This window comes from Poecile atricapillus, chromosome 1 (assembly GCF_030490865.1).
Source record: "Poecile atricapillus isolate bPoeAtr1 chromosome 1, bPoeAtr1.hap1, whole genome shotgun sequence".
Lineage (NCBI taxonomy): Eukaryota > Metazoa > Chordata > Aves > Passeriformes > Paridae > Poecile > Poecile atricapillus.
The window spans coordinates 171,017,103-171,140,733 of NC_081249.1; the positions used below are offsets into that span (position 1 = coordinate 171,017,103).

Below are 123,631 nucleotides of genomic sequence, written 5' to 3' on the forward strand. Positions count from 1 at the left end.
GGGAACAGGGAATTTTTCCTGGTACATGATGTACAAGGGAAGAGGCAATTAGTTTACTAGCTTTGTGCACTTTGACCCTTTTATACATGCTAAGTGCTTTGATGGTAGTTTGAGGTTAGAATTAGGATCATCTGTTAGTCAAATTTCAAGTTAATTAAGCAGCCAATCTGCTCACACTGGAAGGGGCTTGTGTATGATTATGAGTCACCCACTTGGGTAACTGATATTTGTTTATTTTTAGGCAGACTATGAGGCACCCAGACACCACGGCAATGGGTTCCAGATCAGTACTTTAAATATATGAAATATACTGGTGATTTGGACCTTGCAGATGAGAGGAGTGTCTGCTTTCTCACAACCTCTCCCTTTGTAGAAGATGAGGTCAGGCTCATCACATGAAGACAAATTCCTTATCCTAAGTATAGTTAAGGCTCATTCCTGAAATATACAGAAAGCATTATTTTGGGATGGATCTGTATGTACTTTTGCAGCCCTTGGTAGGCCCTGTATTTCTAAGTGAAAGAGTTGGTCTTATCTGTGTAAGAGTATAAAACTGTGCGGCACTGCTTTAATAGCATCCAAATTTTTTTGTGCTTTGGACCTTTATTCTTGAAACGTGGTGCTGAAAGTGTGCGTCCATGAAAGTACAAGAGGTTGGCAAAATTGAGGCAAAGAAAGCACAGTAGGATTTGGGAATAGAGGTGGGGATCTCAGGTACCATTGAAACAACTTGCCTGTCTTCAGAGGTGATTACACTCTATAATTCCTTTAATGAATGCATCAAGCTCCTTTCCATACTTAGTTAAGCTCCTGTCCCTTCCCACCCCAGAACCTCCAGCTTCTTGCTGCCATCTTAAATGAATTTGTGACCTGCTCAGGCCCATTTGTTCTTGTGCCAATGCTGACTTTCCTTCAGTAGCTTTTCTTATAGGGCACATCCCAATTTGTTTTGTTGAGAGCAGGAGGAAAATTTTTGTTTTCCACAATTCTGCATGAGGAATTGGAAACAGAAGGAAAGCTGTGTCTAATAAGGACTTTTCCAGGGGCCAGTGCCTCCTCCTCAAGAGGAGTAAGTACTTTTCTTAATTTCCATTATTTTTCCTCGATTTTTGCCTCTTCTGTCCTTTTCTCCATCTCATATTTCTCCCACTGGCCTCCTGTTTTGTTTTCTGTGGCACCTGGTGTGTGCATTCCCTGTCACTCCTGTCCCTTTGCTGTGGGTGATCATGGGCTCAGACACAAACCCTGCCACCTCTGGGGTAAGGCAGCTGCCCATCTTCTCTGTGTGGAAGGGCAGCAGTGGAGATAAAGGTGACACAGGCTTCATGGCATGTTATTTGCTCTTGGTTATGGGGAAAGCATGGGGTAGAGGGACATAAACATCACCAATTCCCCTGAAGAAGTGACTTTGGACTGTGCAGGATGAAAGGAAGAAAGACTGACAGAGTGAAATGGAGACCTGGCAGCTTGTTCACACTGCTGGATACCAGGAGTCCCAAACATTTATCTGTGGATGCGAGATATGGAGCATTAATTAAACTGTGTAAACAATCATTTATTCATTCTTACTCTATTGCACAGAAAAATTAAATGCTGGGAATTAGGTATCTTTCTGGAAAAGTGTAATTTTTATAAGAATTGGATTAAGAAAAGAGTTGACTTAATTTAGAATCCCCCTTTTATGTATTTATGTCTTATTATTGTATTTTCAACATTGTTTTTGTTTAGTGTATTTTGTGTAAGCAGTCACTTAATTATCAATGGCTTTATTTAACTATTACAAAAATGATTTCTGTATTTTGTTAGTATTTGTTTTAGCATTGTAACTACATAAGCACTGTCCTCTCTTCAGTTTTCAGATGGGAACAGCTGCATTTTCATTTCCCAGAAATGGGTTCTTTTAGGATCTTTCCTTGAGATTATTTTGCTCTATACATTTCACATTTGATCACTTCTGCAATGAAATTTGATGAGTTTTCCTTATAGCAGTTTCCAGTGCAATGGTACTACAGCATCATGATTCTGGTAAATGCAGTGAGAAGACTTTTACATAAACTCTTTCCATATCGTGATTGCAATAGAATGTGAAGAAAAATTTTGATAATGATGGTGAAATTAAAATGAGGCGATTTTGTGCATGATTTCAGACTCTGAGACACCTTCTCACAGCGGTTTTGCCCCAGCTGGTGCTGATCATGGAACCACATGAAGGAGGTTTATTCCTGGGTGACTGGAAAGGGTTTTTCTGTGAGCCACAGAGGCCTGGCAATGTCAGTGGGATGGAGAAAGCCTTCTGCCTCGAGCCAGCTGCACACATCTCATGCTATTACAAACACCCAATTAAATCAGCAGTGTTTTTAATAAACAATTTAAAAATATCAGACATGGCAAAACAAACCTGGAGATGACAGAAACAGTGTTGTTTTTAGAGGTGGCAGAGAACAGAACATCCTTTTCTTGGAAACACTACACGTTCAGGAGGAAAGCAGCTCCTTTGCAGCGTCTCAGCTTCCCCAGACACTGCTCACACAGTCTCAAGCAGTGCTGGCCCATGGAAACCCATGTGCCAATGTTTGTAGAAGCATGAGCTTCCAGCTGTCCCAGGGATATTCCATCTATCTGTCACCTAAATAAAAATTCCTCTTGCAATTCTTGCATGTGATGGCTAAAATGATTTGGTAATAACCTAAGAAATAAGTAATTTAGATAGAGAAAAAGAAGGGCTTTTAGTGACCCAGAAGCAGTCGTTCATTTTGAATGTTAGTGGCACAAATGATGCCTGGGCCTTGCCCTGTAATCTGTTATTTTAGCTGATGACCAAGAAGTAGGTAGCTGCCATGCTTTCCACCTTGGCAACTGCAGCTCTGGGCTGGGTTTGGCTGCTGATACGTGAGAAAGGACCTCAGGTTGTGTTGATGCTTGAGTAGTTTGAAAACGCACTGATGACTGCTAATTTAATAAAAAAATAGTCCAGCCCTCACTGCAAAATCCTGAACATCCCAAATACACAGAGTGCTAAATAATTTCCCCAAAGTAACTTTGCAAAGTTCAGGTACAGGTAAGTCTGCCTGAGGGGTAAGAAGCGAAGAGACTTGAAGTGGGTGTTTCCATGGAAGAGCAAGAAATGAACTAAAAAGGGCTGGTGTCTTTCTGTGGGTGTTTGCCATTGAACTCCCAGTATCACAGATATCATTGCTGAGGGTTTGGGGAGACTCTTGGGAGACTAATACATACACTTTAGACTCTAGATAACTTTGATATAATTCTTGAACTATTCACTTGGAAAAAAACACATTATGAATGTATTAAGTAATGATTTTGTTTTGTCAAGGACTACTGGTTTAATTCTTGGGCTGGTGTGCTCCTTGCCTATCTTGATTCCTCAGCTTTAACAGTCCTTCAACTCTGAGGCACCTCTTGGAGCAATGACCAGGTTATTGTGAAAAATGATGGTCCCAAAGACCTAGCTGACTCATGAAACTTTACAGGGAGTGGGGGAAAATGTCTGTTTAGCTCTGTTTCAGTTCTGTTGGCATAAAGTTAAGGTGTATAAAATGTCCTGCAGGATGTCAGTCCTTTGGGTGACTTCATGCAGGTGTGCCACTGAATGATACAGAAAGCCTGCCTGGTTTTCTTAGCTCCTGACCCTTCTTCCTCTCCAGACCCAGCCCCATCCTTGGTTGTCAGCTGCCTCACCTGGACATTGGGCTCTGGTCAGATCCTCCTGTCCACCTGGAGAATTGTTTTAATCTTCCTTCCTTCACAGGAAAGAGGCAAGAGTACAATAAAAATCAAATCTCTTCACTGGGGCCTGGGCAAATATTCCACTGGCTGGCCTCTGCAAGCTATTTTTGTTTAATAAAATGCAGCAGAGGAGGATTTCTCAGGAGATTCTCTGCTTCACTCCATACTGCAGGGTCAATATTTTAACAACTTATTTTTCCCGTGTGTTTATACTCTTTGAATAAGTGTTTGTGCTGGGATGGCTGAGGTGGGACTGGCACCATTGAAATGAAGGGAGAGAGGAGTTAGCAGCTGTGACCCTCAGCCTGTCATGCAAAAACACCATGAACAAGATTCTCCAAACACAGGCTCCAGCCATGGGCAGTGAGGGCTTTCTTGTGTGCTTCTAAATGCAGCAGTTGTAAGAGTCCACAACATTAAATTAAAGCAGAACTAACTGTGGTTGACTAGAGAGAGGTGAAAATGTGAAAATCAACAGATATAAAGTATTTGAGGTTACCCAGGGCTGAACTTAGTCCCTCACACAGGATTTTTTTTAAAAATAAAAGCAATGAAATTATTAAAAAAAATACAAACTTGATTAGCACAAAAGGCCTGTTGTCATGGATTCAGGGCTCTGTAGATTCACATGACAAACTAAAAGGTCATTAAAAAAGGCTAAATAATGAGTGGGGTTTCTGCCCATATTTGGGTCTGCAGTGGGCACTAGGAGAAGTAAACATTTACAGGGGGAGTTGTTAACTCTCAGGTCTGCCCTGCCCAAGAATTGCTCAAATCCCAGAAACAACTTAGTTACTAAAATGGGTGTAATCTACTTCATTTTAGAAAAGTTACGTAGTTACGGAAATGGAAGGAAAGGATCTAGCAGGTATCTTCATTGCTGGGTTTCAGTTTCTTCTCTTCTCTTCTCTTCTCCTCTTCTCTTCTCTTCTCTTCTCTTCTCTTCTCTTCTCTTCTCTTCTCTTCTCTTCTCTTCTCTTCTCTTCTCTTCTCTTCTCTTCTCTTCTCTTCTCTTCTCTTCTCTTCTCTTCTCTTCTCTTCTCTTCTCTTCTCTTCTCTTCTCTTCTCTTCTCTTCTCTTCTCTTCTCTTCTCTTCTCTTCTCTTCTCTTCTCTTCTCTTCTCTTCTCTTCTCTTCTCTTCTCTTCTCTTCTCTTCTCTTCTCTTCTCTTCTCTTCTCTTCTCTTCTCTTCTCTTCTCTTCTCTCTTCTCCCCCTATTTCAGAGTGTGGATTAGGCAGCCCAGATTGCATTTTTGTTAGAGTACTTCACGGGTGCTCAGGAAGGCTGAGCACGCCCACATCAGCCCAATGCTGGTACAGATCATCTCAGACGAAATGCAGAGTGTGAGCTGTGCCCTCTTTTTCACAAGGAGATGGAGAGGAAGAGTCAGCACCACAACAGCTGCTGCCTTTTCTCTCTCTGCAGCTCTTCCCCCTTGCCCTCCATTTGTGTGCTCTTGTCTTTTTTTTAGCTCTGGAGGAACAAAGGAGAACAACATCTCCTGTGGCCCATTTAAAATAACCTTTTCCTTTTTTGCCAAAATGGATGGTTGTCACCTCCAGTACCTTACAAGAGAGTACCTTAAAGGAGAGTGACTTTCCCTGAGAGTCGGTCATCCTGTAAGCAAGAAAAATAATGAAGCCTCTTTCTCTGCAGATCTGTATGTTCCTCTCATGTAAAGGGCAGTATTGACTTTTAAGTTAATTATACTCAAATCTACTGTTGTCTCTGCATAAAGCATAAAATATGTCATGCCCTGCAACTTCCATGTTCTTCAGCCACTCTGCCTTCCTGACCTCCCCACAGCTGCTCTGCTGCCTTCAGCCTTTCATCCTCCTTTCCGTCTTCTCTGCACTTTACAGCCTCTGTGTTTTTCTGCTGCTCCAGGTTCCTCTTGAGATCGCCTTGTCATTTCCTCCTCCTTTTTAACCCATCCCTTCCCCTGACTTGGTCATTCTCATTGAGGGGCTGTGTGAGCTGCTGCTGTCAGCACAAATAACAGCAGGGCTGTGGTCCAGCAGTAACAACTCCCAGGACATGGGGAGCTCCATGGAAACAGGGCAATACCTCACCCCACTCCTCCACAATCGGAGAGCTCCCAAGGTCTCTCACATCCCTTTAACCACAACACTCCCCAGAACTTGCTGTGCTCCAGAGATGCGACCCATCAACAGCCCATCTCCACTGTTGACCATCTATCCACTGACCCCAATCCAGCTAGGGAATGTCCTTTTCCTGCTGCCTGCCATTGCACAGCTCTTTTGCACAGCTCTGGATCACACAGGGCTCACCCCAGCGCTTGATTGGGGGGACAACAGCTTAACACCAGTACCAGGGCTTATATGACACAGTAGCTAAAGGTGGAAGAACTGAGCCACAGCTGCTCCCTGGTATTCAGTCAGCCCTTTGCACTGTGCAGTGCACTTCCTCAGTGGCTGCTATCTCTTATTATACATTTTTAATTGATTAATTTTTCATCCTTATCCTAAGGTCACGCGTTCGTGGCAGCCATTGTTAGCACCCCATGTTCTCTTCATGTAAAGCTATACTTACACATTTCCTGGGTGGCATATCCCTAATGTACTGTATCCTTTTATGGCTCATATTGAGTCAGACTTCAGACCTTTAGGCCAGGATTTGGTCAGTCCTTCACTGGACCATAGAGTGGGCTGCTCAGGGGAGGCTTGTTGGTCCCACCGGTGTTACACAGCTACATGAGGCTTCCTGGTTTTTTCCCACTGTTTTTGGCACTGCAATATCTTGTCCTATTGCCCTCTAATCCTATGCCTGTCCCTGCCTGTCCATGGCCTGCTGCCCAAGGGTGGCTGTGAGCATCCTGTCTTTGGCCTTCACCCCAACAGCACTGCAATGGCTGTTGTGGATGGTGGTGATGCACTGGTGGACTCACCATGGCACTGTTTCCCCTTTGCTTTGCCCTTACAACATTCCACACAAAATTCACCCCTGCCACCCCACTCCCTCCCCGCCCCTCTGCTCCCCCAAGGATTTTAAATCAAAGTGATATTCTAGAAATTGGGTGGCAGGAGCAAAATCATCACAGGTCAACTTGGGAAAGTCTAAACCATGGTCTCTGCTTCCTGGCCACTGGTTTTTATAAATCCTGTAAGAATTAATTTAAGCCTGAAAGACTTTACTCTCTACTAAGTGCTCTTGAAATTGGCTAATGGGGGAAAGAAGATTGAAGGGTGAGAGATGTGCATTGCCCAACTGATCTCATAAGCTTTATTTCTATAGGAAATCAGTATAAAATGTGAAAGGGAGCAAGTCATGTTAAAATAACAGTTGTACTTGATCCTTCACATATTTGATGCTTTTAATACTTTCTCTCCCAATACATTAAGGAGGACACACAGGGCTGAGATGCTCTGTCTGAAGCCTCGGACTTCATTTGCCAAGCTGAAGTTGAGTTAGCACATTCGAGCCTCTGGGGCTGTGCCTTGCATCAGAAACAGCACAGCTCGTTATCGTCCCCAGTCCCTGCTCCTGTCAGTCGCTGCACGACGTGATGGTGGGTGACACGTGGAGGGAAACAGGATCTCTTCCAGAATATGTGAAAAGGTAGGTTTGACATAAGATTAGATCAATAAGAGGAAGATGGATGAGCATTCATTACCTGTATTATGGAGGAGACCGTTTTAAGAGAAGGGAAAGTTTACCTTAGGACATTCATTCCCCTCCCCTTTGTTGTACAGCTGCTTGCCAGTCTGTTCTTTGGTTGTCACAGCTGGGAGTGTGTGTTCCAAGGTGAACTGTTGCTTATTTCAGTTTGCCTTAAAATGTTGCTTGGCAAACTGAGGTATTTCAGGAGATGATTGATGAGCAATGAGAGAAGCACGCAGCAGGGACAGGCTGGACAGCTGGGATGACTTCAGCCTCAGTCCAGAGCCGATCATTTAAAGGGCAGGATTGGGTCAAAAGGGAAAGGGATGCTAAAGGAAAAAGAATGAATAAGGGAGAGAGAGAGAGAGTGTCAAAGGCTGCCATACAGTAGTCACCATAGTGATGATGAGGGAGGGAGGCAGAAGAGAGGGCAAAGTCAGTTGACAGTGAAAACATTCAAGGTTTAAAAGGCAGCCTGCTGGCTTTGTGCATGTCTGGGAACCCTAAAGACTGGGCAGGCACCATCTGGCATATCCAAGCTTTTCTGCTGCTGTTGGTTAATTCTGTAAAGACTAGTTTCTAGTTATTATTTGGATCATCCTGTAAGAGTTACAATTAAGTTTAGTTAAAGAATATTCTCTCTTGGTACAAGTGACCCTTGGCTAAAGTTGACCAACTTTGTGGTGAGGTTGGTATAGGAAAAAATTCCTTGTGGCTTCCTTCTTGTCTTTTAGTAGTGCCTTTGAGTTGTAAGTGCATTTGCTTGCTGTGAAAGGTGGATTGCACTACTGATGGGGTAATTAGAACACAGCTGCACACCAGCCACAGGAGGATCTGTGGCAGACCCCTTGCCCCTCTAGTACATGGAAATGGCAAGGGAACATCAGAAGATCCCAAAAAACACTATACTGAGATGCCAGTTACCAAAAATAGGAGGCACCGAAAAGAGGAGACATCCTTGGATATACATTACCACTTTAGAAGAAACTGCATCAATTTAAGACATGATTATCCCTTCAGCTGTTTGAATTGGTCCCCTGCCAAGGTTTCCATTGTCACACCAGAGCAGTTCCCCTGAGCACTCCTCACCTGCCCCAGGGTGATGTCCAACCAGTTCACCTCTGAGACAGGTGAGTTATGTCACAAGTAGCTCTGCCAGCCCTGCTAAGGGAAAGCAACAGTTTTTAGGCCAGGAGTTGTAGCTGAAGGACAAGGACATTCCTTACATTGCCACAGTTACATTTGCAAGAGGAGAGGCCACCTGACCAAAGCTCTAAATCCATCCCTTCTCATGGGAGAGACATCTGACTGCACACCACCAGGCAGTGCCTGTCTCCTTTCAGAATTCAAACTGCAGCTTGATGCCTGAAGCTTTGCTTTATTGTGTTAAGTTATTGTTGTTTGTGCTGTTTCTGTGTCAGCTGATGGAGATGACACGAGAGGAAGGGGTTAGAGCACTTGACAAAGAGATCCATTCACCTCCTGTCAATCAGCAGAGCATTGAGGCAGAGCTGGAACTATGCTACAAGAGAAGATCCTGAAGACCTTTCAAAGCTTTTATCTGTTGCATGAACTAATTAGAGATTCTTGAGGGACAACAAAGGGGGAGAATAATTGTTCCAGATATTACAGTACCTATCTCTGAGTCTCAGCATCCCAAGCCATCCCTATTAATTTAGCTAGTCATGCCTAGACTTGTTCTGTCTTTGTCTTCTCAGAACTTTATTCCAGACAGCAGGGTTTCTCTGAACTGTGGGGAATGAGAAGTATAAGATTAGAGACAAAAATCAGTCTTATTCCAGTTATTACTGGAATACTCCAAGGGCACAAGAATTTGACACTGGTTATTAAGTGTGTTATTACAACCCTTTGAAGGCTTCAGGTTATGCTGGATTTGCTACGACCCTTTTACTTGCACCCATGTCTTTTAATGCTTCATGGTAAAATCATCTGGTGTTGTCTTTTTTCTCTCTTTCTTTAGAAATTAAGTGAATTTTAGATTTTCAAAACTGTTTTCCTTGACCTTCTTCAATGAGAAAAACCCTTTGACTATGCCATGAGAAGTCTGGGGATTTTTGTATTTTTGCCTAATTTTTAAGTATGGAATGTACTGAGTCTGGATTTACTTCCTGTTCAATAAATACCCTCACCAGAATATTCCCACTCCATTTGGGTTGTAAAACCAAGCCTATTGTTGCAGGAAAAACTGTGTCAAGCCCAATTAGCTCCCTTTGGTCTCTTCAGCAGATCACAGCATGTCAAAATTCTTGATTCTTGATCCCTGCAGTGCTAGACAGATTTCAGGCTTCCTGGGCCCTCCTATAGATATCTTAAAATGTGCAAGTGAAGTGCACTGCATGATGGACAATGAAACTGTGAACTTGAATCAACAGACAAACACATTGTCCCATGCTCCTGCATGGTTTTTTGTCATGTTTCAATACTTTGTGTTATTTGTAGTTTTCATGCACCAACAAGGGTTCAGACTGCAGCATGGTTGTCTCCAATAACCCACCCCTGGGTGTTTATTTTTGCAAATGATAGCTGGTGTGGTGGCAGAGATATAAAGGGAAAGGGAAACTGTACAAGTGCAAAGGAGAAAAAAACAGGAATGAACATGATTGAAAGATGCCTGGTCTTTGGTGCAAAGGCTTTGACAGCGTAGAAAGAGAACAGTACTCAGATGGAAAATCAAGAGTTGGAGGTTATAGTGAGAGAAAGACTTGAATGAGGATGGGATCCCTGAGAAATGGAGAGTGAAGTTAAAACAATAGGAAAAATGAGCAGCATGAGAGGAAGTATGGTCCCTTTTAGGGGAATGCCCATCCAGATGTGCAACACTCCCCATCAGGGCATGGAGAAGCCTCCAGGCTGCTGAGCCTCACTGTGCTGCTGTGGTTAAACAGCAGTGATGCTGTGGTGGCAGGAGGGGAGCTCTTCCTCCAGAGCAACCAGACAGCAGCACTGTGAGAAGCTGCTCTCTTAGGTCAAGCAGTAGAAGTCTGTAGAGTGAATGTAAAGTGTCTCCTCTATAAGAATATTAATTACTCTGGAGGACACAAAAAATCAAAAAATAAAAAAATCAGTCATCACTCTCCTTGCCCTCAACCCAAAATAGATATCCACATGAACAAGTGACAATAAGGTTGAAGTTCAGGTGATTCAGAAATTCAGATGAATCAGAAAAATGTCATAATAAAGATGGTGTTACGAAGCAGTCCTTAGTGAGATACTATTCTTTCTGAAGGACTTGAATTTCTTTGATACACAAGATGGACAGAGCACCCCCTAGTAATTTTGTTTTATTTGCAGTATTTAATGTGTGGTGCCCTACATATTTATTTTGTGTTATCCAGGTTTGTTTGAAAAGCCATCTGATTCCTCCTAAGTAAGGGTGCTATATATTTGTTTTTCTGCCTTTTGAATCCCAGCTGGATGGTTCTCTTAGGCAGTAAACAGGATTTTAAAGGAGGGTTTGAGGGATAAGTGCTCTTGGCTTTGGAGGATTTGAGAGTAACTATGTTACTCAACCTCAATCAAAAGGGGTCTCAAATAGGACCCCTATTCCTCTTCCTTTTTGTCAGTGATGTGCTAGCTCAAGTCCTAAAATTTTCCCTCTGGAACTCATCACTGCTGCTCATGAGGGCTTCACAAACACTCAATTGGTCTTCATATCAGCTTGGCAAAGGTTTCATTTTGCTCTGTTATTTCTGGGAGAAGTTAGGTGGGGTTTTAGAAATAAATTTCATTGTCCATCTTTCAACTTTGATTATAGGGTGCATCTATCCAAGCAAAGACCTTGCCAACAGCATCCTGGTAGCATAATGGATAACACCTTCTGATTATGAATTGGAGGACTGCAAGTAAGACTCCTGGATAGTGTTTATTTTGCAGGCTGCATGCTTTTCCCTTCTCATTGAAGGTGTGTGAAGCACAGCATGTTAAACTTTTCACAGTCCTGGATTCCTTACTAGCTGAGTGTGCAAGTACCCACTTTTCACCTGCTTTCTGCGGGGCTTGGTTTCTGTAGCACCAAGTTCCTCTTTAAGGATAAAGTGAAATACAGACCTGGAAGGCAGGAGTCCCTTCTGCTGCATGCTTCATACCTAAACTTCAGCAGAACGATCTCTTACTCAGAGAGGTAGCAAATCCTGTGGAAAAAATGTGATTGCATCATGAAGGGCTTCAGAATACACATTCTGAAGCAGGGCAGAAGGGATATCAGAAAAACTGGAGTTGCACACACAGGCTTAATATTAGTGCTTTCTCAGTTCCCCAGTCACATTGTTGTTACTAGATTTTGATATAAGTGGTAGAAGTAGAAATGGAATGACAAATACACTTAGCAGAACTGATATCAATTCACTGCTAAATATATAAATTGTGAACAATAAAGTCAGATTATTCACTGGATTTACTCTGGGTTTGCCCTAGTGTAACCCAGAACAGACTGTGGTCCAGTGGGTATGAGAGAAGTGAGACTTTAAAGAAATAATTCTCACCTATTTCAAGTTTTATTAGCTTCTATTTCCATTGTGCCTTGCAATTTTTATATTTGTCATATACTGGAGCTTGCCTAGATGAAAGATTTAGTCTTCATTGTATTACAGAGTTTTTGTAAAGAGTAGATGATGTTTTTAAAAAGCTGAGAATAGACAATACATGTAATTGTTTATAGGGAGCTTACTCTTGGCTCAATTTAGCCTTTAGCGTGACAAAGAGCTTTATCCAAGAGCATAATGAATCTATATGGTATTGCCAAGCTGAATAATTTAAAAATAATGAGTCAGATCTTTAAAAAAGAGCAGGAAAAGGACTTCTGGTTATAATGTTTAGGAGTGAATATATGTTCAATTAGTTTCGCTTTGCCTCCTGATTCCTTAGCCTTTGCAGTGTGCTCAGTTTATATTTTTAAGCTTCTATCTATAACCATGAGAGCAGAAAAATTACTGCCTTTTTGTTTAAATGAAAGAAAAATGGGAGATTTTTACCTAATCACATCATTCTAAGAGCTGGTACTCTGAGGAAAAAGCCTCAGATATCACAAAACTTATGATAAAGATTGGCAATTTGTAGCTCCTCAGATGTGTCTGAGGTTTAGAAATGCCCTTCTTATAAATAAAGAACTTCCTGAGGTCTATAGAAGATGCAAAGCTATACTTCAGCAGCAAAACCATTAGAAATAACTTCTCTTTCTGCAGGGAAAGATGCAGCTTGACACCTTCTCTCTCCACAGCCTCAGAAATGGGAGGCCCAGCTAATAAAAAATAGTTCTGTTCTCAGCTGAGTCGACAGCCTGTTACCACAGTATGGATTGGGAGTTACTCCAGGAGAGCGAGTGCAAATACCACAGCTTTCCACTTTGCATCTAAAGACCAGAATGTTTCCTGATACCTGGGGAAACTGGAGGAGGGAGGGATACTGGGTTTTGGGTTTATGACTGTGTAGTATCTTAAACAGCCCAGGAGAGGTTTAGGGCCTCTTTCTGCTCTGGATTATGTTGGTGTCAGTCTGCAGCAATTGCACAAAGACAAATTAGCATTCCCCAGGTAAGAACGAGGCCAAAGAAGAATTTGCTTTTGGTTGCTTTTAATTCAGCACAAAGATGACATAAGATTTTTGCATTTTAACTCGCATCTCTCGGCAACAGAGGAGCATTTAATTCAGGATGTGAAAGCATTTTTCTTAGCAGCTGGAGCAGGCACTGAGGACTGAACTCAGGAAAGTAGTACAGGATCAGAAAATGGCTCTTATCTCTCTGGGATACAAACTGGGAAGGATGAAAAAGTGAAGGACCTGGGAACAGCTGTGGTGTGACCTAGTGAATGGTGAAGTCCCATTGTCTCAGCTCCCTAAGAGTCCTGAGAGTTCAGCTATTCCATCTGAGGCTGAACACAGCATCTCCTTGTCCTCAAACCCACTGACAACATTTGCCTGCTATTGTTAAAGTGAGAAGGTTGTCCTTAGAACATTCTGGGGCTCCTTTAGCTCCATCTGCTAAAATTACAAGAGTGCCTGGGCTTGCCTGCAGTTTGACAACAGGTTCTGTTCTATTATTATCTGTTCTTATGAACAAATAAACGCAAAATTCATTTTGATTTGCAAAGAATCCTTGTTTTCTACACTGGCAGCACATTACTAATATACAGCAGTATGTCCTGTAAACTGACCTCTCCTTAAATCTTCCGCTGCTCCAAAGGTTCTTTATGGAGCTGCAGCCTAAGCAACCTTTCTGAGTCTCAAGGGCAGCTACAACGAAGTGTTGCCCCCTTCTTCTCATTTTTCATCTGGGAGATGCCTGTGACTGAGACACCATCCCATGGCTACAGCAGATGAGCACTGCTGAGAGAAGTAGCTCATATGTTTACAGTGGGAAACCTTCAAGCCAGTTTTGTCAGGCACACTCCTTTCCAGTCATCTGAAGGCTCCAAGAGAATTTTTCTAACACTCCTAGCTCAGACCTTTGCAGAATCTTAGCTAGTATTCCACCACTTCCACAGTGGGTCTTTCAGCATCTGGAAGTGCAGGAATGGCTACTTCTCTGGTGGGCATGGCTCTTGGGTGGGCTGGTGCCAACAGAACTTGTCTATTATCCCCCCAATACCAAAACAGCAGCCTCTGCGGTGGATTTGTAGAAGATTGTATCCAGTAATTGAAGACATAATATCCAACAGGTCTGTCTGGCTTTCTTTTGCTCCTTGGGCTTTCATGGGGGTCTGCAACCAAAAATCTGAATAATCCCTCCTGGCTAAGAAACTCAAAATAGTTCCCTTAGCAGGGTACCTCTCTTCCAAATGCTGCACGTGAAAGACTCACAGCTCTTGAATCATTGCTGCCTCATGCTAATCATTGCAACTGGGTTCTTTCTAGCCCTCGTTAATTACTGTCTAGCTTATATATAACCCCCTCACACTGCAATCACAGAGCTAGTAAAGATTATGCAAATGCTGATTAGGGTGTAATGTGGCTTGCAGAGCATTCATCATAACTAGTAAGAAGGGAGAAGAAGAGAAGCTTGATTCTTAGGGGCTAGGCTGAAATTGTCCAGAGAGCAGTTGGATTTTACTTTTTTTACTTGAAAACTGAGAATATTTGATATAGAGAATGCTGAAACTCAGCAAGGAAAAGATTTTAATATAATCATGCTTCCCTGTAGATACATTTAAACTAGATACCTGCCCTTGGGTTTTAACAATGCAGCAGGTGGGGGTTGCTAAGACAGCCAGTTGTTTTCATTCCAAGACATCCCCCTCTCTTCCCAATACCACCTGGAGCACTTTTAGTCATTTTGTTCATATTCACAGGTCGGAAACCTCCCAACCCCTGTGATAAAAAACTGTAGTTGAAAGTGAAATACTTTTAAATATCATCCAGTGAATATGCTGATGTCTCCTAACTCTCAAGACCCAGGTGGATAAATAGAATCCAGCTCAGAGGTATCTTCAGACAAACAGCTGGGTAATTATTGCTTCTCTAGAGTTACCTCATTTTATGCATTCTGTCATGAGACAGAATGAATGGTGCCTGGGAAACTGTAAATTTGAATTACCATTTTCCTATACAAGGTGAGAAAATTGCTAAGAACAGTGGGAAAAACTGTGGAGTCACAAGAGGCAGAGCAAGAAGGGACTACAAGCTTTAAGGTAAAAGTCAGAGAGAAGGGCTTTATGCTGTCATACAGGTATGCATGTCTTGAATCCCACAAGTGTGGATCCACAGGAGGGCTGGATGTATGTTAAGACAAAGGAAACCATTGTGACAAGAGAAGTGTTTTCCTCTGGGCTTCTAGAACAACTGTTCTTTATACAATGATTCTCCTGACTGGATTCTCTTCAGGAATCTGCCAGGGCAGCAAACTCAGGGGTTCCATCCTGTGTAATCTCTTCAGTACTGAAGTCTGGTTGGTCTGCCTGGGTCAGGCTGCATGTGAATCCAGGACAGAATACTTCAGGCTTTGGAAATGCACCTTTTATGGACACTTGCAACACAAGAACATCCAGAGGCTCAAACAACCTTTCAGAATACTCTGAAATATCCCTTCAGAACTACCTAGGGCATTATCAATAAAAGGAGTGGGCGAAAAAGCCTCTCAGACCTGTTCTGATGCTCTGACAGCACTGGGGATAAGGCACACAGCTAAGCTGGCAGCAGGAAAATTATGAGACAGTGACCACCTCCCAGTTATCTCAAATGCTCAAATTATTCCTAAACCTGATTCTCACAGGTTGTTTGGTGTTCCCATGACTACATGCAGAAAAGGTGAAAGCAAAAGTAGTTACATCACTCTGAAGAAAGAGCTACTATTGATTACTGAAGAAGAGCCTGTAACAATTTCTACAATAATGAAAGACTCTCAGCATTAAAAGTATACCCACCTGATCTTTCTGACAATATTAGGTATGGCTTTTTCTCTAGGTATGATTAGATTCTGAGATTCTTGATGGAGAAAAGATCCTAAGAATATCAGGATGTCCTAAGGATGTTTCAGATAGAAAATGAGGGCATCTGAATAAATCAATACAGCTGTTATATTCATGTCAGCCTTTCACTTTGCCAGGTTTCAACAGAATCCTTGCAGTTGCTAGTTACAAACTAGCATAATAACTGACACTTTATGTCTGGAGAAATCTTTTGGACCAATTCCTTCTTCCTGATAAAGCCTCTTTGTGCTGCTCTAAAGGCACAAAGCAGCCTTCAAGATGCTTTTATCAGTTATATTCAGATTCAGCCGTCACAGGGAAATCTCCATATGGTGGAGAGCTGATCTTGCTGAGCTTGCACTCTTCCCATCACACCTCTGATTTTGCAGCCATAGCGAGAGGCAGACCTATGGCTGAGGCATTGCTGTGCTCTAGTAATTCCCTGCTGTGGAGCTGTATCTTGTCTCTTGTTCCAGGCACAGCTTAGCGTTCACATGAACCACTTTACAGGCCACTTTGGGAACCCAGTGACATGCACTCCAAAATTTCATTTGACTCCAAAGTTAATTTGGCATGGGCACAATGGCAGTCTTGATGACAGGGGAGCCTGGGGACCTCAAAATATTTTAATAGTCTCAACAAGAGAGTAAGAAGGCCCTAAGATTACTGGGATGCAGTTGTGTTATGCCATACTAATATTCTTTGTCAAGTGTGAAGTAGCTCTGTAAGCTGACTTGGGAATTGAAATTAACTTGAAAGAAATGAAAAATGTTACATAACAAATGCAGAAAGGCATATATAACTTACTTCTGGAAGAGTTGGGGGATGTTTCACCTTAAATGCTTGTAATTTGGAAAACCATGACTTTTTAGGAAATTAAAGCAGAAAATCATAGCTTGGGCAAGGGAATTTTTTTTTCCTAAACAAATGGGCTATCACATTAGACATTATTGCCTAGTAGCAGTTGAAATAAACCCTGAGGAACCCCTATCTCATGTATAAGATGCAATAAATGAATGTGTATTCCCACGATACTCTTGGGCAGTGCTTCAGCAATAAAAAAAGGATGTAAATGTAATGATTTTATTATTCTGTTAATAAGCATCTTCAATCTGGAGCATAGGATGAGGATGCTGCAAGTCAAGAAACTGCCAAGATGCTGCAAATCAAGAAGTGCCAGAAATGTAGAAACTGGCTCCTGCTAAGTGTTGTTCAGATCCACAATAGGTATTGATTAGAAAAAACCCATAACCACCTTCTGCAGAAACTGTGGAGAAGCCATGTGAAGCACACAAACCACAGCACTTAGAGTTAGCATTCCATACAGAAGCAGTGCTAAATTGCACCTGAAACAGCAGGGTTAATAAGGATGTACTGTACCATTCCACATTACAGATGTTCAGCTGAATGACTGTTAATTGCAATAAGCAAATTCATACAAGAAACAATGGTTTGCTGCCCTCTTTCTCTCTCCCTCTCTCAGGTTTATTTCCAGAATTAAAAATAACCTGTTGATGCCACCTCTGGGAAGATAGGACTGGGAATGAACCCCCTCTACAAACACATAATGGCCATATTGTTTAGAAGATCTCAGAGCAATAACTTTTCAGCATCCCCACTCATCAAGAGTCACCAAACCCTTTTTGGTAAGTGGAAATAAAATTAAGAGCTGCAGTAAAAGGCTAAACCTCTCAAGAACAATATCAGAGAAGACCATAACCAGTACCCATGCAACAAGATATTTACCAAAAAGCTCTCCCAGAAGATTCTGAGAAGGTGGCAGGGGGAACACAAAACAGTCCTTTACCAGGCTCACCTGAGGGAAAAGGTTTTGTGGTGACACAAATCTGACCATCACAGTATGGCTGTGAGCAAGATCCACCACAAACCACCTGATGACTTAATGTCACCAGCCCTTTCTACATCCTGTCTCTGACTAATTTCCAGTGCCTCAGAGGCAGTTGAAAAAAACCTCACAAGCCAAATGTAGATGGGACAGAGGACCAGAAGTAGGCCTGAAACTTGGGAATGATTACAGTACAATGTCAAAGGTCAGCAGCTCAGTCGTCTTCAAATCCCCTTTGGACACAACAAAGCATCATGCTCTGATTTAAAATCATGTAGGTGTTTGTCCCTGGAGTGCTGTTTGTTTGCTCTTGGAATGGTTAGAAAGCTTTTCAGTCTAAGTATACTCACAACCAATTTATGGCCATGCATCACTGTGCTAACATAATCCTTTAATCTAAATAGTACTCTTTCCTTGATATTTACTGTGTGAATTGCACTATTTTGGCTTAATTTGGCTAGTTGAGGAAGCTCAACTTGTTTGCTTGCTTGTTTGCAGCTCCCATTCAAGAATCCAGATACTCTGCTCCCTTGCCACCCCAGAATTCCTCTTCTGCACCTGTGGCAACCTGAGTCAATCTTTTCTGACCGTAAGTCACCAGAACTGGACGCAATTTTCCAAACAAGGTTCCTCAGCTGTGCTGTGCAAAGCCATGATAATACTTCCCTCTCTCTACTAAAAATACCATGCTTCGTGCATCATAGACTCAAGTGAGTCTTTTCCATAGCCATTCTGCTGGCAGCTCGTTTTCCCATGGAGGAACTCACCCTCATATTAAGGTCAGAGCAGTAAACCCAAGGCTACCAGCATCACCGCCCTCCTTCTCTCACTACAGTGTTTTAGGCACAGGGTATTGCTTCTAGCCTTTTTAACCTTGAACAAATCCTTCCTTTGGCAATTGTTATTTGCTGCTTCTTCCAATATCTCTAAGTAAAAATCATCGTTGGGTTCATCCATCATGTCAGTCTCAGGAATTTTCCCCATTTCTCTAAATTTGCTGTTCTGCAATCCCAAGTCTTAGTCAAATATCTGCATTTGTCCTTCTTGCAGTTTAACTTCAGCTGGATTAATTTGTGATCACTCAGTTCATGATCAGTTTCAACATTCTGGCCTTCTACAAGGTCCTTGCTGCTTATTAATACCAGTCCTAAAATAGCATCCTCTCTCATGGACTGTTTGCCTGAGAAATCGAGTTTCTACAACACTCCAGAACATTTAAGCCCTACCAGTTCCCAGTGGTACCTTCTAGTCTGTAGCTGAGAAATTAGTTTCCCATAATCACATGCCATTTGCTCTTCTATGTCTTCCAAATAGTTCTGGAGATAAGTGCCCCTGTTCAAGTTTGTAAGGGATTACTATTTTTCTCTTGGTGTTTTGGTTTTTTTCCTTCTTTCCTCTCAGGTGATTTTCCAATGTAATGCACTATTATTTTATTTCTTCAAACAATTTACTAAAATATGGAGCTACTCCATGGACTTTAGTATAATTCCTGCTGTTTTAAGTAGCTCTCCAACAACTATATTCTAAATACTATTGCCAAGCAGAAGTGTTCAGCATATCACAGCAGCCTTGAGACAAGACTTTAAGCCCCAGAGAAAACATTGCTTATAACATAAAATTCCAAACCAATTAAAGACTAAACATTGGTGACATATCTTGCTGTATTAATTGTATTAGAAATCTCTAAAATTTTGGAGTGACAATATGGAAAAAGAAAAAAGAAAAAGCAATTGAAATGCCAGGTATTCAATGAAATCATCATTTTATCCCTTTGTCAATGGACATTTTTTTTTTAAATGTGAAAAGGCCTCTGAGATCTTTAAATGGTATAAGAATTTGTTTTCACTTTTTGGGAAAGAATACATTAGTACAGCTGCTAGAGCTACAGGCACTGGAATCCTATTATGTTGTCTCCATTTTTTTTCTTTTTTTTTAGGGCAAAACAAGAGGGCACATATACAGCAGCAAAAAGAGTGGCAAAGGAGGAAATTGCAGGTTTGTCTCTGATAGAAACTTATTTGCAGCCCTGCTGCTGGAGAGATCCAGGCTTGGTGCACAATCCTTTCTGCCGGTCCAGAGCGAAGCAATCTTGAACAAGTGATGAGAACATATAAGACATCCGTCTGAGACTTTCTCATGGCAGGTTCACAGCATCGTTTCAAAAGCCGCAGTTGTCTTGACAGCTAAGCCACCTTTGACTGGGGACAGCAGCAAAGGCGGGAGAGAGGGGGAAAGAGAAAAAGCAGAGAAGTGGGATGAGAAGAAAAACAGCACACAGGAGGGAATTAGCAGTGCGGCCAAGCTTCGTGATTTAGAGGCTGATGAGGACAGTGCCGGAGCTAGAGATGTTTAGTTTTGCAGGGCAACGTGGCGTGGGCGTTACGGAGAGCCGGGGGATGAAGACCGAGGAGGGTCAGGATGGATTTCGGGACGAGTGGAGATGCTGCAAGCGGCAACTATGACGCAAAGCTTGTCCGTTCAGGATCACGCATCCAACTGTTCCTCCCTAGTGATCCCTCGATAAACAACGTCCAAAAAGGACGGTGACCTCATCCCACTGAAATTAGCCAAACACCACACATTTCTCCGTGTTCAGCTCTGCACATTCCTCAGAGCTGCGGCTCTCCCGGCTGGCAGCCCCATCGCTGCACCCAGGGGTCCGGAGGCCCCTGTGGGGCAGTTCCTCCAGCAGGGCTCCAGCTGAGCCCCCATCCCCGGCTCAGGCCGGGCATTCCCGGCTCCGGCTGAGCCCCCGCGCCGCTTCTGCGCCAGAGCCGCCTCTCCCCCTCCCTCCCTCCCTCTCCCCGCAGCCCGGTGAGGCGGCGGGGACACGACAAGCCACGACAGCCAACGATGCCCCGTGTAAAAGCGAGACCGCCGGTACAGGCGGAACAAATGCCCCGGTCGGGACACGCCGCGATGCTAGCGGAGCACGACGCAGGCATTTATTTCACCTGGCTGCCGGGAGCGACAGGTTCTGTGGGCTGCCAGCGCCGCCCCCTTCCTCCGGTCGCCTGCGGAGGGGCCGCGGGTGCCTCTCGCACCCCCGGGGCGCCGGGCAGGGAACACCCGCTGCCCGCTGCCCCCTGCCCGCCGCCAGGACGCGGGGCTGGCACCTACGGCCGGCGGCTGCCGGGGCGCCCCGACCGGCCGCTCCCGGGGGACCAGCGGCTCTGGCTCGCTGCTCTTTCCTGGATCTCTTCCAGACCCTTCTCCCCCTCCCAACTGCTGTTTTTCCTCCCTCCCATTCTTCCCAGTGGCATTTTCTTTGTTTAATATACGCTATTGTTTTCGAGGCGCTTCTTTGAGCGGGACTGCTGCACCTCCCTCGGGACAGGCAGGGGAAGCGAGCGGCTCTCCGCCGCGCCGATCCCGCTCTCCTGGAGCCCGCGTCCCGGCGCCATCTCCCGCGCCCTTCCTTCCCTCGGTGCCCGGCAGCAGCTCCCGCCCCCCGGCCGAGCCCCCACGGCTCCGCCGGCACCACCCCGCGCCCGGAGCGGGACGCGCCGCCCCCCGCAGCCCAGCCCGCGCCTCCTTCGCCGGGCGCGGGGCCCCTTCGGCCGAGCGGTGCCCGCGGGAGGGGGGTGACAGCAGCATCAGGTGCAGCCGGGGCCAGCGGCCAGGGCAAGCCCGGCCCCCGGCTGCCGCCTGCGCGCTGAGCGGCTGTGCCGGGCCCGCCCTCGGTGATTGGGAGGAGCCGGGAGAGCAGCGGGCTTCGCCGGGGATTTCCAGCCCGAGCGGGCGGGAGAGGAAGTGCGGGGCGGGGGGAGACGGCACACAGCGGTCGGGACTTTCCGCCGGGCTGGCGGTCGCCTTCGCCCGGCTCCAGCTGCCGCCCGCCGCCCCGCTCCGCTCCGCGCACACGCTCGCAGGTAGGGCGGCCTCGGGGCTCGGCTGGGCTCGGCTGCGCGGCGGCGGCGGTGGAGGAGGAGGAGGGAGGGCGGGAGCTTCGCTGCCGCCGTGGCGGCGGCTCCCGCGCGGGGCTCCGGCACCGGCCGCGCTCGCCTGCCCGCGCTCGGGCGCTCCGCGCAGGGGGACGGGGCCGGGCGGGCGGCGGGAGCCGGGGGCGCTCCGGCGGGGGCACGGCGCTCACCGGGGCATCTGCTGGCAAGCAGGGGCCGAGCGCGCTGCAGCCGCAGCCCGTGCCGGGACCTCGGCGGCGGCCGGTGCCCGGGGATAGATCAGCCTGCGGCGGGCCGGCGCGGACTCTCCTGCCCGGACGCACTCGCACTCCAGGGCTTTGCAGGTGCCCCTTTTCGCTTACTTATTCCTGCCTCCCCCTTCCCTCCCCTGCTCCTCTCGCTCTCCGCCCCGTTCCCCGCGGCGTGTGTGCCTGTGCGGGGAGCGGAGGGAGGCGAGGCCGGAGCGGAGCCGGGAGCCGCGGCGGTGCTTGCGGCGTTTGATGTGTCGTTTGAATGCAGAAGGCTCGCTCGCTCCTGGCTCCCTCCATATGCAGTGCTGGGGGCGGGCCGACGGCCTTTAAAGGGGCATTGCCGGCAGCGCCGCGCCTGGCGCGGAGCGCGGTCCCGGCTGCGCGTCCCCCCGGCTGCCGCTGCGGCGGAGCCCCCGCCGCTCCCCGGCCATGGGGCTGCGCACGGAGCCGCCGGAGCTGCCCCGCATCGGCGCGGAAGGAGTTGTATTTTCGCAAAGTCCGCCTGCCTGCACCGGCGCTGCGCTATGCCCGTCTGCCTGCCGTGAGCGGAAAGAAAAGTGTTTTGTTTTCACACCATTCATTTCATGCGCTGATTCGCGACGCCGCGTTTTAGCCCGTTGAATGAATCGCCGTGTTGTAGGTTAGAAAAAATAATGAATGTTTAAAAGTTTATACTGAGTCATTCCTCTGCAGATTAACCTATGACTGACTCATAATCTGAGAACTGCAGTGGCTTGTAAAATAGGAAGGTAAGGCATTTACGTCTTGATTTATTTGTTTCTTTGAGTGCCCAAGATCTGAATTACCGCAGAAAACCGGGAGAAATTGTATTAATGTTAAGAGGCATAATCTCATGTTCTGCCCATCGGAGCTTGTGTGTGACGTGACAGACTGTATGTGCTCCTCTGCGTGGATCTTTACCACGCATTAGGGCATCTTTCCTCTTCTGCTGTTTCTGTAGTAGTAAAATGTGGGACGTTCCAATGATACAATTTCAAATACGCTGTCTCTTTGGGTCTGTGACTTCTCTAGCTTGTTGAGACCTGAGCTTTATATACTGTATATTGCGATTTATGTTTTCTATTTCTTGAGTAGAATGGTGTGTTTTTCCTTGCTGATTTGTCCCGTAGGATGCATGTAGCATTAATGAGCACTATTCTGAGCTTGCATTCATAGACTGAAAAGGAGTTCAGTGCATGATGCAAAGGTGTACCAGCAGTACCTTAGACAAACGAAATAGTACTGCTACTTAGCAGTAGCTTAGACAAACGAAATAGTACAATTTGAAGTAGTTAGTAAAAATCTGCATTTAAAATGGCTATTGACTTGCCTAGAAGCCTGGATTAAAAGGCTCCACTGATGGTTGTTCAGAACTGGGGAGACCATAGCATGTACTGCATGTTGTCCTCTTAAATGAGCCATTGGCTTCTACCACACGTGGATTAAGGTCCAAATGCTGTTTGTGGTGGTCGGGGAGAAGGCTGTTCATTTGAGGTAAGAAATACTTGAACATTTGGACGGAACCAGTTTTTTATGGCTGCACTGGGAAACCCCTTGTCATAGAGCTTGGTAATGGAAACATCGATGTATCATGAGCTTGGGCATTGCAAGCAGGCGGCACTAGGGGGTTATAAAAGTTGGGTTGTTCCAGCACAAGAATGGTAGGTGTTTTACTGAAATGTGACTTGGTGAGGCAGTTCTAATAATAGCTGGACCTAGAATATAGAATCATAAATTGCATTCAGTATCAAAGCAAATTAATGACTCAGTCTTTAGGCTTTCCCAAAGTCCTCCTTCAATTAAGTTGGGTGATACGAATTTTGAGAAGCCATTCTTGCATGGATTCAGAGAATTCGCGTGTCATGTAAGCATATTTTCTGTTGATACCTGGGAAAACTCAGTAAGATGGCAGTAGTTAGCATCAGTGACCAAAGATTATTTATGAAGTCTTACTTGTCCATGTTAATACAGTTTGTCTTTTAAATGATCTTGGGATCATGTTATATTTTAGATCTTTACATTGATCTTGTCCATAATGAACACTTAAGGAGGGAAGAGGATTGGCTTTTTAGTACCGAAATCCAGCTGTTCTGTAGTAGGTATGGCAATGCTGAAAATACAAAAAGCCAAAAACCTTCATTTTTGATTGATAAGGAGCTGATCATAGTTCTTTTTCAGATGAAAAGGCAATTTAAAAATAGGAATGACTTAAATCTGCTCCTATACCCTAAACTGGCCTTGTATGAATAAATACTGTAAAAATAAAACATTCTGATCTCTTATATCTTAGATGATGTAGTTAGTGGATTTCATTAGAATTTTTTATTATGATAGTGTTTTTTAGTTGAAGATGCTGCATCTTATGATGTATGAAGATTGTTCATTGCACATTTGTTTCAGGTATCTGTACACTGGTGCACAGTTCCTTTAAAGAATTGCCAAGGCTTAAGTTTGTGTTTGTTTGTTTATTTGTTTTAACCTGTGGATACTTTCTGAATAGAATGCTTGTATTTGAAACCTCCTTGAATTTTTGGTGTCTGGCTCAGGAACATCAGAAGTGGTGGGAGAAACTGGAGATTTCAAAATAAGGTATGGGGAGAAGAAGCCAAGGGAGGGAGAGTTGTGTGGTTTTGTGCAGAAGAATAAAGGTGTGATTGTAGGAGTGCAGTAGTTGCACTAGGTTTTATCTTAAACTTTTTAACCTGTGGTGATGAAGTGGTGCTGTAGGAACTACATTAGGAAAGGGCTGGCAGAGAGAATATAACTGGTTTCCCAGCTCAGCCTGCTGGAAGCCCATGCCCTCATAAATGGATAGGTATTTAATTTTGACAAATCACAAATGTTTCTTTTTTTTTTCTGTCTTTTTTTCTTACAGCAGGAGAAAGGACTAGAGAATTGAGAGAAAAAGGGGAGTCAACTTACAGTTAACTATTGTTAGGTGCCCATAATGTAGGAAGATGTGTTCTCTCTCTCTTTTTGTAATGGGGAAGGAGAGAAAAGGAAATAAATGCAAAAAACTCTTTTAGGATATCTAAGGGAAGTAAGGAAAGTATCCAGTGGAAACATCTTAGAACTTAACAAGAAATGAAGCAAAAGGTATTGAGAATTCTGTGTATATGTGTGAGAGGGAGAGATATTTACACAGTCTTTGAGGGAGTGTTTGTTTTCTTCATGTAGATCTTCTCTTCTGGAGCCTTGATAGAAAAATATTATTGCCACTGTGACTTCAATTGCTACTGACTGTTAGCTTTGTAACTAGGTTAACAGGACGAGAGTCTCTAAAATTATATACAACAACTGTAGGTCACTAATCCTCTCCACCCCCCAAAAAATGTTAAGCCTTTGATTCCACGCCGTTGTTCTTCCCCGCTGCTTTACTCTGCATGTATAAAATGTGATTTTAGTAGAATTTCAAGTTCTGCTGTTCATCTAGTCAAGGCAGCCTGGGAAGTGAAGTCTTGACATGTTTGTGTGTGCAGAAGTTCGATATTGTATGTGTGTGATGGCTTCCATCTCCTGCTCACTCCTTGTACTGAAACAACAAGATTTAAATTTTTGCAATTTGCAGGCATTAGAACCTTAGTGGGCATAGCAGGAAAGCCTTAAGTTGGAATATTTTGTAGTTCTGGTATTATTTTACACAGTTTCATAAAATGTTGATTTGTAAAATAGTTTTCTCTGATTTGTAGAGGAAACATTCTGTAGATTATTTGCCATGATAAAAGTTGCTACTAGTTCTGTAGTAATTTAAATGTTTTGAAGTGAATCTCTTCACACACAAACAGTAAATGCTTCTCAAAAATATTTGTGCAAGAGGTCATGAATCTTCCATTTTATTTGTATTAGTGATGACTGTATGGTAGCTCATAATTAGAAAAACTTAACATTTGGGGTAATACTGGACCTTTGTCATGTTTTGGTTTCTGTGTTAATGTGAAAAACATGTTTTTGTAGATAAAGTAAGATATGTGCACTGAAGACAAGCTCAAAATGCCGTGAGTCTTTGCATGTTTCTTAGGTGTCTGGGAAAACAAGTAATATGGATTTCATCTACCTTGAAAAGGGTGTTGCAGATGCTAGTGTAAGATAAGTGCCTTCCTGGCTGCCACTTTGTTCCTGCAAGCTTTGACATCTGTCAAGAAAGAGAAGATGGTCCACTGCAGACAGCAGTGTGAAACCAGGAGCCTGGAGCCTGGGCTTTGGTTTTCTCTCGTTCTGTAGATGTCTGTGCTGTGGGCCTTTCCATTAGGGCCAGACCAACAAGGGGCTCTGATGTTGCAGTGCTGGGTGATGTGACATCATGTCCGAGTCCCAGGGGCAGGAGGGGGATTCCAGTCCAAGTTTCCTACTTCCCTGGGGAGTATTCTCATCATCAAGCCACAGGCCAGTTAAGAGTAGTGTCACTTCCTTCTCTTGAAACTTTTTGCCATGCCAGGAAAAATCAAAACTTAGTGTGCCTAAGAAAGAGAGTGAGAGGAATCATGATGTCTCAGTCAAGTGGTTAGGACTTCATTTAGGATTACTTGGATGAGTAAAGACTTAGAGTCTGCTGATGCTTCATCCACTGTTGTTTCATTTATTTTTTTCTCGTGCGTTTGAAATTGATGTTCTTCCTGAGGTTATCAGCCTTGTCAGGATGTTTTCTTAAGTGTGGAATATATGCTGGGGAAGAAAGGAGGGACTTACTTGGGTGTTGCATAGGTTTAGGTTGTAGTTGGCTGGGAGTTCTGGAAATAACTTGGATGCAGCTAGTGGCTTATTTTGTGTCTTAGCTTCTTGCTCCATATACAGGCCATTTTCCTGGTCTGTAATAACATGGGAATAGCGGTACTTTCCTATGATCTGAGGACATAAAAATGATGAGGTGCTGAGACCCAGCAGGGCAGTGCAAGCGTCATCTGTTGATAAAGTGAGTGAATTACAAGTGCTGTGTGGAGGCATCCAGTCCTGCCTCCCCTGCAGAGCTGTGCCATCCTGCACCGTCAGCGTCTGTGACAGGAAACAGCCCTTGCTTCACTCTTCCATTGATGCCCACAGCAAACATACAGGGCTCTATGAAGCTTTGTGTACAGGACAGAATTTTTTCAGTGGTATTTGTTCCCGTGCTTGTACTTGTTCCCGGCTTTCTCCTTTGAATGTTCTAGAAAAGTAACTTTTTTTTTTTGCTTACTTTATGAAGCCAGCTTTTGTGATACTTGTGCCACTTTGTAACAGCAAAGCCCAGCTCATAAACCAAATTTTAGCAATGTGAAAGGATTTTGTTTTGTATGCTCATCTCTGTACATGTGAGAGGCAGATAATTAGAACAATTATTAGATGTTTTTATAATGGTGCTGTACCAGATTGCCTGTGCCCACTCTGTGTCTTTACACAGAGAGGAACCTTGTGAGGTTGGGTTGCTTTCTGTGTTGAGGCTTGTGAATTAATCAGATGTAAGTCTTGATTTTTGCACAGGAAGTCTAACTTCATAATTTTCATTTAACTTGTTCTTATTTTAATCTCCTTCAAACCATCCCAAGTAACTCCTCTTTCTGCATTTAAGCTCTTCAGTTACCAATGGATTGCTCCTGTCCGTGCTGTGCTTCTCTTCCATCTTGTTTATCCAAACAGTATAAATGCTATTAATTTTTCCAGTTGGTTCTTCTGATCCTTAGAAGTGACTTATTTTGACCTGTTTTCAATCAGATTTCTTGCAATTTTAGTTGCTAATGGATGACTTTTATTGCAGGGTGGTTTCATCCTTGCACTTGAGCAAAGTAACTGCATTCTCCCCTTTACTGCCATTTACATAGTTGTTTTTCTCATTAAATACCCATCTCCAGGATTGTAGTTATTTTCACACTCTGGCAGGTAATTTCTATCTGCAAAATCCACTTTTCTTTGACCTCTCTGTAGCTACCTGCTTCTGTGATTCCCTCTCTGCCCCACCTCCCACTCCAGGTGAATGAACATGCTTTTCTCTTCCAGGTCACCAAAGATACACTGCAATGTACCCTACTGTTGTCTGAAGTACACGCCTGTGATTCTGTACTTGCTCTTATTCCATCCTTTACACTGTCCTCTTCTCTGTTAATGATATGCAGTATCCCTTGAAGGCAGTAGTATCCTGTTCTCTGTCAGGAGTTGAATCATGTTTCTATCTACAGACCCTGAGCATGCTATAGTTCAGATTAGCAAATTCATCTCACTACTCACCCATGGTGTCAATATGTGATGGGAATGCCAATGAATCCTATGCTGTAGTCCAGCTAGTAGATACTGTTGTGTTGCTCATACTGTTTGGCAGGTGGTTTTTGTAGCTGTGTGGTTTTGAGCATGAACAGAAGAATTCTCTTGCAGTCTCTGCAGGAAGATAAAACAAGTTTATTGTTATTTGAGTATTGAATTTTATCAGATATTTTTCACTGGCTGGCACCATAAATTTCCCCTATTCCTCTTTCCTTCTTGCAAATTCCTGAGAACTGCACTTTCATTCTGAAAAGAATTATTTAGACATGCAACTTTCAGTATTTTAGCCTGTAAGATTTTGAGGGAATTTTGGGGGATTTACTCTTTTGGTAGTTTCTGTGGTTTAGTTGGTGTTTGGGGTTTTTTTATTGTTGTTGTGTTGGTTTTTTTTTTTTATTTGTTTGGTTTTGTGTGTGCTTTTGTTTGCTTTTTAAAGACAGATTTGGGACAAGCAACTAAGTATCTACCCACTGCATTCTGTATTTTTTTGCAGAGGAGACTCAAAAGAAATGAGGAAGAAGCTTGGAATTAGCCTGTTTGTGTAAATAAAGCTTTTAGTGCATATAGCCAGAGTATGATGCCATAATTTTGCAGAATTAATGACTAAGATTTTGGTGGTGTTTTTGTTGTGTGTTTTTTTTCCATATGAGCTCTCAGTATATTAGTTGACTGTTTTGAGATGAGCTTGGGCAGACAGACTTTGAAAGTCCTCTGAGCCATACATAAAAAGGCAGTTATTCCAGAACAAGTGTCCGTATGCTGAGTTAATTGGAAAAGTTCAAAGTAGTTGAACCCTTACTTACAGTGTTGTGATTTATATAACGAACACGGAGGACAAAAGGCAGTGAGGAAAAAACCAACTCCTTATGTATCCAGTTATACGTGAGTTCTGTCATGTCTGTTGGCAAGAGATAAATGATGGACATTTACAACAGGCATCATGCTGCACACTTTATTGATGCTTACAATAAATTGCTGCACATCTCCCATGGGGTGTTTTGTAGCAGAATTGCAGCCTGAAGCTGTCTGGGAATGCATAACTTCATCTTAGGTTGGGGTTTGTCAATGTTCTGTACACTTCAGAGGTAGTGACATCTCTGTTTTCCTTTCTGAGGGCAAGTTGAAACATGTCTAAGGTAGCTGACACTGCTGTACAATTCTTGTTGTTTGGGGCTTTTTTCTAAATTTCTAACCAAAATCTTCCTAAAATCTTATCTCCTGGTTAAACCAATGTCTTGTGTACTTGAGAAATTTCTGTATGAATGTAATGTGGGTGTGTGCAGGTAAAAGGACTGTGATTGTCTATGGAGAAATGGTTTGGCTTCTCTTGTAGCTAATCAGATTTTGTAGGGTAATAATTAGGCCATGTGCTAAAGTACCAGTTGTTAACACCTCCAAACTTAAATATTTGTCATGGTAAAGAAAGGGGAAAATTGGTGAGGTCTCCATTAGGTGGTGCTGCTGGGATTGAAATATTTATATACCTAATAGAAGCACATTAGGACTATTTCCATGTCTGTATTTTTCTTTTTAAGGTCTTCTCTTTATTAAAAAAAAAACTTTTCAAAGGCAGGAATACTTGCTAAGGTATGGGGGCTTTTTCAGTTTGAAGTGATTAGATAAAATACTAAAAAGACAGGCTGTCATCATGGGAAGGAGGTATGGAAGGAATCAATCATATGCTTTTTGTGTGGGTGATTTTAGCAGCTGCCTCTGTTGTAGCTCTCATCTGTTCAAGTGTTGACTCTGTTATGTTCATGCCCTGCTGCTATGTAGATGGGGATACTGTAGCATTAAAGAACTGCAGTCTTAAGAAATATTTGATTTTAAAATTTAAATTTGATTTAAAAGTCTGACTATTACAGCAAAAAGGCTCCTGTGAATCTTTTGAGTTCCTATGATCTCTTTTACCCTGTCTGCTAGTATTTTATTTTAAAGAGCTGTGTTTTAACTTAAACACATTATGATGGTATTTTTTTTGCTTAAGCCTTGACTGACTACTGACTTTAGAAAAACCTAAGGGAACAAAGATGGTGCCTACACACAGAGGTACTGAGTACCATCTTAAATGCTGCAGGTTGTCCCCTGCGGTGTGAAGTTGATGCTCAAAAAGTATGAGATCTTCCATATGGCTATACTCTTTATCTGCCAGTTCTACACAGGACTTGGCATCTGGAATAGTACTAAACATCTGTGATTAGACCCTTGACTCTCTGTGCAGTAGTTAGAGCTGAGATTCAAACTGAATTAAAAGGGAATTTGTTAAGTACTCCTTGCTAGTAGGATTGCTTCAAAGATAGCAGAACGAGGTTGCTGAGGTCTTTGAATTCTTCCACACCACAGAGCTGTAAGTAGGAAAAAACCCCAAACTTCATTTTTAGAAATGGTGTTGGCCAAGAGCAATCAAGTTAGTCACATTGGGCTCTCTTTTCATTACAGGTAGAAGCATTTTTAGTATGATTTACAGAATCAAGGTAACTATAACCATCTAGCAAAAAAGGTTTAGTAGCATTAAAAAGCACTGAGCAAGAAATGCAAGAGATGCATTTTTTCATGAGTAACTGAGACTAATCTTTTTTTCTTTCTTTTGAAGAAGACATAGCATAGCAAAAATCCACTTCTTAGAGGAAGAAATTTCAAACAATTTCAGATCTAGCAGCTGGAAGCCTAGCTTAACAGACTTGACCTGAGTTTAACAGCTGTTGAAGTGTGAGAGAGCCAGTGAGTGTCACATGCAATTTTCTGTTTTCAGAAAGAGAAATAGAGAAGTTTGCAAAAATCTTTGTTGGTTTTCTAACCTTGGCCAGGAATAAAATGTGTGATTGTTAAATGCTGTTAGTTGCTCAAAATATAACAAGTTCAATTAATAGGCAGGGGGATGATTCTTCTTTGCCTTAGTCATTTATTTTGGAATAACTCCGTGTGATAACTGGAAAAATGGGCAAATTGTTTTGTGAGAGAACTTGAGCATGAAGTGTTTTATCAGTTTGCTAATAATAGGTTAGAGCTGGCTAATAATAACCCTTAAAGGGGCAATTAAAAGATAGCAGCTAAGATGTTGTCCAGCCATACGAATGTGTCATTCCTTAGTTACGTGATTGTCTTGGTGAGTGAGGCCAAAGCCAAAGGTGGAAACGAATCAGGAAAGAAGAAAGCTGGGCTTGGTCACCTTGAATAGAAAGCCCTGATTCTGGCATTGTCTAGGATTGTATAGAGAGAAGGCTAATAGTATTCTGCACTGTCTTAGTAGATACATAAAAATGAACAAAACCTAGCCTTGCTTCTTCCCTCCTACCTTGACTTTCAAGTAGTTTGGAGACTAACTCTGTTCACAGGCTAAGATTTGGCAATTAACAGGATTTACTACTGCATTTTGCTGTGCTTGGACCCAGATTGATGAATAATTGTTGCTCCTACAGCCAGAATGGCATCCAACAGCGTATCCCACTGGCATGTTGATCAGAGAGGATGGAGTCAGGGCAGGGAAGAAATGACAACAAACTTTAGTGTATTGAGGTTGTGTCTTGTTTATTTTTACATGAAGAAGGTAGTGAGGGGAGGCCTAAGGAGTGATAAGAGCAGGGTTGTGATACACCCATCAAAAATGAGTGAGATGGTGTATTTCTGCTTACAAAAAAAAAAAAAGGTAGTAAATAAATGATCAAACATGAGATTTTTCGTAAATGAAGGATTTTATTTGTACAGGTATCTTTTGAGAAAGGAGTATATGCACCTGTGCAAGATTTTATTGATGCACAGGAAAGCTCTTGATAATAAATATGGATGGCTGTCCTGAGTTATTAAATGAAATGCTAGAGCGTGATGTTAAGATCAGATGCAATGTGTCAGGCTTGATGGTGTTACTGACACCAAAATGAAATTGTGTATCTCCATCACTCAGAGTAGGTCCAGAGCTGCGGAGTACTGGAACTCACTTTTTACATTTAAACCTAGTGTTTAAATCACTGCTGAACACGAGTTTTATGCTATATGATGTTGTGAGCCGTAGAAAACCCAGTCATGATTTCGTCATGATTTTAGGTTTGGGTTTGTTTTGTTGGTTTTTTTTTCACTACTGCAAGCATAGCAAATTCCAAGGAAGAGGTGGGAAGGCCAAATAAAGATGTACCAATATCTTAATGTTGTAGTCAGCTACCAGGGCTCAAGCATCAGAGCCTATTGCCAAGTGTTACATACATTAAGTAAAATAGAAAGAAGAGCATTTAGTGAGTGTTTTAATAATGTTTCTGTATGGCCTTATTCCCTGTTAGAGCTCCCTGGGCCCATATGATGCATTCCTTAAACTGATGTCTCTGTTCTTCTGGTCTCTACTCATTTTCCTGTAAATAGAAATGCTTTTAAGAAAGCTTTAATGTTTGGATACAAGTGACTTTTGGGGTTTCTGACTGTTTCCCTATAGCTACTCTACTTATCCAGATCTTCACTGCAAGAGTAAAGAGGCTAGTGTATAATGGCTGTAAATAAATGCAGAAGAGTTCAGCTTCCAGTGTTCTAAGATGATGTAGGGTATTAATCTGTTTTCACTAACCAGGGTAAGTGGTGGCTGGGGGTCATTCTTTCTGCAGAAACCCACTGTGGTCAATCAGTCCTCTTTGACAGTATTACAGCTTTGCTATGACTGTGGCAGAACCAGTTGGACAATCCAAACTAACCTTGGAAAAGCAGGCAGTATGAGAATTGAAATCAGGCTGATGAATTTTCAGCATTGTAACTGGTAAAACTGATCTACTGCTGATACCAAATGAGGGAGAAATAAATGCATGGGGGAAATAGATACTGGAGTGTTACACATGTTAAATCAGTAACCACTGCCTGCAATCTGCCCAGAAGTAATTGTTTCTGGTAGCTGTCTAAGGACAGAAGGCTTCAGGGCTGTCTCTGGTGTGTACTCAGGCTTGTGGATAGTTGGGCTGGAGATGTGAAGTCTGGGAAGCCAATATGTCATACAGGGGACTTTGTCTGTGGGCAGAGCACTGTAGAAAGACACGTCCCCATTACAGAAATAGGAGTCTTTCAGGTGTGGAGTGGGGTTCTGCCTACTTTCATCTTCTTTTTCTCGTTCACCAAAGGCCTAGATCAGGGGCTGGACTATAGGCTGAAACACAGCTGTTTGTTACTGCTGCAAGGATTTCTTTTCCTAATTAATCCTTTAACTGGTCTATGTTTTTTATTAGTATTTTATTTCTTGTGTGGTTATTTTATTTTGTTTGAAGTTTTTTTTTTTCTAATGTGCACTGTGAGTTTTGTGTTTCAGATTACTGTATTGAGATTCTTCCTGGTACCATGTGGAGACACAGCATTAGAAAAGAGTTACTGAAGCTTCTTTGCCATTATGTTCCTATCTGAATCAAGGCAATGGGTTTTATGGTGCTACCTTAGCTTGTAAGACTAGCTTCAAGGGTTCTGAGCTCTGTAGGGCCATCTTGCAAAGTAGCAGATTAAGCTTGCTCCAGCATGATTTCCAGATGTTTAACACTGTAGGAAGAGCTGTACTTGCTCTTGAGATTTGAGTGGAAGACCCAAGGCAGACCACAAATCCCGTATTTTTCTGGCTATAGTTTTTTACCAAGGCAATTCAGGAGTGCAGCTTGCCAGCTCATGGAAGGTGAGGACTTGTATCTGTGTGTGGATAAAGATGGTGAAGTCCATGTAAGTACAGCAGAGTCAAAACTGACCAGAAGAGTCTAGTTGCAGGTGAGGAGCAGTGCTCACTATCCCAGGAGACAGAGCTGTGCTGCTGTTTGCTTTCCCTGTGAACTGATGGACACCTTGGGAACTGCTGAGGACCCAAGAGAATGCTTTGGTAATTATGACATGGAGATGTTGCTTTTTACTTGAGCAGTGCAGCTGCATTGCTGGTCTTGGTCTGTATGTTCCAGAAATAGAATTTAAGCCTTCAGATGAGTGAGTGCATCAGCAGGTAAAAGAAAGAAACATGCTTTTTGTTTTCTGTTCTGCATGTGCTTTCTTGTTTTTCTCTGTAATTACAGGTTGGTTCTGTTGTGCAGTGGAGGCAGCCCCCATCACTAGGTTTCAGTTTAAAAGGAAGCATAGTTACTTGAGTCAGACCTTTCTCATTCATTCTCTGTTACCATCAGCATGGCTTTTGCTGGCAAATACATAGGTAGATTGTCTATGAGAAGAAAAGTGAGATGGGATGTCTTGGTGTACTGTGGAGGGATGAGAATGTTTCAGTAGGACAGAAAGCTTTAGAAAGGATTTGCATCACCAAAAACAGGTAAAAAAATAAGAATTATAAAAAAAACCCTTCATATACTACATTATGGAGCATCAACACTAAGGGTTGGCTGAATATGAATTTAACTGTTTGAATTTGAGCTTCTAATTATGTGTGCCCCTGAATGCTTTGTGGCCTGGTAGGAAAGTTATTTTGCACTGTCATGGTAATAGACTTATACTACTTCAGTAATAAAACAAATGTGGTCCCTGTGCTTTTGAAATTTAACATAGGCTTTAGTTTATGTGCAGTGTCGTAATTTTAAGTCTCTTTTAGAGCTCTAATCCTGATACTTGTGCATGTATGATCCATGACATTAATTCAAAATATTTATTCAATTTCTAACTTTCAAAAAGTTGTGTGATGAAAACGCTTACTCTTAAGCATCATTCAAAATATTTCAAAAGCAGCATCTAAAATATAATTTGCATTTTTAAGTTGGTAATTTTGAGCAGATTAAGGGGAGTAATATAACCTGTGGAATGTTTTAAATTTACTCTTCGGTTTTTAAACATAATCCTTAAACTGCCATCAGCCCTCTAAGGAAGGATTCCATCATTCAAGCTACTTTACTTGAGTAAACTGGATTTTATACTGTAGTGGTGTTGCAGTGTATTTTCCTTGTTGAAAGAAGGAAGGAGCTCCTTTCAGTTCATTACTGACTAATGATTCTTGGCTCTCTTATTAGCCTTTAAAAGTAAAGTGAAAATGGAAGAACTAAGATGGTATCCTGCTTTCTTGTAATGCATTCTGACTGGCTCACTAATTTTCTACAAGAATAAAACTGGTTCCTGAAACTGTTTCAGTTCTTAGTATCAGAGCTGAGAAATGGCAACAATGTGCTAACCAAAATTTTATGCTGGCTAATATGTTTTAATACCATTTGGTGGTAGTCTAAAAGCTACCTCTGTTTCCAGTGTTCACATTTCCATCCTTTAACATCAGAGTGTGTTTCCTATGCTGAGAAGGTCGGAGAACAGTAGCCAGTAAAATTAGAACTGTGTTGTGAAATGGAGCATGCATCTCAGATAGTTTCTTTTCTTGGTTTTGGTTTAGGTTAACAGAAGTATCTTTACATCTGCAGTTTCTGGAAATTTAAGAACACTGTGAACCTCTGGCCAATAAAAATTTTCCCATTATGTAAAACATTCTTGTAGATATTGACTCACTGATGGTAGTGGTGACTTCCTGCATGAAGTAAACAGACTTTTGCAATGAATTTTCTAGTGAACTAGTAAGTTTCAGTGCAGCTTTTTGATTTGCTGTAGTTTGTTACGGTTGAGTGCAGCCTTTACCTACCATTTTTCTTTTTTGCCTTCAGGCTTGTGAGAATTGTTTCTGTATATTAATAGGAGATGCTCAAAACCGACTTGACTTGTTTGTTTCCCAGCAGGAAAGCCTAAGTGCTTAGGCTTTAACTGAATCAGGACCAGCTCTCAGCAGTGGGAAACAATATATTAATCTATCGGAAGCACAGACTGCAGTCTTGTGTGTCACTGGGGTTTGTGTTGTGAATTTTTTTCATGTAAACAGGTAGGTAGGAACAATTCATCTGCTGTCTATGTTTTTAATATGTACATTGAGAAACCTCATGACAGTTGTGTGAGTTGTGGGTTTTTTTGGTGGGATTTTTTTTTTTTTTTGTTTTAGTATTAGTATCATTGCATGCTGCTGTAAAGTACCTTGTTCTGTTTTGCATTTTCACATCTTTAAGTTGATATTAATTTAACAAATCGTCTCCAGTGCCTGGGCTTGGTTTAGTTATGAATGAAGGTGATACCTCAAAAGTCAAAACAAGTTTCATTCTCATTTCTATAAATAAACCCTCTTGTAGCATTGTTCTGTCTCGTTGTGTGTCTTGCACACAGTCAGAATGGACTATTTGGCAAGTTCTGCATTCTGCCTGATGGACTTAAGTTGCATGATAGTATATGGAGCCTTGGTTTTTTTGTTCCATCAGTTGTATTTGCAAGGAAGGTAAGCAAATTATTATCTCGATTTCACAAAAAAATCTTCCCCTCAGTTGTTTGATTTCAAGTAGATTAAAAATATGATTAGAACTCATAGGTGGTAACCAGCTTCCTCAGTCAGCCACAGCCTAATTTGGAAAACTGCATTTAACCTTAGTTGCAAGAGGAGAAAATGTCCCGAATCCTTTAGAACAGTACCTTAAATACGTTTGGGGTTGTGCTTTCCTTCCTTGTTCCACTCTACTTTTTCTGGAGTTTAAAAACAAATTATGCTTCTAAAAAAAAAAAGTTAGTCCTGTTTGCCTTCGGTTTAAGCTTTAAATTAGGAATGGATAAAAGAAGTGAAACGTGCTCCTTTCAGCTTCTTGACGTGAACATAGGAAATTCGTCAGTCCTTCAGGTGAGTGATGGGGGTTGTGTCTTTGGAGAGGAGCAGCAGGTGATGCTCTGGGACTGCTCTGTGGCTTTTTCCTCAGAACAGGTACAGCTTCATAAAGCTGGAAGATAGAGAGGCTCTTTCAGAATTCTCAGTGGAAAGGGATGAAAAGTGAGCTTTTTGCTACACTGTTACTAGACCATATGTTAAGCACTGTGACTAAGAACTTCTTGGTGGTAATAAATTATGTGAAGTAATGATGGTGTTTATATCCAGAAGGTCATGTTCTTGTCATAATAAGTTCTTTTTGTAGGTTCACTTATTAGTATAACAAGTCCTTTTTAGGTTGTGATCTAGAAGTAGCATCTGAAGGGTGCAGGAAAAGGAAGTAGTCTGCTGGAATAATTGGACACTCTTTTGGCCTTTTTTCTATCTTTTACTCTCCCACGCAGGACCATGATATGAAGCAGACTTGCTATCTTTCTGTAATATTTCTTTTTTTCCCTTGGCCACATCTTATAAGTTGGTGCTAGGTGTTTGGTGGCATTTTCCTCAGAAATGTTGTGTGCCTCTGTGCTGGTATGTGAATGCCTGCCAGAAAGCAACTAGGCTATACATGGCTATCTTGAAGTAATTTTCACTGTCCTGAAGCAAAATAGGTTAAGCAGTGTTAAGGTACTAGTCTTAGACTAACTGCAGAAACAACAACAACAAAAAATTAAAGATTTTGTTTTACCATTTATGTTTGGTTTTTAGGGGAAAGGGATATTTTTGGTCCTTCTTCTCCCCAACTTTACCAAAATATAATTGTTTCTGTGTTCCTTATTTCTAGTTATTTTTTCACTTTTGACAGTTCCCAGCTTAAGACTGGAGTCCTTTATACAAGGTAATGCATATGAAGAGATGGGAACTTGGTAGGTGCCCAGGTAAGATCAGAGAAGGGGGATCTGTTCCTCAACAAAGGAGAATAGAAATACACAGAAGTGCTTTAAGTCATGCAGAAAGTCTCTGATAGCTTTTCTGATTTCTGATTACTTCTGTTTCAAAGCCAAGAGGCCTCTCTTTCCCCTTTTCAAATTTGTGATAATGTTTTTAAAATGCTATATGTCATGTGACCTGCAAACCAAGGAAGGGATTTGAAGCTGAAGATGACCTTTAGTGGTGAATTATTTTCAATAGACAAAAATTTAAAATACAGCCAACTAAAACTTTGTTTGAGAGCCTAAAATGGATATGGATTGTCCACTATAGGAATGTCAATGTTAATTAAGCCATGTTAGAAAAAAAAATTTTAAATTGTTGTTTCAGTGCCTGGAACTCAGGAGCCTCTGCAAAGCGTAAGCAAAGGACTCTTGCACAGCTTTGAGAAACTTAATCTTCCTCTCATCTGTTGGTGGGGGAGTGGGTAGTAGTTGTGTTAATTGTATATCTGAGTCTGTACCTATGTTGCCCATTATATTGGCCATTTAAGGGAAAGGAAAACCTAGAAACATGTCCCTAAAACCAGCCAGCCTTTGCACTGCTTTGAGCCAAACCCCCAAAGGATGCATCTACCTCTCATTTCCTTTCTGCTCATCCCCATATTGCACGCTCTGATTGCTGGCTACTGCCCCTCTCCTGAGGGGTGCCAGAGGGCTGTGGAGCTTTCTGAGCTTTCCATGTCATTGCCAGCATGTGCTCAGCCCTGCCTGATGTTCCAGTGAGGCTGAACCGGAGGAGACTGGGCAGGATGCTCCCCCAAGGAGGACCTGGATCTCCAGGAGTAATAGATTGCTGATGGTAGGCAGCTGTGATGAGCTGGAAGGTCTGGCTCTGAGCCTGGCTCTGCAGGATGCAGGAGGAAGGAGGGGTGGAAAGCAGTGATGAGCCTATTGTTTCAAATGAGCCAGCAACTGGCTGATTGACGCTGGGGGCTCATTGTTGATCCCTTTGCTCTTAAGCGCAGCTGTGGAGAGTGGAGGGGGATGGAGGTAACTCCATGGGATGGAGGTAACATTATACATTAGACTTCAGGTGAACAGAGAGGCAGTGGACATAAATTAAAAAAAAAAGTATTAAAATCCATCTGGATACAAGAAAAGCTTTTGACTGGGGATGTGCTCAAACACTGCAACAGGCTGCCCAGTGTGGTGGTGGAGTCACTCTCTGCAAATACTCAAAAACCCGATGGGTGGCTGTGCTGGGCGTCTCTGCCTGACCCTGCCTGGGCAGAGGGGGCTGGCTTGGGTGGTCTCCAGATGTCCCTTCCAACCCCACCCCTTCTGTGAGAGCTTCTTTAATATTTGGATGTATTCTCTTGCTGCTGTTGTGGAACACTTGGGGAATAATTACAAATGCCCCTGCTGGGCACTTGTCTTACAAATACTGCTGTTGTGTAATCACTGCAGTTTTAATTGTATAGGGAAAGCATCCAAGTGCTAAGTAGTTAATTGACTAAACTCCCCAATTTAAGCAACAAAAGCAAAAAAAAAAAAAAAAAAATAAAAAAAAAATCCACCAGTATCTCCCCCTTCCCTGAACCAAGAAAACACCAAAACACCCTAAACCTTAAAAGACATTTTGGTTTTAATCCCTTCAAATATTATGGTTATGAGAATTAAAGGTAGCTTTATTATGACAGAATTGTTTATTATTTTCCCCTTATTCCCTCTAGTTTTGCCACAAAGTACTATCCTCAAATTGTCCTGTGAAAAATGCAATAAAAAGTAGGCAGGAAGATGAGAGGAGGAGCAGCAGAGAAAATGCTAAGAGATCCCACCAAACTCTGCAGTTTATGCCTTTCAGCCCATGAATAGGAAGTCATGAGATGATTTGAGAGAACTTTCCTGTAGCTGTGTTTCTTTGCTGGGCTCTCTCAGCCCTCCCCTGATTGCATTTTGCACAGCCCTCAGAAAGACTGCAGTGCAGTAGTTGGCAAGGAGGGAATTACTAGGAGGGAAAATCAAGCTGTGGTGGCTCCTCTTGCAGTGTGGTGTTGCTGAGATCTGCATTTCGGAGGAGGTAATGAACAGCTACCTTTGGGTTTCCAATTTGGAAGTCTGGAAGCTTGCAAAAAAAGGGATGTGGATAAGTTTTCCTTAAATGTCCTTAGAGTGTGCATGGCATGCTGGACAGCCACTAAGGTTATTGATGCAGTGGTTTGGGTTTTCTTTTTGATACAAAGCACCTGCAGTTTCTGCCTAATATTTTGTTTTTAATCCTCTGTGCTCAGACAGTGGAGAAAAAGGTAAGGTACTTTTTGTTGACTAAAATATAAAGGATAATGGAAGTAATTTCTGTATGTTGTAGCATGCAACAATAACTGTGCTTGTTGGAAAGTAAAAGTTTGATTGCCTTTTTTATTGCTTGTAATACATTGAAATTCTTTGTAATAATTTCCCTGAATTATCTAGTGTATTCAAGTTGAGAAATAGTTATGTGTACTTCATTAGTATTAAAAAGGTTTGGTTTTTTTTATTAAGTTATCACTTTGATTTTCCAATATAATACAGAAATATTTTCAAGATCAACTATTTTCAATTGTTCTGAGAATGTTCTTCTTTTTATGTTAATCTTAGGAGCTAAATCCCCAGTCCTTTCTATGTCTTACCAATATATTTGGATTTTTTTTTTCATGCCAGATTTTTAAGGGCATAGCACTGTCATAACGCTGCTGTTCAGCTGTGGAGTGCACTTGTTTAGTAAGAATAAAACTTTGGAGGGACCTTAATTCTCTGTGGTTTGGAAGGGGTTGGTTGGTGTCTTGGGAGGGAAAGGAGAGGCTGAAAGTGTGAAATGCCCCGCACTAAATTCGGATTTATACCTAAGAATATGAAGAAGCAGTGGCCCAGGATCATTGATATCATTGGTGTCTGAAGTCAGTATGGGAGCTAAGAGTTTTAAGACTTCAGTTTTTTGCCGAGTTAATATGTAAATGTTTAGTACAGAAATTTGTACTACTTTCACGACATCTGTAGGTATAATGGGCTGACTCGTAATTTATATACTGCTTTGGTGGAGAAAGCATACAGTTGTAGATCTTTTTGTTTGAGTAAGCATTTATTCCTGGAGTTTTCTATCAATCTCAGTGCTGGGCTATTTTTCCAGGTACTGTGTTTGTAGAATGAACCAGATTGGGCTTTCATGGGCCTGCGTGTGTTTTGCCAGAATCTGTAACCACTCATTAGCAGGTTACTTACTATGACTATTGTCCATAATAACATTGCAGCAGTAGTAGTAGCAAAGTAGCAGCAGTAGCCTTTCCTTTCCATTTCCTGAGGACCAAAGGTGAATTGTAGCACGTGACTAAGATCAAAACAATCAGAAAGCCACAAACCCCCCTGTTTTATAGCCGTGGAAGCCTGTGGCATTCCTCCCGACTGGCTAAACGCTATCTTGGTCTCGTGTTACAAAGTCCCGCTCTGCTTCAGCTGCGGCCACGGGAGCGAAATCCCAGCTTGCGTAGGGCCAGGTAAGCGTTTCTGTGACGGTGTGACCTTCCGTAGCCAGCCGTGTGTCACTGCTGAGGCTGATCCATGTCCGCAGCGTCGTGTGCAGGAGGACAGCGCGGAGCTGGGCCCTCGCTGCCGCCCGGGATCGCCGCTGCCCTGGCACCGCCGAACAGCCGCCCGGCTCAGCCACAGCGCGCTGCTGGATCGGGCCTAGGTGGGTGCAAAGCTCGCTGGCAGGAGTCGAGCGGCTGAAATTCCTGTAAAATGTGCTTTGGCTCGCTATTGTCCGTGGTGAGGGTAATGCTGCGTGCTCGCAAAAAGTTGGCCTTAACGTGTGTCCTGGGGTGACTTTATGATACTTTATGATACTGGTATCCCCAAAGATGAGAGAGGCTGTGGAGACTTCAGACTTTGTGTAGTGGTGACCTGGGTATTGTGGTAGCATTTGTTAAACTTTACTGTCATGTTTAAGAGTGCACTTAGATGCAGATTGATGAAGATTTGTATTAATTATGCTTTTGGACCATTTTCTTCTTTTTCTCTGCTTATAAAAATTCCAGGATCAAACAAACGTCCCCAAACTAAGTTGCTTTCTTCTAATGACCTCTGGGAATATTGACATGGGATGTTATTTTTTTAAGAAACACTCTGCAGAACACTTAATTATTTTCCTAGAATTGAGCTGGTATTTTCAAATAGAACTTATCATACTTTCCTAGAAAATGACATTGTTTTGAAGATTTTTGTACAGTCTGTCATGACCCACAGTGTATCTGGGTGGAGAAGTTTTTGTGCTTGCTTTTGTGAAAGCAAGAAATATTATCTGTGATTTTAACTATGCATGTTCTCCTTTAATGCTATTTCCTTAAGAGTCCTTTGTGAGCGATAGTGGAGGAGAACAAAACAATAGTTTAAAAATCATGTTGATAATGTTTTGTGTAGTGTTCTTTGTTATTTATCTTACATTTAGGTTATTTTTAAAATTCATCATTAAGAATTAGTTTGATGGTCTAATGAAACTAATGGAGTACCTTGATAGATTCTGAAAAGCCTGTTACAGGGTTTTTGAATGAAGGTAATGTAACTCAAACTTTTTCTTTCTTCAGGGCAAAGAAAGAAACCAGGCAGACTGTAGCAAAGCTCCCTTTATTGGCAAGAGTAAAGAGAACCCTGTCAGAGCATTGAGAAAGCCTATTCTTCTTTCTTCTCAAGCTGCGGATCAAATGAGATTCAAATAAAGCGAAGGAAATGTAAGCAATCAGAGTCTTCCAGATTTGGGGGAGGTGTGGGAAGAAGTACACAGATTTGATCAAGAAAGCTGTTGCATGGATTCTGGGAATCAAGAGGTTTTATTTAAGCTAACGACTCAGTTTTCAATATTATCATCTCTTCAGTTTTCTGTGAAGGAGAACTGTTACATGAGAAGGAACATAGAATTTCCAGACTGATACAGAGTTTACCTGTTAGCAGGTAATTAGTGAAGAGATTAGAAAGAGCAGTGAGAACAAAGGCTGGGCAAGAACTGTAAAGGATTTCAACCATTTTGCTGTTTTGGCAGCATCTGTGATACCGAAGTGGTGTTTAAATGGGAAAGAGTCCTTTAACCTGTTCTTAAGGTGAACCTTTTCTAAAGGTTAGATACTAAGAAAATGCATATATTTAATGGAATAGTGTTAGTACAGGTTTGGACACTCACCTTTAAACTTCTAATGCTTGTGACTTGACTTGTTTCTTGCCTGAAACTGTACTCACCTGTATGGCATGTCCTGTGGTGGCACTGCCACTGCCTTCTGTGGCTCTGATATGGTAAAATCCTTCCTTTCGTTTTCATGTAAGGGTTTTTTTGGCTGCTAGGAGAATTCTCACATTTGTCAGACCTGATCATTGACAGCATTGGATAAAGTCTGAAGGAGATTTATTTGGAATTACAGTTTGATATACTTTCTCTCAAAGGTTTCTTTTGCCTTGTGTTTGAGTGCGTGACTGGACTGGGATGTACTCAATCCAAACTTCATAAGTTTGCTAGGTACTGGTGAGGAGACAAATTGCTGCTACATTTATTAAGGATATTGTAACTTTTTTTTTTTTTTCTTCTCCTAAGGCATGAATATTTGGGTAGAAGAGAGCATTTTACCTAAGCAGTTTTACTACTGCTGCAAAGTAGGTGCTTGGAGATCTTTTTTCCTTTGGTTGTAATTCTAGTCGTGCACATAATATTTCCTCCTCTATGTCAAAAATGTAATACAATATTCTGTGAGAATGAGCATTTATTTTGATGACTTTGGTCTGAATTTTCATGTGCAATCCTTCCAGCAATTCAACGTCGCACTGCTGGTATGATGAAAAATAGATCTTTACAATATATTCTCTTGGCATCTGTGGTGTTGATTTTTGTGTTGTGCATCAAAGTAAAACTTGATAGTGGTAGTGGAGGGACTGATTGAAGCTACTGGTCAAAACTGAGCAGATGAGGGAAAAAAAAAAGGGGCTATATAAAGGAAATTATGTGAGTACAAAAGGTTTGTACTGAGAGAGAGGATCTCTTATGTGCCTGTTACATTCAGCTTGGGCCACTTAAAAAAATTATCTGGAGATGGTTTTAAAAAGCTGGGTGATGACATATCATTAAAGATGTAACATTTTCTTGTGGGAAGTGAGATAAATTTAGGGTTGTCCTCTCTCAGCTAAACTTAAGATACCATGGATTTGCCTTAATTACAGCTGTTGCCAGCCCTCTCTGTGTTAGTGCACTGATGAAGGCCCTTATTTCACTGAGGCACAGAGGCTGTTTGGATTGATAACAAAACCCATCCTTGTTCCAAAATGGAATAGCCTTCACTGTAACTAATCACAGCTATCACCAGCACAGCTGTCAGTGAATAAGTATAACTCTGGTGCAGTCAATACCCTGGAGAATAAATTAGCAAAGTAGTAAGACCATATAAAGATAAAAATGCAGTGTGAGTTTATGTATACCTAGTTCAATGATTTCTGTTTTCCCCCGAATAACTGTCTTGAAAGATGGAAAATTGTTTTCAAAAGCACCAAGACAAAACCCACTTTTTGACACTATAATACTTGTCTAACCTGTAGAACTCACTGTTCTGAGGTACCACTAAGAATTTGCTGCTCATGGCCTCAAAATAATTGCTTGTAAATTTAGCAGATGTGTAGAAGAAACAGGAATTGTGCTTAACAGAATCTTTGGAGCTACCTTCCCCCCCACTCTATTTTTTTCTCTTGCCTATCCACTAATGTGTTGTAGATGCTTTATAATGATGGAAAAGAGTTCCAGGAACTGGTTTGAGCCTGGCTTGATGGATCAACAGTACAACATTTTTAATGTATTTTGTGACTTTATGCTATATTGCAGGAAGTGCATTTATATATATTCTGAATTGGATTAAATTTTACACTCCTTTGGGATCTTCTAAAGGCAGCTTAAGTAAGTAAAAGAACTTCCAAAACAGGAAGCAGGTTGAAGAAAGGGTTCTTCTCAGAAGCATTTATAATGTTAGGGTGTTAGTTCTCCTTATAAAGAGAGATACAGGTTTGTCCTTAATATTATACCTAGTGTTTTCAGGTCCGAAAATTGCTTCTTAGGATAAGCATCAGTGTGCAGTTTAGTTGGAAAGTATAGTGTAAAAAAAAAAAAGAATCTCTTATGACACTAAGAAGCATGGGCAAGTTATTTCTTTTTATTCAGACTTCTAGTAGGGTTTAGAATGGTGAAAAATCTTGGTAGAAGAGTCCAAAAATAGTACTTCCTACTGATATAGAACACTTCAGGCCAGGGATGCTGTAAAAGTTAAGTAGTGTTTTGCTTATTGTACAGTTTAGGGAGAAATAAAGTGATGAAGTCAAAATCATGTAGTAATTCTGTAGAATTGGTGGGGAAAAAAATCCAAACCACTGCTGTAATACTGGAAACTTCATTTCCTAGATATTAGTTATTTTCCAAAAGTGGGAATCAGCACTCTTTCCTCTGAAGTGTCATTAGCAGTGCAAGATCCTATAAGCTCTAATCTTAGGACTTAAGCCCCTTGCTCTATCAGCGAGTGTCCTCTGCATACTTTTACATCTGACATTTGCTTCAGTTGTAAATTATTCCTTTCATTCTGCATATCTAGAATATGCCTATGTGAATCTTTATAGCAAGCAAATAATTCTTTATGAGCATAAATTTTCCGAGGAATCTGAGTATTCTCATTTAGTTTCTAGTGTAACACCTGGATGCTTTCAGGTTTGAATTTTCAAAAATAAAAAATAAAAATGCATGTTTAAAGGTTAGATTGCCATTAATACATTAAAGAGAATTGCTTTATGAAGTATTTATTTGGTAGAAGTGAACATGATTTCATTAATATTAACTAAAGAAGCCCTCAGGCGATAAGCATGCGAAAAGAATTCTTGACTAAAACTGTCAGCTTCATATTCCAAATCTGAGGACACATCTCTTTAAGGCCTTGTGGATGGTGTGGAATGCACCAGTTTTAATGTGTTTCTGAAGCAGCAGCAGTACCGTACAATTTTTATCAGAAGTTTCTTTGAAAGGTTGTGATCGCTCATATTAAACTTTTTTTGGCTGCGTAACAACGATAAACACTTGGTTCTGGGTAGTGATGTGAAGTTCAGTCAGAAAAATTTATAAATTGCTTTTACAACCTCCACATTATGTATGTTGTAGAAGGATAGCATCCTCATTGATTTTTGTTAGTTCTCTTAATCCAGTACAAGAGAAACCTTCAAAGGGACCTGGGATTTTTGGTCCTTAGTAGTATCCTGTCCGGCCCAGGGCTGTAGAGATGGCTTGTTCTCAAGATGTCAGTGATATCTATTGATCTGAAACCTCCAGAACTGCAGCTGATGTAAACCTGCAGGCAGCAAATAAAACATTTAAGGTTGGCAAGATAAAATAATAACATACTTTGTTAGCTGGCAAAGTAATCACAGAGAAGAGACAGAAACTAGAAGAAACTGTGAGAGAAATGAGGAAATTGCATGCAGGTTCCAGGTAAAAGAGTCTTTTAATGATATCTTACAGTTGGAAAAATTGAATACTGTCATGCACCAGCAGGCATTTGTGGACTTGGCTTCCAGTAGCACATTCTTAAAATCAATTTACTAGTCAGTTTACTGCAAGAGGAAGTAACGTGCTCCTTCCTTTCTTACATTGCTGGGAGACATGTTCTGTGAATCTAAATTTTCAGTTAGGGAAAACACAGTTTCCTCCATGAACACCTTAATAAAGGTAAGAAACGCTTTAGATAGCAGTGAATGTGAAGTTGTGGTTATAAATACTATGAAAAGTCTGGGTAAAGGGTCTGTTTTTCTCCTGAAAACTCAATTTCAGTAATACTTTTTTACTAGAGCTGTAGAAACTGGAATGTACTTTAGTATAACTAGAAATTCTAGCACAAGTGGTTTAGAGGGTCTTTAATTTTTTAATTTTTTTTTCTTCCAGATTCTATTTACAAATGTGGTTTGTTTTGTTTTTTTCATCTAATAGAAAAACCTTAACAGAACTCCCACATTTTTTCCTGAACTCCAAGGTGTTGATCTTAAATAATACAATCTAAACAGTGAAGTGTACAGTATAGATATTGAAATCACTGAAGTTAAACCTGCTGTTGCTTCATTAAATAAGTGGGCAGTGTTTTTCTTTTCCTCACATTCTGATAATTAATTAAATACAGGCAAATGAAAAGAGAGTTACTGTTAGTCTCTTTTTTTTGTTTTCCTTCCTGAATAAGAAATAATGGATTCAGACAAAGCTGAAGACGTCATCTAGAATGGTGGGAAATTTCACTCAGGATTAGCAAGAGGTTGAATTCTGTGCATGAATAAATGTCTTCCTTGCAGTTTAATGATCAATAAAATATTTTGATGATGTTACATAGTTATGTGCTAATTTCTAGATTTGGGTTAGTATTTAGGGCAGTGTAAAAAAGTATTTGTTTCTTACCTGTGTTCATAGTAGGCCATGTTCACTGGTATAAAGTGGAAGAGCGGGAAATGTTTTATGAGAGTGAGTTAATTTCCATAGAAGACAGGTTAGATAGACTTTTTTGAGTTTTGGATATAGGCCTAGGAAACTTACTTCAGTTAGAGTGGAAAGAACTTAACGTGGAAGCGAGATACTGTGTTTTCATTTTCCTGGTATGGTCATTTCTAGTTGCACAGCACTTCATTTCAGTGTTGAGTTCAAAAAGTGCCGAGCCATACTTGAAGTCGCATTCTTTTTCATTTAGAAGATTGCTCTAAACTCTGCTGTGTTCAGAATTTCCTGGGAGGACTATTTTTGTTAAAGATGAGCTGCATTTTAAAATTAATTAAGTAGTATTTTGTAGGTATTCTTGAGAAGGCAGTTTTGCAGTAATTATTCATAATAAGCTTCTTGAAGTGCTTTCATTTTTTTTCTTCTTATTTGCTGGTCTCTGACACCTTTGCCTTCACATACTTTCTTCTAATTGTAGAAGAGGTGATATTACCTGTCTTATGTTTTTACCTTTGCTGTGATTTCCAAGGCTGGATTCATTAAGAGACAGCACAGATGAACTCTGTCAGGAGCTGGCAATGCAGAAATACTCTTCATGCACTTGGCAGACAGCAGTGTACATAGGTGGACTCTGATTTGAGGAATATCTTCTGCTATTCTGATAAACTTGAAATTTTGTTGCATTTGAAGCTGAGGATCTCTTTAACTAAGAGAAAGGAAAAGAATAGCATTGATTGATACATCTTGGTTTAAGAACAAAGAAAAGGTTGAGGCAAATATTGCAATAATTTTTTGATTCCTACTACTTGGTGATTTCAGAGATGAAGAGACTTTGTTGTCTTAAGCTGCTATAATTTATAAGTTGTTCCTGATTATTCATGCAGCAGATTTTTCTTGAAGGCACACTTTGAGAGGAAAAGGAGACTAGACCAGGTCACGAGAGGATGAGATGTTATTTTCTAGGGCTGTATACCAGGGTCAGGATGATTGGGACATGCTGTCTCCTTAACCCTTGTTGATCCTTGCTGGGGTTTATCAGGGTTGATTCAAATGTCCTGTTGCCCAGTCACAGCGGGCAGGAGTGGGAATCGTAGTGAGCAGTTGGGTTTTTTGGGTGTCTGTGATATGACACTACCACTTGTATCATGTGAACCAAAGACTTGAGTGCTGTGCAGCAAAACTAAAGGAAGCATTAGGCTTGCTGTAAAACAGGAATTGGAGGAAATCTGGATTGATGGAAATAGCTTTCCGTAAAAACAGAGTACTCCTAATGCAAATATAAGCTGGTTTTTCCTAGTTCTCTCTTCAAAGCGTATATAAAACCATTTTGAAAGAGGAAACTACCTTTAATTTCAAATATGATGATTTTCATGGCTTTTCTGGGAATATTTGAGTATATTTCTTCTGTGGAAGATAGAACTTCTCCTCTGTAAACAGAGCCAGAAGTTAAAAAAAAAAATAAATTCATAGCGTTCATCCACTTCCCCTCCCATAGGACTGTCATATGTATCTCAATCATGGACTTCCCCTAAACAGCAGAGGAAGAGATTAAAGTGTACTTTGTTCTGTGATCATCTGATAATCTTTTGATGTTTCCTGTTCTTTATCTGCTTCTACTAAAAGCCTCGTATAGAAATACAGATCACAGCTGGGGGTTAACTTCATAGGTGAAATGTAATAGCTTTGTCTAGGGGTGCATGAGAGAAAAGAAGAAATGTACAAGAACCTGAATTGGAATTGGAAATGCAGAAGAATACGCATGGTGAGCTTGGACAGCATTTCTCTTATCTGTTGTCTTGTGACCCAGGCTTTCAAAGCTTAAGAGGTCTTTTGATTTCTAAAAGATGCTTTGATTTCTTGTACTTCAGATGACTTTATACTGTATTTTGGTAGCCCAGTGAGATTAGGAAGTAATTACTGAGAGCTGTAGATAGCAAGTGTAAGTCAAAATACAAACACTTTATTTTTATTGCTGCCTCAGGCTGAATCTTAAAGCTGTTTTGCCAGCCCATGTGTCATGATTCAAAGAGATGCTGTAAACTTTAAAAAAAATAAAAGTTGAACATAGTGTCTCATAAAAATCAGCTTTCCTTAATGGCACTGACTTACTTTTTCTGCTCTTTTTAATAGATAAAATTTAAGCCCTTTTAAAGTTGTGGGGTTTTTTTTTCTCTCATGCGGTGAAATGTGTTAGACTAAATGTTAATTGTATTCAGATTATTATTGGTAGTTACTGAAAGTGTCAGTCCCTGTCTTCTTGGGCATTCTGAACTTGGTTAATACTATGTTATTAGTAAAAAAATGTTACTGTTCTAACCTCTTAGTGCTTATGTAATTACTTTGCAAATCTGTCCTTTAGAATCTCGAGGTTTGTTACACTGAGCAGGAGAGAGTGTATGTGAGAGCTTTTTCATGACAGCATAGTCCAGCAGACTTGCTAAATTGAGATCCCCTGTACCGGGGTGCTGTTTTATTTAATCCTCCAAGATGCTTCACATGGGTGTGCAGACTCGTTTTTGAAAGAAATACAGCCAAGGAAATTGATAAGTTAAAAGAATAAAACAATGTAAAACATAACTTACCGTTAATTTTCAGCTCTTCAGTCATCTTACAAACTAGAACATGGGAAATACACAATGTTTGTGATTTAAGTGACACACGTGGTTGTTCTTTTGCAAGAATATCATGATTTTCTAGGTCAGATTGGAAAAGAAGGAATAGCCTTCCAAAATACCAAAAACCAAAAATAGTTTTCCTATTTGTTCAATAATTTCTACAGGCTCAAGCCTGTGGAGATTGTGGTGAAGTGTGGTTTAATTGGTTGAGATCATAGCAGTTCAAGTATCAGAACAGGCCTTTTTCCTGCCTAGAGAATCACATCATAATTGCTGCAATAAAAACTCCTCACACCCCTCACACTCCCTGTGCTGGGAGAGGCTGCTCAGAGAAGATGCAGTTTCTTCACCCAGGTAGTTGTGAAAGCTCAGCAGTGGGCAGCCTGACCTGACTTTGAAGATGGTCTCCTCTGAACAGGAGGTTGGACCTCCAGAGGTGCCTTCCAAGCTCAGCAGCTGGGATACTGCATTGATGGGTGGCTGTGGAGAGCTTGCAAGTGGCAGAAGCTTCCTGTGTGGAGAATGCTTAGTGTACATCTTCTGTTTCTTTTCAGATGTTTGCCCTACTTGCTTATATCCAAGCACTGATTTTTCCTGTTGGTCTTTATCTGTTCTGTGATATGTGTGATCTCCAGGTCTTCTTCACAGCAAGGAAAGTGCATGCTTGTGAAATTAAAGGGCAAAGTTTAAAGTAGTTAAAATAGCCTATTTATTTTAGCACAGAGAAAAAGAAGTTTTAAATATCAGTGCTGCTTTCATTTCTGTACAGGAATTAGACTTAGTATTTGAGTGTAAATATAAAAGAAAGTGAGGAGTGGTCTCATATTTCTCACTGTGTAAAGTTGTATCAGCATTGGTGACTTAGCAACCCTTCCTTACCCTCCTCAGAATATTCTCTCAGAGCATGTCCTGGTAATACCTAAACCTATGGTTAGTTGGTCCTATATATATATATATATATGCTCAAGAGAAATAGTAAATAGCATTTCAAGCGTGAAAAATGCATGCAGGTAAAAAAAATAATAATAAAAAAATCAATATTTCCCCTGTGCAAACAAGAGGAGTGGATGTGCCAAGACCTCTGACCTCACACAAAACAAATTTGATGGATGATCATCTGCTTTCAAACCTGCCACTCCAGTGCTGCCTCAGTCATGGCCTGAGTCCTTTTTTTGAGTGATTCAAGCCATTTGCATTTTATTTATCTGTTGTTCAGTGCCCCTGCCCGGACTCAGCAGTGGGATTTTGCCAGAAGGCCAGGCTGAGGTGTGGTGGATGTTGTGAGAATGATACTCTGCAGTGGGACCCCTTCACGCTTGAGAGCTCCAGAGTCAAGATTCCCATGGCAGCCTCCCTGCTCAGCCTTATTTTAATCATTTTTGACATGTGTGCCCTGAGTAAACTGATAATATATTGTCACCAATATACTGCTTTCAGCTTGCATTACTGCTTTAACAAGACATCAGAGTATGCCAATATATGTTGCATATTACAATAGCACTCGGGAGCAGAACCAACTCAAAAGACTTGTCTGAAAATGGTGAAAGAAAGATGGACATTCTTTTCAGTATGTGCTAGGAATTTATTAGATGCTATAAAATGCTGAAATATAAGAGGAAAAGTTCAGATTGTTTTAATAATTTAATTTTAAGATAAAGGTTTCTGTGTGCTAACTTGAAGCAATAATTCTTGATGATAGAAAGCAAGTGAGCTGGAAAGACTGACAATCTGGAAATACCTCTCCTGGTTCCCTGACTCTCTGAGGATAGCTGTGGAGTATGGAAGAAGATTCTATGAAGAGCAGTGAAACTGATGAAGTCTGTTTTCCTGCTAATTGTGTTCTACATCCCTTTTCTTACCCCTACTCCCCACTCCTCAGAAAAAAAACAACAAACCCAACCCAAAGAAAAAAGGATTCAAACAACAAAAACACCCTAAATCTCCAGTCCAGCCCTGCTTTTATGGTATAGGAGGAGAGTAAGGCCATGAAGCTTGGTGGGACAAGAGGGAGCAGGTGTTCTTGGCTGGTTTGTATCTGTCTGGGCACTGACAGACCATGGTGGTGCAGTTCTATAGCCTCTTACTCACTGGGACACTACATTAAGTTTCTCTTTCTGTTCCCCTCATAGATGTTCATTTTCATGAAAATTCTGCCCAGTTGTTTCCCATGTGGTTTTGGGAGGCTGAGAGGAGGGACAGCACAATCACAAGCTCTTATATAATTAAAAGCTACATTGAAAAATTATACCCCAGGCTACCCCAAAAAAATGACCTAGTTAGGATGAGATGCTGAAGTTTGTGTGCTTTTACACATTTTAGATGCAAAATTTTTTTGAAGAGTAAAGGTTACTTTTCTGCTCTGATCTTAAGCTCCCTGTCCCACTTTAGGTTTCTCTTTCAGAGCTTAATTTAGATATTGTGCATGAAGTGCTGTTCTGTTTGAGGAACTCCTTAGTGCAAATTGTAATTTGATCAAAAAGCTTCGCTGTCCTGTAGTAATAACCAAATTAAACCGTGTCATGCATTATTCTCTTCTAAGGTACTGTAATGAAAACATTTATTTCTAATAGCTTTTTGCTCTTTTTGAATTTTAAATCTGTGGCAAAAGCTTACTTCATATTGTCAATATAGTGAAACTGTCTTCATGCAGAGCTTTCTAGGCTCCATCCATGGTGCCTAGTGAAATCAAATTTTTAGGAGTGTTTTAGATTTATATAATTATTTTTTTCTGTTTTCTTTAGGATGCAAATTTATTTTGAATTTTTATGGAAGCTTTATTGTATTTCTATGTACAAACTGGCTTTATTCCCAAAGAGCAAATCATAAAAATGTGTGGTAATACAGAACATGAATGCAGATTTTTAAGATGTTTGCTCTTTGTGCAGTGAGAACAACTCATTATTTGCTTACGTACTTGGAACCCTTTTGCTTAAATAAGGAAAGAGCAAACTGCCTTTTGTTTGGGAATTCCCGTGCTTCCTAATTCTCGGAACAACTTTGTGGGTAAACTCACTTTTGCTTCCAGTTTCTAGGTCTCTGTACTGATATCCAGCAGATTGTTCTGACCTTCAGTGCAATATATACAGCTTGAAGTGTCAGCTGAGATTCAGCCTCAGTTGCTTGAATAGCACATGTATTTAACAGGATTGGTGACCAGGCTGGAGCAAGCAGTGTCACAGTGTCCCCTGTCTGATGGCCACAACAGGGTCCACTCAGGTGTGAGTGTTAGCATATGCTGGCTGCAGGGGACGTGCCTGAAAGACAAGCCACAGTGGGCAGAACCAACCTTGGTGACTGTGCCTCTTTTTTTTTAAATGTTTATGTGTCCTGAAAAGTGATTGTCCAAGGTTTAACAGTTTTAAAAGACATCTAAAAGTCATACTTTTATTGTGATGATCTTTTCCCACAGATAAGAAACTGGCATGTAAGAACTAATTAGGCATTAGTGATTAATTAGGCATTAAGATTTAGCTTGCTGAACAAGAACCAGAGTCTTAGGCTGGATGGCAGCTTGCCATGCCTTCAGGAGTCAGAGGCCCCCACCAGAACTAGCCCATCTTGAATGCCATAGCTAGGCTCCTCTCCTTGCTCTCTGAGGTGTGTCAACTTCACTGCCATAAGTGCAGAGTATCTTACTGAGGTGTGACTTAAAAATTGCTTTTTGCTGGCAGTTTGAAACATGATTACGGGGGAATAATCTGAGTCCTGCTGTTAAAGGTTCCTGAAAAGGAAGAGAAGCCATTGCAGATGACACCCTGTAGTGGCATGGAAACATGGTAACAGAATGCTGTTTGCAAAAGGGTGGCAGCTGAAATGTTTGTATTATCTGTGCTTGTGTTCACCACTGATGCCACATGCAGGTGTGGGAGCATCTAACTAATATATATGAGGACAAAGCTCTGTGCATACAGACAGACACCACTTCTCCCCATCCCCTTGTTCACTACAGCTTGTTCATTGGGATAAGGTTGTGGTGGTCTTGCAAGCTCAATGCTCTGTTGTATTTTATGACAGTACTTCATGAATGGCTTCCTAGTTTTGCTGCACAAGAAAATACTGGCATTCAGAGTGTTGTGGAAGAGAATTCCTCACCAGTCTGGCTGCTCTGTTGCTGAGCTTGTTTTGCTTTTCTGGTCTGACACACTTCTTCATAAAATAAATACAAAACCCAAGGCAGACAGATCTGACTGGTTAGGCATATCGCATAATGTGTTTTATTTGTCAGTGTTCTTTCTGCTTGTTTTCTGTGACAAGATATCCAAGATGTCAGGTCCAAAAGTGGAGTCCTGTGGCACCCTGTACAGTTTATTCTGGTGTGAAATCTCTCTCTTGACAGCTGACAGTCCAGCCCGGAGCACTTTCATATCTCTGTGATACTCTCACCTGCTGCTCACTTGGCATTTGGTACTGTGTGTTAAGTCTTGAATATTCTCCTGTCAGCCCTGCCTGCCTCCTTGTGAATAATTATTGTTTTGTTTTGAAGAAATCATGCTTTTGGAAGACTTCACATCTCCAATCATCTTTAGCTTCTTTTTGTTCAGAAGAAACTTAATGAGGAAGCAGACATTCATAGTTGTGGACTGTGACTTGCAAGTTTGGGAACTTTGTGCTCTCTTGACTGACAATTCTCCTGTCAGCATCTCTTTTAGTACCTCTTTTTCTATATTTCTTGTGTGGGTCAGAAGCAAGTCATGACTTGTTTTTTTCTGTCATTTTAAGAAAAGTAATGCTTCCTGAATTGTTTCTACAGATCAACATGCTTGAAGTTGGCTTTTGACTTCAGGAATTGACAGAATAGTGGAGGTCTTGAATATGATTTTAGAAAGAACACAGCTGCAGAGGGAAAAGAGGTATTAGTATCCATAAGTCAAGGAAATGAAACATTTAGTTCCTAAACTGCAAGTGCCAAATGAAGCTTTTCCAATTGCACATGGGAAGCAGGTCCATAGTTGGCTAGGTTTCAGCAGTCTGGATACCTAAGGAGTTGCACTTTTTTCCATCTCTTGCTTATTTTTTCTCTTACAAGCGCAGAAAAGTGTCAGGTCCTAAGCTCATGACTGCATTTCCCTATGTCCAGCCACTGATATACAGCAACAGCACTCACCCCTTGGGCAGTCTCTAAATCTAGACTACTTTTGGAATCTGCTTTCCTTTCTCGTTCATGGCACTTCTGTGAACCTCCTTGTCTGAATCATGTTCTCAACGTCAATCCCATTTCTTTTATGCTGGTCACAATCTCGAGTTGCCTCTTCAGTGTCGTTATTACCTGCTGGGTTTTTATGCTTGCTGGTGAAACTGTAGCTAAGGTCTGAAATAATCTGAATCTCCTCATTAATGAGAAGTGTGAGTCACTTTCAGTTCAGCCCAGACTTTTCGGTTCTTTCACATATTGTTGTGTCAAGACATAAGTCTCTGTAGTCTTTGAAGAGCAGACAATGAATAGACTAGCATTAATTCAAATTATGGATCAGAATTTATAGTAGCTTTTCAGTTCATAGAACCTGTTGGGTTTTTTCTTGTTTTTTTGGGTGTGTTTGTGTTGTTTTGTTGGTTTTGAATAAGACACAGTCACTGGGTCTGTGTGATGAGGATGGGTTCCTTGGGCTCTCTCTGAGTTTGATGGAGGTCAGAGAGGCTTTTCCCTGGGCAAGGGGGCTATGAAGTTAGAATTCTTCACTCAGCACCTCTACCCTTGCTTAGCTGGTGTTGTAAAAAAGATGAAATGGTCTCAGCATTGAGTCATGATGATTTTGTCTTTTGTGTCTGTAAATAACGGCATCAGAAGTCAAAGAAAATTCCGTACCCCTTTTGTTTACATGGAGAATTCTGTACCAAAATTATAGATGCAGAAATTATCTACAAGTAAATGTGTGCTTCATTACAAGTGTTTGGTTTTGGGCTTAGCAAGGGAAGGTAAGATATCACAAAAACTGTGTACAGGAGGGTTTGTGTATTTGGAATTGGTAAGGCACTTGACTCTCCTTGTGGCACTTGTGGATATACTTTGAGAAGTGAACTGGGCCTCATTTCTTCATTCTGCTTCTAAAAATTTGAATTATAACTCTATCAGTTGAGGCAACTGAGAGCAGTGGAATAGGTTTACATCTGAATTACCAGTTAACATGGAAAGAAATTGAAGTTCGCTTTCCTCTTGCAGATAGCCAGACACTTCGCATAGGCAAATAGCTTTTGTATCCTGTGACTGTGCTTTCTCCTGTATATGCTGAGCCTTTCTAGGAGCACTTACACTTGTTTGACTACCAGATTAGCTAAGAAATGATTGAAAACACATTTTAAAACTTAACCTGGGATATTATTCCTCTGTTGCTCTTCCAATGTTTTGCATGCTGACCTAGAAGATGGATTGTCCAAGATAATAGGTACTGTAATTTACTCTTCAGCTGGATTAATTATTTTCTCAACTACCTGTCAGTTGTGCTTAGCCCTGGTAAATTAATCAAATGGCCATGTTACATAGGCCCTTCTCTGCTGTCAGATAGACTTTGCTCAGCTGCTCTCTTCAGGTGCAGATGTGCGATGAAAAGGTTGGAAAATATCTAATAAGTAAAACCCTCTTGTGGTGTTGTAAAGCAGACTTAAAGCAGCGTGTCTTATACTGTGCCATGGCAAGGGAATAGATGGGAATGGGGAGCTGGGCAGGCTCTGGATACCCTGTGCAGGACACAGGTGGTTGTGTGCTTTTGCAGTAGCATTTGAGCAGTACCAGAGCAGCTTCTTCACCACACCTCTTGCTGCCTCTAATGTTTGGACTCCAGTACTAAGCAATACTTTTCAGAGAGAGAGAAAGATACGAAAGAATTCCTTATATTTTCCTAAAGTGATGGCCAGAATTAACACTTCATTTTCAGGAACAGGTTTCAATTCTTTGCTTTCTAGAGCCTTTGAATATGTAGACTATTTTACGGATTTGCTATGCTAAATATACTCAGGCGCTAATGTATGTCTTACATTCACATGATGTGTGGACACAGATCTGTTCTTGATGCTTTCTGATTTTATGCAGTCTCTCAGATGCTCTGATTATTTTATTTAAATGGTGAAAGAGGTCCTCATTTCTCAGCTTTTCTCACTTTTGATTCACAGAAAGTATCTTAGAGCATGGACACCAGTAAGAAGTCAGAACCCCCTTTATCTGTAGAAATGGTACAGCAGAGGGCCAATCCTGACCGCAGTCCATCAGCATCCATCTATGTTCCAGAGCAAGGTGGCTACAAAGAGAAATTTGTGAATGCCGTGGAAGATAAGTACAAATGTGAAAAATGTCACCTCATCTTATGCAATCCTAAACAGACTGAATGTGGACACAGATTCTGTGAAACCTGCATGAATGCCTTGCTGAGGTATGTTGTTTGTTCTGGTAGAGCGTGTTGGTACCTTTAAATGTTGTGAACTACTAACGTTACAGTGGACATCATTGCAGCTTTAGGAATATGTTGAACCTTGACTTTCTTGCTTGAGTATTTGTTATCTGTGTGCTGGTGCAAACATTTGTCCTGTACTCTGGGTCAGGTAAGACAACTGAGTTTTCCATCAATATTGTTGGAACAATTGTTAAGGTGGTGTAGTCCTGTGTAGCAATGTGTTAGGTAAGAATTTAATTCCCTGTGGAGGCCAAATGGAGTAGCTGTTTTGCAAGACTTCTAACTTGAATAATGTGGTGTCATATACACACAGTAAATTGTCTGTGTGAGGAAGTGAGCTTGTACACATTCCTTGGGGTGGTGATACCTAACCTGGCTGTTGGACCCAGCCTCAGAGATGGGTGCTGGGACGCTTGGATAAACGTGGCTGCTTGTGGAGCAGTTTCCCTGTAGCCCTTGCAGCTGTTTGTTATGGGACTTGTGTGTCCTCTGGATTGCAGGAGGGTCAGAAAGGCTGGCATCTCTATTACTGAGATATTTGAGTGAAGAGGGTGAGTGAATGATATAGATGTAAAATGAATGCTGAGAGGTGCAATCTTTCCCAGTCTAGATAAGAATAAAAGTGCAGTCATTCAGGGAGTATCTTGGTTTTAAGAGGTACCTGTGCATCAATAGATTTCTTTGCCTCTCAACTTTAGTGCATTTCTGCTGGTTGTATTCAGTAGTGTGATTGCAAAACTTTGTGTAATGTTTGGAGACCATTCAGCACACTTTAATCTCCTGGGGTGCATAAGCAGCAAATAGGTTCATTTACTACTGGAAAAGCAGAAATACAGAAGACACTTGGCTTGATGAATGTTGCATGCTGGACTACTGTCAGAGAGAGCATTTGACTTTGGAAGCCTTGGTGATCTGTTTACTTTCTGTGACCACTCTGACTCTAAATGTTGGTTTATATGTCGCTTGGAAATACTGTAATCTGATATCTAATACTTGGATATCTAAGCCAAGACTACATGCAGCATGGCAAAGGAGTATGGAAGTTATTACAATACTCAATCTCTTAATAAAGAGCAGTCTCTGTACTGGGCAAACACAAGGGTCCATGGCTCACTAACGCTCTCCTGCAGGTTTTGTGCCTGCAGCATTTCAAATTAAAAACAACAACAAAAAATCCCACCAACTTTTATTTTGATACACAGTGTCAAGTGAGGTGTGGGAATTAATAAATGCAGTCATTTCTTATTCAGTACTTGTTTTTGGAAGACTCTTACGTGGTTAATAACAGTGACTGCAAAAAACCAAATACCTGCCATGCTTGGATGTGCATAGGTGGACAGAGCAGATCCTTGACAATCTAAGCAGTAACAATTCTGGCATTTCTAGGGTCTGGGCAATTTTCCTTTCCTGCTGTGAGACATGCACATGTGCTTATTACAGTGTAACTAGAGTGTGTGTAATTTTATTTTCCAGACTTTCCAACCAGTCTGTTACTGAAAAGAACATGTGCTTAAGGCCTTTGAGTTATTTCACTTTAAATGCTTGTTGCAAATAAATATTTTATTAAAATAAAATTTACATCTCCCCCCCCCCCCCGCTTTTTTAAAAAATAAAAGTGTGCCATAAAATTGAAAATAAAATAGGTTTATGTTGGTCCTGTATTTGGCACAAAATTTTTTCATTCAGTGTTCATATGCTGCTGCATACACAAACACACTAATTATATGCTAGCAACTTCTGTTCCAGGGTTGTTTGAGGACAGGAATTGGGAGTTAGTGGAGATAAAGCAGTAAAGATGTCTACTCAGTATGCAAGAGTAGTTTGAAAAAGCAAGTTGGATGCTTGAGTGAATTCAGTAAGAGCAAGGAAAGCGTGACATTGTATTAAACACTATATGCCCTGATGTAGTTCAGATTCCTTTTTTTTTTTCTGACTTATGAAAAGCATTACAGATACTGAAGCTTCAAGGTACTTAAGATGCTCAGAAATATGATGAGACACAAAATGGTTGGTTTGAAGAGGAGAAACCAGCAAGATGATTTGAAATAACCATACAGATTATATAACATAATTGAACTTTTTCAGCCTTTTACATTGATTTGCACTGCTGCTAGCAGCCACAGCTTAGGTAGCCTGTCAGGGAGTTGCTTTATGAAAGAATTCATGCAGCTTTTACCTGGTGCTTTTTGTCTCAGTGCTTTGCAAGAGAGATAATTTTGACTGTTCCCATTTTATGTGGGGAAAAACAGCTAAAAAGGAATGAAGCAGCCTGGTCTGGTGGAAGGTGTTCCTCTCCATGGCAGGGGATTGGAACCAGATGAGCTTTGCTCTCTTCCAGCCCAATCCATTCTATGATTCTGAGGGGTTTGCACTACAACACTTGGCAGGTCAGAGTCAGAAACAGCTCTAGAAACTCAGGTTTTCTGCACTCCAGTTTCTCTTCACATTCTGCCCTGCTCCTGATTCTGCCTGTTGTCCAGGAGGTCACAAGTTTGGTGATTAGTTCACCAAGACAGATAAAAGGCAGTAGTTCAGATAAAGGAGGCAGCAAGCATCTGTAACAGTTGCTAAAACCAGAACAGACTTGAAGGAGATGGATATAAATAGTTTTTTAATGTATAACTGACTGTCAGAGAAAGTAAATTTTCATTAGGTATAGTCTAAAAAGCAATAATTGAAGAGACAATATTTTGCCTGTTTGCAGAGATTGAGAAGTGACAACAATTTTGGATCAGGTGCAGACTGAAAAATAGGGAATGAATTTTGCCAACTTGAAAGCCACTGTGCAGTTGTCTGGAGACATTGTGGTGGTCTTACTTCTTTGGGAATGCCAGATACTTCACACTGAAAACTCAAATGTTCAAATTTATTGAAATAATGTTGTATTTTCTCCTTGTAATGAACTATATTAATTTTTAGTGGTTTTAGAATATACTGAATAATCAAAACTAAGTGCCCAATAAGCTAAAATAGTTTTTTCTTTTCAGGTCTTCTAGTCCAAAATGTACAGCGTGTCAAGAAAGCATAGTAAAAGATAAGGTATTGTTAAAATTGTTTCTTATTCAAGAGTATTGAACTGTGTGGAGTGCACAAGTTGTGTTGCTGTTATGTGGTAATTATTTCATAAGCCTAATAAGCTGCCTAAAAAGGTAGGTTTGTCAAAAAACCTAAGTCATGCATTTTATAGGTGGCTCATTTTTCCTGTTAACCTCATGGTAGAAAACATGTCATCTTCATCCCAAAAAGCTCAGACAGGTGTCACACCTCATATTCGTAGTTGGGAGCTGCAGCAACACATTGCAGTTGTCCTCCCATCAACAAGAGGATGATAAGAAATATTCCATCTCCTGTAGATGCAGGGATGTGACAGGTCTAGGTGAACATTGATTTGGCTCTAGACCAGTGGCTGCTGTTTCACTCATCTCTTTTACAGTGTGGTATTCAGTGAATCCCACTGGGATTAGCACAGCGGGGAGTTACAGTAATGATAATGGAATAATCATTATCAATATGTAAAAGTTATTTCAGTGATACCCTCTTCACTGTTTTTCACATCAGAACTTTTTGCTGCCTTTGAAACACTGAAGGTAGAAAAACTTCTTGGCTTAGTACATGGTTTATGTGGTTTTATATAATTTGTGCTAGTAGTCTTTCTTGCCTAAATGAATATTTGTGTTCGTAACCATTTTCAAGAAAAGGTTGATGGGTACTTTAATCTTTCCTTGTTTTAATCCAAAATAGTTCTCTGAACAGTGCTCAGTATAATTTGTTTTTGACATGGATGGATTCTTCAGAAGCTCAGACCAATATGATGCCTAATTTATTTGTTCTTTCAACTGAATTTCTGGCTCTCAAGATACATAAATATGTGCATTTATTATGAAACTTCAAGTGTATTTACAACAGGACAAGAAGGCAAATGTATATTAAATACCTGTTAGACTAAATGTGCAAATCAGTGTTTTTCATGAAACTGGAAACCTCTCTTCCCACAGACTGCTGAAGTCCTAAATCACAGAAATGCTTCTAGATAGTCTTTGCCAAACTTTAAAAGTCATCTTCTTACCTTGTCTTCAGTCAGCAAAACTCTGCATACTAACCCTGTGAATTAACTTTGGAAAAGATACTGCAGCATAGCCAATTGATTATTTAAATGAGACTTGTTGATTCATTAAACTTCCCACACGCTTCTGAAAAGTAAATAGAAATCAGTGACCTGTGTCAGATGAGATCAGATGAGAGAGATTGCAGATTGTTCCCCTCTGATACTGGGGATAGATTCATAGTCACTTTGGGCAGGTGGATCATAATTCTTGGTTAAGTGTTAGCATGCAGAACCATTCTATAATTACAGGAGTGCTGCAGTGTACACAGCATCACAGGAGTCTGTTTATCAGAGAAGCAGTCACAGGTTGGGCTTGGTTCTTAAGGGATTTCTTAGTGGCTATTAAAGCAGTTGAAAAACAATTAGAAGTTTATCTCTTTGGTTTTGGGCTTTAAAATAGCAGGAATGGTTTTCAATTCTTGTCTCTCTCCAGTTCCTGCCCTTCATAATTTGGCTCCTTGAGAGTTCAGCTGTGTTGTCTCTTGTGGGATATCTCCCATAAAAGGTGTAGAACTCAAACCCCAGCCTCTCTATTTGTAACTTCTTCCAGTTCTCTTGTGGAGAGAAAAAATGCTCAAAGTGCTTATAGACATTAAAACAGAGAGATAGTTAAAGTCTGCTTATTTGTGAAATAAAAAAACCTCCTTCCATCCAAAACCTTAAAAAATATCTGTAATTATGTGTTGCTACTGAAATGGAAGTAGGTATTCCAGCCAACCAATCTAGTAATCCACCATCTATGAAACACTTCCCCTCCAAACTACTGTGCTTTGAGTCTCTTTTGTCTTACGGTATTGTGCCTAATTCAGCAGCTCCCCAAACAATGGAGAGTTCTAGCTTGTGCAGGCCTAATACTGGCAAGCAAATAGCAGCAAATTTGGTCCTTTCTTGTACCTTTCCTGTTACTGTGTTTATGGTAAAACTGAAACAGTAGTAGAGGATCTGTCCAAATACACTTTCATTGAGCTGCTTCACAGTGGAGGGGCCTCAGTGTTGTGCACATTATAGAAAAATAGAGTAGCAGGATTTTATTTCTGGCACAAAGCTAGAATTGAATGACACTGCTGTAGCTGAATTGCATGGCTTCTACTTTATTTGAACTTGCATATCCTTGAGTGGTTTTCAGTTTCTAAAATAAAGTGATTTTTGATTTTGCAGGTATTTAAAGATAATTGTTGCAGGAGAGAACTACTTGCCCTTCAAATATACTGCAGAAATGAAAACAAGGGCTGTAAGGAACAGCTATCTTTGGGTCAATTACTGGTAAGCTAACCTAAAAGTTGCAAACTTTCTTTTGAGTTAAAGAATGAAGAAAGCTTCTTACAAATTAAAATCACAGTCAGTTTCTTGACTTGCTCTCACTGGTGGCTAATGTGATTTATAACTGTTAAAATACATATAAATTGTTTTGAAGTTCAGCATTTTTATGAACTGTAAGGAATTGTGAAAAATCATGTGATTGTCTGGCACTAAAGCTTGGAAATATAAATGGATGAACCAAATGAGAACTGGAAGGAAAAATAAAATAGCGAAGAATCTTAATGTGTACTTGACATATGTGAGAAATTTGATTTCTATTTTGGTGTGTTTTTATTTATCTTAATCCCCTCACATGGTGTTTATGCATGAAATGAAACCTTTGGGTTCTCCAGAGCTGTGTAAAATAACCTCTAGCTGTTTTGGTGAAGGCGTGAGATATCAGTAATTCAGTAATTCAGCAGCTGTATGAAATGGCTGCACAGCACTTTGCAGTGAGATGTGTAGATTGTTGCTTTGAGTGAGCAAGCTCACGTACCTAAACAAATTAAAGCAGCATCTATGTGTGTGGAATAATAAACCTTTAAAAACAGTGCTTACCTTTTCTTTAAATAGCCTGTGGAGAATTTTGTGCTGTGTTAGAATGCTTTCAGTGTAGAAGTAGCTCATGTACATCTGTAATACAGTGAAATCAGCTGTCCAGGTAAAGGGACTGTACAGTCAGAAACATAGTCCTGAGTAGATCTGTCAGTGTTTGCTCTTGTGTGATGCAGTTCACAAAATAACTCTCGTTACTTTGGTTTTGAAGTTATTTAATGTTGGATGTCTTCAAAGGATGGAAGACATGCATAAAACTTAATTGGATTGACTTTTTTTTTTCATTTTTTAATCTTTCAGATGCATTTGAGAACTGATTGTCAGTTTGAAGAACTCCCATGTCCTCGTGCTGATTGCAAAGAAAAAATACTGAGAAAAGATCTGCCAGACCATGTAGAGAAGACCTGTAAATATCGGGAGACAACCTGTAAATACTGTAAAAGCCAAGTCCCAATGATTATGTTGCAGGTGCAGTATTTTCTTTTGTATATACCTCAAGATTCCCTACATTAATGTAGAATAACAACAGCTGTTCTTGTCCTTCTCTGTAACTGCCAAAAGAGCTTTGGCCTCTCAGCCAGAATTAATAGTTCAAAAAAGAAAAAAGGCTGACTTTCAAAACATGTCTTGTCTTTTTCCTGAAAAAAAAAAGTATTGAATAGGAAATATTTTCTTTATTCTCGTGTTCAGATACTGCATTTTAAAAAGTTCAGATCCACTGCCTGCTATTGACACTGAAGTTAATTTTGCTATGCTCTTTAGATTTTTTTTCCAATTTAGATAATAAATGCAACCACCACAATGGCAATGAAATATTGTGCAAGAGAAGCATAAGCATTGCAATTGACTGGAAAAATAGCATCTTCTACATAATCCTTCTTGGGTACTGTGTGATCTCTCCTGGGAGGAAGGGAAGAATGTAAAACCAATTGTGTCTTAGGAGAGGAAGACTGTAAAAGCAAATTATACCTTGCCATAACCAGCAATGGTACATGACAGGCCTAAGATGAGTTGCTGCTGTTCTTGGCATCAGAGAAGCTTCTGATCAAGTCTGATAGGCAGCATATTGGGGGTTAGAATTACAGAGCAGACGTTGAGAAAGTCATGCTTACTTTACATGTAGAATTTTAACTTGACTGTTTCACACTGAAAGATATTATGCTGGAATCTATCTTGGTATGATTTTAACATTTTTTAAACAAATTCTGTCTACAAATTTTCTTGTGGTTTGATGGTCTTGGAACTCACCTTCTTGCTATAGTAAGACTGATGAAAATTTTATTCTCATTTGTGTTCTTGTGTGTTGTTTGTTAGGTGAAGTATGACAACAATGAGAATGTTCTTTGCTTGGAGATGTTGTTACAAAAAGGCATCAGTAGAAACTTGTCAAGTTCTGGTTTAGATCTGGCTCTCAATTATTTGAGTGCACACTTGCAGGGGCTGGTAGTTCAATAACTGTGCCTTGCCTAGAATAAGGTGGCTGAGATATGAAAATACACAGAAAAAAATAAGTCTGCCCTTCATTTATTCTTGTACATTCTGATATAGAGGTGAAAGTGTATTTAGGTAGATTATGGATGCTGTTCTCCCAGAATTACCATTAGGCTGGAGATTGGCAGGAGGCAAAAAGTGATATTAAAAAACGTGTGGTGTCTTAACAGACAGAATTAGTGAGTTTTAAGTATGTTCTGCAGACTGGATTGGCTGATATTTTTGGGGCTTTTTCCTAGATTTTTAAAAAGTTCAGTGGTTCTAGAAATGCAGATGAGCTTCTTTGTTGTGGCCTGATTAAAATGTTACTTTGCTATACTTCAGTAATAAGAATGAGAAGATTAATGACACGGTATGTTTGAATTTTAGAACCACAGAATGGTGTGGCTTGGAAGGGTCCTTAAAGATCATTCTTGTTCCAGCCCTTCTGCTGTGGGCAGGGACACCTTCCACTTGACCAGGTTGTTCAAAAGCACATCCAACATGGCCTTGAATTCTTGCAGGGATTAAGCATTCATGATTTCTCTGGAAAATCTGTTCCAGTGCCTTGCCACCCTCACAGTCTAGAATGTCCTAATATCTAATTTAAACCTGCTCTCTATCAGCTTAAAGCCCTTCTTCTCCCCTGTCCCATCTCCACATGCCCATGTAAAAAGTCCCTCTCTGGCTTTCTGTAGGCCCCTTTAGGTACTGTAAGGCTTCTTTTGACTTCTCATTTGAATTTTGTCACCCTGTTGACAAGACTGCGTTTTTAGAGATGAACTTGAGTTCATCTCTGGGTTCTGTAGCCTAGAATTTTCTCTAATGTAATAATGACTGAAGCTGGCCTCAGTGACTTGAACTGAAAATGGAGATAGGGGGAGCAGACTGAGAAAAAAGGTATGCAAATGGAAACAAAAAATTTTACTGGAGAACATGTGGTTCATGTCTTCATAGAATCCCGTGACCCGTAGGGTAGGAAATCCCCGTTGTTGGAGGCAGACTCCAACAAGTTAACAATGTTAGTAGAATGCTTTTTAAGATTACATTTATCTTGCCTGCACGCTCACTTGGTGACTTAGCCTCTTAATGTCTTTTGTTCAACCCATCTAAAAATTTAGGGTTTCTTTTTGTTAAAAACCTATCTTTTCTATCCTCTACATCCTGACAGATAAAGATGGTGCATTGTTAAAATGGAAATTAGTAGTCTGAAATGCCTCTGGATTTTTCTGTGTATAGTCCACAAAGCTACTTGGAAGTGCTTGTCCTGTAAAGTTGCTACTTAGCAGTAGTGTGACATGGATCTGGAAGGACAGCTCTGCTTCATGCCTGGGCTCCTTCCTGAAACCCTGGCCATAAAACAGACCCTGCCAGGGCAACCTGAGCTCTGCCCAGTGCTCTGAAACACAGCTGAGCTGACTGGGACAGCTCTGAGGAAGACCCCAGACATTGTTCCTTGCTCCCTGTCACTGCTCTGGAGCCAGACGTGTTCCTAATGTGGCACTGGCTTTTCTGGGAGCTGTGTTAATATCCTGCCCTGCCCTCATCTGGGCTGGGAGTCCTGCGTGGGGCATCACCTGTGGTTTGTATTGGATTTAGTGTTTGGCTTTATGTGCTCAACTGGGTGAATTTAGACTTGGAGGGAGAGAGTTCTGCCACTGGGGTTACTCTGGTATGTCCTGAAGTCGCTGGAAAGGCTTGCCTTGGCTTCAGTGGGTGGACACTGGGACGTGGAGCAAGGAGGAAAACAGGAGAGAAGTTGCATGTTCCCTTTTTATCATGAACCAAGACTCAGTGTCATGGCCTTTGTCAGATGGTTTGGGTAGGTTAGGGAACAGGGTTAGGGAATTAAATTAGGGAATGAACATCAGAAGGAAGTGTTACTTTTCCAGATTTGTAGTTGGTAAATAACTGAGGAAGTGTGTGGGGAGAATGAGGTTCCTATAGTCACATGGTTGTGTGTGATTCTCCCTTCAGCATGGTTCCAGATGTGTTCAGAATGAGAGACCCAGGTCCAGCTCCTGACTCTGAGCAGGAGTGGTGCTTTGGGACTCTGCTTGTCAGGAGAGCATCACTGCCACCCTGACAGGCTGTTCTGAGCAGAGGCACTGCTCCTGCCTGGGGATGGACTGAAGATGGCTCAGGAGCTGTCCCAGCCCTCTGGCTGAGGAGCAGCTGAGGGTTCCCTGGTTCCTGTCACTGGGACTGTGCCACATCCCAAGTGAACATGTGTGACTGGGAAGTGTGCAGGATTAGATGGGTCACGACAGCGTCTCATGGCCTGCTTTAAAAGGAGGAGTTACACAGTTTCAGATAGGGGCAGATTTATGCCAGAATTCTGATCAATGCCTTTCACATCTTAGAGATCAGATCTCCTTTACATCTTTGTTTTGTTTCAAAAAATAGACCTGGTTACTGGGCAAAAAGAGCATGCTACTTGCTCTTCCCTTTCTAACAGGCATATAAATCTAGAGCTTTGTTTCCTTTGCTTAAGTACCAGAAATGAAGCAGTGTGTTTCAAGTTGAATGGGACGTGTCACTTGACAAGAAACAGATTTTTCATTTTGTTGAGAAAACTGAGAGGAAATGTAAATTCAGTTATCTTGAGCCTGACTTCTTCCCTCACTGGGGTGCTAGGGTTTGACAATTATGCTGAGATACCTGTCATCTGAGTTCAAATTAAAATCCCTGCCCAGCATCATATGTGTAACAGTGAGTCTTAGTATCAGATGCTTGGGAATCAAAATTAGAAAAGAATTGGAAGGGAATATCCGTACATAGGAAAGTGAATGTCTGAGGGTGGGCAGTGTACATTTCTGCCAAACTTTTCCATGCACTATATACCCTTACTAGAAAGGACATCTACACTGCCTTCTCTTAAAGATGCCCAACTTTGTGAGTGACTGTTGGGGATTAAAACTTGACTTTGACTACAGTTTCATTGTTCAAAGTAAAACCAATAAAATGGTAAGCAAATAGATTTGCTTTGCATGGGAAAACACAAGGAAATCCTTGGTTTTGCTTCAGAATACCAGCACCTGCATCAAAGTATAAACTGATGTTTGAGCAATTGCAGTTCTGTAACTGTGAAATTTGGAAATAACGTGGAAAAAATCTTGTGGGATTTTTAATTACTGTAGGATGCTTTTCTTTGCAGGTAAGTCCTCTCTTAATTAAAGACTAAGATCTGATTTGTGGTTTGTTTGCTTTTTTCCTCTGTAGAAACATGAAGATACAGACTGCCCATGTGTCATGGTTTCATGTCCTCATAAATGTAGTGTTAAAACACTCATGAGGAGCGAGGTAAGAAGTCATGCCCAGTGTTGTGCTGAAAAATTAAATAATGTCTGTAGTAAGATCTCGCAAGAATTTTGCCAGAAGCCATTTCCTTGTTAAAATGTGAGATCTAAGGAAAAGCTTTTTCTACCACACAGTTAAGTGTGATAACACTCAAATGATTTTAATGATTTCTTGAAAAACTATTTAAAAAGAAACAATTTCTTAATTTTGAGTCATTATTACACTTGGCTTGTCCAAGATTAGCGCATGTCCTTCCTGCTTTCGTTTTTACTAGCTCTCCCCCTGCCCTTCCCTCGTTTCAGCACCACAGAGCAGCATCTTGGGGTAGTTAGCTTATATTAAAAGAGAAATACAAAATTAAATTTCAGTGCACATTGACAAGAGTTATTAAAGACTACAAAAATCATATAGATGTGTAATTTCAAGGAAAAATTTAAAATTAAATCTATTACATTTTTTGTGAAAAATAGTAACTGATACTTAGAGAAATGATGTAAGAATTAAGGTTGAGTACAATATTCCATCAGTAGATGCAACAATGCATAAAAGTTATTTCTAATGTATAGAAGTTTCCAGTAATATATAGATGAAAAAAATTAAAACGTGGCTTTGAAGAGATCCATGTTCTTGTACATGAAAAGATAAAAGTAGCATCTGTCAAAATTGAGGTACTTAATTTTTCCCTAAAAGTAGAACTTGCCAAGGATAGAGAAGAACTTACTGAAGTCTTCATCACTCAGTAAGCCTCTTTTAAGGAAAGTGAAGTTTCTGATCTGAGGATGAGCTTTTCTCTTTCCTCTGCTACTTACTTCCCAAGCTGGATTAGTACCATTTTTCAGTTGCATTTGTAAATTATTAATTGTGGCAGAGTGCAGAAGGCACATAAGACTCCTGCCAAAGTTTAATGCAGTCTTTCCGTCAACTTAATGAAATACAAAATATATGATAGATACTGTATTTATTAAGAGAAATCGAGCTGTTAAGAAAAGAGAAAATACATATACTGGCCAACTCTACCAGTGCATACTGCCAAGATTAGCTCCTGGTTCTGGAGCACTTTGGCTTAGTCTTAAACCCTGACTTCAGCAGTTACTTTCAGAAGAGGTGTGTCTGAGTGCTTGTAAGAGCTGCACCATTAAAGGCTGGGTTGTTACACACAGAGTCAGAGTGGGGTTTGAAACCATGGGTAGAAACAGAACTTTAAACAGCCCTTTGCCCTGCATCATCTGTTGCTGTATGTTGCTTAATTTTTTTTTCTAATACTGTGAAAATGTATGTATTTCTTGGTTGCATGATTAGGGACAAGAAGTCTAATGCAGAAAATGGGAAAATGCCTGCCTAACAGTTTGAGAAAATTCTGTAGTGTACAAGTGGATATCTTACTGTAGAATAAAAGGCAATTTTCATGTTTAATTCATAACTCGTTGGCAGACTTCTGGTTTTGAGAAGTTGAAAAACGTGGTGTTCTTGTAAAACCTGTTAAACCACATGTCCCTTTCTTTCTTCTTATTTTTTTCTCCACTCCATGTCTTCTGAAATGATACTGTGAATTTCTTCAGGTAGTGTTTAGGACACAATAGCTGTGAATCAGAGATGAGTGACTGATGGCATCTCTGTATGAGATTTTAAAGTCTCTCTTGTCTGTTCCAGAGCTGCACATTCAAAGCAGTGTTGATTCACCACTTCTTTCCAGGGAGGTGGATGAGCTCAGTCATGTGGGGCTTAAGGTGTGGGAATTTCAAATGAGATTCTGCAACCCAAAAGTGGTGCCAGCTGAGAAGCCAGGCTCTGGCTCCTGTCTGCTTTGTGGGAAATACAAACTGCAGACTCTGTTTTTGAAAAGAGAGTCTTTGTTAGGCTGTCCTTTCCAAAAATGTCTCTCTGCTCCAACTTTTAGGCAGTTTGCATCCAGCTGCTGCCATCTGTGCTGCTGCTGTCTATATATATGTATATGCTTTTGTGAATTGGTTTACTATTAAATGAAAAGTGGTCTGTGCTCGTAATTATCCAAGATATTGGACTAAATCTCAATCTGAAAAATGCAGGCATTTTACTAATCAGTTTTAATCCTGTGTACTGCATTTTTTTAAAGTTACTGAACTGTACCTATTCTAAAACTCTTTGTCTGTTTCATGCAGTACTTGTTTAGTCTTTCTGTGTAATTTAACTGTTAAATTTAGGCACGGAGAATTGCATGTTATGTTTTGAAAAGTTGGTTCCTCGTGAAATTAGGATTAGAACAAAATGTATTTTACAGTGAAACTGATCTTAAGACTTGCTCAGAGCACCAGTAAAAAAAAAAAATCACTTTTTGAGAAAAGATTAGTCATTCACTAAAGTCAAATGAAATCAAATAATTGTAGAGTATGTTCTTTCTGTTTGTTTCAGTCTTTTTAAATTGGGTTGCCTATTGAATTAGTCTTTGGTAGAAGTTTCACTGTATACTAAATGTATCACACTGTATACTGTATTGGCATGTGTGTGTGGTTTACATATGTGTATAAACAGAATTAGCACTTGGGATCAGACTGGAGAAAATATACACATGTGTGCTGTATGTTCTGCAAATGGCACACAATACAAACCTGATAACCTCTGCCCTTTATGTTATCATGCAAAGGTCTTTTTGCCAAAACTCACGTTTTTTTCCTATTGCAGTTGAATGCACATTTGTCAGAATGTATTAATGCCCCAAGTACCTGTAGTTTTAAGCGTTATGGCTGCACTTTTCAGGTCAGTATATAACAATTATACTTCCCAATTGATGAAAGTCTGCAAATAGAACCTAATTCATTGACATGAAAGTTCTGGACTTCTCTAGTTTCAATTAAGAAAATCATTCAGTTGCACCAAGTGATTATACAGGAGATGTTTGCATTTGCATTTTAAAAATAAACAACATGAAAAGCCCATACATTCCTGTAATGGTTTGGGAGTTCAGTTATTAGGTGTGTCTCGTTGAAATAGGAATATGACACATTTGAAAAACTTAGCATAAGAGGAAAGTCTCTTTAATTCTTTGGAAAATAGACTAGTTAACTTCAGTTGTTTCTATGAAAGCATTTTCTTGAACTAAGTATGTTTATATTTTCTCTCATTTGTGTGTTTTAATATTTTTAATTGAGGTTACACATAGGTTGGCACACTTAAAACATGTATTTTTATGTGCATTAATATATCTGTGCACACATAGGTATATAATCAAAGCATGAAATGTATGTTTTAAAAAAAGGTTTAGATTTTAATCCTGGCAATCCCTGCAATATTAATAGAAATGAACTCAGACCTCAGAGTTTAGTTTCAGTAGTATTATTCAAGTTTCTTCCAATATTCTGCTTCCCTTACCATAAATCCTGGGAAATTTGAATGCTTATGTAATGAAAATATTAGTCAGGACATTTCAGAAACCACTGGGAGGAAACAATGGCATTTATCTGATAGAATGATTAATTTGTTAGCCCATGGCTATTTAAAGAGACAAGGACTCACAAAGGAGCAACACTTCTCAATAGATGATGTCCTGCAGGTATTTCCAGGTTCTTAAATAATGAGCATTCATCTTTTTAAGTGTTAACAGTAATGCTCTTAGTGGTAGAACTGATCAATGCTGTAACCCTGCCCACTGTTATGTCGTACGTATTGCCATTCATTTTATGTATTTATATGTGTGCATATATGTACATATATCCACATATATATTTTTAGTATTTTATATAGAGTACATACCTTGAGGATCATTCAAACCCTTTCAGTTGCTTTGCAGCACTCTATACCATCAGAGCCAACATACTCTGCATTGCAAAGCACTTACTGAAGTAGGCATAATGCAACATGATACAAAAGAAGTAATGTGGTCTGCATCTTATGTACTCTGTATATAATCTATGTGTGTTCTGTAAACTCTATATAGTGGTTATTTGTAACAGCACTTATAGGTTGTGCAGAGGCAGCAGATCTGAATATCCCAGAACAATCATGGTAACATCTTAAACATGACAAAACAGGCATTGTAGTAACTCTCAGCGTAGTTTATAAAGCTGTCAGTTTCCAGTGATGATAAACTTATCCTTAATATTTGTCTTTAATATTCAACTGAAGGAAAATGTGTTTATGAAGCCGTTCATGAAATAGAACAGAAGTTTTAAATTACAGTTAGTGGAATTTGAAGTTTCAGATTTTATATGACTCAAGGGTTTTATTGTGCTTTGTTTAATTCTAAGCTACACAAAGGACTCTAAAATACAATTCATTTTGTAGATCTTGTTCATCTTTACTGTTTCTGAGTTTTCAAGCACACTGGATGGAGATATGTAGCAGTTGTATAAAACACTTGCTATATTAAATGTATTCCTGATTTTTGTAAGTTCCCCAGTAGATTTCCCTCCTCTCTACAGTTCTGCAACAAGCACCTGTGAACCAAAATATGTAGTGTTGGTTCGATGTCTTTATATACTCTTTCTTTGTAGGTTTAAAAGAAGTGGAATTGGCTAAAATGTATAAATTCTTTGTTGTCACAGGGAACAAACCAACAAATTAAAGCACATGAAGCCAGCTCAGCAGTGCAGCATGTTAACTTATTGAAAGAGTGGAGCAATGCTCTAGAAAATAAGGTATATCTTCTACTCACTTCTAATTTTCATTGACTTCTTTAAATTATATAAAAGTACTGGAAGAAGCGCTTTTTTCCTGTTTCACAGCTGTTCAACATTACAGCTAAAGCACTAGTAGGCTTCAAAAGCAATCAGGCCATTTAGCAGCTCTTTGTGCCTTTGTTATGTAATAAAATGCTGTGAGAAACTTGGCTTCGCAACTCCATGGACAATTTTCCTCATTGATAACTAAAAAACACTTTTTCTTCACATAAATAAACAGTCCAGTATTATATTTCCTTTCTGAGCTGCCTTCTTACAGAACAGAGTTCAGAAAGCCATGGCAACACTATGAGCTGTATCTTTATCACCTCATCATTTTTCCTGACATGACTTCAGAAGTGTGTGATAAACTGGTTTTATTTCTTTTTGTTCTTGCTCTCCAAACTTAAAGACCTGCACAGGTTAATTAAATTAAATATGCTGTGACTCATGGGCATGATGATGTCTGCTTTAGTGCTAGACCAGCATGCAGTTCATGTTGCAATGTTTCCTTGGGACTCCAGGTTTTTAAGTTTTTGGGATTTGGGAGATGCTGGGAGTTGTATCAGCTATGATCTTGTGAATAAGCTTGAATAACTTTACCATGTGTTCTGTGAATAAAATCCAGGGCTTTGATTTAAAAAATGCAAAACTTCAGAACAAATTACTGTTTTCTTAAATCCTTTTGAAAAAGTTTTACATAGACATCAGACTGATGTTTCTGTGTTTTTAGGGGAAAGAAGATCCCATAATTACCAAAGTACTCTACAAATGCAGGCACAAGAGTCAGGAGCCCCTTCAGGCTTTTCTCAAATGAGTTCACAAGTAGCAATTCCAGTGTAAGCTCAGTGGCACTTAGGATGTGATTTCTGTCATCTCAGAGCTTGAAAGATCACAAGCTAGAGTTTAGCAAACTGTCTAGGAAGCACTTTCCTGTCTTGGCCTACAGACTTGGGTCTCCAGCAAGGTCATGCAGCTGCAGGAAGTGTCATTTTAAAGCAGACATTAACTGGAACAGCGTAATATGTCTTGTGCCCCCAGCAGGTTTGTTCCTGAACTGCTTGGTTTTGAGCTTGAAGCCTCTTCAGCAAGCCATTGACCCTGGGTGAGGTCTAAAACTGGGTTTTTTAGATAGAATTTTTTTACATGGGTAGATAGGTCTTAGTTTGATGATCCATAACATTACTTAAGTTCGCTTTTGCATGTGAAACTTTGTCAGTGGAGAAACTTTACATTTTTCGGTTTTGAGAGATACAGATTCATATCCTTAGTTCGTTTTTCATTAGTCTGATTAAAACTACACAATTTATTTCACATCATAGGAAAAAACCCACGTTCCCTGTAACTTGCAGAATAGATCATGGTCTGCCTTTTGTCAGTGTCCTGAGAGGTGCTTTGTCATTTAAAAAATGCCCCGCAGTTCTATGTTTGTCTCTTACAGACCTTAGAGACTATACACTTTACTACTGTTTTATGTTTGACTTTTGTTTCAATTTTCATTTAGGACATAACTGCTTATCATCGTATGTCCATTTTTTTTTCTTTTTATTTCCTGCTTTGTAGACTTCTTCCTATTCATAATAAAGAGTTGAATCACTGGAAATCCCAAGCCAGTGCCAAGTTACCAGAATAGCTAACCACATGTCATATGTCAGTGACTTTATTCTAGGGAAGGGTTACAAAATGATTTGTAACTTCATTGCTGTGCCCTTCTTTGAGGAAAAAATTAATCAATGCGCTGAAGAACAGCAGTGCAAAGTCAACTTGGCTGATGGGTATCTCAGAGATCTTAGCCCTCCTGAAGTCAGTGGAAGTCTTCTTAGTTTGTATAGTGTCAAGATTTCATTTGGGATTCTCTCTGTGGTGCATCTGCAGGGGAAAGGAGAAATTGTCATCTCCCAGTCACCACATTCTTTAACAGTGCATGTGGAGTAGGCAAAGTGGAAATCTTCAGAGCTGCAAAGCTTGTGCTAAGTTAGGAGTTTGGTATTGGTGGCAAAGAGTAGTAAGAGAAGGTCAGATGTAAAATCTTGAATCAACTTTGTGGGGGGGAATTAAAATTCTGTGCTTTTTTCCCCTCTGTGATGGTGTTCTACAGACTGAACTCCCACAGTTTTGTAATGTTGGAAATAATCACTTAAACGTAATTTTGTGGCTTCATCACATTCTTACAGAAAACTGGTATCAACTGTTTTTTTCTTTTTAATATGAGACTTAAATATGGGACCTGTTTGAATACAGTTTCTTGTGGCATAATGTTTTTTCCATTCTTTTTTAGTAAGCAACAATAAACAGCAGCTTAATTTGCAAAATTGCTGAATAAGAGCATGCTTTTTCCTAGGAATATTTCAAATATGCCAACTAAGTAAAGGAAGATTATGTAATTTGTAATTAGATGCTGTGTTTCCTTTACCCTTTTTTACACTAAAGTTCCAAAGACTTATGCTGAAACTATAATTGGGAAACTATTTAGTGTTAATTTATTTATTTTTTTAAAATTCACAAATCAGAGCCAAACTACAGTTGCTGACTTAGTAATGACAGTTCTATATGATTAAGGACTGCAGGACATAATTCTGCTTTTCTTGTATTCTGTAAAGCTACGTGGAAAATCTCAGTACAATACAGGCCCACATTTTATAACTTATATAAAAATGGAAATGCAATACTTAGTGACCCAGAGCATAACTGCCTTGTGATGGGGAGGCCTGGGGAGGAAACAGTGAGAAAAGGGAAATGTAAAGATCACAATTAACTAAAGAACTCTGATTCATTAAGGAAATGGAGGATGCAAACAAAATGAAGCTTCTGCCCAGCAAATCTTAAATATCTGGGAGGCAGAGGTACAGGTTTAAATATAAGCTTGTTCTTGAAAATTTTTTCTAGTACCTAGGCATGCATTCCTTCAGCCTCAATATTGCTTCTCTCTCTGCACTGACAAACTTGGCTTTGTCTCATTTCTGTTAAGCTTCTTTTGCCAATTTTTCCATGTATAAAGTGCAGAACCAACCTATGTGTGTATATGCACACATACTGTACTGTAGTGAAAAGTAGATATCCACACATACATTATTGTATCTCTGTATTTTTGGTCCCCTGCCTAATGAACTCGCTGAATGCCTGTGGGCTTTGGCAGTCCTTTGTCTAGTTTGGGCTGGTTCAGAGATTTGAGATTAATTACCTTGTCAAACAGACTGGGTTCTGTTAGGAATGCAGTGACACATAAGGGATTTGGTGATGGTGTCTGATTGGAGGGCACTTAGGGGGATGCAGTATAGCAGTGGCACCCACATCAGAGGTGAAGATGGCTTAACCTCAAACTAATACCTGTAATAGAGGCCAGGGAAAATTTTTTTGACAACCAAGTAATTGGTCTTGATGTGAAACATTTATCAAGAATTTTTTGGGTCTGAAATGGTGCTGCATCATATCTGTATAAAGATCTTTCTGTGGAATAGTCAGGGCATGTCCAAACATCATCTTGTGCCAAGTGTTTGTTTTCTACGTTTTCGCTGCTGAATGATCTTGCCTGGGGAAAACTACATTTCTCAATAAAGTAATGCACCACCACTAAGCAGCCCCCTTCTCCAAAGCACATTAATGAACAAGCACTAAGCAGTGTGACAGAAAATATTTACTGTATTACTTTCATCCCCAAGGAGATATATAATACAGTATTCTTTTAACAAGTCTCATGTTTTAAAAACAGAATGAGTCACTAATGAATAAATTCATAAAATGTCAGTTCAGAGAGAGAGTAGAATTCACAGCCTGTAGTTCTTTGGTCTTTGCTATTAGTAGGCACCATTGGATTGTCCTTCAAATGCATGGATCCCTTCTGTATTCACTTATTCAAGAGTTTTCATTGCCATCACTTTCTTTTAAGTCAAATCAATCCCATGCAGATGTTTTTCCTTAAATTTGCTATAGATCAGGACAGATTGGCATAGGTGAAGAAGATTACTGTTCCCTGATCCAACCAGCTCAGTTTGTTTCTGGTGTCCCTTCTGTGCAGGGCTCAAGTTCATAATGCCAATTTAGAAGTTAGAATTAGGTTGTTCCAAACTCCAAGCAACTCCCAAGTCAGTTGGTGGAAACCAGGAAACCAAGCCATTAAACCAGAAGTGAATAAAGAAAATGTTACATTTAGACACAAATTCTTTGCTGGGTTTCTGTCCCATCTGCATTTTCTTAAGCCAAAGTTGTACGAATGCTAAATATTGGAAGTGCAAAAATAGCTATCAGAAGGTTGGGGTTTGTTTATTTGTTTGTTTGTTTATTTGCCAGACATGGAGAGAGATTTTATGAGGATCTTATCCCTTTCATGTGCTTGAGATAGTTTTAAACTAACAAAGTTACAGGTACTTTAATAAACTTTGGCAGGAGTAATTGTAGAATTTTTTCCAGGTGGCCTTGCTCCAGAATGAAAGTTTGGAAAAGAACAAGAGTATACAAACTTTACATAATCAGATTTGTAGCTTTGAAATAGAAATTGAAAGACAGAAGGAAATGCTGCGGAATAATGAATCTAAAATACTTCATTTACAGGTAAGAAATATAGAATCTCCCCATTAAAGCAGAAATGGTATTAGCTTCTGTTCTTTGCCTTTATACTTGTGAAGTGAGGTGTCTAGTTAAAAAGTGGGGGGGAGAGATTTTACATTGTTAGAGAGCCATTCTGTTGGTTTTTTTCTTCTGGTTTGTTGTGTTTAACTGGGTAAGATACTTCACTAAAACCCTTCAGTTGCCTAGCCCATGTTAAAACAAACAAAAAAAACAAAACCCAAACTCTTTAAAAAGGAAAAAGGTGGAAAACAAAATAGAAATCTTAAATGCAGAATAATCATACTTTTTTTTTTACTTGGAAAAAAAGTACTTAAGGCAGTCCTGCTGAAGGGCAACATTAGCACCTTAAAATTGTCAAGTATTATGTATATTTCTTTTTTACTTGCTGGTATTAAAAATATATATATGAATCCTGAGTGACATCAGTCTGGTGTGGATTTAATTTAAACATAGCATAATGCATTGAATACACTTTTTGAAATTCCACATTTCTGTTGTCCTTCTGAGGAAAATTTATCTAGTTATTCCTTTGCTCATAGGTCTGAGTTTCATGTTCTGTGTTTCGAATGCTTGGCCACAAGCCAGCATGAAACTAGAAATCCTCTGGATGCCCTGGCATGGTGGTTATCCCAGGCTGAAATTCCTTGCTCTGTATTCACAGCTGACTTGGAATGTGGGAATTTGTATTAGCTTGCATGTTAGTAACCACAGTTAGAGAAGCCTCAGGAGATATTTAGCAAGCAGTTGTGGAGGTATCATTTACACATTTGTGTGGTATGTCTGCTGCTGGAATATCAGATACCTGTTGTAGCATCCACCTTAAAGGAATGTAAATAAAATTATCTTTTTCACTCTCTATTCACTTCACGTATAAACTGCAAATGTTAATAAGAAAGATAACAATATCCAAACCACTGTGTGGCTAAAATTCAAAGGGTGGCACATTCAGGAGTTCAGAGCCTGGAGACCCTTGATGGTGGTTTATAAGGAAACCTTCAAGTTTGGCAGCTGCAGCATTTTTCCTTATAGCAGTAATTTCTTTCCATGGCCTGCCCACTTAGTAACCAGCTCAGCCTGCCTTAGTCATTGTTACTTGTCTGATGATAGTCTGGGATATGGCTGCCTGCTTGCAATATTGCATTCTGACACTGGGGAGCTAATCCTTGTATGTACTGATATTGCTGATTGAATCTACCAGGAGGTAAGTTAATTTGTAAGCCTGGAGTTCTTACACATGCTGTCTCAATGGCCAGCAATGAGAGTGGAAATGAAAAAACCACAGAGCAGAGTTTTTCATTATTGTCTTAAATGACAGACTGCAATATCTTTTTCCTCGAGCTGTAAGTGTTAGCAAAATCAATTTTCAAATGGATGGTTTAGGAAAAAAGAAAACCCCAAACCACTACAAAGCAGCAGATTCCAACAGGTGGCTTTGTGGTGGTAATAAGCACTGGAGAAAATGTTTTGCTCTTTTTTCTTTTTCTTTTTTTTCCTTTTTTTTTCCTCTCTTCTTTTTTTATTTTTTTTCCTCCTACTCTTTAGTTCCTCTTGCCAGTTATTTCAATTTAGTTATTTCAAACCAAACTGTACTTCAAAGGTATTTCCACCTGATTCCTTCCACTTAGCAGAATTTCCTGGTTCAGTCTGATTAGTAAGGGTATCCTGGAAACACACCTCCATTAATTTTTTCCTGGACAACTTGATCAGCCTCCTTCTGTTGCCCAGCAGGAGTGGAAGGAATGAGTTACCTTCTGTGAGCCGTTCTTTGCTGGCTTGTGTTGAGCAGCCGTGGTTCCACGGTGTAGCCACAGATACTGCACTAAGCAGTTCAGATCTCGGCAAGGTGTGTTTGCTTAGTCCTCCAAGAGCTACAAATGCTACTGGTGTCCAGTACAGTCCCAGTATTGGCTGCCAGGTGACATTTTTTGGCTGGGGAGTGGCAGCAGTGTCACTGAGCATCATCTGCTCTGTGAGGGGTGACACAACCGGTGTAAATGCATCAAGGGAGTCTGGGCACTGGCAGGAACCTCAGCCTAGAGAGGCTTTGTTTTCAGATGAGTTTTCTACATATTAGTCTCTAGGGTTAAAGTGTTTTTACCGAGGGGGTGTGATACTTTTTTTGGCTGCTGTCAGAACTTTCACATGCAGTGTCCAGCCTTTCATATGGAAATGAAAGCATGTGAGTAAGCCCATTGTAAGGGGAGTGGGGACATGAGGTACTGAGGGACAAAAGAAACAGTGGCCTACAGGAACATAAAATGATTTGATGAGTAATATGTTCCTTCAGAGAAGGACACGTGATTTCTTTTCCAAGTCAAGCAGTACCTTTTCTAGTCTGTTCTTCAGCTTTTCAGTTTCGCCCTATCAGTTGCAATGGAAAGGTCATTACAGCTCTTCAATTCCTCGTGACATTTTCTGAAATTCTTTTACTAAGTATAGTGCTAAAATTATGGAAGTTGTTAGAAATACTAAACAAAACCCTATATATGAAGATCAACATCAAAAGGAGCTCACAATGGTTTGCCAAGCACATAACTCGGGATTAATGATCCAGAGAGGTCATTGCTAGAGCAAAAAGTGCATGCAGAAAATTGATATCTACTTGAAAATTTATGAGTACAGTGTGAGACATCTGTGTGCTTTCTGATGGAATAATTAGAGTGAAAATCTCCACTGCTGCATTAAATTCAGATTTAGTACATCAGTATCTCCCAGCAGGAGGGAGGTTGAATCCCTGTAGGGTAAAAAGATAGAGATCCCACTGCTTTTTAAAAATTAAATAGAAGACTTATTTCTGATTATTTTATACCTCTTGAATTCTCATGTCAAGGTACAGTAGATAAAAATGATACACATTTGCCAATGTGAAGCAGAAACAGCTAAACCAGAATTGGTTATGCATGTACAAAGGTGGAATGTTGCACAGGTTGATGGAGAGAAGTGGGTCCCTAATAACAACTTTGGGTAAACTTCTCCCAAGAGAACGACTTACAATTCTTCTGCATGTTTAACACCTCCCCAGTTCATGTAAAAATGTGATAATTTATTTTGTTTGATGCTGTGTTAACCCAAAGAGGTGCAAGCTGTGAGGCACTGTGCAAACACCAGCCATGTTACTGTTCCTGCCTTGAAGAGTTCATGTTTGGTATGAGTAAAGGAAAAATACCAGACTTGGGCATATTTTGAGTTACTTTTGCACATTAACTGTGAACTAGTGGCCAAATCCTTTGGCTCTGCTCTCACAACACGCATTCAGGCCGTGCTGGGGTATGTCTCCATATCTATGTGTATATATATATATAGATATAGATATGGCTAACAGCCCTTCCCTGCTCTATTGTCTGATTACCATCAGCCCAAGTGAGGGGCTGTGACTGTGTTGGTAGGTGGTGTTTTGTAAGTCCAGGAAAGCTGCTTCATATATTTACTGGGCCCATACCCCTGGCATTTATGATGCAGTACACAGCTTTCCTTCACAAAGCACCAATTCTGGAATTGAGAGATACATAACTTGTTTTAAAACATGAACATAGAAATAGCTGGTTAATCCTGAAATACGTTACATTGCTCAGTGGTTTTGAGACAAAAAATAAGATTTTGCTAGCTGGCTCATCAAATTGACAACCTTCAATTAATGGTTACAGACTTTGAGTATAACTGAAACCACGTGATTAAAAGCAAATGGCTCAAAGGGGAAATGGAGGTTGCATGAGGCAGAAGGGTTTTCCCCATCCGTGGAGAGCACTGAATCCACATGGCCAACCAGAAGGCAAATGCAAAATAAATTTTATTTTATTGTTTTGTGCTCAGCTGCCACTTTGTTTTTGTGAAGAAATGAAAAATCATGTTTACATTTGTTGGCTCTATATGATGATACACTATAAAGCTATAAAGTTAGATTCGGAATTTAACTGTAGGTGGTAGCAAAAGTAGTTTCTTCTCTCAGATATTTCTGTTATCATTTGAACTTCACAACTGATTATAGGGTTCTGGCTAAAATTCCTGCTAGTCCAAATTAGCTGTGATAATGTGAAGTGCTGTGTATTTCTTGCATCAGATTTGAGGTAGACTGGAAATATGTTCTTGATATTCGTAATGTACTAAGGTGCTTGCAATGTCCCTCTTTCAGAGAATACTGGCCTTTCTGTCTATTTCTTTCTGGAGTGTTATATTTCATACCTTTCCAAAACCAGCTGGGCTATATTTTCCTTTTTCTTAAAAAGACTCAACAGAAAATACCTTCAAAATACATGGGTTGTTGAGTTTAGGAAGTAAGAGTGGGAATTTTAAAGATACTTAAGGGGACAGATGTGGTCATTTTGCTTACATTCTTGAGGGCTTCTGATACAGTTATGGGCACATCATAACTCAGGCTTTGATGACTGATTTAAGTGAGCTGGGAGCTTGCACATGTGTGTACTTGTGTTCCATGTGTGCAAGAATAATGGTGTTTTCCTGGAGGCATAAGTTTTTTTGCTGTAAACCAATATAAACCTGTGCACATGGGCAGCCATCTGATCCACACCACAGGAAGTTGTGCCCATATTTTATTGCTGAAGTACTGTCACATGAAAGCAAACAAGTATCAGCCCATAATACCAATATGGAGACATTCAGAAAATTGTTCTTACATTGAAAGGTTTAAAAAAACCCCAAAAATCAAATTACCTTAGACAATGGTTACACTATAACAAGTCCCTTTTTTAAAATAAAGCTATTGCTAATTCTGATAGTGCTCTACCTATGCAGTACTAAATATTTTGTGTTTCATAAATACCTGGGCTATTCCTTTAAATTTTCAAGGTTTGTGTTATTAAAATACAATAGACATAAGCAAAACTTGTTTATATTGGAATTCAGTCTTATTACCAACAGATAATTAAGTCTTTGTTTAATTTGCATAAATAAATGTCTTTGTGTAATTTTAATTCATATGCTATTATTTTATAAAGCGAGTGATAGACAGTCAAGCAGAGAAACTGAAAGAACTGGACAAAGAAATCCGTCCCTTCCGACAGAACTGGGAGGAGGCTGACAGCATGAAGAGCAGTGTGGAATCCCTCCAGAACAGAGTGACTGAGCTGGAAAGTGTTGATAAAACTGCAGGGCAAGGAGCTCGGAATACAAGTGAGTGTGAGCACAATGGGCTGAGGTGGTGTGGAGAGGAAAACAGTGTCCCTTGAGTGGCACTCCCATTGTGACTTTTATATGGAAACATCAATAATGATTCTTCTGATTTTTGAGTAGGAGATTGTGCATTTCATTTGTTGATGATGTGGCATTGCTTCTGTGCTTTTTCTTAGGCTTGATTCTTGTCTTCTACTTTGTTTTATTGACTCTTGTCTTGACTGCATTGTTAGCTCATTAAAAACAGTTTCTCAATTGATCTTTGATAGCTAATAGCTTTCAGCAACTTCTTTATATCTACTCTTGGTATATTGACATTTTCTACTCCTTTTCTCCCCTGTGAATGGATCAGAATGGTTTTCCACCTGAAAACACCCATCCTGGTTCTGTTAGACAGGTGTAGACATCCTAAGAAAACTGAGATCTGCTTAAGAATAAGGTTATTGTGCTTCTGTGTAAAGAGTGGAATTCAGCAGGACAGTGTAGATCTTATGCAAGTGTTTAAATGATTATGACAAAGAACATTTAAATAGCCCTATATAAGATAAACCTGCCTTATGAATTCATCTGCTTCTCAGTATTGCACGTTGACCAATTTTGCCAGTAAGAAAACAAAAGAGTAACATGAAAAGGAAAGGGGGCACAGAAAACATAGTCCTCCCTCCAAACTAAATAAATGACCATATAATACAGGTCTAAGCTTGAATTTTTTGGCTTTTTTTATGAAGAACTTTAGACATTGTAACAGCACTGTACTTCTGAGACAAATAGTATCTAAAAAGAATGTTTTGAATTATCAGGAATGCATCTGAATTTCAGAGGGATTACATAGGATGTAATAGGAGGCTTCCAAGGTCTTGCCTGCTAAATAGCAATCTGCAGCATTACTACCAGATCTGCTTTCAAAAGATGGAAGCCTCTAGTTATACTGTTTAGTGACCAGGAAAAATCTGTTAAATGATTTGAATATTTGACTTTTACTGCACGTTTGATTAACATTCACGTTTGTAAAAATCCCACCTAACCTAGATACCAGCCAGCAAATTAGAGCCTGTAGAAATTGCTTCATCAGTGGCCAAATGCACTTTGGTTGTCGAGGAGGAAAGTGTTTTCGTACACAGCACTGGTGATTGATTTTTACGGTCTTTAGTAAAAAGCAGGGTTTCTCACCCGTATCCTTTCTGTTTCTGCCAGGCCTGCTGGAGACCCAGCTGAGCAGGCACGATCAGATGCTGAGCGTTCACGACATTCGGCTGGCTGACATGGACCTCCGCTTCCAGGTTCTAGAAACTGCAAGTTACAACGGAGTGCTGATTTGGAAAATCCGAGATTATAAACGGCGGAAGCAAGAAGCAGTCATGGGGAAGACTCTGTCCTTGTACAGCCAGCCCTTTTATACTGGATACTTTGGCTACAAGATGTGTGCCAGAGTTTACCTGAACGGAGATGGCATGGGAAAGGGGACGCACTTGTCTCTGTTTTTTGTCATAATGCGTGGAGAATACGATGCTTTGCTTCCTTGGCCCTTCAAACAGAAAGTGACTCTCATGCTCATGGATCAGGGACCGTCTCGACGCCACTTGGGAGATGCTTTCAAGCCAGATCCAAACAGCAGCAGTTTCAAGAAGCCAACTGGAGAAATGAACATTGCATCTGGCTGCCCAGTCTTCGTGGCTCAAACTGTTCTAGAGAATGGAACGTATATTAAAGATGATACTATTTTTATTAAAGTCATAGTGGATACATCGGATCTACCAGACCCCTGACATACACTGGGGGAGGCGGATTAAACAGAAGGCAACTCCGTTTGGGGGTTTTATATCAGTTTGTCTTCAATCAGAGGTCCTAAAGCTCACAGAACCACCTTGTGGAACAGATGGAAGAGTTTGAAGGCATAACTGCGTAGGGTCCAATTGCGAAAGTAGCAACACATTAAGAAATCATACCATGGTATATTTTTTAATAGAACTAGCAACACTTGAGCTCTGAAGAATCACTTATCCTTCATCAGGAAAGTGATTATGGTCAGAGAGGATTTTTTTTAACTTATTAATGATCTAGTCAATTGGAGGTGAAAAGACATATACAGTATGTGCTGAATCAATTACTGACTTTTATTTCTCTTAAGCTAGAATACAAGAAAAACCCTTCACATGTGGGCTAGCTGGAAATTGTCAGCATGTTAAAAGAAGATGAAGTAATGTTACAATTATGATATTCTTTGAAAAACTGAGGTGCAATCTTGTCTGAAATATAGTATATTGTCTTTTTAAGGCCTCATCTGGTCTCTGTTTTAATAATTACTTTGTCAGAAGATCTTGGAAAAGTATCCATGTCTTCTCAAAAGTATCTGAATCAAAATCATATTTTTATTTAAAGTTCTATTGTTACAAAAAACATTTTATTTTAAAACTGTTGATAGACTGATATTTCTTGGAAGAAAAAATAGAAGATATCAAACACTGGTTATCACTTGTGATAGGAAAAAAAAACTATTCAATTCTGTTATTTCTCTTTAGAAATGTAAACCTACAATATATGTCGTAGTTAATGACACTATTTCAAAATTAAGGAAAAATCACTCATGGATGCTGTGCATCATTATCAGATTTATAATTGTTTTCACCCTAAAATAGGGCATTTGTTGAACTTTGGAGTTCTAAACGGAATCCTGTACATTTTTTAAAGTTCTGCCCCATGCTTTCCAATCAAGCTATATATGTTGCACATTATGCTGTCAGCAGTATATAGTATTTTCAGTATTGGGGAGGAGGATTAGTGCTGAAAAAAGCCTCTATGTTTGTTCTGTACTAGCAGCCATTGCTTCAAGACAAACCAGCAATGTCCTAATACAGTGATGGTGGCTTGCATGCATACATGTGCCTTAGATGTGCTGTGCTGCTTATAAACCATAGCTTTTTATTCAGATTAATTCTGAGATCTGAAATGGTAGTTTAATTGGACTTCAGGCATAATGTTTAGCCTTGTCTTCAGAGCCCTTAGGTACCTTGCAATGTATGAAACAGAAGGCAGAGCCCACTCCTTTGGCTTCTGCAGCATCTATGACTTGGCCATGGTGGAATCCATCCTACTGAGGTGCCAAAACGTTATGCTCAGTGCTCCTATGGAGCTTGGACTAGACAGACTCCATGGCCACTGTGAAGGCAGGTGACATTTTTCCTCTAATGCCTGTGACTGTAAGGTGGCATCACTTGAAACGAATCCATCTGAGAACTCTGGGGCTGTGAATATGGATGCTTGTGGCAGCTTCTCATAGCAGACAAGCATCCTAATGGGGAATGCATGGGCTTCTTTCTTGTAGCAGCCTGAACTGCAGTGGAAAGCATTTGCTAGCCCTGAAACATGCTGACTGCAACCTGCTGTGTTCATCTGCTTCTATTTAATAGCCTGTAACAAGCAAGCCCAGAGACACAGCCTGACTGTGGTGCTCTTTAAAATCCTGCTTAAGCAGAGCGGGCTTGCACCACTGTGTTTTCAGCCTTCATGGGCTTGAAATAAACTATAGCATCTCAGCCTTTAATGCCAGGCTGTATCAGTTTTCTGCTTTTTTGAGGCATAGTCACAATTTTTGTCTAAGGTGCAGTTGAATTCATGCCTTTGTATTTCAGCTTGTCTTTGCCGTTGTCTTTTTTGGCTGTGCCTTCACACACAGTGCCTGCAAGAAGTATTTATGGATATACAATGCATGCTAAGTGGTCTTCATGGGTTTTCCAGGCACCTGCTAGAATACTGCCTGCTGCTGACTGTCCTGACCGTCGGCAGCAACTTGTCTTCCTTTTCTTGCCTTCCATTGTCCGGGTACTGTACTCCCTCTATGGTACGTGGCTGTCAACAGGTGCAAGCTCAAATATGGAGGCACCTGCTAGCATTTAATTTCTAGCACGGAAGGAGGATGTTCTGCACAAGAGATAAATATCTATAGATATACCTTCATCTATATCTCTAGATATAATTGTATGGCACTTGCAGTTTTATGCAGGCTGCATAAGTAAACCCATCACTTACGCTTTAGGGCGAAGGTTCGCTCGACTTGTGTCATTTTAATAATTGTGAATGTAGGCAGCTGAGCTTTTGTGTTTGTGCATCACAGAATTTTACTGAAAACAGGATTCCCAAGTGGAAATGTCCAAAGGACTCTCCTCCCATTGCTAATGCATGTCTTGTAAAATTAAATGAAACCGTTTGGCCATCTCAAAACAGTTTATATCCTGTTTCAATCTGGGACTTGGAGGAGATTTCTAGTATAAGCAGGGCCCAGCATATTCTGCAGATTTGTGACTACAGTTTCCAGCTTCTGTGACAGAATTGCGCTTCTAAATCCAAGCTCTTTAAAAGAGGAGGAATAAAAGCATTTCCAGCCTTGGTGATTGAAAGAGGACTTTGAAACATGTGAATGTGTAAACCAATAGGGAAGTCTTCCTGAGTCTGCACACAGCCTAAACTAGTAGCTTTAAGAGATCTGAATATCTCGTCTTGGTGGGATATTGACTCAGAAACTTCACAGAGAAGTTTAAATATGAACACTGCTAACTATCTAAATGCCGATCACTGTAGCAGAAACATCAGTCACTGTTGTATTTCACAGATCTCTATGCTGCTTTCCACATCTCCCAAGTGCCAAAAGCACCAGCTGCCAGAATCTTCAGCTTCACTTGGGCAGCTTTTATAATGCAGTAATGTGCTATCGATATAAAAGTATTTTTGCATATGTGCTTTTTATCACAGTTAATAAAATGGAGGCCTACTGCACTTATTTTTTAAAACTACATGAAGCTGCCAGAGAATTTCCAGTTTGCCAACCCTGCGTACTGTGAAATCCAGGATCTTGCTACACAAATTAGACACCGCCTGCTGTGGAATACCTGAAGCCTTGACTGTAACACCCCTTTCTCCGCAGAACTCACAGGCCATCTCTGTAGAGTTCTTACTGTGTACATAGAAATCGGTTTCCTCTGCTTTCCAGCAAGGAGTATGTAGCATTTTGTGAAAACAAGGCCACTGTATATTCTCTAAGTTGAAAGGAAAAGATACCTGGTGCTTTACTCAACACTTTTAAGTTATTTAACTGTTTCTCTCATCGCTGAAATGCCCTTTATCCTTTTTCTCTTTGTTCCTGACTGAGGTATCCAAAGTTTTCTAGGGCCTGTCTGTTTAAAGTGATTCATGGGACAACACCCTGCCCCCAAGGTATACTCTTGAATCCCGGCAAACTCCTGGGGCTGCCACTATTGCAAGGGAGTCCCAGAGTATTTGTGTTACTTTGAACAGAGTTTGTTCAGTGCAACCATATTGTCCTCTACTTAGTAATTCTTAGCAGCACACGACTGAAGTCTCTTGCTGGTGTTCTTTCTTCACGGTGACGCTCCAAGTTATGTACAAACCTCTCCCGTTTCCAGCTTCCTCTAGGGAGATTCCAGTGTGTGACAATCTGGATGTTGCCCTTTGTGTGCACTCTTCAGCACAGAGTGATGAGTGCACCTGTTACCTAGTCTTGAATCCTAAACAGGATGAAACCTTTTGGGTGTTTAAAGACCAACCTGCAATTATGATGCATGACCATGTCTGTATTGCTTCTCTGAGCTAATTAACTGGGGTCTTGTTTCAGTTCCTGTCTACACGGTACACCTTCAACTGCTGACTTACAATATGCAATGTTGATTTCAGCCTTGTACTGTAAATGTTGTTCTTCACAAAGAGAATGTGCAATAGGAAAAGGGAGTGGTGGGTGGCATACTTTTGATGGAAAAAACATGCTAGATTTTTAAAAATATGGAAAAAAAATGCAGTTTATTTCCTTTTCTCGTGGTGGTTTCTACTTGGAAAAGGAAAGATGAAGATATGTGCCTGTTTCTGTGCCTGGTGAATTTCTCAAATGCAAAGGTAATAGAGATTTGTGTTAGCTGGGATTTAAGTGTTGAACCCACGAATGTTAGGTTGTGATTGTATTGCTTCTGTTTCCTCAGCTTGCCATGATTATGGCTCACTGAGGTGGAGTTTAAAAGCTACCACCTATTTGTATCTGTATTCCATCACCTGGGATAGGCATTTCACCCAACAGTGCAGGGTATCTGTTGATATTTTGTCTAGTTTTTAAAACTCTGGTGCTCTTTGGTCCAAGACAGAGAAGTGTGTAGGGAGTGACAAGGAAAGTTGCCTGCACTGCAGAAGAGTGAAAAATGTGACTGCAGTATTGATGCCTTTGATATGATTTAACTATGCAAATATACAAATAGGTGAGGGGGGAAATTCTTGGGTTGCATACCTAATCTCTTAGATTTTGCTCTGTAAATTTCTTGTATGTGTGTAGGTACATACATATACACACAGACATGCATGCACATAAATATGCAAAGTCTTTTCTTTATGTAGAAGTGATGAAACAAAACCCTTTCCTCCAAGTTATACTTGATCAATTGGTGCAAATATAACTTGCTGCTGCTAAGGGAGGATCTTGGCTAAGGGCAAACTTTGGTTCGTATATTTCAGGTTTGACCACCTGTATGTAGCAAACACTTGGTTCAGTTTTGCTGAAGACTTCAAATTGTAATTTAGGACACATGTTTTTCCTCATGCTCTGATAATTTGGAGATTCCTGTATATTGAACAACTGCAGTGATGGGCAACTTTTTAATTGCAAATTATTTCCTCTGCTTTGGAACAAAAAATGATAAAAAGCATCTGGACCTCTTCCCTGGAATTCCTGTCCTGTTCAATCAATACCTTGATACTCTGGTTGAGCTAGAAGTCAAAGCCACTGCAATAAGAATGATTGGTTTAACAGTTTAATCTGAGAATAGTTTCTAATACTGTGTACAGTGTATAGCAAGTGCTATTTCTCTTTTTTGGAACAAGGAAATCAAGGATGAGATATGATTTGCCCAGAGTCACAAAAGGAATCTCCTGGAGCTGGAACTGAATGAAAGGTTCCAGTTCCCTGGTATTACCTCTGAATCATGAGGTTTTACTCTTCTAATACGTTTGTCCCTTAATGGAACTGGAAAATCAGTTGACATACCCTGAAGACCCACATCAGGACAGTAAGGGCTAGAATTAAACATACAAGCTGTCGTGATTTGGGGTTGCACACACGTGGTGGCCCAGACGTGCAGAGTGAAGGCCAGCACAGCATGTCAGTGTGAGTAACAGCAGCAAACACATGTCCTGCTCTGTTTGTTCAGAATCATCTAACAAAACCAGTCTCGTCTGATGCTCCTCTTAACTAAGGAGGGAGAATACCATTGTACAGCAAAGTGGGTTCATCTTTGTTCTACCAGTCAGTGTGACTGACCATTTCTTTCTTGTGGGGCTTTCTCCCTTTTTCTGTAAACCAAAATCTGGAGGGCTTAATTGTTCTTTCTTGCCTCTTAATCCAGGCCTTTGCAGAGAAGCACCAGATAGGAAGGCTGTGGAAAACTTTGGACTGCTGATTCAGGGACATCCTCTTAAGATTTAGAAGAGTAGAGTTATACAACACATAAGGGATCTGACTATTCCTGTTTCTCTTCTAATATATGGTCAAGACTGCAGCTTCTGTCTTCCATTTCATGATGTCAGTGTAGATATTAGGCTGTGTTTTTCCATTATTTTCCCTCCAAGTTAGGATTAGTTCCTTAGGGTTCAAGTAAGTTCTGAATTTCACAGAGAAGCACCTGAACCAAAACCCTGGATTCAAACATCCCAGACTTGATGTGGAGCTCAAATCTGGATCCCAACTCTGTGGCTTACTAACCTACCCATTCAGGGAAGGGTTTGTTGTCTCTATGTGGTGTTTGTGTTTTTGGTCCTTTGGAACTAAGCTTTTAATTTGGTTGCCAGTTCTGCAAGGACTTTTTAACTTCTTAGCGATGCCGGTGTTCACACGCTCCATTGCTGGCAGTGCGATGCGTAGTGATAAAATTTGACTCTGTCTAAGGGTTACTGAGATAAACCAGCATTATCATTCGTAAAGGTCATTTTCTTGCATAGTGTTCTGAGCTTTGTATTTGAATATAGCTCGCACCTGAAAGGACACATCTTCCAACTATGACCTGCATCACTGGCAGAGAGTTGTGTAATCTGTACTTGTGGAATGGGAAGGTACAAGCTTCCATCGTTGCTGATACATCGTGTACTCCACCTATTTTGTTTGTCTTATAGCTGTTGTTTGGTTAATACTTCTTTTTTTTCAGTTTTATAGAAAAAAAAAAATGGGGAAGTTCAGGATTTTTTCTACAAGGTATAAAACTCCAATGAATTAGTGGTGACTAGAGAGCTGTGAAAAATACCCCATTAGGAGATGATGGGCTAAATGTAGGTCCATTTCTCTTAGACAAGTAGGATAACCTTTAAGATGCATGGAACAACATAATAATCGGGAAAACTGAAGCTTACATTTGTTTCCAAGAAATTCTGTGAGAACTATCTATGGAAAAGACATCAGTGATTGAGAATAATGTACAAATTAATGTGTTTGAAACTTGTGTATCCATTTCTTTAATCTCATACTCTTCAGTGAACGGTACACTTGTGTTCAGTTTTATGATCAAAAACAAAGACCAAAGAAGGCCAGCTTCATTTGATTGTGTATATTCTGCCTGTCTTAATTATCAATAGCTGTAAGGATACAGTGCAAGTGATCTGGTAACCAGTGGTTCTCGTCCTTTTCTTTTAGGGGGAAAAACAATTTTAAAATGTATAATTTATTGCTCAGCAATAACCATGTTGTTAAAATAATAATAAAAAAAAAGAATTAGCAACATGTCTTAATTTCCCAATAGCATTATTATATGTTGTATTTCAGTTTACTGTATATTGTGTTTTTGTATTTATTTGTGTTTGGAGGTCTTGCTATGTCTTTTTGTGTTTAAATGCTAATAAACAAGGACAGTGTGTAAGAGTGTAGAATGCTGAACTCTGAAATGCTAAACTGTGTTATTAAAGGAAAAATAAATAAGTAGGAAATCATATTTTTTAAAAAAACTTGGTGTGTTGAATTTGAATGACTGCTGTTCACTTGCAGGTGGCCAAGGTGCATCCTTCCTCCTCTGTGAGCATGCTGCATGTTGGCTGTTCAGTGCTTTGGGCTCACATACCTGATCGAGCTTTACTGTGGCATTTCCCATCCTTTGCACAGGTAACTTGCCATAAATTCAGTCAGAGTCCTCTTATCCATCTGCTAACTCTGCTGGAATAAACCAGGCGATGGTGTTCATCCTAACATCAGAGTTGAGAGACCTTGTGCAAACAGAGTAGAAATAAATGGGATGGCTTTTCATGCATTTGGGGTACACTGCTTTCCCAGAGAGGTGTGGGAGAGTTGAAGCATAGCTTAAATGTTTAAAGATGTATATATCTTACTTTTTCTTCTCTTGTGTCATTAGTGACTCTTCTCAGCTCAGAACTGCATGGCAGGTGTGTGTGTGAACATGATGCAGTCTGTAGAAACACCAGTCAGTTCTGGAATGAGTGGAGCAATGTTTGCACCGCGTTTCAGATTCAGCCTAGGGATGAAACCCCTGATCCCCTGTGGTGTTGTATGAAGCATGCAACTTCTACTGAGCACCACTGTCGTCCCTCCCACCCCTTTCTTAGTGAAATTGCAGTTTCCCTTCCTTCCCATCACTGCAGGGGTGGAACTGGGTTTAGCAATGCAGGAATGTCCTGTCTGTGCTCACACCCAAGACTGCAGTGTCTTGGCAGGAGCCACTGCTGCGTTGCTGGCACTGCAATGGGAGAACGACCTGGCCAGCCCATCCTGGTGTTTGGAACAGGCAGAGTGAACGTGCTGGGCAGCCACGTTCCATGAAATGGGGATGCCAGGGAAATGGCAAATGCAGGCACGTGGGCATGGTGAGAGAGGAGAGTGGCTAAGAAGTGCCATCCTCACCTCGTGCAGGATGTGCTGAAGTAGACGTTGCCTTTGCTGCTGAAAGCAGTCGCTGTATGTGGCTCTGGATGCTCTGACTTCTGCTGTCCTGCTCATCAGCCTTTCCACTCACACTCCCAGCGCTGGCACTTGAGGCTGCACTGCCTGAAGCTCTTCAGAGCTCTGCTGTGGAGCATGAAGGGGTGGTGAGCTTCCTTGTCTTAATGAAGTGGGTTACCTTCCAGCAGAGTCCTCTGGAGAGGAGACTCCTCCTCCCAAATTGGGGAGCTTGGTGCTGCTCAGATGTGACACTTCCATCATTACAAAGCAGCAGGATATGCAGAGAGGAAACAAATTGCTTCAAACATTAAGGTAAACACTAATTCTCTCCTCACCTCCCTGCTCCTCCTCCCCCGTAATTGAAATGGCACGTGGTGCCCTCCCTGGCTCCAGTGAGGCTTTGTAAAAGGTTTCTTCTTCATGCCAGGTCCCAGAAGGTGACTGCCAGCCTCATGAGGTCCTTTCCCCCTGTGGGCCACCTGGTACTTAAGGTGACATGAGCAGAGTGCCAGCTCTAGGAGCACCAAGCAGCCAGGGAGAGCAGGGTGAGGAGCTCCTGGTCTATGGAGGGTGCTGGCTGACATGAATGCTACCAGAGCCTGGACCTGCTGCTAGGGCCATCTCTTGGAAGAACTGCAGGGGTTTTTTTAAAGTTTTTGGGAAGTTTTCCAGAGTTTCAAACCTTGGGTTTGCTTGCTGTCTGGTAAGAAGTCAGAGGTTTTCAAAATGTTAATCCTGTGTATCCTGCTCCCTGTTTGCTTCCACGTGACCAAGTCCTGGAATTGTGTGAGGAATGGGGAAATACCCAGCAATCAAAACAAGTGGTGAAAGAGGTGATTTCCCCCAACCTTCCCCAAAACCAGTTATTTCATGAGTCAGTTGTGTGGCTCCTTCCTGCATGCCTAGATTGAGCCCTGGAGGCTGTTCCTGTCAAGTAGTGTGTCTGGCTTGTTGTTTGGCCAAAACAGATGAAAACCCAAGTATCTTCCCTACCCTCCTTGACAAACGTGGCACCTGGGGAGGCTGAGCCCACTCAGATCCCTTTCTCCTTCAAGTGAGTCTTTGGCAGTGAACACTGGACATGAGCACATGCTTTGGTGTGTTCTGTAGGCTCACAAGAATGGGGAATGGCCCATGGCAGGAACTGAATTCCCACTAGCTTGGCTGGCAAACCCAAAATAGACCTCAGGGACTGACTTCCACCCTGCAGGCTGCACTTTGGCTTAGGCAGTGTTTGGGCACAGCTGGTTTGGTTGCAGCTGTGTTTTGGCAGCATGGCTGTGTGAGTGGAGGTGGGAGCTGTCTGCAGACACTGCTGTGGACACTCGATGGCTGCTCTGTGCCAACGCAGAAGCTTTGCAGAGATCACATGGATTTCTACCAGGTATTTCTACCTGGCAGGCAGAAGTGGCATCTGCCTGCAGGAGCACATGGGAGGTGTGAGCCTGTCCCCAGCCACGGCCCCTTTAGCACGTGTCCCTGCAGGGGTAGGTAGTGATGGCTGGTGAAAGGCGCTCAGTTTTCTGAGGATAAAAACGGGTACCAGCCATGCACAGGGTTGGATGGAGTGGGCTGGTTCCAGTGGCCAGCAGGTTGGCCTGGGCTCAGGGCTGAGAAGCAAACCTGGTTGCTCACAGCCCTACTTCAACAGCTCTGTAGCTGCTCCTTGCAGATGCCCCTGATCGGAAGCTCTTGTTCCCCTGCTTCACGCTACAAGGTAAGAAGTGAGTTGGAGTGTGGCTTCCAAATGTGATCCCCTCCAGAGGCTTCTCCTGCCTTGCTGCCCTGAGGGTAAGGTGTGGCTGCTGGAGGCCTGTAAGCACTCGGTGAGTTTCTGTTGCTGAATTGGCGTGGAGCTCCAAAGAGAGATTGACTGGATATTCAGCTTCAGCTCCTGACCAGCCCTGAAATGAGGCTGTGCCTCTCCTGGCAGCACACACAGCTCCTCTGACACCAGAGATTGGTTCTGGCAGTATAGATGGTGCTGTTGCACCCAAGACTATCTTTTTTTTTAAATTAAAGGAAATCCCACGTAGGGATTTTCTCTGGTTGATGCTAGGGGCTGCCTGCGTTAAGGGCAGCCATGAGAGGCTGTCACCTGCCAGGGCCTTTCTCCTCATTTATTGAAGCTTAGCTTCACATTGAAACCATCAGCAATGCTGCACTGTGCCAAGGAGACTGGCAAACATTGTGTGCCTGGGTACAGCCCAGCTCCCACAGGGGGTGCCTTCAGCACTGGGGGTTTGGAGCCAGTTTTTGGCACACATCTGCCTTCTCCCCTCTCTCTGTTTGAGGCCATGGCATGTGTAATATGGTTACCACAGAATAATTTTTCCATGCACTTAATGTCTTTCTGGGGACGGTGCCATTGCTGCCTGATGTCCCTGAAGGGCTTTAGGAGGTGGCTCTGCTGGCTGGCTAAGGGAAACAGTGTTTTTGGCTTTGATGCCCATTTATAACTCAAGGCTGGGAAGGTGAAGCATCCGCTGAGAGCTGTTTTCCCTCTGTGGTGGCGATGTGCTTGCCCTCCCCCAGGGGCATTGTGGACAGCCAGCACTGGGGAGCAGAAGGATGGGCAGGCAGCAAGGAGTAAAATGTGCTGATCTCTGCATTAGAGCAGCTGATTTAATTTCTGGGGATTTATTTCTCCTTCCTTTCAACTTTGTTTCACTCTCCCTTTAACCACGTGGGCCAAACCTTGCTCCTGTGCAGCCTTCCCTCGTGTCTGTCTGGTCCTGAGGCACAGCAGCATCTTGGGACAGTAGCAACAACAAAAGCTGAGATGGAGAGGAGCGTGCTCCAGCCATGGGGAGACACCCACAGTGAGGGCCGTGTTATTCTGACAGGTTATTCAGCGATACTGCAGTGAGCACCTGGCCCCAGTAATAAGTTTTGCTGGAGTTTCTGTCATTCCTCTACCCTGCCCTGTCCTACCCTAATGCTGGAGCAGGGGCTGTCCATCCTTGAGCAGGGTTTCACAGCCAGATTGGGGATTTTTGATGTCTGCCTGCTGGCCAGATGAATTCCAGCTCATTTAAAGTGAAGTGTCAGCTTTGGTGGGACAAGCAGCACTGAGAAGCAGCAGCTGCAGAGTACAGAAAGTAAAACTAAGGGTGTGGAGTACATCCCAGCACACTGGGTTTTAGGAGCTGTGCACTGCTCTCTGCACAGGGTCCCATGAGCAGTTTCTCCCATCCTGGCTGTGCTGCAGGATGCTGAGGCCACAGACAAGCATACACCTGCCCTCCACACACTGCAGTCCTTTCTCCAAGCTCTTATTTCCAAGTATCCATGATTTATAATTTTCCCCCCCTCTATTAAAATACAGAACATCTCACTGCAGCCAGCATTCACCCTAAGAGTCCCCTAGGAGAGATTTGTGAGTGGTAATTAGAGTGCAGGAGCCTTTCACCTCGAGGACATCTCTCAGCATTGAGCTCCGTGGGCAGAAAGTGCTGACTGTGTTTTGGCTGATGCCCAAGCTTTGATCTGCAGCTCTAAGGAGCTTTCTTCCCTGGCACCTCAGTCTGTCTGCCAAGCTGGAAGCTAGGAAACAGGGGGAGTAAAAACGGTGGAATGGGGATGGTTTGCTTCCCACACCTGCACTCTTAAATCCTTGCTGGCATCAGGTGAGAGTTTCTTGTGGTCTGTGACCCTTCCACTGGATGACCCTTACAAGAACATCTCCAGTCTCTTCCTGGCCCCTAGTAAACCCTTGCATTCAGCAATTTTCTGCCCTTGCCCTGCCGGTACCAGTGTCAGCTGAAGGGCAGCTGAGCCCCACAGCTCTCTCCTTGGCATGAGCCTCTCCGTGCTCTCCCCCCATCCGTTTCTGCTCCTAACACACCCTTGGCAGAGACACGGGCCTGGACTGGCATGCAGCACTGCTCCATGCCGTGGCAGAGCACAGGGATGGTGCAGTCCCCCGTCGTGCTGCAGCCCCATGCAGCGGTGCAGGAGCAGCGCGGGGCTGTGCTGGCGCTGCCGGCTAATGAGCAAATCAGCTGGTGGCCAAAGTACAATTACGGAGCTGGGAACTGCTCCCTTCCAAGCGAGCTAATTGAAAATCCATGGAGGCTGTTATTAGCAATGACGAGGTACCGCTGTTCAGCAGGGGAGAGCGGCGTGGGATGTGCACGGAGCGTGTTCATCCCGACACCCTCCAGCTGGACCTGGATGGGTGGGGGGGAGTGCGGGTGGCTCTGGTGAGCCCAGCTGGGGGCAGCCACACTCTCCCCTCCCCAACTACCTAAGAGAGCCTGGGTGGCTCTCTTGGGTTCCCAATGGATGGCCAAGGGAACAGGGCGACTGGGAGAGGAGCAGAGGGCAAACAGAGCGAGGCTGTTGGTGCTGGGGGAAGCCTGTCCCCACCCTGGCTAACCCCCTGCTCCCTGCAGCTGCCCGGGCTGAGCCCATCACGTGCCCGGGAAGGTGCAAGGTCCATCCGGGCGGGGATCGCCGAGCCGAGGGATGGCAGTCGGCTGCGGAATGAAGCCCCTGCTCTTCCTCCTGGCTATCCTGCAGCTCCTTGGTGAGTACGCCCAGGGCCCGGCCGCCGTGGCGAGCAGGGGTGGCCGCTGGGCGACCTCCGCATTTCGCGTGTGCTGCCGGCAGCCCTGGCTCGGAGCGGAGCTGCAGGCTCTGTCACCCACGGCTCCCTGAGCGGCAAACGGGACAAGGCATTTCCAGCCGGCCACAGGGAAGGCGGGCAGGGGACTGAGGCTGGGATAGCCGTGCGGAGCATGCCGAGCCTCTCATTTGAAGTCAGCAGCGCTGCGCTGCAGGACACGCTCCCTGTTGAATATGCATGTAGCTTTGATGTTCAAGGACCGCGCTTCCCAGGAGACAGGGCCGATTAAATAGCACACTGATATTTCCAGGGCTGGGGAGGGTGCAGGAATGCTCGCTGCTGCAGCCGGCTCGGATGCGGAGCCGTCTCCAGGGTGTGCCCGGCTGGGAGCTCGGTGCCCTGCGTGTCGTGAGGCTTTGTGTGATGGGGCTGTCCCTTCGGCTGGAGCTCCGGGCCCTCCATCCCCAGCTTCCCACGAGGGGACCGCCGCAAGGACGGAGCGACTTGCCAGCACTGTCTGGGGGCTTTTTTTCCTTCTTAAGCTCTTTTCTGCTCTGAGCCAGCAAGGTGTTTATGTCCGCAACACTGCGAGCAGCTGCTTGGCTCCAGCTCTTACCACCGGCAATGCTTTTTTCCCTCTCGGAGGGTTTTAAAGAGGACTGGGCACGGCTGTGATCGCTCAGTGCCGGAGGGCTCCTTCAGGCACCCGGCGTCAGGCAGGGGGGCCCCTCTGCGCCTTGGACCTGCGCTCCAGGACTTCCATTCTGCTTAAAAATTCATCTTTTCCTGTTCATCTGGAGATGGCTACTACAGCCAGCGGTCTCAGCGGAGCCCTCGGCAGAGTAAAGCAGCACAAATTACACCTCAAGGTTGATCCTTGTGCTCTGATGGAGGCTCTGCAGCCACATCACACCCCCCCATCATTTGGTGTAGCCGGGCCCCGGCTCTGTGCAGCGCACATTCCTCTGTCAGCTGCAGCCATTCAGAACCCCCCTCCAGCCCCAGCCTGGGCCGGTGTTCCTTCTCCCCTGCCCCAGTCCCTTCCACCTCGGGCTTTCTATTTTGTAGTTGTGTGGGTCCTCCTACAGAAAATATGATACATTAAAAAGGCACAAGTAGGGTTTTTTGGTCATTTTCTCTTCTCTGTCTCATACTCACTTGCCTGAAGCCATTTAATTCAGGCTGCTGGAGATTCATTCATCTTCAGCTGAACAAGCATCCCCCAGCCAAGCCTGGGCAACGTCAGGTTGGGAGGCTGCTCTGCTGTGCTTGTGCAATCAGAGAGGTCAGAGTGAAAATCCCCTCTGCCATGTCCCGTCCATGGCCAGCAGGCTCATCCCCGTGCGGCCCCAAAGGCAGGACTGCCACTATCCCAGGAAACCCCAAGGGGAAGAACCATGTTTCCCAACATGTTTATGCCTCAGGCTGAAGTACACCACTGAATTCTCCCCCTCCAGCTCCAAGCACCAGCCTGTACTTGTGCTATATGTCCCATAGAAAATGCCCTTTCTTCTCTTGCCCTTAGTGGTATCCCAGCTCTGCGTGCCCACTCTGTACCTTCTGGAAACTGAAGGCTGAGGAATCTTTACTTGTTTTATTATTATTATTATTATTATATGAGTGACAACAAATCCCCCTGCAAGGATTGCTTAACTACCAGGTCTATGTTATTCCTACCCTTTGCCTGCAGGACGCTTTCCTGCCTTCTGTCTGCCTGCTCAGTGTTTGTCCCTTGCTTCTCTTCCTGTCTGGGTGGCTAAAACCATCACCCAGACAAAAAAAAAATCCCCTGTGTAGGGAAGGGCTGTGCCTGCTCAGCTGGGACAATGCAGGAGCTGCTCTTGGGTGGAAAATCCCCAAATCTGACCTAAAAATGCCAAGCCATCCTAAAGCACATCCCAGAGCAGGCTCCCAGCGCCTCCCATGGACTGGTTTAAACTGTTTTTTCTGTTCCCTCTCAGCTGCCACCGCTGCCGTGTACAAGCAGTGGATCCCCAACACCAATTTTGAAACCGCCTCCAACTGGGATAAAGGCAGAGTCCCCTGTGCCAGGGATGTGGTTCATTTTGAGAAGGACAAGGTATAGACATTTTAAATTTATTTTTATCTTTGTTTTCACAAAACACTGTCAGGCATTGGAAAAGCCCCTTTACCTGGCAGGGCAAAGCATACTCAATTCTTGCTTTTCTTACAGGTTGTCTCAGTCTTCGTTGGGTCTCCCCATGCACTGACAGACATGGTAAGGCATGGTGTGCAGAGGTGTAAGAAGGTGGGTGAGGGCTGGGCCAGCCCTGGAGCTCTGCCTGCTGGCACATTCCCTTGGCCCCCTCTCCACAGAATCACAGAATGGTTTGGCTTGGAAGGGACCTTAAAGGGCATCAGTCCCAACCCCCTGCCATGGGCAGGGACAACTTCCCCCAGACCAGATTGCTCCAAGTCCCGTCCAGCCTCCCCTGAACACTTCCAGGGATGGGGCATCCACAGCTTCTCTGGGAAACCTGTGCCAGTGTCTCATCACCCTCACAGTAAAGAGTTTCTTCCTTATATCTAATGTCCTACTGTCCTCTGTCAGTTTAAAGTCATTCCATGGACTTTGACACTTTTCTTCATGGTCCAGCCAGAACAAGGATGCCTCAGCTGGGGCAAGGGACAGGAGTCCTACAGCAGCCTGGGTTTCTCTGTACCATGAAACAAAAAAGCCCATTTCTGTTTGTTTGTTTTTTCTTTTAATTAGGGGAGATGAGGGAGAGTACAACAAAACCCAATTTAATTTGAAGGAAATTGATATTTCCTCCTCAAAAGAGTAATAAAACCCCCTCCATCTGATGGAGAACTTGGCAGTAGTTGGCTGAGGAGCACCAACCCACAGCAGAGCAGGCACTAGCCCTGGGCAGAGGCTAAGTGAAGCTGACATCAAAATATCTCAAAATGAAAACAAACTGTTCTGGGAAATCCCAAAATGTTGCTTGAGGAATTTTCTTTCAAGTGCCATTGGGTTTTATATTTTTCTGTGGCATTATCAGTCTAGCTGTGGCAGGATGGGCATGACACCCTGCTGAAATGTGTGTGTTGAGTGATATCAGATTGGGGGGGCTCAGCTCAGAGGGGTTTCCTCGTGTGGTTTTGCCCCACATGAGGAACTCTGCCCCAGAGCAGGCTGACAGGCAGCCATGGAAACATGAGCTCTCAATCTCTGTGTCTTGGAGGGTAAAATTTAACAGGGAGGAATTAAAGGGAAAAACAAACCTACTGCCCCAAGCTGCCAGTGGGGGATGGGTCACCAGTGAGCCCTCTCTCAGTGCTGGGACAGGAAGAGATGGGCTGGATCCTGTTTAGAAAACCTCCTCCTCTAGACCTGTTGAGCTTGTGGATGAATTTCCTCTCTCAGATTTAGGGCAGATTTGCTCTTTTATTGGCCATTGAATTTGAAGAAGCCCTTGAAATTTATGTGGTGTAATTTGTTCAGGCTGTCTACACCACTAATAGTTTTGATGCTTTAATAACACCATGTGCCACATTTAATCCCTCTACAAATATTTGGAGAAGATACTTTATTTATATGGCATTTTAAATATGAATTTTTGAAGGAAAGAATGTACTGGGGAAATACGTACAAATATAATGTAATAAATGATGTGGAATTTACCCAGAGAGGAAAAGAGCAAAATACCACTCCAGTAGATTTTATTTTACTTACAGATGAATGTATAATATTTCTAAAGTACTTTCATCAGAGGCCTGCAAAGTGCATAATTGCAGAGCAGCGTCAGTCATTATGGCTGAGCCTCCCGCAGCCAGGCTGGAGAGAGGAGCTGAGCAGCCTGAGGAGAGGGAGATCAACACAACCTTTGCACAGCACAAAACAACATCCATGGCCCTGCCCCCTGCTCGGGTGGATGGCTCCTGTTGTGACTGAGGGATGGGTCAGGGTGCCCCTGTGACCCCTGGCTTGTCCCTGTCAAAGGATCCAGAGTGCTGGTGGGAGCCCCTGGGGACCCTCTGCTGCCTTGGGATTTCTCTGGGCCCCCGCTGCTGGCAGGCAGCTGCACAGGCTCCAGCTTACAGTGAATTTTGTAGTCCCACTGCTGTGCAGATGGGGAGGATTGCTAGGTGATCCATGAGGGAATGAGGCATCACATGGACCATGAGGGCACCATTCCTCTCCTGCACTGAATTGCACTGCAGCCAACCCTGCCTATAACCTGTACTGCAGCTCACACCTTCCTCCTGAACATCACTGCCCCAGCAATACCCTGTGAACTGTCCCAGCATGTCTCTTAGTGAGGTAGTTAATATTTCTTTTTCATTTCAGCTCAAGCACTTCCCTCCTGTTCACTGCTGTGCTCTGCTGTCACCAGGTGATACAGGGACTGCCAAGGTTAGGGATGAAAAAGGAATTAAACCCTCCACCTGAGCTGGGCTGCCAGTCATGCAAATGACATGAAATTTGGCAACCAGCTGGTTAGAAAATGAATTGGTCATGAGGCTTTTTTCAGAGAGTCTGGGCTGCACCTGTTCGGCTGCCAGCCACACTCGCTGGAGCATTAATCACTTAAATCAGCAAGAATACATTAAGCTTTAGAGTCACCATGGAGATGCTATATAGCCTTTGGCCAAAAAAAAAAGGCAGAATGTTGTTTGCTGTAGTAGCATAGGAGGAAGTTCACAGCTGAGGAGGGATTAGGCTCTCAGTGACTTTCATGAAGATAGTGCCTGCCATGGCAGGTGGAGGGGAGGATGCTTGGTGCTGGTGGTTGAGGGACAGCATGGGATCTCCCATCCCAACTCCCCAGCTGAGTGGACCTCTGGGCGGTCCTCCTGTGTCACCATCGCTTCTCTCCTAGACATTTATGTGAAAGCTCACTTCTGTATGGTGAGCTCTCCAGCTCCCCTCCCCATCCAACCCATGTGGGCACCAGCCAAGTGCTGGGAGATGCCTTCTTGGGAGGAGGCTGTTGGGGCACAGAGCCTGCCTCCCTGCTCAGAGCTCACCCACTGAGCACCCAGCTCGGTGGTTATTTGAAATTTTAAATGGATCCCTAATTCAGTCACACACTAAATCCAAATCCAGCTTAAGTGTAAGTGGCTTTGATGAACAACCATTGTGATTAGGCTGGATTTTCTATGGTATTTAGCTGCCTAAAGATGCAGATCAGTATTTAGCCAGGTTTTGGAGATGGCCTGAGACTAAATGTGCAGAAAAGATGGAAATGGAGGTGATGATGCCTGGCATGGGTGCTCCAGGGCAAGGCAGACTTGGGCTTTGTTTGTCTCCTGATGGGGGAGAAAGACTCCTGCGAGGGATTGGACCCTCTGGCTCTGGCTGTGCTTCCAGAGGGAGCCAGGCCAGGGCATGGCAGCAGCAGTGAGCTGGTGTTTGCCCCAGTGACACCAGCCCCTGTGCAGTTCGTGCCTGAGCTGGCCAGCACTGACATGCGGGCCAGGGATGGAAGCTGCTGCTTCTATTTTTGGGATGGCAGGAATCGGGTTTATTCACATGGGCAGAGCAGCCTTGCTTGACCCTAGGGTCAGGACACTGGCTGGGGTTACTCAGCAGCCCTGACATCACCTTTCCAGCTTTAGCCCATCCCCGAGCTCTGCTTTGGGGTGGCATCTGTCCATACCCTCTCCCTGCCTGCCCCACGAGGGGCGGCGAGGCTGGGCAAGGGTTCGGAGTGTGTGGGGCACTGGGGTCTGACCAGGGACACCTCCCCCAGCCTCATATTTTTAGCTGCCTAATTGTGAGAGCAGAATGTACTCAGCTTTGCTGCAGGATGCTCCCGCTCGGTTCCTGGCAGAGATCGATCTGGAAATGCCAATTGCTCCCCAGGGGCACCGGCTCTAATGAATTGCCACAGTTCGCGCTAGTCCCAGGCACCGGTGCTCCCTCCCCCACCTCTTCCCAGACAGCAGGGTAATGAGACAACCAGAAAAGGCATTATTTTTCCTTCCCCTAAGATGAAGGTTAAAAATTTCAGGGGAGTGTGTGCCAGCACATAATTCCAAGATGGAATCCTGCAGTCTTTTCTGTGTCAGCATTCACGCTTAAGGTGTGTGCTAGGAAAGGAGTTGGGTAAAACAGCCATTTACACTCATCTGCCTGAGTCTATTTGCTCATTTCAGGCTGGTTTCCAGCAGGAGGAGTTACTAAAGTCTGTGATGAGCTGAGCAGCTTGCCAGCATCCTGGGCTGTAGCGGATGCTGGAGCCCGTCTGGCTGGGAAGCTGCTCCATGGACCGTCTGCCATCCCTTCACTGCTGAGCATGGCCCCTCTGCCCACACCTTGAGACCCTTCCTGGCTTTCTCTGACCTTGTCTGTAGAGGAAAGTTCAGGAAAAGGAGTTTAACTAATCTGGAATAGATTTGGCGAATGGCTTTAAACCTCTCTGTGTCTTCTGCATCCATATGTCAATGTTTTCACTACCCAAGGGGCTTCCCATGTCCCTGTGACACCTGATTTCTGTACACTGTCAGGACCCTTTTGGCTAGAAGTGTGTGCTGGGGATCTGCAGTCAAGTTAACGGGCTTTTTGGGTCTGTTTGTTTTTTATCCTGCCATGGCTCTCACTGGGCCCTGCGGGGTGGTTTGGCAGGGGCTGTGCCAGCCAGCACCAGTGTGGGATGCCAGGAGCTGTGGCTTCTCTGTAGGGATGGGCAGGACCGTGATGTGCTGGGAAGCTGATGTGTCAGGCCACCCCTGTGCCAGGAGATGTGGGGGCAAGGCCAGGTTGGGCAGGTGCTGTGGGGAGCCCATGTGCTGAAATACAACCTAAAACGTGAGGAGCAGACTCAGCAGGGGCCAGCTCTGGCAGTAATGACAGCACGGCTGTGCTGCTGCTGCTGGGCAGGAGGGGAGGCAGGCACAGGCAGGGAGAGCTGCCAAGCACCTTGTCAGCTTGCAGAGGATGACACTGAAATGATGATATCCCCTGGCATGCCGCTCCTGTGCCTGTGGGTCAGAGGCAGAGGGGTGAGATATTGCTGGGACCAGAGCAGGGCTGTGGGCATCCCCTACCACTGCTGGTGGGGCCCATGGAGAGCAGCACCAGCTTCTGTGCCCCAGGCTGCACGAGCATGGGCTTCATGGGGATACAGGCTGCATGAGCATGGGCTTCATGGGGATACAGGCTGCATGAGCATGGGCTTCATGGGGATACAGGCTGCATGAGCATGGGCTTCATGGGGATACAGGCTGCATGAGCATGGGCTTCATGGGGATACAGGCTGCATGAGCATGGGCTTCATGGGGATACAGGCTGCATTTCTGGCCTGGCTTCCTTGGGAAGCTAAAGCCCGGTTCCTCATGGGGACCATGTGCCAGGGCAGGGAGGTTTTTGGGTAGCAAGGTGCTACTCCAGCAGCAGGTGACCCTCCTCGGCTCACACACATCTTGGGTGGCAGGAGGTCATCCTGCCTTGCCAGGGACCTGGACTAGCTGCTGTGGGATCAAGGGCCATGGCAGGAACAGGCTGGTTTTGGCAGCCAACTGGGGTGTGGGGTGGCATGTGTGGCTGAGGGAAAGGACACTGTCCTGAGGGACAAGCTTCACCTGGACCAGAAGGTGAATAAATGAAGCCCCAGTAATGAACCCAAGAAATGCTGCTGCAAGCAAGCCCCTGGCAATGCTCCAGAGTTGTCAGTGGGATTCACCTGTGGGTGAACCTGGCCCTGTGCCTTTCTGGGGTGTCAGCCAACAGCTGGATATCACCCAGGCACCACCACCAGCTGCGCTGAGACCCCCAGCCCCAGCAGGCACCGGGAAAATCCCTGCTGTTCTCTCCTGTGGGCAGAATGGGCAGAGCCCACCCACCTGCTGCCCTGGCTGCCTGCTGCTGCCTGTGGGCTGCCACTGCCCCAGCAAGGCAGTGCTGGGAAATGTGATGTGGAAATCGTTTCCCCTGAGCATTATTGCTTGTGGTGAGTTACAACAACCTGTGTTGGAGCAATGGCTCACCTGCATCCTATCCCAGTGCTGTTTTTCGATGGAGGGCCAGCAGCACCAGCACCAAAGCTGCTCCTGGGCTGGGTGCCAGGCAGGGGGTGCTGATGGCTGCTGACCTGCCTGCTGATGCAGCTGTGGATGCAGCACTGTGGAGCTCAGTGTGCCCAGGCAGTCTTAGTGTTGAATGATGGGGTGGTGGCACCGTCTCATCCAAGCAAGGAATTCAAGTGCATTGATGCTGCAAATGAAAGCAAGGCTGGGGGAAGACCTGGCTGCAATCACAAGTGTTGTTCACCCAGGATAAAGCACAAGTGCTGCATTTTTCCTGTGCTGATGATGGTGACAGGCCAGTCACAGTGCTCCTGTCACTCACCTCAGCCCAATGCTTGTGACTCAAGCAGAGCCAGGATGTGCCAGAGGCTGGTTGAGGCCATCTGATTGGAAAGCCATCTGTCAGGACTTTGCTATTTTAATCTTTTTTCCACATTTTGGAGGTTAGTTTCTTTTCCACTTATGCATTGGGATAGCAGATTCCTTCTGGTAGTGCAATGCTGGGGCTGGTCCAAGAGCCACATTGGGTCTTGCCTCTTTTTTTTTTTCTGACTTTGATAAGAAAAACAATGACTGTGTTTTAGTTGTCATTATACTTGATAATGATAACTGAGGAGATAAGTGATTTACCAGTATCAGGGATGGGAAATGACTAATGAGACTCTTATGCTCTTGCTGTATTAATGGCCCTGGAGTACAGGTTGGCAGGAGGAAGGGAAAGCAGATGAAACTGCCAGCTTTTTGGCTTTGGTCCATTGGTACCTGTCATTGCTTAGTTCAAAATGTACTTGGGAAGTGGCCCAATCTGTATGCAATTTCCATACTAAACTCACAAAAGTAGAAAACCACTGCCCAACCAGAGTCTCCATTTGTCCTCTGCAGTGAGCTGAGATGCTTAACTTATGTTGGAAAAAAGAAAGGGCAAATTATTTACAGAGATCCACTGGATGATGGAGACACTCCTGAAATGCTGCCCAGTGGTGAGAATCTCAGGCAGGGCTCATGGTGATGTGCAGCAGGGCTGCCTCAGTGGGCAGGGAGCCATAGCTGCACAGCCCAGCCCCAGAAATTCCTGTGATGAAGCAGAAGTACAGAGCTCTTCCTGAACTTTCATGTCTGTGGACATGAGGTATCTCTGTCCCCTGTCCTGCATTGTGTTGTGTTGCATCTGAATTCCAGGGCTGGTGCTTGCAGTGTTTGGGTAATCCCAGAGTGTGAAGGGACATTGTGTGTGCTCACTCTCATTTCCCTGCCACACTGACACCTGCATTAGCAGCTTCCTCTGGGCTTGGGAAGTCCAGCCAGCCTGAGATTTTGGCCTCAGCAGTGGAGGGGGATCTCCTGTGGTGGCTGGAGAAGCTGCATCTTGTCCAGAGAGATCAGAAGCAAACGTTTTCAGAGCACATTGACAGATTTGGCATGAGGCAGATTTGGCATGAGGCATTTCTCCCATCTCTCCTCTTGAGCAGAACTGGTGCTGTGTCCTGCTGGCCCATCCAGACCTGCTCTCCCTCCCAAGCACAGGGAGGATGCACCACCTCGCTTGGTCATGGAATCAGTGTTGTGCATCCATGTGTGCATCCCTAACTGAGCAAGTTATCCTCTTACACCTCATCTCCTCTCTTACCATACTGAACTCAGCCCCACCACGTAAATCCTTGACATGTTTTCCTTCTCCCCTAGTTAGTTTGTGAAGGCCTGGATGAACCATCCCCTTGGACACCAAAGCTTCTTATGTCCTGCGTGGTCATCACAGGGTGTTTGGGAAGCTCTGACCCACGGCCATAGTCAAAGTGGTAACTAGAGGGGAGAGAGCTGTCAGGCAGGCAGCGATGAGAGCAGGGACTTCCCAGCCCAGTGCTCTTGATCCAGCTACAACACTCACAAACGCCAACTTCAGCAGCCTGGGAAAGCGAGCAGACACCAATCATGGTCCTGCTGTGTAACCAAGCCCCTCACCAGCAGCTGCTGGCTGATTTTCCTTCTTCCACCCAAAGATCCCTGCAGCTTTGGGTCTGAGTGCCCAGAGCTGACTGCTGTGAAGAGCTGGTACCCTGTGCTGGTGAAAGGATCTGCTGCATCCCATCCAAAGCCCCACACAGAGCAGCTCAGATGGGCCCCAGCAGCCAGCTGGCCACCCCTCCTCCCTGGCCCCTGCTCACACAGCCCCACAGCAGCTCACAGAGCCTGCAAACCGGGCAAGAGGCAGCGCCCAGGGACCCCAGGCTGCAATGGCCCAGCCAGTCTGGGAGAAGGGACTGGGCTGGCAGTGCTGCTGGTGCTGGCCTGAGAACAGGCAACAGCTGACTGCTCCAAAATACCCCATCGCCTGCTCCTGCCTGAGCTCACAGGAAAACAAGCCAGGACACTTGAAGTGAAGTACAGCATTTTGTGGTTGAAGCTGGCAGCATTGCCTTCACCCAACTGAATGCAGGCCAAGTCCTGAGCCTCAAAATGGACATGTTTTGATGGTTTTTTCATCTGCAGCTAAAGGATATGATGCCTTTTGTATCCTGGCAGACCTTTCAGCTTTATTCAGTGCTTCAGTACTGGACAAATTTCCTCTACTCAAAAGTAATAAAAATTCAGAGAACCTGATGGCAGGCTACAGGCTGTGGTCTGATGGAGATGTGTCCACAGGCAAAGACTTCTTCCTGGCTGGGGGAAGACTCTGGGCACATGTTGCCCCAACCTCAGTTATTCCCAGTGCCATCCCCTCTTTCCCAGCCCAATGTATGGCATTGCTGGGTCCAAAGCAGATGGTGCAGAGGAGCACTGTGGGACTCTTCTTGGTGGCAGCCACCCTCTGCTCTCTATTTTGGCTTCTCATTGTTCCTGAACCAAGAGGGGCTTGGCCTTCAAAGCACTGCACCACCAAGGCATTAAATTTCTTAACAGGTGCCTGCCTACAATTTGGGGCTGATCTTTTGCTTTGTCCACATCCCCCATGCCTTCCCCTTGGTAGCCTCTGAATGGGACTGAGCATCCTCAGGCAAGACTGGCCAGGGACAGAGAGCTATCACAGCCACCTGCAGCAGTCAGCCATAAGTCTTGCTTTCTCTAACCTACATACATATTTAAAGACCAATTAAGTAGATGAAACCTTAAAATCCCATTTAACTTTTTCTGCCTGAGCGCAGGACCCTGTACGTTCTCATAACTCAATCCTGGAGGGCTTTCAGCTGCTGTTGGGGAGTGGATGCTAAAACACTGAATAGACCAAAGTGGAGAAGGGAGCCTTGAGCATCACTGACTCTAAAATATTGGGGAAAACCATGACTTCCTCTCTGCAATTTCTAAATGTAAAATAAGATGGGCTGGGCTGAATAATCTGTTTGCTGTGAATGAGTTGTCTGAGTCAATCATTTGCCAGGGCCTGTCCCAGAGTTAGCAGTGCTGGCTGGTGACCCAGGTGGCCACAGTTTCTTGCTGACAAGGTTCCCATGGCAGAGCTGTGCCTGTTGTGGTTTGTCAATGGCCAGGATGAAGCCAGGTCAGAACTGTGACCCTGCTGGTGATGTCCTACACAACAAGAAGAGGGTCTGGCTGTGGCAAGCGGCTCCAGATTCCACTGTGTGTTCCCCTTAGCTTGTGCTCAGTGCGAATTCACTACCTGACACTGTACCAAGCACAGCCAGGGCCCCTGAATTACATTTTGTGGGGTGAGCACAGCCCCTGGAGGTGAGAACTCATTAAGTGAGGGGGCCTCTGGCACTTGCAGAGTAAGGTTGGGTTTTTCTTGGTGTACCAGCCATGTATAAATCCATTCCTGTGCTGCTGTGAGTGTGTACAACAGGAGGAAGAAACTGTCAAAGAGCTTATTTTTCTTTTTCCTTTTCTTGTTTCTCTGAATGCTTTTCTGTGTTATGGAAGATAAATCCAAACTGCCTCTCCCCATTGCAGGATCCCCAAAACCAGGAGCTGATACTTTCCCATTTACATGGGGCAGGGTAAGGGTAATTCCTGATAACTGTAAAGTGCCTGGGAGACTGTGAGTGTAATAGGCAGCCTAATAATTAGCAGTGTTATTTGATTACAAGTCTGCTGTCTGCTGGCAGCAGGACAGTAACACTCTGCATCCCTTCATCTAGTACCTGCCCCTGAACGGAGAATTCGTGCTGGCAGCTGGTGCAGCGTTCACAGCTTTCGATGGCAGCTGGGATCCAGGCTGTGACTCAGGTATTTTGTGCCCAAACCAGGCACCCCATCAGCCTGTGATGAATCATGAAAATTCAGCCCAAATATCTCTATGAAGGTCCTACCTCAGAGCAAAGTGAATCACTCCTCTCCAATACTCACCTCTTCTTTGATGACCTCCCTCACATCAGATCTTTTTTCCTCCTAGATCACCTGTCTTCTAAAAAGGTAATTATAGTAGGGAAGCCTTTGAAGCTGTAGCAGAGAGGCAAATATTGTTTATATTTTCCCCTGCCTATTAAGCATGTAGCCACATCAAAGCCCTTATTTTCTCTGCCATGGTGTTTCTAAAGAAAACCAGTTAGGAGTTACTTGCTGGTGAGCCAAACCATGGCCATCACAGCAAGCTGTCCTTTGGCCCCACACACGCATTCTCCCCTCCCAGCCTCCATGGCTGAGACAGCAGCTTTGTGTCATTGGTGCCTGCTATTATCTGAAAGCTATTTTCTAGGGAGGTGTATTTTGGGTGCTTAAGAACTGCCCCATGCTTTCAGTGGCAAGTAACTTTTTAGTTCCTCTACTGGAAGGAAGCATTCAAGCAGAGCATCTGTGCCTGCACTCTGAATGTAAAAAAAAAAAGAGAAAGGAGGGAGAAAAAGTCTAAATCAGTCTCCCCAGAGGAAGGACTGTAGCTTAAGACTGTCTGGAGCCACTCTGAAATCCTTCATCCCTATATTTTTTTTGTTTTGGGGCTGTTTGCCCCCCAGCAGGGATGCTCTGCCATCTGTGCTTGGCGCTGGGCTTTTCCTGCTGACCATGCACCGCTCCCCTGAAATCAGCTGGCGTTTCTGGGACAACTTTCACAAATGGACTTCTTCAAAGCACAATTTCAAAATGAATGCAAATAATTCAGTCATTAAGTATCTGCATACTGGCTGAATTGGTGAAGGGTCAGCTGCTGGGAGGGGAGAGAGGGAATCAGGGCACTGCATGATGACATTAACCAGGGAAGCAGGGAAATGGTTAATGGTTAAATAATTGACAGTTAAATGGGGCACTGGCTTTGGGGTTACCTGCTGCAGGGAACAGGGTTGGTCACATTTCTGCAGACCTGCCAGGCTGCTGGGAAACTGGGACATGAATTATCATACCCATTTTTATCAGGTTTAGCTGTTACTCAGCATTCAGGCAGATGTTTTCCTCCTTAACCAGAAGGATGAGCTCTAAAAAATAAGGGAAAAGTATCCTGTGGGATGTGGGCCTGGAAGCCTGGAGGCAGATGTGGGATTCAGGCTGAGACCCCAGCCTTGAGTTCTGGGAGGCCTTGCCAAGCTCTGGGAAATGCCTGCAGTGGCTGCCCATGAGGCTGATGCCAGGCCTAGCCCCTGGCTCCCCGCCCACAGGCTGAGATCCTTCACTTCACCAGACAGTGCCTGATTTTACCAGACCAGATGCATCTGCTGGGGCTTCAGATTTGGGTTTGGGTCATGCTCAGCCTTTCCTATCCCTTTTCCAGGTGGAGCAGTGAGGTTTGCTGATGCTGAGCACCGCGCGTGGTTCGACCCCACGCTGTGGCAGGATGTTCTCCCCAGCGGGGAGCTCAAGCCAAGCGGGCCCATCTTTTCTGTGGACGAGGAGCGCGTCCCGTGCCGCTACGATGATGTTATCTTCCAGCCCGAAACCTCCTTCCGGGTAAACATCGACTCATGGCAGCCAGTGATTCACCTCCGCAGCATCTCTGTCATGGGCCAGGTGAGGTGGGCAGGATGAGGAACTGGCTCCACGCCTTCTCACCCCAGCCCCGAGGAAGGAGCAGCTGGAGATGGGGGAGCAGTTCTGCACAGGGAGATGGGGCACACCCATGGGGCTCTGTGAGCTGCTGCTGCTGCTGCTGTGGGTGGCCTCCATGGCTTTCTGCATCGAGCGCTTTGTTCTCGCCTCCCTCCCTGCAGTGTGGGAGCGCAGGCTGTCTCACTGTGCACGTTTCAAAAAGGGCCAATATGCACGGGTCCAACCACCCGTAAATGGCAGCTTCTCTGGCTCCCAGGGGCCGCTCCCTTCCCACGCACGTGTCTGCAGCCGTGCTGCTCAGGGACCCTCTGGGGACACCTCCCTCCTGCCCCCGACCTTAACATGGCCTGTGGCCCAGTGATCATCTCCCAGCTTTGCTTCAGCACTGCTCTTTAATTGATTGGGGGGATAATTATAGAAGCGCTGGCAGCCTGCTGTGCCTCAGCCTGGGAATCAGGCTCCCCATGAGCCCTGTCCCTCCTGGTCAGAGGAGCAGAAGATCACAGGCGCTGCAGCAGTAAACACAGGCTCCTTCCAGGAGTGGGAGATGCGGCAGGCGTTTCATAAGTTATTTATTATTTCTACTGCTGCGCTGGCTGGGATCTGCCGTTTCGGGGCCAGGCATTAGGTAGCTGTTTTTTGAGTAACAGACTCAGCCGGTGCCCAGGTGCGTGCAGGCGAGTCTGAACAAGGCAGCGCCCCAGTGGAACTCACCCCAGGCACACGTAGCCCCAGGGATGGAGAGGTGGATGCTCTTGGGTGCTCAGAGTGATGCTGGTCCCGCTGACGCCTGGGGACCAGCCCATGGCACATCATCCCCACCAGGGACCACTGCTGGCTGTCCCTCAGGGCAGAGGCTGCTGCTGAGCAATGAGATGGAAGGAGAATGCGCTTTTTAAATCATAGCATATTTCCTAAGAACTGACCTTATGAGCTTCTCTATGCCTTTGTAGCCAGCCTACTCTGTGCTCTTTGATGACTATTTTCACCCCAGGCTCTCAGAAATCTGCCTGTTGTGCCAGAGCATGGAGACACTTCCTGTGGAAGAGAGTGGGTGAGGGAATCACCAATGACTTGGCAGGATGAGGCTGGTTAGTCCAGCTCAGCCTTTGCTAATGCCAAGCACATAGAAAATCTTCCCAGATAGAAGGAAAACAGCTCAGATCCAGCCCCCTTCCTCCCAGAAGTGAAAAGCTGGTAACTTGAATTCTCTGTGCCAGCAGAAGGATGGAAAGCAAAACAAGAAACAGCCCAACCATCTCATTGCCTTTGTTTTTTGTTTTAGAGAGAGTTTTTCTGTTGGTCCAGGGAAAAGATGGAATGGGTGTATTGGCAGGGTTTTCCTGCTGCTTCACTGCCTGCAGTGGGGCTGCCCAGTGATGGCCACCAGATGCGGCACCAGGTGTCCCAGCAGCACAGCTGGGTGCCTGGAGACAGCACTGGGACCTGTCCTGGGATTCTCACCCTCTTTGCTGCTCTTCCCTGCACAGGAACTGAACACCCCGTCATCCTGGGCTGGGTACCTGGGGGGCCCCTCTGCCCCGCTGCAGTTTCATGGCAATGGCACTCTCCAGGTGACAGGCACTGGCTGTCCTGATAAGTCTGGCTGTGCCTGCGGGAATGGCCCGGTGAGTCTTCCCTTTCCCTTTTTGGGGGCTCCAGTGCAGTTTGTGGGGTGAGGGACTGACGCTGCCCTGCTCTCCTTTAGGATGGCCCCCGCATCTGCACAGCCCTGCTCAGGGCATCAGGGAGGCAGTGCCCAGAGCCAGCGTGCCAGAGCCCTTTGCAGCCCCTTGGCCACTGCTGTGGGGTCTGTGGTGAGTGGGGGACATGGCCCTATTCCTCCTCCCTGCCATGCCAGCTGCCCCAGCCTGCTTCCCCTGGCTCCATGGGGGAAGATTGGGTGCAGGGGGTGCTTGCTGCTGGCTGAAAGCTGAAGTTTTGCTGTATCACTGCTGCCAAGGGTCCCATCTGTGGGTCCCATGTGCAGATCCCATCGTGACACTTTCCCAGCACGTTTCTCTGAAGAGATCCTGGCTTTTGGAAGCCTGTTCTGAGTCACAACCCTTCGTCCCTGCTTCTGGTTTATCCTGTCAGGATGTCACAGCTCGTCAAGCTAATAGGGCTCTGCTGAGTTTATGCAGCCAAAAACATGCAGAGGAAATGCAACCTTTTCCACTGTAATGTCAGCTTCCCAACAACCAGCTTGTTTAATTTCATTTAAAATAAAATCATGCAGATTGACAGCATTCTCTCTGCAATGAGAGCTCCTCCATTAATCTGCATGAAATGTTGCTAGGGGCAATTTTTCATGCACAACTGTACCTGGATACTTGGTATCTGATATTTGGTATGTCATACCAAATTTATTAAAATAGTGCCATGTGTTTCTCCAATGTGCTTCAAAAAGCATGGTCCCTTACAGTCTTTAGGACAATTTAAAATTTCAGCAAATGCTTAATTGTATTTTTCCCCAGGAAAATATTTGTCTCCATGACTGCAGTGCAGTGGTGCAGGGAGCACAGGTGTTCCCTCCTCTCAGCCTTCCCCCCTAAGGCCAGGTTTGTGCTGCTGCACCACAGCCTCATGGCCCCAAAAGCAGGGACATGAAGAACTTCCCAGAGGGATAAGTGGGAGAAAGCTTTCCAGGGAAAGCTTCTCTTCAGAGTATGTTGGAAAGCCAAAAAGCCTTTAATTAAACCCGAAAGGACCAGCGAGGGAGGTTTCTCTCTGAGCCCATCCAGACCAGTTGTGCAGGGTACCAGAGGGTCCCCAGTGCCTTTCCTGGCAGTCAGAGCTGCTGTGGCTGCTCTCTGCCCACACGTGGTGACAGTTTGATGTCTGGCTGCTTTCTGGCTGCAGGGGCCACCATTAACCTGGATTTCACTCCTGATTTTGACCTGCAGAAGTACCAGGACAGATTGGTCCAAGAGTTGCTGAGCCAGGTATGTCAGCCTGTCAGACTGGGAGGGGCTAATGAAACCACAAGCCACTGGCCACATCTGCCAGTGACTGGATGTCTGTGGGACTGTCTGGGGCTGGCACATGGTCCCAGCGATGCCAGGGGTGCAGCTCACTCTGCACGGCCCCGCAGGGCCCACCAGCCCCGTGTGACCTCTGGGATGTGCCCGCTTGCTGTGGGGCTGGGTCCCTCAGTCCCCACCACAGCCCCACCATCTGCCCAGCTCAGGGCAGCGGGAGCTGCTGATGTGCAAAGGGGGAGGGTGCAGGGGGCTTGCTGGCAGCCCTTTCTGCTCTAGGAAGCAGAGGAGGTCAGCTGGGGTCGCAGGGGAGTGCAGGACACAAGGCTGGGGTCATGCTCACCTGCAGCAGGGTGTTCCCTGGCCTCTGGCTGACACTGAGCTGCTTTTCCATTCCCCAGTGGGCAAGCACTGGGTGGGTGACTGGCACTGGTCAGCTCTCAGGTGCTCTACAAAGCATCACTTCATGCTGCTGCTTGTCAGACACAACGTGGTACCCCTCCTCTTTGCCAGGGGCTGCCGGGGGAGGAGGTGTGCTCTGCGTTGCACTGGGAGGTTCGATACCAGAGTATTGCTCTATTGATCCTGAGCTGAAAGCTGTCTGCCTGCCCTCCTTACAGCCACACGTCTTAATACAGCTTTTAATGGGTGTTATACATGAAACAGCTTTCTCAGCGTGCTCTCCTGCATGGGGGCTCATTGTGTGCTGGGTGGGCACTGGTCACAGCTTGGGAGAGAGGGGATGTACAAACCTGTCCTTTGGGAAATGCACCGACACTGCCGGGGATGGCAGCTCTGTGGTGGGGCTCACATGAAGATTCAGGTGGGCCTTGCAGCTGCACCCATGGTGGCTGTCTGGAGATGTGACTGATTTGTGCCTACCCTCTCACGGGCTTTACGTGTCTCCTTGTGTTTTGGGAAGCCCAAATACGCTGGTGTGCAGATGGCCATATCCAAGGTGCACAAAGCACAGACCTTCCTGGGCATCACATCCCGGAGCACCACTCCTCTCATCCAAATCGTGCTGATCGATGACAGAACAGGAGTGCAGGCGGGCACCGCTGCGGAGCAGCTGGCAGGAGACATCATGGAGAGCATAGCACAGCACGGTAACGCCCTGTCCTCCTCAGCAGGTGTCCTGCAGGTGCACCCAGACCCACTGCTGGCCAGAGCTTTGTATTCCCTGCCAGCAGCCCACATGTCCAGTGGGGTTTGAATGTCTCTGAGGATGGAGATTCCGCATCTCATGGCAGCCTGTCTCCACAAGTGACCATCTTCAAAGTAAACCAGTTTTTTATATATAAATACTTGGATAAATATATAAGTAGAATTTACCATATTCAGTATCTGCCTGTTGCCTCTTGCCCTGTCACTGGGTGCTGCTGAGAAGAGCCTGTCTCAGTGCTCAGCTGTGTCTCACCAGGGCAGGGCAGAGCACAGTGGAAGGGTCACCTCCCTTGCCCTGCTGGCAGTTCTCCTCATGGAGATACCGGTGTGCTTCCATGCCACCTCTGACCCTGACCAGCTTGGGCCCCCAGGTCCCTGTCTGCAGAGCTGCTCTGCAGCCAGAATGCTGCTTGTGGAGGCAGACAGTGGAAGCTGTCAGATGCTGATGGGCACACAGGTCACAGCCAGGGGAGCTGGTGGTCGCTGTGTGGGTGGCAGACCCACAGGGGCTTGTCCCCATTGAGTCCATGCACCTGTGAATCCCCTCTCTGTTCCCAGGGAAGGTGATCAACAGGGCAGGCAGGGCCAGACCCAGCTGAGGGCCCCCTCTGCCATGGGTGTGGGGATGTATTGCCTTGTACAATCCTCATCTCTATTTCTTCCCAGGTGAAGTGCTCGGCATTGCAAGTGGCAAAATGGAAGTGGCCACTGGCAGCACTGCCAGCAGGCAAGAGGGGAGTCACCCAGTGAGCAGGATCACAGCGGGGACAGTCATGGGGCTCCTCTTCACTCTTCTCTTCCTTGGAGGGATCCTCTTTCTCTACAGGAAGGGAAAGCTGAGGTAGGGATGGGGCTTCTGCCAGCAGCAAATACTCAGGCTGCCTCTGCTTGGGAGCAGCTGCCAGCCCAGCTGTCCTTCCAGCCTGGCACACAGGGGCACACAGTGCTGCCTGGAGCTCCCATGGAGAGGGGCATGGCCTGGCAGCTGCTACCCCCAACATTGCTGTTCATAGAACCACAACATGCTTTGGGTTGGAAGGACCTCAAAGATCATCTAGTTCCAACCCCCTGCCATAGCCAGCGACACCTTCCACCAAACCATGTCTCTCAGAGCCCCAGCCAACCTGGCCTTCAACACTTCCAGGGATGGAGCATCCACAACTTCTCTGGCAACCTGTGCCAGTGCCTCACTGCCCTCACAGTAGGGAGTTTGTTCCCAATATCTAATCTAAACCTGCCCTGTGTCAGTTTAAAGCTTGTCCTTTCTCCTCATGGTTTACTGGAGGTGGGGCGGCTGAAAGGCACTTCTGTACTCCTGGGCTGTTGCTTTGTTCTCCTCCATGACCAGGAGGAGCTGCCTCTGGGCAGGGTGCAGTGTGCTCGGGTGGGAGCAGGGCTGCTGCAGCTCAGCTGGAGCTCTGCACAGCCTGGTCATGCTGCCTGGTGACATCTCCTGTTCTTTGGCACCGTTAGTTTGCAGCCCTGCTGGGGAGGGGAGGACTGAACCTGCCAGCTGCTCAATAGAAATGCATCAAAATAATGCAAAATGCTTGTCCACAGCTTCATAACCATTAAAGGGAGAGAGAGACAGCATCCAAAAGCAAGTGCAGCTTCTGGTGCATTGCTTGTTCACATAGCATGGAGTATGGAGTGCAGGTCCCAGGGGAGGGCTGGAGGGTGCACCTGACTGTGCCACAGCTGGGAGTTAATCAGAAATACCCCTTCTCCATCACCTTTTTCCCTCACAGCCTGGAGATGGGGCCTGGCAGTGTCCACAGCAGGTGCTTGGGGCACCCACCTCTGCTCCTCCCACAGTCAGCCACCTTCACGTGGAGGGTTTTGCAGGCTTTACTGACTGCCTGCTGAGCCACTGGGGGTTTCTCATTTACCCAGCTGTGGACAAGTGGGGTTGACTTTATGCTTTTTATAACCAGGGAATTGCTTTATAACCTGGGAATTGCTTCAGTTTGCATGTGCAAAGTACATCTGTGCCTGCCAGAGGGTGCTGATGCTGGGGCTGCCGTGTCACAGGCTCACAAGTCAGGCTGTATATTCCCTCCTGCTTCCTCCACTGGGATTTTGTCACTCTGCAGCGGTGGCCCTGGCCAGGAACACTTGCCCTGCTGCTCAACACATGCTGACATGATATTTCCTAGCAGTAAACCCATGCCTTCATTTAATTTCTAAATAAAACTCCCAGACCCATAATTGCTACTTGAGGATTTATCTTTCACTGATGCTTCTTTGGATGCTGGACAGGCCTTTGAAACCAGCTCTGTCAGAAGCAGGAGGGAATTTTGTGTAGCTGCAGGAGACAGAGCTGAACACGAGCCCAGGGCCTGTCCCACTCCTGCTGCAGATCCCCCTTATTTCCACTGAAAGGGGTGAGGCAGAGCTTCCCTCAGAGCTCCTGAGGTGACGTGCATGGACCTGCTGCTGAGCCCACATGCAGCAGGTGCCCAGTGCAGGGGCGTGCTCAGCCACTGGGACCCTTAGGATAAAAGTAATGAAGAAAATAATACAAGTGGTGATGGTGATTAAGATGACAAAATGATAACATGATAAAAGTAATGATAAAAGTAAAGACAAAAGTAATGATAAAAGTAATGATAAAAGTAATTAGTACTTGCTGAGATTGCAGTGGGAACAGGTGTCAGCTCTGTGGCAATTCATTTAGGCCACAGGGAAGGAATGATTGCTCCAAAGGGAAGCCTGTGCTAGAGTTGTCTGCCTCTGCAAACTCCTCCCTCCAGAATGCAGGTCCCAGATCACCAGGCTTAATGATTTCTGCTGGATACAGCGGCTTTTCCCTGGGAAAGGGTACAAATAACCCATTTCAATAACAGCCTGATATTTTGCCCCTGTACATTTTCCCATCCACCTCTTAAAGACGCGGGGTTTCAGCTGGGGGAGCTGCAGGGATAGGAGGGATGTGGATGGTGATGCCCAGCTCTTCCCCAGGATGCCTGTCCTGCGCCCGCCCCGGCCCTGGGACAGACTGGAGGACCCGGTGTCCCCTGCACCAGCCAGTGACAAGGGCTTTGACAACCCCGTGTTCAACGTGGTGAGTCACCGGGGGTGCTCGGGGGTGGGAGCTGCTGGGTGCCATGACAGTCTTGAAAGCCTCCTGGGGTTACCCTGACGAGGGCCCTGCTTTCCCCAGGCCAGGAGGGGTTTGTGGGACATTCCCATTCCCCCTCTGGTCACCAGCCTCTCGACTGCTGCAGGGACTCAGCACTGGGTGGGTTTTGCCAAGGGTTTTGCTTCTCTTCCCCACTGGTTGCTTTCCTCCCTTGCTTTTGCAGGAGCCTCCAGATGCTGACCTTGGAGAGAAGACACCTAAAGATCTCCAGATCTTCTACCTCAACCCTCTGTATGATTCAAGAGAGACAGAGACCTGATGGTGTGGACTCAGGCTGGGGACAGACACCACTCCCTGGGGGACACTGCCACCTCTCCAGTCCTCAGAGCCCCTCACAGTCCCTCACTTCACTCCTGGTGGGAGTAGGCAGAAGCAGATCCCACCTGAATAAAAGTTTCTGTGCAGTAAAGGAAACCATAGCAAACTTTCACTGTTGGGATTCAGTCACATGGACATGGCATCCCTGGTGTTACTTCTGGCTTTTAAACTGTATTTTGCAGGTGTCCATTCTTTTTAGACAGTTCAACATTTTGGGTCTCAGATGGTATCCAGAGAAGTGGGGTCTAGCTCAGCACCCTGGCTTTAGCCAGCACTAATTTTTGCCCCAGGGCACACAGCAGGTTGAAGGAAGCATCCCTGTATGCATTACAGAAATTCAGTGCTCAAACACATTTTAGAATATGACCCAGAGCCTTCAGGGCCTGGACCCATTAGCTGGGAGGTTGTTTTGCTTTCCAGCAGTATGCTCAGTGCTGGGGATCTCTGCTCAGGGTTCCCATTCCTCCTCTCACTCCTGTCCACTGGGTGCTGGTGAGGTGCAGTCCTGGTTAAACAATTCCCTCCCCAGGGAAGCTTCTGGAGCTTGTTCCTTCCCTCTGTGGCTGGACTGAAAGCTAAGAAACCCTCTTGGACCTTTGGGGATTTATTCTGTTGTTCCTCAAGGTGAGAAATTCTTCTCATGGTAGGAGGGGAAGGAGGTTTGATGCCGGGGTCCCTGGGCAGGGATGCAGGCAGGAACTGAGGGCTGGGACAGTCACATCAGCCCATCTCTGGTGAGGGTTGGGGCAGTGGCACTGAGATGTGTCAAACACCATCATCGCCCACAATGTCAGGCAGTGCTTCTTTATGGAGCAGGGCTGATGGGTGAGGCGGAAATTATGGATATGTATGCAAATGGATGCAAATTTACACTCTGCTGGGTGTTCAGCAGGGCTTGTTGGCATATTCCATAAGGAAGCAGCTATTTTAAGTTTATAATATTTTGTTCTAGTCTCTGGAAGACATAATCCCTCCTCAAAGGCCTAGGAATTCATCATTAGGTGCATCAGAGCCCTGACGAAGGGTAGCAGGCAGCATGTGGTGGTGGGACCAGCCCTGGCCCCTGGAAACAGGAGGGACAGGGAACAAGGCCTGCTCCTGGTTCCTGCAGTGAATTTGTGAGTGGGGCAGAGCCAGGAGGAGCTGGGATTTCACCATGCACACCTCTCCTGAGAGGGCTCCTCCACTCCTGGGACAAAAGGCAACTTGTCTGGGCAGGAGTTTCTGCTGCCTCTGTCAGGCACTTGGTCACCGGCCTTGTGACCGGTCACAAGGTCAAAAAGCAGAGGAAGCCTGCAGCAGCTGACACGGACATGCTGGGAATGTTCAATCCCCATCCCATGGTCCTACAACCACCACTGTGGGAGTAGTGACCCAGGGACAGGACCCAAAACCTCAGAACACACAGTCACTGCTGTGACGTGAGCCCAAGGGAGACCCCCCTGCCCCCGCTGACCCCACAGGGCCGGACAGCACCGCATGGCCAGGGCTTGGTGCAGCTCAGCAGCTGTCGTGTTACCATGGTGCCTGTGAGAGCAACCACATCCTCCACCAGCTACATCCCTACTTTCTGCCTGTGAGGGCCTTTTTGTATTCTTTTTGCCTTTCACATCAGTTCATTGCAGGTGACTGTGTCTCCTCCAGCCCACAAAGGCTTCAAATACACACAGAAGAATTTTATTTCTGGGGCCACTGCAGTGCTGCACACTGGAGGCCGCTGCACCAGGCAGCGCATCACACCAGTACTGCCCACACAAGGAAGGGACTCAGGAGTGACCCCCAGGGTCTGGGGGGTCTGACCCTACCTCAGAGTGAATTTCTTTCCTCCCTGGCTATTTTTGGGCCTTGCTCACTGTGAGTGTGAATTGTGATGTGAGGACTGGGAGGGCTCTCGATGGCTGCATCCCCTCAGCCTGTGCAGATGGGGAAGGACAGGAGCATCCCATGGCCACAGGCTAAGGGAGAGAAGAGACGACCCATTGGCAACAGGGACCATTGCACAAGATGGTGTCGGGATAGTGTCCTTCTGCAAGCAGCTGAGGACCTCAGCCTGTGTCCTGCCTGGACACACAGGGATTTGAGGTTGAGCCATGGGCTGGCATGTGCTTTTGGGGTGGGACACCATCCTGGGACACATCACTGACACGGAGGGAGGCAGACCATGCTGTGGCAGGAATCTCCACCTGGTCACCCCTACGTGTTGGCATGTACGGATTTGCCGTTGGCGAAGCTTCATTTTTAAAATGCAGTAGCGGCTCGAGGTCACTTACAATAGAGGCTTTAATTAAAGCAGAGATCAATTTTTGTCAGTGCATGAGCAGAGCACAGTCTGTACTTTTCCTTCAGGAGCCACGTCCGCTCGCTCGTACAGAACGCGCCGCAGAGAGGGGGGAGCTCTGCAGAAACAAAATGAAGCACCACAGTGAGTTTGTGATGCCAGGGACCAAGAGCTGCTGGAAAAAACAGCTGTATCCGTGATTGTATCTGTGATTGCTGCACACCGACACACACAGACAGCCCACGGTGCAGGCAGGGCAGAGCAAAAGCGTTTGGTACGTAAGTGTCTCCTGGGATCCTGTCTAAAGACGGAATTTAATTCACAGACACCTTTAGTAAGCAGCACATTAGATGGGTGGTTTATGTCACCGAGGCTGTGCACGGCATGTCTGGGCACCTGATGGCTTTGTTTTGCTTCTGGTCCTGAGTGTCAGGGGTCCCCCACTGTGGCAGACTAATTCAAAATGCATTAGTGTTAATGGCAAGATCTCAGGAGTCATTGCTTCCCAGGGTCTCAAAAGAAAAAGCAAACTGCACACTATTAATGGACACCAACACGTAGCACAGTGCCTTCTCTTTGCACGATGCAGCCGCTCACAGAAGTTGTGCAAACCCAGATTGTGGCAGAGTCCTCAAAATATCCCTGAGCCTCAAGACAGACTTGGCTCAATGATTTATTTTTTTATATCTCTTAGCAGGAGGAAGCAGTGGCAGGAGGGTATTTGGCAGGGACTGGTCTCACCAGAGTGCAGGAGCTGGCCAAGGCACTGCGGGGTGGCAGCTCTGGCCGTGTCCATCAGCATGCAGGGCTCTGCACTGCTCATCCTCACGGGACCGCAGAGCAGGGGCTGCGTAAGAAACAGCAAAGGAGGCGAGGCTGAAAAAGATTGGAGGGTTTTATCCATGAGAAAGCATCAATAAACCTGCGTGAACCTGAGCAGTCAGATGACAAAAAAGTGCTGCAGCTTACTGGGGAGCAGGGAAAATATTTGCTGCAAGGACAGGGAAGGGGCTGATTCCTTAGTCCATGTTCCTCCTCTGGCTGGAGCACAGCACTGCAGCTCCCACTGGCTGAGCACGTCCTGCTGTCTTCTGCTCCTGTCCTCAGCTAACCCTGCCTGCAACGCTGGCCTGAGCATCAGGCACCGCTGGGACACGCTCTTGCCAGCATTTGGCTTTCCTGGGCATCCCACACCAGGCCTGCAGGTGTTGCCTGTTCTTGTAACCACCCCATCCCCAAAAACATGCTTAGGACGTTTTGCAAGCACTGAGATGGTGCTGGCACTGTGCCTTCCATCCTGTCCTCCTGACGTGGTCCTGTGCCCATGGAACCCCTTTCCCTCAAGCAGAGCCCCTCCAGCCCCATGTGCTGCCCTGCCAGGAGTGTGCCCAGGACATGAGAGCAGCTCTCACCCTGCAGGAAGGGGCTGCCCTGCACTGGTTGCAGCTCTTGAGCCCATGAGCTGGCAGGAGCCCCAAGGCTGCCAGGGAGGTATGTTAAGAGGAAACTGAGAGGGGAGCCACTTGTACAGGGATGCAAGCAGGCAGAAGGTCGGCCAGAGATGCTGCCACAGCAGTGGAAGGCAAGGGTTGGGCAGCTGAACACTGATTTTTGGATTGTCTTCCTCCCTTCTGCCTGCCAGAGCCGCTTCATCCAGAGCAGATGGTGCAAACTGGAACACGAAATGCTCCAGTAGCCTGGCATGCAAGAATGCCATGTGTCCTTTTTGTTTCAAAATAAGCTAAACTCAGCAAGACAAGGTTTTTGTTCATGATACACCACCTTCCTTTCACTAATACTTTGCTTAACTGCACCTCAAGGTGTAGTTCAGTTCCCACAGTCATTTCTTCCCTCAAACACTTCCCTGCTTCTCAGGGCTTTAGGCTACCAGTGCCAGCTCTTTAGGTTTTTACACATCTGCCTTCTCCCAGGGATGCCCATCTGGCGCTGTGCAGAACAAGAGTGCCTGCACCTTCAGAATTTCCACACTGAAGTCCCCTCCCTGTGGCTTAGCTAAGTACTTACCCTGCAAAGATAAAGCCAGCTTTTATGCATCCCCCTCTCCAGCAGACTGCACCTATTTAGGAAGCTGTTTATTCTCAGCACACCTGTTCTGTAGACAGAGATGGTGGCAGATGAGTTTAGTTCTTGGGTGGCAAGTTATACCATGATGTATTCCAAAATACTCAGCATTTTGGGGCAAAGATCTGTGCTAGAAGTGACCAATTGTTCCAGTGAGCAGTACACCCACCACTCCAGCTTCAGGACCTGATGTCATTATCTCTGTGAAAATGGAATGAGCAGAGAAACAGGCAGTCACCAAATTACCCTCATTCCTTGCATAGCTCAATTCCTCACTTTCAGCCCTAGACTGGCAGCCTCCAGGGATAAGAAAGTGCATTGTCAGAAAATCGTTTCACCTGAATTCCTGCATTTATGAAAATTTTCCTGAGGGCTCAAGAGGACTCTTGAGTTAACTAGAATCAAAATCCATAAGGGAAAAGATGATCTGAAAAGGCCTGTGGTGGAGGACTTGGGAAGGAATTCTGCTTGGCCAGACTTAAGCAGCAAGCAGATTTAAGCAGGAAAAAAAAAAAAAAAAAAGAATAATGTATTCATATGAGCAATTAATTAATTTTTTCTAGAAACGTTCTCCTGCTTAAATTATAACCAAGCCCTGGCACTGCTGAGTGCTATGATTTAATACCCCCATAATTAAAGACTTTGTTGTCATCCTAAGTCCTCACTGTGCAGAGAAAAATCAGCTCAAGAGCAGGAGAAATGTTTTTTAAAAGTCAAAGGCTGATTAGCATGAATACTTGTGAGGCAGCTTCCAGCACAGAGCCCTCAAAACTCCTGTCAGCTATCACCCCATCCCCAGGGCAAAGTGTGGGTGCACTTTTCCAAGCCTGCCAGGTAGGTTTGGTCAGGCAAGGAACAGCAGGGTCTAAAACACCCACCTTGGCCTTTCCTGTGAGGGGTGAGACAAACCATGAAGCAATTCAGGAACACTTGGCACTCGGTAAGGGATGAGGGATGCTTACCCAGGACACCCTAGAGGAGATGTTGGCACTGTCTAGCTACAGTGGGCTCTGTGGTGCTCAAATACCAGAGCATGACGAGAGCTTTAAAAAAAACCCTATATGAGGGGCTGCACCATTCACACACCAATCCTTGAAATGTTCCTAAGCCTTTCTTTGGGAGTACTGCTTTGACAACAAGTGGAATGTATGTA

General features: G+C 43.5%; 2 protein-coding genes across 8 annotated transcripts; both read left to right on the plus strand.

Annotated features, from left to right (window-relative positions):
* Positions 1 to 21,336: 21,336 nt before the first annotated feature.
* TRAF3 (TNF receptor associated factor 3) lies at positions 21,337 to 91,047 on the plus strand. 7 transcript variants are annotated; one of them, XM_058854306.1, is made up of 14 exons: positions 21,337 to 21,503; positions 22,478 to 22,533; positions 35,662 to 35,804; positions 42,154 to 42,297; positions 56,765 to 57,021; positions 60,030 to 60,081; positions 62,306 to 62,410; positions 63,302 to 63,469; positions 67,694 to 67,774; positions 70,430 to 70,504; positions 72,289 to 72,381; positions 76,810 to 76,950; positions 81,921 to 82,095; positions 83,290 to 91,047. In XM_058854306.1, exons 5-14 carry the CDS (start codon positions 56,780 to 56,782, stop codon positions 83,859 to 83,861), a joined length of 1,704 nt encoding a protein of 567 aa, XP_058710289.1. In that variant the 5' UTR covers positions 21,337 to 21,503; positions 22,478 to 22,533; positions 35,662 to 35,804; positions 42,154 to 42,297; positions 56,765 to 56,779; the 3' UTR covers positions 83,862 to 91,047. The 7 variants fall into 7 exon arrangements, with proteins under 7 accessions (XP_058710289.1, XP_058710307.1, XP_058710315.1 ...); XM_058854324.1 differs by lacking the exon at positions 35,662 to 35,804; XM_058854332.1 differs by lacking the exons at positions 35,662 to 35,804; positions 42,154 to 42,297.
* A 5,055-nt stretch (positions 91,048 to 96,102) lies between these two features.
* AMN (amnion associated transmembrane protein) lies at positions 96,103 to 118,224 on the plus strand. The gene is made up of 13 exons (XM_058849720.1): positions 96,103 to 96,117; positions 96,418 to 96,551; positions 98,552 to 98,670; positions 98,785 to 98,829; positions 108,674 to 108,761; positions 110,236 to 110,471; positions 112,001 to 112,138; positions 112,219 to 112,327; positions 113,373 to 113,455; positions 114,414 to 114,600; positions 115,325 to 115,499; positions 117,620 to 117,722; positions 117,964 to 118,224. The coding sequence occupies exons 2-13, from the start codon at positions 96,491 to 96,493 to the stop codon at positions 118,057 to 118,059; spliced, it is 1,440 nt and encodes a 479-aa protein (XP_058705703.1). The 5' UTR covers positions 96,103 to 96,117; positions 96,418 to 96,490; the 3' UTR covers positions 118,060 to 118,224.
* The last annotated feature ends 5,407 nt before the right edge of the window (positions 118,225 to 123,631 follow it).

Coding starts and splice junctions, on each gene's coding strand:
- TRAF3 (XM_058854306.1), top strand. CDS start 56,780: ATGGACACCAGTAAGAAGTCAGAACCCCCTTTATCTGTAGAAATGGTA. Junction 63,470..67,693: donor TCCCAATGATTATGTTGCAG/GTGCAGTATTTT, acceptor TTTCCTCTGTAG/AAACATGAAGATACAGACTG. Junction 72,382..76,809: donor GCAATGCTCTAGAAAATAAG/GTATATCTTCTA, acceptor AATTTTTTCCAG/GTGGCCTTGCTCCAGAATGA.
- AMN (XM_058849720.1), top strand. CDS start 96,491: ATGGCAGTCGGCTGCGGAATGAAGCCCCTGCTCTTCCTCCTGGCTATC. Junction 112,328..113,372: donor CCACTGCTGTGGGGTCTGTG/GTGAGTGGGGGA, acceptor TTCTGGCTGCAG/GGGCCACCATTAACCTGGAT. Junction 115,500..117,619: donor TACAGGAAGGGAAAGCTGAG/GTAGGGATGGGG, acceptor GCTCTTCCCCAG/GATGCCTGTCCTGCGCCCGC.